This window comes from Cervus elaphus, chromosome 20 (assembly GCF_910594005.1).
Source record: "Cervus elaphus chromosome 20, mCerEla1.1, whole genome shotgun sequence".
Taxonomy (NCBI): Eukaryota; Metazoa; Chordata; class Mammalia; order Artiodactyla; family Cervidae; genus Cervus; species Cervus elaphus.
The window spans coordinates 122,794,385-122,916,280 of record NC_057834.1 but is presented as its reverse complement, the minus strand read 5'-3'; the positions used below and the strand labels follow the sequence as shown (position 1 = coordinate 122,916,280).

The 121,896-nt window shown below is 50.0% G+C and overlaps 7 protein-coding genes and 1 non-coding gene across 18 annotated transcripts; 3 read left to right on the top strand and 5 right to left on the bottom strand.

The window, feature by feature from the left end:
- The first annotated feature begins 4,345 nt into the window (after positions 1-4,345).
- MPL (MPL proto-oncogene, thrombopoietin receptor) lies at positions 4,346-19,137 on the top strand. The gene is made up of 12 exons (XM_043878660.1): positions 4,346-4,659; positions 4,826-4,958; positions 5,302-5,480; positions 5,996-6,294; positions 6,930-7,092; positions 7,468-7,594; positions 12,111-12,289; positions 12,452-12,594; positions 14,954-15,113; positions 15,307-15,403; positions 17,458-17,545; positions 17,731-19,137. The coding sequence occupies exons 1-12, from the start codon at positions 4,581-4,583 to the stop codon at positions 18,016-18,018; spliced, it is 1,935 nt and encodes a 644-aa protein (XP_043734595.1). The 5' UTR covers positions 4,346-4,580; the 3' UTR covers positions 18,019-19,137.
- On the bottom strand, positions 11,108-11,210 carry LOC122678486. Its single transcript, XR_006336156.1, has one exon. It is a non-coding gene; the product is annotated as a U6 spliceosomal RNA (small nuclear RNA).
- On the top strand, positions 17,459-27,997 carry CDC20 (cell division cycle 20). 3 transcript variants are annotated; one of them, XM_043878663.1, is made up of 11 exons: positions 17,459-17,545; positions 24,270-24,458; positions 24,572-24,720; positions 24,807-24,903; positions 25,062-25,190; positions 25,291-25,487; positions 25,598-25,692; positions 25,834-26,062; positions 26,225-26,350; positions 27,264-27,381; positions 27,727-27,997. In XM_043878663.1, exons 2-11 carry the CDS (start codon positions 24,278-24,280, stop codon positions 27,903-27,905), a joined length of 1,500 nt encoding a protein of 499 aa, XP_043734598.1. In that variant the 5' UTR covers positions 17,459-17,545; positions 24,270-24,277; the 3' UTR covers positions 27,906-27,997. The 3 variants fall into 3 exon arrangements, with proteins under 3 accessions (XP_043734598.1, XP_043734597.1, XP_043734596.1); XM_043878662.1 differs by lacking the exon at positions 17,459-17,545 and adding an exon at positions 23,931-24,097; XM_043878661.1 differs by lacking the exon at positions 17,459-17,545 and having other exon boundaries at positions 23,931-24,458.
- A 170-nt stretch (positions 27,998-28,167) lies between these two features.
- Positions 28,168-33,015, bottom strand: ELOVL1 (ELOVL fatty acid elongase 1). 3 transcript variants are annotated; one of them, XM_043878664.1, is made up of 8 exons: positions 32,866-33,015; positions 30,293-30,352; positions 29,968-30,158; positions 29,672-29,752; positions 29,494-29,550; positions 29,298-29,403; positions 29,075-29,211; positions 28,168-28,904 (listed from the first exon to the last, which is right to left on the bottom strand). In XM_043878664.1, the coding sequence occupies exons 1-8, from the start codon at positions 32,954-32,956 to the stop codon at positions 28,683-28,685; spliced, it is 945 nt and encodes a 314-aa protein (XP_043734599.1). In that variant the 5' UTR covers positions 32,957-33,015; the 3' UTR covers positions 28,168-28,682. The 3 variants fall into 3 exon arrangements, with proteins under 3 accessions (XP_043734599.1, XP_043734601.1, XP_043734600.1); XM_043878666.1 differs by lacking the exon at positions 32,866-33,015 and adding an exon at positions 30,984-31,104; XM_043878665.1 differs by lacking the exon at positions 32,866-33,015 and adding an exon at positions 30,744-30,940.
- A 147-nt stretch (positions 33,016-33,162) lies between these two features.
- Positions 33,163-39,742, bottom strand: LOC122678135 (transmembrane protein 258-like). Its single transcript, XM_043878668.1, has one exon. It carries the CDS (start codon positions 36,761-36,763, stop codon positions 36,524-36,526), a length of 240 nt encoding a protein of 79 aa, XP_043734603.1. The 5' UTR covers positions 36,764-39,742; the 3' UTR covers positions 33,163-36,523.
- A 1,778-nt stretch (positions 39,743-41,520) lies between these two features.
- Positions 41,521-52,583, bottom strand: MED8 (mediator complex subunit 8). 4 transcript variants are annotated; one of them, XM_043878656.1, is made up of 8 exons: positions 52,508-52,583; positions 51,086-51,204; positions 50,003-50,147; positions 49,329-49,469; positions 49,054-49,135; positions 48,437-48,685; positions 47,644-47,704; positions 41,521-42,204 (listed from the first exon to the last, which is right to left on the bottom strand). In XM_043878656.1, the coding sequence occupies exons 1-8, from the start codon at positions 52,511-52,513 to the stop codon at positions 42,192-42,194; spliced, it is 816 nt and encodes a 271-aa protein (XP_043734591.1). In that variant the 5' UTR covers positions 52,514-52,583; the 3' UTR covers positions 41,521-42,191. The 4 variants fall into 4 exon arrangements, with proteins under 4 accessions (XP_043734591.1, XP_043734590.1, XP_043734594.1 ...); XM_043878655.1 differs by lacking the exon at positions 41,521-42,204 and adding an exon at positions 46,161-47,285; XM_043878659.1 differs by lacking the exons at positions 41,521-42,204; positions 48,437-48,685 and adding an exon at positions 46,161-47,285.
- A 30-nt stretch (positions 52,584-52,613) lies between these two features.
- Positions 52,614-104,852, top strand: SZT2 (SZT2 subunit of KICSTOR complex). 2 transcript variants are annotated; one of them, XM_043878651.1, is made up of 72 exons: positions 52,614-52,717; positions 65,679-65,804; positions 66,106-66,279; positions 66,576-66,746; positions 70,351-70,482; positions 71,251-71,392; positions 71,800-71,906; positions 75,100-75,310; positions 75,527-75,697; positions 76,055-76,289; positions 76,475-76,604; positions 77,517-77,659; positions 77,900-78,052; positions 78,186-78,300; positions 78,512-78,729; positions 78,827-79,042; positions 79,433-79,511; positions 79,715-79,809; positions 80,073-80,241; positions 80,411-80,525; positions 80,643-80,756; positions 80,945-81,115; positions 81,238-81,332; positions 81,575-81,698; positions 81,790-81,954; positions 82,045-82,249; positions 82,526-82,641; positions 82,750-82,996; positions 83,809-83,950; positions 84,084-84,176; positions 84,323-84,401; positions 84,504-84,797; positions 84,961-85,102; positions 85,279-85,374; positions 85,462-85,525; positions 85,757-85,942; positions 86,270-86,437; positions 86,525-86,612; positions 86,711-86,782; positions 86,960-87,161; positions 87,984-88,083; positions 88,804-88,933; positions 90,730-90,882; positions 90,984-91,086; positions 91,172-91,277; positions 91,363-91,474; positions 92,023-92,141; positions 92,249-92,413; positions 92,674-92,758; positions 92,893-93,057; positions 93,146-93,313; positions 93,760-93,893; positions 94,301-94,467; positions 94,581-94,678; positions 94,768-94,900; positions 95,000-95,130; positions 95,263-95,363; positions 95,437-95,613; positions 95,801-96,068; positions 96,172-96,251; positions 96,336-96,461; positions 96,565-96,764; positions 98,077-98,167; positions 98,395-98,475; positions 98,558-98,632; positions 100,840-101,053; positions 101,395-101,548; positions 101,688-101,810; positions 101,915-102,320; positions 102,434-102,550; positions 103,790-103,858; positions 104,020-104,852. In XM_043878651.1, exons 1-72 carry the CDS (start codon positions 52,691-52,693, stop codon positions 104,161-104,163), a joined length of 10,287 nt encoding a protein of 3,428 aa, XP_043734586.1. In that variant the 5' UTR covers positions 52,614-52,690; the 3' UTR covers positions 104,164-104,852. The 2 variants fall into 2 exon arrangements, 1 of the variants encoding a protein (XP_043734586.1); XR_006336002.1 differs by lacking the exons at positions 102,434-102,550; positions 103,790-103,858; positions 104,020-104,852 and having other exon boundaries at positions 101,280-101,548; positions 101,915-102,056.
- HYI (hydroxypyruvate isomerase (putative)) lies at positions 104,845-107,698 on the bottom strand. Of its 3 annotated transcripts, XM_043878654.1 has the most exons (8): positions 107,356-107,695; positions 107,165-107,276; positions 106,032-106,146; positions 105,635-105,713; positions 105,496-105,545; positions 105,322-105,391; positions 105,100-105,234; positions 104,845-105,001 (listed from the first exon to the last, which is right to left on the bottom strand). In XM_043878654.1, exons 1-8 carry the CDS (start codon positions 107,552-107,554, stop codon positions 104,928-104,930), a joined length of 834 nt encoding a protein of 277 aa, XP_043734589.1. In that variant the 5' UTR covers positions 107,555-107,695; the 3' UTR covers positions 104,845-104,927. The 3 variants fall into 3 exon arrangements, with proteins under 3 accessions (XP_043734589.1, XP_043734588.1, XP_043734587.1); XM_043878653.1 differs by having other exon boundaries at positions 104,845-105,234; positions 105,343-105,391; positions 107,356-107,698; XM_043878652.1 differs by having other exon boundaries at positions 104,845-105,234; positions 107,356-107,696.
- Positions 107,699-121,896: the final 14,198 nt, after the last annotated feature.

Genomic DNA, 121,896 nt, shown 5'->3' with positions numbered 1-121,896 from the left:
TAGGACTTCAGTACATCCTCATGATTGCCTCTCAGTCTGAATTCCTGCTCTTGCTAAATTTTTCGTCACTTTCTTGCTCACTTTCTGTGGCTGCCATTGTCTCTTGATTCCTCAGATATTGTCACCTTTTTCCCTTTGTTTCTAAAACACCATGTAAGTTTTTGTGGATAGAATTCCTGTACCAATAGTATGCTTTAGGGAAGCTAAGCTTTCACAAAAGAAGGAGTAAACTTAAAACTGAGTATTAGGCTTCATTGTTCTAAAATTTTCCTCCAATAGCCCTTCTACTGAAATTTCCCCCTGGTGAAGACATCTTTTCCTCGGGCTGCTATCTTTCATTTACTAGCCCTCCTTCTTCTTCTCTAGAGTTACCACTATATGCTTCAAAATTCTCATGAATCTCATATTTGGCAAATTAGTTCTCTAAATCCTTCCTAGGCCCAAAGGCTCGCCCAGTTGTTTCTGATCAAGGCCTCTGAAAGGAATGTGACACTGCATTTTTCTTTTAAAGTTAGAGTCCCCCCACCTCCCAAAAGCCCATTACATTTAGTTGGCAGAGAAGAGTCCCAAAAAGTAATGATTCGGGACAAGTCTTGAATCACAAAGACAGTTCCAATAGGTTGAGAGGTTCTGGAGGGTTTTGTGTTCAGGGAAAGGGATCGCATTTGGGAAAGAGGAAGTGACGGAGAGGGTCAGGAATGAGACTAAGAGAGACAAAGGGCTTCTACTTCAGCATCAAGAGGTGAGCCTTGGTCCAAAGGATCATGAGAGGGTTTTAAGCAGGGAAAGAATAAAAGCAAATCTGAGCTTCAGAAAAAGTTCTAAATAAGGAGATACCATTTGTCAACAATGGCAATGGCAAACATTAACACTGAAGAAGATATGAGGAAAACACAGTGTTTCCACACACTGCCCCAGGTGTCAATGCAAAAAGGATTCTAGAGAGAAGCTTGGCAAAGTTGGGAAAGAGGCGGGGAGATGGAGAAACCAAGTGCCCAAAGCTGTCTCCCCCAGGCTTTCTGACCGGATTTAAAATGACAACATTGGGAAATCTGGGAGGGACAGGGAAGGAGCACATCACATGAGTAGCTTGAAATTGGCTATTGTGCAGGTCTTGGGTTCTTTTGTATTGTGTGTGTGTGTGTGTGTTTTTACCGCGTGGCTCATGGGATCTTATTTCCCCGACCAGGGATTGAACTTGCACTCTCTGCATTGGAAGTAACCACTGGACCACCAGGGAAATTCCTGGAGTATTTATACCATGTGCATGCGTGCTAAGTCGCTTCAGTCTTCTCCAGCTCTTTGTGACCCACTGGACTGCAGCCCACCAGGCTCCTCTGTCCATAGGATTCTTCAGGCAAGAACACTGGAATGGATTGCTGTGCCCTCCTCCAGGGGATCTTCCCAACCCAGGGGTTAAACCTGAGTCTCTTCTATCTCCTGCATTGGCAGGCAGGTTCTTTACCATTAGCACCACCTGAGAAGCCCATTTATACTACAAAGGTCAGCAAATGCTACACAACAGGACTCCCATGCCCCCGACTCCCCTCCACCACCGCCCGCCAAAGAGCAGATCAACAACACATACCTGCCTGAGCCAGTCCTCACCCAGCAGCCCTTTGAGTTCCCTCAGCAACGGCTGCACAGAGAATAAATACAGACTTTTGCAGGCCAGGGCTTTGGCTTGATATCCCAACAGAAAAGTCTAGGCCTGCTGATCTGGGCTGGACCCACTGGACTGTGACCAGAGAGTCGCAGACCTAAATGATCTTTCCCCAAGGGCTATCCCAGTCCTTGTTTGATATTCTACAAAAGCAAGGACCCAGGAAGGCATCTCTCTCCAGCTATGTGGAAGTAGAAAAAAAATGGGAAGATGACAGGGACAGATAACCGGACCCCCTTCCATGCAGGAGCAAACAGGCCCCAACTCTACTCTCTGATGGTCATAAACAAGCCCCTTGTCCTGTGGGCTCTGCACCCCTAACTCTCACAGGACTTGGTAAGACCTGCATGCAGGAGTGGAGGCAGAATGAAAATTTAAGGGTAACATTCAGGCTCCAAGCTTATATAACCAGGTTGCCTAGGGGGAGATGTAAAACTACGAAGGGAAGATAGGAGGCAGGTAGGAATAGTTCTGTTTGGGACCCAGCGAGCTTGAAGCACCCACGGAAGAACAACTCAAGATGTCTAATAAGTAACTGAAAACTTGAAGTTCAAGAGTGTTAAGATTTGGGGAGTTCCTGGTAGATTTTATAAATGGAACTGAAGCCATGAGGCTACTCAGAAACTAGTAACACAAAGGGGGAAGCAAGGAGATCTTTAGAACAGTAACATTTAAGAGAAGGAGCAAAGAAAGAAACTGGAAGGGAACATTACAGGAGTGGGAAGAAACCAGGTGATTGTGGCACACTGCAGAACCCACGGAAGGAAGGGAGTACCAAGCATTGCAGAAAGGTTGAGCATGATGAGAATTAAAATGAGAGACACAATGAGGTTATGTCAGTATGTGACCGACACAGAGAGAAGGAGACAGTGGTAGGAGGTAGGATCTAAGTAGGCCGAGATCAGATCAGACAGGACCTTATCTTTAGGAGGTAATCTAAGTGCAGTAGGAAGCCTTAGGGGTTTTAAGCAAGGGAGCAAAGAAATGTGATTTGCCTTTTGAACATCTCACTCCGTTCTATGGAAGAGTTGCTGGAGGGATTAAGAGTGGAGGCAGTTAGGAAGCTTGTCAGTGACTCAAACTGGGACTAGAGTGGTAGGAGTGCAGGTGGTAAAAAGCATTCTGGTTCAGGGTATATTTTGAAAGACTTTCTGGCAAGAGTTGCTAATGACTTGAATGTAGGGTAAGAGGAAGATAGGAATCAAGGAGTACTGAGATTTGGTGCTTGATCAACTGAGTAGATGGTGATGCCACTTACAGAATAGGTAAGACTAGAGGAAACAAAAAAAGTGTAGGGAGGAAGCCAGACTCAAGAGTTTTATTTTGGCCATCCTAAGTATAAGATAGATGCCCATTAGACATGGAAGTAGAGATTCTAAGTAAGCAATTGGTGATCCAAATCTGGAGCCCAGGAAGGGGAGTCACAGCTAGAGACATTAATTTTGAAATCATCAACTCTAATGTTGATTTCCCCTCTCACTTGACCCGACAAATTTGGTGCCACTTGCTTGGGGGCTGGGAGAGGCATCCAATGTCATCTCCATTGGGCAGAGGAAGGTAGTCCCATGGAACCTGAGAGCTGGGCAGGAATCAGGGCAACCCTGGCCTCAGGGACTTCTTGCAGAGAAGTGATGCAAGAGAAGCTAAGGCCTCACAGGTGATGCTGAAGGTTTCACATCCTATAGTCCTCCTACCCCTCCCTACAACACTCTGTTAATAACATTAATTCAGGAGGAAGAAAGAAGGATACTCAGTCTGTAAAGCCAGTGAGGGGAGCCCCAAGTGAGGTCGGAGGGGCTAAATGTGGGAAGTTACCATGGCCTGCCCTGGCCCCACGCCCTGCCAGAGTCAAAGCTCCTGAGAGTTGGCACAAAAGCCTCTACAGTTACAACAGTGTCAGGAGAGGACTTGGGCTTCAGAGAAGGGATTGCACCAACTCTTCCACCACTAATGTGAAGATGAGCCAGAGCTGGAGAGCTGAGACCTACCATCCCTTGATTCTAAGCCAACCAGATAAAAGCACTGAAGCCCAGAGCTTCTCAAACTTTAGTATGTATTCACATTATCTGGGGATTTGGGGACAGTGCAGATTCTGCTTTAGAAGGTCTGGGGCAGGGCCCAAGAGTCTGCATTTTAATACACTCCCAGGTAGTGCTTTTGCTGATGGTCCTTGGACCACAATCCGAGTAGCAAAAGGATGAAAGGCGACTGTGGAGGCTCCCCACAGTGGAGGGGGCTGTCCAGTTCCAAGGAGAACGTGTTTATTTGTGCACAAAGTGACAGAACGTATTAAAGTGGAAATAGCCACCACTGCAAGGCAGACAGTCATCTCTTGGTGGATTTCACCTTCCAGAGGCACTGGCATGGTTGTTAAACACTTGGGTTCTAAAGCCTGATGTCCTGAGTTTTACCTCTTAGGAGGTGTGTCGTCTTAGGCAAATCTTCAATTTGTCTGCGGCTCCAGTTTCCCCATCACATAATGGAAATAATAAGACTATTATGAGGATTGGCTGAGTCAGCGGATAAAAAGTGCCTAACACGTGGCAGCACAGTGAACAGCACTCAGTAAGTGTGTGCTGTTCATAATATGCCTTCTCCAGCAGTGAATGTGGACCCGCACAGAGGCTTACTCTGCTTCTGGTACATGGTTAGGGAAAAAAAATGCAACCCCCCGTCTTTCTCTTACTGAAAGGCCTGTATCCTCCCTTTCAAATTCCTCCTCCCCTCCTGCCCACTCCCACACCCCCTCCCCTGGCCCCCAGCCCCAGTGTGGTCTGGATGGGCCCCACAGGGGCAGGGACAGGACAGGACGTGGGGCTGTATCTGACAGGAACCTGAGGGGCTGGCCCGGGAGGGGACTGGGGCCCAGCTTCCTGAAGGGAGGATGGGCTGAGGCAGGCACCCAGTGCCGGAGAAGATGCCCTCCTGGGCCCTCTTGGCGGTCATCTCCTACCTCCTCCCGGCCCCCCAAAACCTGGCACAAGTCACCAGCCAAGGTGAGGTGTGTGGAGGGTAGCAAACACCCATACCCAGGAAGATGGAGCCCTGGGCGGGTGGAGGAGGGGAGGGAAGTGCAAAGTGGGAGGCCCCCACTGGTCCCCTACTCTTGCCCACAAACATGCTGGGGAGGACTGGGAGCCCAACTCACCAGCTGTTCCTCAGATGCCTCCTTGCTGGCCTCGGACTCAGAGTCCCTGAACTGTTTCTCTCGAACCTTTGAGGACCTCACTTGCTTCTGGGATGAGGAAGAGGGAGCACCCAGTGAAATGTATCAGCTGCTGTATGCCTACCCGGGGTATGTGTTGCATCGTATGTATCCTATATATGTATCGTGTGTATGCACCACTCCCCGTATCTGTCCTGTGCGTGCTGCAGCTGAGCCCTATTCTAGCAGCTTCCTTGCCTTTGGCCCTGTCAGAGGACTAGTCCAAGTAACAAGACCGAAGTAGCCACTTACTGAACAGAGGTGCTTTGGATACAGCCAGCTCCAGCCCCTACGTACCCCCTAATCCCACCTATCCCAGGCACTGAGAAGAAAAATGGCGGTAATGGAAACAGAAGTTGGGCTTGGGCCCAGACCTGGGTCCTCAGAGTTGGACAGGTGAGCATGTAGGTAGCCCAGACTTCTGTGCCCACAGGGAGCAGCCCCGCACCTGCCCCCTGAGGTCCCAGCACGTGATGCCCTTTAGAACCCGATACGTGTGCCAGTTTCCGGCCCAGGCTGAAGTTCGCCTCTTCTCTCAACTGCACCTCTGGGTGAAGAACGTGTTTCTGAACCAGAATCTGACCCAGCGGGTGCTCTCTGTGGATGCTGTGGGTAAGAATCATCCTCCTGTCATCCTGGCCCCTCTGTTTGCCACCCTTGGGCCAGCTCCTAGAATCAGACCGAGCTGTGCTCTTTCAAGACGACATGGGTGCACCCCCACTACCAGACTCCCAGAGGCACCTCGAGACCCCTTTCTCATTCCTCTTAGCCTCAGCGTCCAGAGCTAGACTTCGTTTCACATCAGAGACACCCCAACCTTCCCATCATTAACCTATTCATTGACTCACTCATTCATCAGTTACAGAATACCTACCCTGTGCTAGGCCCTGGGCTTCAGGACAAGGATGCACAGGCGAGAAGAGGTCCCTGCTCTTGAGGAGCACTGAGCCTAACAACCTGTGGTGAGGTCACTGCTCATCCGAGGACAGAATAGGATAAGGAGCCTCCCTGCCCCTGCCCCAGGGGCTGCCCTCAACCAAGCCTCGAGCACCCCTCTCCACAGTCCATGGGCTGAGCTGTAGACTGTAGCAGCCAAAGAGTTCTGATGTGCCCTGTCTCGCCCTTAGGCCTGCCAGCTCCCCCCAGTCTCATCAAGGCCATGGGTGGGAGCCAGCCAGGGGAACTTCAGATCAGCTGGGAGGCCCCAGCTCCCGAAATCAATGAATTTCTGAGGCATGAACTCCGCTATGGCCCCAAGGACCCCACGAACTCCACTGGCCCCACAGTCACACAGCTGCTGTCCGCAGAGACCTGCTGCCCAGCTCGGCGGAGACCAAACCTAGCCGCAACCCTGGACCAGTCTCCATGTACACAGCCCATGATGCCTCAACAGCTGGGACCAGAGCAGACCTCCCCAACTAGAGAAGTATCCTGGCCTTCTTCTGCTCCCCTCCTATCTCTTACCCTCAATTTTGCCCCAAGAAAGGACAGGCCATGCTTTGGGGATTCCAGACTGGGTTGGTCCTTGGAGAGTTAGCATAGGGTCTGATTAGTTCTCAGAAGCCATGTTTATTTAGGAATCTCCCACTTTGCGTCATTCAGACCAACACAGCTGAGCACTTCAGGTCCCCAAGTTAGTGGGGGTTTCCCTATAAAGCCCTGAAAGTGAAAGTGAAAGTATCAGTCACTCAGTCGTCTCTGACTCTGTGACCCTGTGGGCTGTAGCCCACCAGGCTCCTCTGTCCGTGGGATTCTCCAGGCAAGAATACTGGAGTGGGTTGCCATTTTCTCCTCCAGGGGATCTTCCCCGACCCAGGGATCAAACTCGAGTCTCCCACATTGCAGGCAGATCCTTTACCGTCTGAGCCACCAGGGAAACCTAAAAAGCCCTGAACTCCACCTGAAACCCACCGACCTGGCCCCCAGTCTGTGCACGTATTTATCCAGTGAAGAACTGAGTGTCTCTCCACAGGCATGTTGTGGGGCTTCGAATATAAGAGATGTAGGCTCTCTTGGCTGAGAGGCAGACCTAGATTGTGAGGCTGGGATTCTTCTCCCAAGGCTCCATCTCTGACAATGAAGGGTGGCAGCTGCCTCATCTCAGGACTCCAGCCTGGTAACTCCTACTGGCTCCAACTACGCAGCCAACCTGACGGAGTCTCTCTCCGTGGTTCCTGGGGATCTTGGTCCCTCCCTGTGACTGTGGACCTGCCTGGCGACGCAGGTGAGTCAACAGGGGAGTGGAGGAGGAGACAGAAAAGATCTCTAGCAATGCATGGGCTAGATATGGAAGCTCAGAGAACCATGGTCCTTCCTGATGATCTCAAACTTGCTACTGCACAGGATGAATTATATTCAGGGAGAGAAGAAAGGATAGGAGCAAATGTTCAAGTTACGTGTGTAAAGATGATCTGGATACCCTATGGAGTCGGAGCACGTGGGCTCTGATAGGGCTTCTTTCTCCACATCCATGCTCAGTCTTTGCGACCCCATGGACTATAGCCCATCCGGCTCCTCTGTCCATGGGATTCTCCAGGCAAGAATATTGGAGTGGGTTGCCATACCCTCCTCCAAGGGATCGCTCCTTCTCTGACCCCAGGGGAAATTGGACTGCAATGCTTTACCTTGGACCTGACGAATGTTACCTGTCAGTGGCAACAACTGGACCATGCCAGCTCCCAAGGCTTCTTCTACCACAGTGGGGCATGGTGCTGTCCCAGAGACAGGTGAGAAGTGAACCGCTGATTGAGTTTGATGTCATGGGAGAGAAGCACAACTCTGCAGAAAGAAGGGAGAGATTGTCCTTGATCCTCTTCAGTCCCCTCCCTTATTCCCCAAACCAAAGGCCCTCCATGCTCTCATCCACCAATGGTTATTGTATCCTTTCAGCCTCTCTTTATACCCCCTGGGAATGTGTTGGTTTAATTCCATGTAATCATGTCACCTGGAGAAGGCAATGGCAACCCACTCCAGTACTCTTGCCTGGAAAATCCCATGGATGGAGGAGCCTGGTAGGCTGCAGTCCATGGGGTCGCTAAGAGTCGGACACGACTGAGTGACTTCACTTTCACTTTTCACTTTCATGCATTGAAGAAGGAAATGGCAACCCACTCCAGTGTTCTTGCCTGGAGAATCCCAGGAACGGGGGAGCCTAGTGGGCTGCCATCTATGGCGTCGCACAGAGTCGGGCATGACTGAAGTGACTTAGCAGTAGCAGTAGTAACAGCAATCATGTCACCTGGACCATTACAACAGCCTACCTTCTCAATCACTTCCAATTTACCCACCCCTGCATGCTGTTGACAAACTGACCTTTCTTAAAATTTGCATGGCCTTCTCCTACTCAAAAATGTACTGCAACTTTTCACTATTTATTGGGTCCAATCAAAACTTCACCTGGTTTTCAAGCATTTCAACCAAACACCTCACTGATCTGTCACCTCCTTCATATCTAATATATAACCAAACCTTGTTGATTTTACCTATTAAACATCTCTAGAATCTGTCCATGTTTGTCCATCACAGCTATCACCCTAGTACAAGCCATCTTCATCTCTCAGGTTACTGAGAAGACTTACTAACTGATCACCTCTTGGATCCTCCAAAACATTCTCTACACAGGAGCTGAAGTGAGTTTTTAAAAGCAGGAAAATAAATGCAACATTCTCTGCTTAAAACTCTTCCAAGATCCATAGCTTTCACTGATCTTAGGACAAAGAAAAGAATTCTATTGTGACCGTGTAAAGTTCTAAAAGACTCAGCCTCTATCTGTGCCTTCAACTTTATCTTATTCAGAGGGAGGCCTGGCGTGCTGGGATTCATGGGGTTGCAAAGAGTCGGACACGACTGAGAGACTGAACTGAACTGAATTAATGCTGCCTTCTGTGCTCTTTGCTCCAAGGCCTACTTTCATCCCCTCCTACCTGCCACAATCCCTCCTGCCTCTGGATCTTTGTACATGCTGTTTACCCAGCTTGTCTGTCTTTACTTAACCTCTACTTATCCTTCAGATCTCAACTCAAATGTCACCATCCCTGACCTTCCTTCTTAGGTACAGTGGCACTATTATATATCCTTGTTGTACCATGTACCTCTCCTTCTTAAATACTTAACATAGTTATAATTTTACATTTATACCTTACATGGTTATTTGATTGATAACAAAATTCTCTCTCAGAGCTCCATTGAGAAAGGCTGATCTTAACATGATCCATGAGGGCAAAGTCAGTGTCTACTTTTACTCACCAATGTATTCTCACTTACCATGGTGCCTAGAACAGAGTAGGTGCTCAGTTAAAAAAAAAATATTGAATAATGAAAAAAAACACTATTAACAGTTTTAGTGTATTCTTCCAGTTTTCTATGCATTTACACATATCTAACGAAGTGACTTAGCAGCAGCAAACATACTATTTAATTTTCAATATAAATTGGATCACATTATATGTATGATTTTTTTAAATAATTTTATTTATTTATTTTTAGCTGCTCTGGGTCTTTGTGGCTGCTTGGGCTTTTCTCTAGTTGTGCCGACTAGGGGCTGCTCTTCATTGCCGTGCTCAGGCTTCTCATTGCAGTGGCTTCTCTTGTTTTGTTTGGGGCATGAGCTCCAGGGCAGGCAGGCTTCAGTAGTTGCAGCACGTGGGCTCTAGAGCACAGGCTCAGTAGTTGTGACACTCGGGCATTGTTGCTCCACAGCATGTGGGATCTTCCTGGACCAGGGGTGGAACCTGTGTCTCCTGCGTTGGCAGGTGAGGTCTTTACCACTGAGCCACCAGGGAAGCCCTGTATGATTTATTTTAACTTACTTTTTTACTTAAAAATGTGTCTTGGACATCTGTAATGATGTAACTCATTCTTTCTAATAGCTGTATAGATTTCCATAGTATGAAGAGGGCCATGAATGAAAGGGTGGCAAAACCAAATTCACATACTCTCTGTCAAAACCTGCTTCTCCTCTCCTTGTACATCCTGCCATCAACTCCGTTTTCCACCCTGAACTTCTGCCTTTTCTACACCCTCCACATCCAATCAGAAACACTGGTTATTTCAATCTTTTCAGTATCCCCTTTGAATCCATCTGTTTCTCTCTACTCCCACTGCCAAAATCCTACTTTCAGATCCTCATCACTTTGTAGGTAAAATACCATGACATTGTCCCAATAAATTTCTCAGCTTCTAGTCCACCCTCACAGATCCTTTCTCACAAACTGCAGTTAGACTTTTCTTAAGTACAAAGCTAGTGATGACAACTCTCTGCTTAAATTCCTTGAATGTCTCCATTGTTGCTGCAAGATTAAGCTCAAGCTCCTTAGCAAGGCAATAAGGCCACCTGTGGCCTTGATCTGCCCACACTTACCACTCCCCACCAAGCCCTCTGGCCTAAAAATTTTCTGCACCACTTAGAGTTTCCCCCAGATGCCATCTCTCTTATCTGTGCACAAGCATGTGCCTGGGGTGCCTGTTTGTACACTTTGCTTTCCTATTTATAGTCCAAGACTCATTTTAAGCACTGCCTTGTACAAGAACTATTTTCTGACCCTCCCCATTTGGGTCAGATGACCTTCCTTGCTACTCCCAAGCCAACCTGTGCATATCACAGAAAAATACCATCTGTTTGTTTTTCTCCCTTTCCCAATGAAATGACAGCTCCTTGAAAATTTTTCCTCATAGTACCTAGCACATAGTATAAATTACCTGTTGAATAACCTAGTAAACATAAAAATACATAAAATGGTAAATGATTTTAGTAATAGCTAGCTATTTAGGGGTTATAACCAGGAAGGAGACAGGATTTATTTGTTCAGTAAACAACTGTTGGAGGTGACTATGTACCAGGCTCCAGGGATAGAGTGACAAAACAGAGAATCTTCCAGCATTGTGGGGAGACCAACAAGAAAGAAAGGAGCTAAATGATAGAGACTACGTGGAAGCGTGGGGATGGGTGTTAATTTCATGAGTGGGTGGAGAAAGCCTTGCCAAGGAGGTGACAGGTGAGCTGAGACCCAAATGGCGAGAAGAAATGAGTGAACAGCAAAGGGACTCAGCCATACATATATCCAAGTATCCATTCTCCCCCAAACCCTGCTCCCATCCAGGCTGCCCCATAACACTGAGCAGAGTTCCATGTGCTATACTACAGTTCCTTGTTGGTTATCCATTTTAAATACAGCAGTGTATACATGACCATCCCAAGCTCCCTAACAATCCCTCGCCCCGGCAGCCATAAATTCGTTTTAAAAAGTATGAAATGCTTCATGAATTTGCAAGTCATCCTTGCCCAGAGGCCATGCTAATCTTCTCTGCATCATTCCCATTTTAGCATATGTGCTGCTAAAGCATTTATATTTTTAAAAGATGTTTCTCTGTGCAATTAAAAAGAAGTACGAGTGGAAGCAGGATCACCATTTAGAAATATGCCTTAATCCAGGCAACAGATAATAGTTTCATCTAATGTGACAGGAATACAGGTCAAAATAAAGGCATAGCTTTGACATATATTCTGGACATTATCAGATCAACATTTTGGGTCTAAATTCTGATTGCTGTGTGGAGAACAAATTGAAGGGAGTAACAGAAACAGCGGCAGAAAAGCCAGTTAGGAGACTGTCACAATAATCTGTTAGTAAAATAACACTTAGAGGTGACTAAGAAAGCTCCCTAATGAGAATAGATTAAGAACATAAATACGTTTTGCTACAGAAACATATGTTTTGCTTTACTCTTTGAAACAATCCCATTCAAATTAGGTATTATTGACCCATTTCACAAATGAGGAAACTGAGGCAGAGATGAAAATCAAGTAATTTGCCCAGAGTTTTATGCCGATAAGCCAAGACCTGAACTCTATAGCCCATGTTATTTCCCTATCTCATCTAGCTTTTTTTTGGCTGCACTGGGTCTCTGTTGTAGCACATGGGCTTTTTCTCTAGTTCCTCCTCACAGGCTTAGTTGCCCTGTGGCATGTGGGATCTTAGTTCCCCAACCAGGGATCAACCCCCCATCCCCTGCATTGGAAAGCAGATTCTTAACCACTGGGCCACCAGGGAAGTCCCTCCCTTGTTATTAAGAAGAAGAGGCTGAACCCCAAAGCAAACCTCAGAAAAAAATACATGGCATGAGAGAGAAAGCCCTGGAGGCCTGTCCAAGGAGCAAGTTAGATTAGAATCTAATTCCCTGTGAGACTAGATTAGTCTCTGAAGCAGGCATTGAATCAAATGACTCTATTTGCCTGATTTGTAGGGACCCCGTCTGGGAGAAGTGTGAAGAGGAGAAAAACTCAGGATCACAGTCCTCCCAGTTCTCCCGCTGTCACTTCAAGTCACAAAATGACAGTGCTATTCACATCCTTGTGGAGGTGACCACAGCCCAGGGTGCTGTTCACAGCTACCTGGGCTCCCCTTTCTGGATCCACCAGGCTGGTAAGGACTTTCTTCCCTTCTCCTCCCACACATTTCCCACCCCTACCATGTCTGACCCCATGCCCAGGATCACCAACTCTGATACTTCTGACCCATGGCCCTGGTGACATGATGTCTCATGCACAGAAGGGCTTAGGCCAGTCCCTGGTGACATCCCTGTAGTGCTCATCCCCACTCCAAACTTGCACTGGAGGGAGGTCTCCAGTGGGCAGCTGGAATTGGAATGGCAGCATCCATCAGCCTGGGCAGCCCAAGAGACCTGCTATCAGCTCCGATACACAGGAGAAGGCCATCAGGACTGGAAGGTACAGTCAAGGAACAAATGACCCCAGACCTCATACTCAGGATATTTCTGAGTTTCAGGATGTCTGTTATCAGGAGTGATAACCAAGATATCACTGTATACTCATATATATCCGTGTCTGGGCTTGTTTATCTCTGTTCTGTCTGATTCAACTGGCATCTTAATCTCTCTTTGGCATGTGACAATGCAGACTATGCCTATTTAAAATGTTCTCTTCCCTTTGCTTTTGGGATATCATTCTCTCCTGATTCTCCTACCACTTCTCTGACTGAACCTCCTCACTCTTTCCCGGGCTCTTCCTTTCCACACTTTCTTAATAGGTTGTGCTTCTTGCATTCCCATCCTAGACTCTTTTCTTCTCTGAAAGTGAAAGTGTTAGTTGCTCAGTCATATCTGACTCTGCAACCCCAAGGACGGTAGCCCAACAGGCTCCTCTGTCCATGGAGTTCTCCAGGCAATAATACTGGAGTAGGTAGCCGTTCCCTTCTCCAGGGGATCTTCCTGACCCAGGGATAGAACCCAGGTCTCCCTCATTGAAGGCAGATTCTTTACCAACATCTAGATGTTCTCCTTGGTGAGTGCTTTAATTCCATATTTTCAATGACTATACATTAACCATCCCAAACTTATTCCAACACCTATGTGGAAAATAACTTCTATACCATAGGTGAATTACCTAAACTTCTGAAGAGTCTCAGTTTCCTCACTGGCGAAATGGGGATAAAGCTATGTACTTTCCAGAGTTATAGTGAAAATTAAATATATAGATATTTAGCATATTGCCTGGGATAGAAGGCACTCAATAGACATTAAATATTAGTTTCTTTCTCTACTTTTATTCTCATTTACCACATGTATATATGACTTCTTACCAGACAGTTCTACCTAAAAACCCCCTAGGACATTTCAGACTCAGTATAACCAAAACTGAACTTATTTTCTTCCCTAGACTTTTTTACTTTTTTATTGAGGTATACATTACATAAAGGAACACAAATCTTAAACATACAATTGGTTAATTTGTACATGTGCATACATCCATGTAACTATTACCCAGATGAAGATAAAGGTTGTTTCTGGTACCCCAGAAGTGTCTCATGCCCTCTGGTCACACACACACACCCTCCAAGGTAACTACAATTCTGACATTACCATTCATAAGTTCTGGCTATTGTTGAACTTAATAAAATAAAAAAAAATACAGCATTTCTTCTTCAAACTTACTTCTCCTGTTCCTTTTCTCTGACAATGGCACCAACACTTAACCCAGTTACTTCAGCCTGGAATTATCCTTGACTCATCTCTCCTTTTCCCTTGTCCCTTCCCTCTATCAACAACTTAGTTAAGTTTATTGTACTAATAGGCCTCAAGTCTCTAGTACCACTGTTTTAGTCTTATCTTTGACCCTCTAGCCCACCCATGCATGCTTTTAGTACACAGAACACTCTATAACCCGCAATCAAGCAACTCACTCAGGGTAACCCTCTTTTGAGGGCTCTGTGGTACCTTACTTATTTTGTTATTACTGCACTCATTACTTCTTGTAACTATTTACTTGTTTGGATGTCTTCTTCGTAAGACATATGAGGCCTTGTTTTTCTTTTTCCCCAATGCCTACCCCAGGGCTTGGCTTGTAACAAGCAGTTCATAAATGTTTACTACTGATCAAGTTAATAATGTCTCCCTGCTGGTACACACGATGTTTGTTCCTTCTTCTTGGACTCTCCTGGTATCCCCAGCACCTAGCACAGTTCTGGCATCCTCTACTGAGAGGATGTTATTTGTAGCCTGGTTTACATGGCTATAGGCTTCCCTGGTGGCTCAGGCGTTAAAGCGTCTGCCTGCAAGGTAGGAGACCCGGGTTCAATCCCTAGGTCGGGAGATCCCCTGGAGAGCCCCACCCTAGTACTGTTGCCGGGAAAACCCCATGGACCGAGGAGCCTGGTAGGCTACAGTCCATGGGCTCGCAAAGAGTCGGACACGACTGAGAAACTTCACTTACATGGCTATGAGTATCTGAGTGTGTCCGGGGTTTCCATCGCCCAACCTGGTCAGTGTGTGTGTACCGGATCTCTGCCGATGTTATCATATGTATGTGTGTCAGGATGAGTAGTTCTGTGTGTAGATGAGTCAGTGTGCCGGGGGTGTATCACGCCAGGCAGGGCGAGGCTCTCTGTCCGAGTGTTCTCTCCAGCCAGTTTCCGCCAGGGATGCGTGTTTTCTGCCAGTGAGGCGCTTTGGAGGAATCCCCGGGGATTCAAGGCGGTAGGATTGGGGTCAAACAGAGGCCGAGTTCTCCAGGGCCCAACGCCGTCCCACAGGGACCGGGAGCCTGACCACCCGCTTGCACCTTTGCGTAGGTGCTGGAGCCACCTCTTGGAGCCCAGGGAGAGACCTTGGAGCTGCGCCCGCGCTCCCGCTACCGCGTACAGCTGCGCGCCAGGCTCCATGGCCCCACCTTCCAAGGTCCCTGGAGCTCCTGGTCCGACCCAGTGAGGGTGGAGACGGCCTCCGAGACGGGTGAGGGCTGGGCAGGGGCAAAAGCTCTCTGCGCCTGCGCGAGTGGAGGGGCGGGGCTCCGACCGCAGCAGGCTGCGGCTGCGCAGACATACCCGGCGCCCCCGGACAGCGAGTGGGGTGGGGTTGGTGGACCTGCCAGCAAGGTTCTGGCCAGGCGCCTCCTCCTGAGGGCTGACTGCTTTTTGTCCCTTAGTCTGGATCTTCCTGGTGACTGCTCTGCTGCTGGTCCTGGGCGTCAGCGCCCTCCTGGGCCTGCTGCTGCTGAGGTGGCAATTTCCTGCGCACTACAGGTACCGCTCCGGCCAGGTGGGAGACGGGGCTGTGATCCGGGCAAGGCCGGCGGCCCCTAAAGAAGCATCCTCGGGTCACTCTATGACGCCCGCTCTCCAGACAATCTCACATCCAGACCTGTGGCATCTGCCGCCCCCGCACGTCTTCCCTGGGAGTCCCACCGCCTCCTTACACTCGGACATGTCCACTATGCGGGACACCTCAAATAGCCCCGCCTTCTGGCTCCTCATCTCAGTAACAAGTCCACCCGTCACCCAAGCCAGACCACTTGGGCGCCTCCCTCCCCATTATCCAGTCTGGTCCTGTCATTCCACCTCCTAAACTTCACTCAAAACCAGCACACTTTCTCTAGCCCTACAGGCACGACCTGACTCACCAAAACGGAGCCCCTTCTCCCTCCAGTCTAGCCTCCCACAGCCACCAGAATAATCTTTCTAAAACGGCGCACATGAACTTGTCACTCCGCCTCCTTAAGTTTCACTATTAGCTCCCCGGGATAAAGTCCAGGCTCTAGAATAACAAGCGAGGCTGTGCCCCTGCCGGTGTTCCCACCTCCCGCCCTGTGCATCAGCCTTGCCACACTGTCGGTGATTTCCTCCACAAATCCAGTGGTTTTACTTCTCAGTGTCTTTGAACATAATGTCCCCTCTGCCAGGAATATCCTCCCTGGATGACTAATATCCATTTATCTTTAAATAACTTTCTTCACCAACTCCTAGGAAACCTTTCCTGACCCTCCCCTATTGGCTACTCTTTTTGTGCCCCAATACAGACTTCTTTCATAGTGCAGGAAGCATTTTACTGCATTCATTTCTTTATATGTCTTCCCTGTGCCTTACGTGGTCATCCTTAAATCTTCAGCACAGTGCCTGCCAAATAGCACACCCTTAAATAAATGCTGTTAATGAATGAGTTGTTTATGAGGGGAGACTAAGTCTGAGGATAAATGTCACTGGAAGTTATAAACATAAAGGATAGATTCCATACCACCTCAGTCCTTTGACTGGTAACATCTCTTTATTCTTGAGGACTCAGTTCAGAAGGTGACTCCTCCAGGTGGCCTCTTTTGATGGCCCTAGGCTGGATTAGGATGCCCCTTTTTTGGGCTCACATCTCTCCTTGAACATGTCTTTGAGCTTTTAATCCTCTCTAATGTATGAGCAGACTGGGATGTAGCCTGTATCTAGATCCAGCAAAAACGTTGAGGGAGAAGAGGGAGGCTGTGCTGCTGACCCAGATGTACTCAGTCCCTTTCCCACAATTTATCAGATACATCACTCCTCCTCCCCTGGAGAGATATACGTGTCGTCACAGAAGAGGCTCGACTGGAAAAAAAAAGAACAAAGAAGAGGCCCAAAGGCTCATTCAGCTAAAGTCCTTCCTTGCGGAAATATGAGCCTAAGGAACTGGAGGGTCCCCCGACATACCTTAATCCACATTCTTCCCAGGGATACCATCTTCCCCAGTAACTTAATAAAAGCCCCACGAGTTCTTTTCATTCAACTAATTTCTTGAGACTCTATTATGGGTCAGATACTGTTCTATACCCTGGAGATCCAAGAGTGAGCAAATAGACAAACCCTTTGCTCTTGGGGATTTACATTATATATATAAAATAAGATTCTAATAAATATACAATAAGTCAAGTACTATAAAGAATAATAAGTAGAGCAGGAGACAAAGAGTGATGGGGAAGGGAGGTGGTTCTATTTTAGACAGGGTAGTCAGGGAAGGCCTCTCTTGTCGGGATGACATCTGAGCAGAAACCTAAGTAAAATGAGGAAATGAGTCGATGATCCAGGCAGAGAGAATAGAAAGTGCAAAGACCCTGAGGCAAGAATGTTTGAGGACACTCAGACTGCTTTTTTGAGGCTCCACACCCCTGACTTCCCCCCACCACCTGAGGTTTCCTTTCCACCCATGCTCCTCTACCTTACTCTTAACCTCTTCAAGCTTACTCCCCCACCTCACTGCCTCCCCACACACACCTCAGTGCTCTCGCCCCCCTAATTCACTCCCACAGCTCAATCTCCTTCTCTTCCTTCTCCTCAAGGAGCCTGAGGCATGCTCTGTGGCCCTCACTTCCAGACCTACACCGGGTCCTTGGCCAGTACCTTAGGGATACTGCAGCCCTGAGTCCGGTGAGTGCACCTCCCCCTGCCACCAGCCCTGCTTAGAGCTCCTTGCCCCATCACACAACTTCTTGCCCCACAAGTATACCATCCCTGGGCCCTACCTCCAGCCCAGCCCTCCTTCCTGCACAGTCCAGGTCCTGCTCCCACAGGACCTGCTCTAATCCAGACCCCTTTCCCCCCATCTCTCCCAGCCCAAGGCTGCAGTCTCAGATGTCTATGAGGAAGTGGAACCCAGCCTCCTTGAAATTCTACCTAGATCCTCAGAGAAGGCTCCCTTGCCCCTGTGTTCCTCCCAGGCCCAATTGGACTACCGAGGATTGCAGCCTTCTTGCCTGGGGACCATGCCCCTGTCTGTGTGCCCACCAATGGCTGAGCCAGGGTCCTACTGTACCACTCACATCGCCAACCATTCCTACTTACCACTCAGCTGCTGGCAGGTCCCTCGCTCCCAGTACCCTGGACAGATCCAAACTCTCTAGTCCTCCCTCTTGAACTTCCTAACCCATCCCGTCCCAACAGCAACCGTCTCAGATCTCACGTTCTTCCCTGTTGTCTACCCTTCTGGCTGGACTTCATAACACTGACCTTTCACCACTGCTGCTGGCATCAATCTGGGGTCCTTTCTCCTCAGGCAAGATTCATTCGACTAAGCTCCTCTAGCTTTCACCTCCTTTCTCTCTGCTCTTTATTGGCAAAGTCCTTGAAAAGGAGTCTCCACTTCCCAGCTCCCATTTGCTCCTCTGACTGCTGCAATTTATTCTCCTGCTACCACTCTGCTAATGAAACTACTAAGGCAAAGCTCACCTCAAGCTTTCTCATCACAAGATCCAATCAGATCTTATTAATCCTCAACCTTTTTAATCTTTCTGTTGGCATTTGTCATGGTGACTACTTATTTCTCCTTTAAATTCTCTCCTCCATGGCTTGGATGCATCACCATCTCTCCTGGTTCTGCTTGGGCTTCTCTGAGTATACTGATAGTTGACAGCATAAACTCTGTGGAGTCAGAGCTAAGTTCAGTTCCTATCTTTCCCACTTGCTAGCTGTGTGACCTTGAATAAATAACTCAAAATCTTTGAGCCTTAATTTTCTCATCTATAAAATAGGGATAATACAGAATGCTACAGAGTTGTAAAGAGCATTTAGTGAGATATTCTAAGTAAAGCACAGTGAAAGAGGTTCCCGGGTTAATGTCAGCAGCATTGCCGACATAGTGCCGACTAGGACAAAATGTTTGAGATATCTAGACTAGACTATAGTAATTTTTCCCTCCTAATCTCTTATCTTGGCTTATCTTCCACTCCTTAATTATTGCAGTCACTTAAGAGTCAATTCTCAACAGTCTCCGACCCATCTGCTCTCATAGTCTTTCTAACATGCTGACCATTCTAAAGCTCTTATCTCCAGCCCAGACTTTTACTATAGCACCTGAAATGCTTTATGCAAATAACTGTTTACATGTCTGTCTTCCATTACTAGATTGTGAGCTCCTTGAGGGCAAGGGCTGTGATTCATTTGCCTCCCCCCTCCCCCACCCCCTAAGCACCTAGAGTAGTGCTTGATTCACGATAGCAGGCCTCCAATAAATGTTTTCTAAATGAAGGAAATCTTTCTGGGCAATGCCACCTCATTCCATGCCAACCTCTCTCATCCTCTACACCATTCATATACAGTGGTAAATATGCTTAGGCCATTCTGATTATGGATTCCCTGACCCATTCAAATTCTCAAACAAATGGTATTTTTTGCTGACTCCAGACATACCCACTGTATCAGTCAGAGTCTTGGCAGAAATAGATGACATACACACACTCAATCTGGGTATCTGGATGAGAGTTTAATACAGGGCATATTTACAAAGATGGGGCAGGATTTATGAAAAAGATCAAGGAATAGTGCAGCATCCTGGGGCTAACAACTGGGAGGTGGTGTTCACCCCTCCCCACCCTGGTTATCAAGGGGTCACAGGAGAGAGTGGTTACAGAGAGGGCTGCCTGGCAGGAGCTGTGGCAGAGAGCTGCAGCCAACCTGTGGGGATGTAACAGTAATGGAGCCAGGGGAACAAATAGCTCCTGCCTGTTCCCCCACTCCCTCCAACACCACCCTTTGACCCCCTCTGTATTAGTTTGCAAGCACTGCCCTAACAGAATACCACAAACAACAGACATTTATTGTCTCATAGTTTTGGAGGCTAGAAATTCAAGGTTACAGCAGGGTTGGTTGCCTCTGAGAGCGGTAAGAAAGAATCTGTTCCATTCCTCTCCCCTTGCTTCTGGGGCTTTCCTGGTGTTCCTAGACTTGTTTCTAGGCCTCTCCTCCTCTCCTCTGCCTTCATCTTCATATGGCATTCTCTCTTTACATATGTGTGTGTCCAAACTTCCCCATTTTATAAGGATGCAGGTCATATTGGATTGCTGCTGCTGCTGCTAAGTTGCTTCAGTCGTGTCCGACTCTGTGCGACCCCATAGACGGCAGCCCACTAGGCTCCTATGTCCCTGGGATTCTCCAGGCAAGAATACTGGAGTGGGTTGCCATTTCCTTCTCCAATGCATGAAAGTGAAAAGTGAAAGTGAAGTCGCTCAGTCGCATCCGACTCTTAGCGACCCCATGGACTGCAGCATACCAGGTTCCTCCATCCATGGGATTTTCCAGGCAAGAATACTGGAGTGGGTTGCCATTGCCTTCTCTGCATATTAGATTAGGGCCCACCCAAATGACTTCATCTTAACTAGTTATATTCTGGAGTGACTCTATTTCTAAATAAGGTCACACTCTGGAGTACCTCATGCGAAGAGTTTACTCATTGGAAAAGACCCTGATGCTGGGAGGGATCGGAGGCAGGAGGAGAAGGGGATGACACAGGATGAGATGGCTGGATGGCATCACTGACTTGATGGACATTAGTTTGAGGAGTTGGTGATGGATAGGGAGGCCTGGCGTGCTGTGATTCATGGAGTCGCAAAGAGTTGGACACGACTGAGTGACTGAACTGAACTGAACTGAAGTACTGGGACTTAAGCATCCAACATATAAATTTGGGGGTGAGGGACACAGTTTAACCCATAACATCCTCCCATTGGTGAAATACAAACAGAAACCAGAGCCCAAGGGAATCTACTGACGCAGGCCATATGAGTCAGCCTCACAGGGCACAGAGCAGAGAAGGATGAAATGTGGACCTGGATGGGACAAATGGATGACATCTAGTATACTCACTTTCCATACTTCCTTCCCCAAGCCATGTTCAAGGCTCCAACTTGACTCCTAGGGACTCAAAACTAGGGTTGAGAACCAAACCACTGAAACTCTCACCTCTATACTGATTCAGCCATCATGTCCTTACCCCTTTTACTTACCAAATTCTGTTTCCTCTTCTCCATCTTCACTGAGCTATTATTGCAGCCTCTACCAACTACCTCTGCCTCCAGTCTTTCTCCCTAAATCCAACCTGTATGTTGCCTCCAGACTGATCTTCCTGTTCATCTTACTCCTTGCTCACTCTTTACTTCTAAATCTTTAGTTTGGCTCTTCAGAACTGATCTCATTCTCTTCTGCTATTTTGCTGTGTGAGGATTAAAAGTGTTAATACAATGCCAAGCACATAGTAAATACTCAGTATTTACAGAGTTATCTTTATTATTATCCCAACTGGACTGTTCCACCCCCTGAATATTACCTATATTTTATTCCCTCTATACCTTCTCCTTCAGGTCCTTCAGGTGAGAGTTCCCTTATCTAAGCAGCTCATCAGGTATCCAGACACCTTGCTCTACCAACAGGCCATTGCCTGCCCTCTTCTATCTCCTCAGGCTCTTTTGCCTTCATCTTCAAAGATGCATAGGCAGGACTTCCCTGGAAGTCCAGTGGATAAGAACCCACCTGCCAATGCAGTTAACACTGATTTGATTCCTGGTCCAGGAAGATCCCACATGCCTCGAGGCAACTAAGCCTGTGCACCACAACTGCTAGAGTCCAAGCACCCTAGAGTCCCTGCTCTGCAGCAAGAGAAGCCACCACAACGAGAAGCTCGGGCGACCCAACGAAGAGTAGCCTCCTCCGCAACCAGGGAAACAACAAAGACCTGGCATAGCCAGAAATAAAAATTTTAAATAAAAGATGCATAGGATCTTAGTGCTGGCCTTCCCTCCAGCTCCCTCTTTCTCACTCTCAAATTTCTTACACAAGTAGCCCATGCTTGCTGCCTCCATATTCTCCCCACCCTCCTTTCTGCAACCCCTTCCAAAGGAAACCTGAGCACCCCCCCCATCCCTTTCTCTCCAGGGTCACCCATGATTTCTCTGACCTTTTCTGTCGTCACTCGACTATTTTGCATATTAGAATTCCTCCCACTTCAAGGTCCAAGTCAGTACAATCTCCACTGGCTTCTGCCATTCCTTTATTCTTTTTTTTTTTAAATTTTTTAAATTAAAGGTCTTTTTTTAATGGTCTTTAAAAAAATAATTTTATTTATTTAATGTGTGGGCTGTGGTGGGTCTTTGTTGCTGTGGGGGCTTTTCTGTAGTTGCACAGAGAGGTCACTCTCTAGCTGCAGTACACAGGCTGCTCATTGTGGTGGCTCCTCTTGTTGCAGAGCATGGGCTCTAGGACACTCAGGTTTCAGCAGTGTGGCATGTGGGCTCAGTAGCTGCCGCTCCTGGGTTCTGGAGCACAGCCTCAGTAGCTGTGCTGCACAGGCTTAGTTGTTCCATGGCATGTGAGATCTTCCTGGATCAGGGATCAAACCGGTGTCTCCTGCACTAGCAGGCCGATTCTTTACCACGGAGCCACCAAAGAAGCCCTGTCATTCCTTTACTTTTCAAGGTTCAAATTCCCTGAAGTTGTACCCTTATTTACCCTGTTGTTCTCTTCCTCTACGGTGACCCTTACTCCAGAAACTGCAAATTGCTGGCCATGCCTTGTCCTCAGAAATGTTTTGCTTGGCTCTCCCCTGAATGGAGACTCTCATTGACTCCACAATGCCTAGCAGATAAAAGTCCAAACTCCTTAGCTTAAAATTTATGGCCCTGACCAGCTTGACTCCTTTATGTCCTCTAGGGTTCAGGGACTCCCCATTTCCAACCCTAGGACAACTAAATCCTTGTTTCCCGAGGTAATTGGAAAGAGATAACATGAATGCTTCAAAATTAAAGATAATAACAATATCATTTGGGTGAAAACTCCAAAATTTTCTCTGTCATCATCAGAATTGATTTTAGGCTAATGATTTTTTTTTTTTTTTCCTCCCCTAGCCTCTCTCTGGGACAGTGTAGAATATGGTTAGATTGCTGAGGTTAGTTAGATAGTTTGGCTCCACTAGTTATTATTGGCTGTGTGCCTTTGGGCAAGTTTCTAGACTTTCCCTGACCTGGTTTCTTTCTTTCTTTTTTTTTTTTTTTTTGGTTTTTTTTTTTTTTTGTAAAAAGGGAATAAAGTTTCTGCCTTATGGGATTAAGAATTACCTGCAGTAATGTACGTAAACTCTTTTAAACATCATAGTTAGCAGATGGTCAGTAATGGTGCCCATTATCATTTTTATGATTGCTGCTTCACCTCTAAGTATATCATACAATTCACTGAAGTCGCTATTAGAGCACTCTATTGAACAGAAGTCAGATCTGTACTCCCACCAGCATGCGACCTTGCACAAATCCCTCTCTGGGCTGCGGATTCTTCATCTGTAAAACACGGGTGTGTTGCTGGGATGCGGAGATGCACCACGTGCAGATTAGACTCATGGATCTCTAAAAATCCTGACATCTCTTAAGCTCCATGGGGGTCAGCCCCAGTTTCCCTCACAGGGCTATCCAATCTTATCTCCCAGACAGGCAGGTCTGAATCCTGATCTTTTTTCTTGACCGTAAGGAATTCACCCCTCTTTCCGCTTCATTTTCCTTGTTTCTAAAATAACAACACACAAAACAGTTTTTGAAAACAAACACAGGCACTTCTTCCTTCCTAGCAGTGTTCCCGCAAGCACTAAGCTAACAGTGGACGCTCCGGCCTTCTCTCTTCTGCTTCTAAGTTTCTCAGTCACCTCCTGCAGCACCCCACTCCCAACCTTCCTGCCTGCCTTCGGTCCGGCTGGTCGGCCACTGCCTTACACTGCCTTCTCTAAACAGGCTTAAGTGTTTAGGTCATTCCACCTTGTTCTGCACCTCGTATCATAAAAACGGTCCTCAAGCATGAAGCATGAAGGACGGGTGCAGGGGAGCCTGAGGAATGAATGAAACCAATAAGGGAAGGCAGCCAGCGCAGGCCCCGCCCCCAGACGCGCCCCGCCGCGCCCCGCCCCGCCCCGTTTCCCGACACCTGGTGGCGTAGAAGCTGCCTTTGCCTTTCTCCCACCCTTCAAATCCCGCTCGCTTGCCGGACTCCTGTGAGATCGGGAGCTTCCCCCGGAAGACCCGCCCCCTGTGCCGTGGAGGCCAATGGGCTAGGGCGACCGTTGCGACGGTTGGATTTTGAAGGAGCCAATGAGTGCTTGGAGCGGAGAGTTTAAGTCGTCCAAGTCCTCACTGCTAAAGCCGGTCTAGGATCGGAACCTGCTCTAAATTGACGGTGAGAGACGGCTGGACTGAGCGAACCGGTCTGGGACCGCGGCCGAGGGTGCTGGGCCGGGAAGGGCTGCGGCAAGGGTGGTCCTGACTGTGGCCGGCCGCCCCAGAGCACGGTCGCCTCTCTTACTCTGGGGCTCAGCGGGCAGCCACTGCAAGGAGCCCTCTCCCTCCAGACGCTCCCATGGCCCAGTTCGTGTTCGAGAGTGACTTGCACTCGCTGCTGCAGCTAGATACACCCATCCCCAATGCACCCCCTGCGCGCTGGCAGCGCAAAGCGAAGGAAGCCGCGGGGCCGGCCCCCTCGCCTATGCGGGCAGCCAACCGATCCCACAGCGCCGGCAGGACCCCAGGCCGAACTCCCGGTCAGTAGGGTGTGGCGGGTCGCGGGGAGGAAAGGGCAAGTGCTTGAAGCAGCCTTCACACCTCCTCCCCCTGAGCCGGGTCTGACAGTGTGGCTTCCCTGTCCCTGTCCCAGGCAAATCCAGCTCCAAGCTTCAGACCACTCCCAGCAAACCTGGCGGTGACCGCTATATCCCCCATCGCAATGCTTCCCAGATGGAGGTGGCTAGCTTCCTCCTGAGCAAGGAGAACCAGCCCGACAACAGTGAGACGCCCACCAAGAAGGTATGTATCCCAGGGGACTTCTAGCAGGAAACTGGTCTGTGAAATCTAGATAATACCGCCACCTCATCCCCACCCTTATGTGCCAGGAACATCAGAAAGCATGGGCTTTGAATCTGAACGGTTTTGACATGGAAGAAGCCAAGATCCTTCGGCTCAGTGGAAAACCACAAAATGCCCCAGAGGGTAAGATGTCAGTCTATCCCCAGGGCTCCGGGTGGATGAGATGGCTGTCTTCCTTTTCCACCTAAGACTGAGGGGAAGGAAGTGCTTATCTGGCCTTCCTGTCTAAAGGCTTGTGGAAGTGTCAGTCCTCCCAGTCTAGATCCATTCTGTTGCCACAGGTTACCAGAACAGGCTAAAAGTACTCTATAGCCAGAAGGCCACGCCAGGCTCCAGTAGGAAGACTTGCCGCTACATTCCTTCCCTGCCAGACCGCATCCTGGATGCCCCTGAAATCCGGAATGACTACTGTAAGTGCAGTCTTCTCCTTGTCCAGCGGATGGAGAAAGAGGGAGAGAGAGGGACAAGGCAAACAGGACAGCTCATGCTCTTCCCTTTCCCCTCTGGCAGACCTGAACCTTGTGGATTGGAGCTCTGGGAATGTACTGGCTGTGGCTTTGGACAACAGTGTATACTTGTGGAGTGCTAGCACTGGTGACATTTTGCAGCTGCTGCAAATGGAGCAGCCTGGGGACTATATATCTTCTGTGGCCTGGATCAAAGAGGGCAACTACCTGGCTGTGGGCACCAGCAGTGCCGAGGTGCAGGTGAGACTTGTCCTGGTGCTGCAGCTCTACTGTCCCCAGACCCAGGGGGCTTGCCCAGCAGGACGATGCTGATGCCAAGTCCTGATCCTCACAGTCTTCTCTCTCTGTAGCTATGGGATGTGCAACAGCAGAAACGGCTTCGAAACATGACCAGTCATTCTGCCCGAGTGGGCTCCCTCTGTTGGAATAGCTATATCCTGTCCAGGTCAGTGGCTTTACTAATCTGTTACAAAATCAGATTTTGGCCCCCCTCTCCCTGGACTGTACACCTCTGAACAGAAGCAGCTCTGGCCTGCCGCCTGTTTGGCACTGCTATAGGACTTGCTTCCCTTCTCCCCTCCTGCAGTGGCTCACGCTCTGGCCACATCCACCACCATGATGTTCGGGTAGCAGAACACCATGTGGCCACACTGAGTGGCCACAGCCAAGAAGTGTGTGGCTTGCGCTGGGCCCCAGATGGACGACATTTAGCCAGTGGCGGCAACGACAACTTGGTCAACGTGTGGCCTAGTGCTCCTGGAGAGGGTGGCTGGGTTCCTCTGCAGACCTTCACCCAGCATCAAGGCGCTGTCAAGGTGAGAGTGGGGCTGGGCTGGGCCTCTGCAGACTCTCACCTAGAACAACCTGGGGACTATTAAGAGGACGTGGGATGATGGAATTGGACCGAGTTAATCTGTGTGCCCGGTAACTCCTTGTCTTGCTCCAGCACCTGCTGACTTCACCTTTGTCCCATCTAGGCTGTAGCTTGGTGTCCCTGGCAGTCCAACGTCCTGGCAACTGGCGGGGGCACGAGTGATCGACACATTCGGATCTGGAACGTCTGCTCTGGGGCCTGTCTGAGTGCCGTGGATGCCCATTCCCAGGTAGTCCTTATTCCAGTCTCACTCCTAGACGTGCTCTTATTCTGTGTAGTTTCCTGGGCAACCTCCTCCCCTCCAATGGCTTCACCGAGGCAATACTGGCATGATCGCCAAGCTCAGATGTCACCCTTCAATTCCAGACACACATTTTCAACAGTCCACAGCCAGCCTGTCTCTAACCCCACATTCTGTAAGGTGGCACCACCCTAGTATGTCCCAAATTAAACTTGTCGCTTCCCCTTGCCTCCCTGAAATGTGTGTTCCTCCTCTGCTATTTGAGAGGGATAGTAAGAAATCTGAACAAGACTCTTTCATCTTCCTCAGCTACTCACCAAGATATATCAGTTTACCCTCAGAGTATCATTCACATGTGTCCCCTCCCCTCAGCCTCATCCTTCTTCCTGTGGAGACTCACAGCACTGGTCTTTTATTGCTTCCAGTCTGCCCTCTATATTGGTCTGGGTAGTCTGTTTCTGTCCTCCTCAAGCCCTGCAAGGGCTCCCAATTACCTACAGTGTATAATCCAAATGTTTTAGAATATTTGAGGTCCTAGCTCAAAGGTGGGTCTCCCTGCAGGCACTGCAGCTTCCTCTCCTGACACCCCCTGCCCAGTACATGCAGACTTTGCTTTATTCTAGCCTCTGGAGCCAGAGTTCAAATTCTGGCTCTGTCACCTACTAACTTAACTAATTTAATTTGCATGTGAGCTTAGACAACTTACTGAATCTTCCAACTGATTTCTCATCTGTAAAATGGTTAACAGGTCTAACTCTCAAAAGGGTTTTGTAAGGACTACAGTTACTCAAGTCTGAGTCTGTAGCCTCTGGCAGAGTGCCTGACACCACGGTGGACGCGGTTCCAATTTGAGTAGTGTTGGCTCTACGTATGTCATGCCCATGCCATCTCCTCTCCACAGGTGTGCTCCATCCTCTGGTCTCCCCACTACAAGGAGCTCATCTCAGGCCACGGCTTTGCCCAGAACCAGCTGGTTATTTGGAAGTACCCAACCATGGCCAAGGTGGCTGAGCTGAAAGGTAGGTGCTAAGTGACAGGCACAAAAGGGCACATATTATATGACTATTTGTATGAAATGTCCAGTAGAGGCAAATGCAGAGAGACAGAAAACAGATTAATGGTTGCCAGAGGCTGGGAGGAGAGAGTACTGAGGAGTGACTGTCTTTATGGAGTGATGAATTATCATTGTGATGGTTGCACAATTTTAGAAACCAATGAATTGTATGCTTTAAAAGGGTCAATTTTATAGTATGTGACTTGTTAGTTATCTCAATTAAACTGTTACAAAAATTCTCAAAATTGGAAGGGTATAGGTACCTACCATCCTAAGTATTGCTCTCCTTTTTTTCCTCCTCACATCCCAGGTCACACAGCCCGGGTGCTCAGTCTGACTATGAGCCCAGATGGGGCTACAGTGGCGTCCGCAGCAGCAGATGAGACCCTGCGGCTGTGGCGCTGCTTTGAGCTGGACCCTGCCCGGCGGCGGGAGCGGGAGAAGGCCAGTGCGGCCAAAAGTAGCCTCATCCACCAAGGCATCCGCTGAGGACCAACTCCTCGCAGTGTTTTGTGGGGTTTGTTTTTTGTTTTGCTTTGCTTTGTTTTTTTACTTTTCTAATAAAGTCACGTCTCCCTCTCTTCTGGCACGACCTCTGTCCCAGCAGCCTTCCCAGAGGCTCCTCTCTACTGTAATCAGAGAGCTAGAAACATCGATCCTGCGGGCACCTTGACCACCCATCCTGTGTGCAGACAGGCTGGCAGGCTTTGTACCCACTTCTCCGTTGACACATGTACACACACAGCCACCGTGCTTTCCTCTGTCACTTTTAATAAAGACATAAAGGAGTGAGCAGCCTCTGCAGGCTATATTCCCAGGCCCCCCACCCACCCTGACCTTTGGCCAAGAATCTCCTACTTCATTGTGGGGTGGAGAAAGGGGGAGCCTGGGTCCACAGTGACAGATTATTGCTGACCTCTTCAGTGTGAGGAAAAAGGCCACAAGACCCTGGTGGGGGCCAGCCCTGAGTGCTCCTCTCCCAAGTGTAAGGCAGGGAGGGGGAAGTAAGTGTCCAGCCCTTTCAGCCCCCGGCTCTGGAGTGGCAGAGGGCAATGAGGCCACATCCCTGGGGCTGGTCGGGAGAAGTCAGGGAGGAACGGAAGCGGTGGTCTCTGTGTACCAGCTGTGGGGAGCAGAGAGCTGTCTGCTGCTCAGTCCTGACCACATAAGCCCTGGTCACAGGTGTAGCTGGGGAGGACAATGACAGCTGCTGCCCAAGGTGCAGTCCTGAGGCACTTAGGTGGGCACCTAGCTAGGCCATGTTTCTTAGTTGGCCTTGACTTTGGTGGTACCTGGAACTCCGTTTTGCTGAAGTACACGGGGCAGCCGCTTGCCTTTAGTGTAAGACTGATACCAGAAATTGGAGAAGAGCACAAAGAAGATGGTGCCGTACATCCAGATGAGGTGGATGATGACTGGGTACTGGTAGTTACAACTGGGCAGGAAGTAGTACTGGGAGATGTGCAGCGAGACCAGGACAAACTGGATCTGGGACCAAAAGGCATGGGTCAGAGGGCACAGGGAGAGAGGACTGGAGGGCAAGGGGCTAGAACACTGAGTGGGGAGGGCTGGAGTCAAAGGTGAGGTAGGTTGGGTAAAGGTAGGGTCCAAACCAGAATGCTAGGGGGATGATTGTGGGTCAGGCTCAGGCCCCTTACCAGCTGGATGGCTGTCATGTGCTTTTTCCACCAAAGGTAGGGCTGAGCCACAGGGCCAAGGGCAGACAATCCATAGTACAGGTACATGATGACGTGCACGGAGGAGTTTATCATGGCATGGAAAGAGCCCATTCCTCCTGTGAGTGGACAACAAACAGGGTCAGGAGAGTCAAGCCTCTGGTGCCCAGGACCTGTCCCTCCCCCAGTGGCCTTCGCCACTCACCTGGGGCTATTTTTACCCCCCACCACCAGCTCCAGGGAAGCACTGAGTGATGGAAGACATGTAGGAAGGTCACCTGTCCATCTTTCTTCCGGAGAACAAAGATCACCTGAGAGAAGTGTGGGGGGAAGGGGCTTCAGAGCCAAGGCCTCTCACTTCTTTCTCCCCACATGTTTCCAAATCTCATGTAGTTACTCACTGTGTCTATCAGCTCAATGAACTTGGAGAAGAGGAAGAGCCAGGCCACTCGAACCATCTGTAAGAAGTCAGGACATCTTTAGGACTGCCAAGAGCCTCTCTAAACGGGCCTATAAGATGGCACATCCAAAGCGCTCTTACCCCTGGTTGTTTGGGGCCTGGCCTTCGCTGCCACTTACCCTAAGTGCCTCCGGGTTGTTGGAAAAGTCCACTGGGTCGCAGCGCCAGGTGTAGGAACTTAGCCAGCCAGACATCAGGAACTATGAAGAAGTGTGGATTAGAGAGCCAGACATCCCTCCCCCAGATCTCTTCTGTTGTCTAGACCAGCGGTCCCCAAGCATGGCCTGGAGGTTGGGCACCCCTGCTCTAGATGGAGAAACAGAGCTGAGCCTCTCTGGAAAGAAGATGCCTCCTCTAGCCCAAGGGCCCACCCATTATCCTATAGGAATAAAGCTGAGGCATCCCAGGGGCCTACCTCATAGACAATGTAGAGAGAAAGTGCCACCAGTGAGAAGTTGTAGACAACCATGAAGCCACGGAGCTGGAAGGGCTTCCGGTTGGCCATGATGCGAGGCCCCAGTGAGAGAACGAAGTATACATAGGTCAGGAGGATGGAGGTCATTAGCAGGGGGGACCCCATCAGAGGGTAGCCCTGGACCCGCGGATCTATGAATAAGGGTAAAAGAAGTAAGGAAGGGTCACAGAGTCCAAATGGTCCCCACCAGGTTTGCTGACATGAGGTCAGGTCACAAAGGGTCAAGGGGTCTATAAGGAGGAAGGGCTAGCAGACAGCATCTCACCTGCATGCTTCATCATCTCCTGGTACACGTTCACAACAGCCTCCATCCTGGCTAAGGACTCTGGTGAGGTCAGGTGGATAGGTGTCAGAGAGGGCTGACTGTTCCCCCAATGCGCCCCCCCCCCCAATTTCACCCTTGACCCATAGACAGGACACAGACCAGACAGGACAGTTCCAGACACCTTGCCACAGAAAGGACACAGCAGTGAGAGGAAGGAATTGCTAGGGACCAGAGCAAGGAGGAGGCAAGGGCAGGCGGGGGTGGGGTGGGTGGGGGATCTGCTTCCCACACATCCTGCATGCCTGGGAAGGGCTGTTCTGCCCTTCCTCTCCACACCTTCCTCTCCTATCCTCACACTCTGCTCCTCTCCAGGGATTTCTACTTTCTGACTTCCCCTCCCTTCTTCCAAAAGAGGACTATCAATTTCTGGTCTCCTTCCAGAGAGGCTTACCTCCTACCACCAGGGAACTCATCTCCAGAACGAACCTCCTCTCCCTTCCTCGCCAGTCTCTCACCTCTCCAGACCTGGGTCTTCCTTCTCTCCAGAGGTCCTCCCCTTTAATTTCTCTTGCCCCATTTCAGGATGCACATCTCCCGGGATAGTCCCTCCTGTCCTCTCGGGAACTGTCCCTCCTCCTCTCCCCTGCTGAGACACTCCCTCGCGCTCTCCTCTGCCCTCCTGGGCTCTCACCTCCAGCCTCTCCTCTGTCTCAGACGCTCTCCTCTCACCCTTCCTCTCCAGGAGCCTGGCTCTTTGAGACTCCTGCCCTGGCGGCTCCACCTGTCTGACTAGATCTGGCAGCAGCCCCGCCCTCTGCCCACCCCCACTGCACAGCGTCAGAGGTGGAGGGTGGGTCCAGGCCACAGGTCAGTGCCTGGCGGACCCACCAGGATTGAGAAAGCCAAGTAAGCACAGGACTCACCACCCACCCAGCCACCTCGGGCCAGTCAGATGAGCTCTAGGTTTTGAGCCAAAAACCTCGACTCCAGCCCCAGGCCTAGCCTCAGCCCAAAGAGAACTGCTGAAAACCCTTACCAGGGCATCCTCTCCTAAATGAGCCATAAATTCTGTCCTACTTCAGAATGGGTACCATCACCCCTCTCTCCCAGGGAGGGGCCGGGAGCCAGTGGCATGTGAGGAGGTGGGGAGTGGGGGAGGTCTCAGGAATCTTCCCCTCCCTCAAGGAGGGGTCATAATTGACTAGGCCCTCTCCCTCTCTGGGCCTGAAGGAATGTCGGGGGAGGGCTCGAAGGGACACAAAAGCCTTGGCCGGGAGGAGAGCCTGGGACTGCAGACAGGCAGCCCCCAAGGGGCAAGGCGCTCCCCAAACAGCCAGCACAGCAGGTGTTCCACGAGCTGCCTGCACTCGGGTTGGCCAGGTTCCCTCCACCCAGAGAAGCAACCCTGCAGGTCTAAGTAAAGAGCACAACTTCTGACAGTCACGGGGGCTGCACACACATCTCACAGACGCTCCTCCAACCTCCACGCCCACCCACAACTGCCCCACCACAGTCAGGCCCCCACAGCCCTCCCATACACACCGCCCCTGCCACAGCTCTCCCTCTGCCCCGCAACAACTCGCCAATGGCAGGCACACGCATGCACACAGAGAGCCCACCTGCCTCCTGCTGGCTGCAACTGCCCTTGTCTGACAAACTACCCGGACAAGTCTTTGTGGACTTTGACATGCACGGTCTCTAATACTCAGGCCTGCTCCTAGCTACGCACACAGCTGGCAAACACACCTAAACACACATACAGGAGCCGCATTACCATGTGCAAGTGCTTGTGCTCACATGCAGGTTTCCTCTCACGTCTGTGAGTCTCAGACGAGCATGGTCACAGACATAAACTCACACAGCCCACCTGCAGGTGAATGAAGCCAACACCACCCACGCCATGTGGAGACATACACCTGCCCTGGGTGACGCACACCCACAACTCTTTTCACCGACGGCAGTCATCATTCATTCATTCACAGTCAGAGTGTTGCTGGCTGCTTATTCTGGGGTAGGGCCTGCCCAGAAGCATGTGCTCTAACACACAGCTCCTCCTCGACCCGTGTGAGCTTGCCAGCTTGTTATCTCCCAGTCTCTCTCTGCCACCATCCCCAAGTTCACCTCCCCCACCCCCCACACACAGGCACCCAGGAGGTCAGGGGTGGCTTCCAGGCTTCTGGAAGGCCCTCTCCCCAAGTTTGAGGAGAGTCCGGGTGTGTCCCCAGTAGGGAAACTCGGTCTGGTCCTTCCTTCCTTTAAGATGGATGGAAGGGAAAAGGAGACAGGCGAAGGGAGCAGCGGGGGTGCAAAAGGGCGCCAAGGGGAGGGAGGAGTAAGAGACGGACAGGGGCCAGAGTAGGAGGTGGTGGAGGAAAGCCCAGGTTCAAGCAAATGGGGACCAGGCGCGAGGGAGGCTGCTGGGGAGGCCCAGCCCCGGAGAGCTGGGACCTCCCACCCACTCTCCACAGGCACAGCCTCGCCCACTGCCTGGGCAGGGCCGGGCCGGGCCGGGTGGCCCCGCGGGTCAGGGGCCTGGGCACGTGGCGAGCCCGCCCTGGGAGGTCCCGACTCACCAGTGGGGGCCAGGCGGGCAGTCGTGGAGGGCTGGGATGGAGCAGGGCTGGAGAGGAGTCCCCAGGGCCAGCCTGCCTGCCACTTCCTCATCTGCTGGGCCGACTTTCTGTCACCAGAGGGGGAGAGGGCGGGCCGGGTAGGGGGCGCCCGCTGATTGGGCCTCTGGTCAAGGCAGGAGGGGCCGGCCAGCCCCGGCTCTGCTGGGCCCGCAGGGCGGAGGCAGGGGCGGGCCGCCGGGCCCCTGGCAGGAAGCGCGCCCAGCCCGGGCTCCCCACCCCTTCCCGCCGCATCTCCTCCAGCCTCGGTCAGCTCGCGCGGCCTGGCCCGGGCCCTCGCCCGCCGAAACTGCACCCTGCGCCTTCCTAGTGTTTAGCCCCTGCGTGGCCTCCTTCTGGACCCTCTGGGATTCGTCCACCAGCACGACCAACACAGCTTCTGTTCGTAGCCGACCCACCCCACCTGGGACCTTGGAGCAAGTTCCAGGGTCAGCCGTCCCCTCATAGAACTCCCTCTCCAGAGAGTGGGACCGGAGGGGTGGGCTGCAGGCAGCCTCTCTGTCTGTGCCTGGAGAGTGGACTCGGTAGGCGGGAAGGTCTCAGCCCAGGGAGCCGCTGTGTAGGGAAGCCTTCCTTACCAGCCCATAAACTTGGGTGAGCCCAGCATTAGGAGTTGTTGAGACGACCGTGTGGGCCGGAGGTGGGAGAATACAAGTAGCCCGGGGCAGGGGAAATTAATGAATCACTGGCTAGCTGGCCTCTTCAAGGCTGTGGAAGGAAAAAGGGGAAGTGAAGCCAGCTGTGGCTGAATGTGGAAGGCCAAATGGAGCAGTTTGGTTTATTCTGGAAGCAGAGGAGAAACCAAAGAGTTTTGAGGAGGCTACAATCAGACCTGTGTTAGTAAATACCCACATATTACTGACCACCTACCACGTGCAAGACGGGGTTAATTGCTGGTGGCACATCAATGAACAAGGCAGATGCTGTCCCCAGATGGGGTTTACTGTCTAGCCAAATCACTTCACATTGGCAGCCAGTGAGAGAGGGTGCTGGGGGGGACCAGGTGACAGACCACCCTCACCCAAGAAGGTCTGGAAACTGACAGGCTTGGAAAAATAGACACTGGAGGTTTCCCCGAGACAGCTGGTCTCACTCTGTACACTTAGTTGTCTTTATCTGGCTCCCTGCACCTCCCCACGCCATACACTCACCAACTAACTAGACAGAACCACTGGGTTGAGCACTAGGTTTCAGTAAAATAAAATCTGTATCTCCAGCAGCTCCTGGAACAGTGCTGATAACTGCACACGGTGATCCAGTAACTGTGCACAGGACTGTATGATGTACATGTGGAATTCAGAGGAGGTGGCAGTTTCGGACAAACAATGTGTTCATCAGTGGTGGAATGTAGCTTTGTGGAGGGGCTTCCTTGGTGCTGCAGCTGGTAAAGAACCTGCCTGCCAATGCAGGAGATTCAGGTTCGATCCTGGGTTAGGAAAGATCTCCTGGAGAAGGAAATGGCAACCCACTCCAGTATTCCTGCCTGGAAAATCCCATGCACAGAGAAGCCTGGTGGGCTACAGTCCATGGGGTCGCAAGAGGCAGACACTTAGCCACTAAACAACAAGCTATGTGAAAGTTTAGTCTTAGAGTTAAGAGGTCAGAGCCAAAGTACAGTTCTGATCCAGCCCACGGGTACCTACGACTACCTACCCTTGAAAGGAAATGGCAAAAGAATTCAAAAGGCTCAGACTCATTAGCATTGTACCTGAAGGCTGACCTGATCTGGTCCTCAGCCTCCCCCCATTCTCTTGGCCACACCCTATGCTTTAACTGTTCCCCAAGGATATCAGCATCTTTCATATACCCCCACACCTCCAAGCCCTGTCTCCTAACTCAAGATAAAAGCAGCTTTTCCAGGCAATAAAACAGTCCCTCCCTTTGCTTTCACAATCTCACTGCAATTCAATTATCTGCATACCCCCTCACTGTAAGTTTTTTTCAGCAAGGACCAATATTTTAGTTGTCTCTGTACCTCTAGTATCTGACCAATGTTGGACTCAGCTGCTCCTTCACAGTGTTTGCAGAGTATTAGGGTGAATGAGAAATGTGAGAAGGGGAAGAGAAGTTAAGGGACCCCGAGTCAAGTGGGGAAGACAGTAAGAATTCAAAAGCTTTTCTACTTGCCTTGGGATGGCAGTATCTGTTGAGTCAATAAATATTTATTGTGTTAGGTATACTTCAGTAGCCCTGGGGGTCACACCTAACTCCAAAGACCTGATTTTAAATCTCCAGTTAGTACTTATATGACTTAATGTAAGTGCCTGAACCTCCAATAGCACCTGTCTCATAGGATTGTGAAGATTAAAGGAGATGACCCAGGTAAAGTACTCAGCACTGTTTCTACCTTGATATTTCATAGCCAAGGGGTGAAGCAAGAAGGTATGTGCTTGTATGTCGATTAATGAGCATTCGTTCAACAAATACTTCCTAAATAAACTGCAAAGCACTGTTTGGAGAGCACTATTGAGAGGTTTGGACTAAGTGTCCATCTAGAGACAAACAAAGCAGACTGTTATAAGTGATGAAACAGTTCCTGAGGTTAAATATGGTAGAGATATATGTGTGGGTGCTGTGCTCAATTCTATCCAACTCTTTCCGACCCCAGGGACTGTCACTCGCCAGCCTCCTCTGTCCATGGAACTTTCTAGATAAAAAAACTGGAGTGGGCTGCCCTTTCCCACTCCAGGGGATCTCCCCAACCCAGTAGTGAAACCCACATCTCTCACTTCTCTTGCCTTGGCAGGAGGATTCTTTACCACTGTGCCACCTGGAAGAGATAGAGATCTTCAACTATCCATTAGTCAACTGGACCACGGTGGTATTAATAAATGACCACAGCAAGCCCTCAGTAAAGGCCCACTGACTACATGAACATGCCCAAAGACTCACTTCCTTCAGTTCCAGTCCTAGTCCTAGGAGAAAGCACCTTCAAATATCTGATATAGACCACCAAACCAAGTTCTACCAAATGCCATCTCCAAGGCACTGGGGTTCCTGAAAAAATATTCACAGTCTAGAGAAGAAGATAGATAAATTAACTGTTACAATAGCAAGTGGTGAGTTAAACTGAGAGGGCTAAGAGAGCAGCAAGGGAGTGGGGGGGGGGGCACCTTACCCCAAGCTGGGGGTTAGTTCTTGAAGGCTTCACAGAAATGACACCAAAGCTGAGTATTAAAGAAGGCAGGGAAACATTTTCAGGCGGACGGAAGCATGTGTGTGAAGGCATGCAAGCAGGAGATACGGCTGGTGTGGGGAGTTCTGGGGAGTCTCCAGTCCAGAGGGCATGTGGGTAAGGGGGGAACGTTGGCAGGAGTCAGTCATGAAGAGCTCTGTATGACCTGGTACGAGGTCTGGATTAAGCTGTTTATCTTTTTTAGCCCTGGCTGCACACCAGAATCACCTGGTGAGTTTTTAAAATATCAGTGCCTGACTCTCACCTCCAGATTGATTCTAAAGGTTTTGATTTTGATTTTTCACATATATGCCTTTACTGTGAGCAGCAGGTAGGACACTTCCAGCAACAGCAGAAACAAAAACCAAAAATTAATTTACCAAAGGAAGGATTCAGTAAGGACCCTTGGTTGGAACCCTTGGGAGCTCAGACATAGACACTGACCCAGAGCAGCAGGCAGAGGACTCGAAAGTCAATGAAGAGTGAGGCCTCCAATGAGATGAGGAGCTCTTTGTAGATATCCCAAGTGTACTTGGTGGAGGTGACCTTATAAACAAAGAACCAGGAGGTGAAGAACATGTCAACGGCCAACAGTACCACAGTCACATGGGGAAAGATAGCTGGGTTCACTGGACTGGTATATCTACTCAGGGCCTCAAGCTCCATTTTGCTGGGCTCAGGGTAATCCACTGCTCCCCTAAGGGTTGTTTTTAATGGGAAGAGGCTTAAGCGTGTTTATGTGCTGTGTGGAAGACAATGAGATACAGCACACACAGGGCAGGGGTGGGGGGCACAGTTTAGACTTTGGCTCAGGAAAACACCTTATAGGCTGAAATATACAGAAAAGAAGGGTAAGTTTGTCAATGGACGGGAAGGAAATGGGACCATTTAGAATCTGCAGGGAAGCTGGGTGGAAGGTCTTGGAGGTAAGATGGTCCATGGAACACTACCTACACTGGGGGCAGGCTGATAAACTGGAGAAACTGAAAAAGTCCAGGAAGTCATTCTTGATAAGGATAAAGGCCAGATGTGTGTGTGGGCAGGGAAGAATACCAAGTCCAACAGCTGAAACTCCCCCTGAAATTCATGGAGCCTTCCTGACCAAAGGGAAGTGAGGTGACTACTTCCCCTGGGCCCCACCCTCTCTGACTCACACCTCACTCACATGGGTCTTTCTCCATCGTCCCTCCCCAGAAGATAAACGACTGATTTACCTTCTCCAGGGTTCAGTCTGAAAACCACCATCTGTATGAACTGAACTCTAACAACTCTATTTCCATGATTATGTGGTTTTATGTGTTTCTGGAAAAAAAAAAAAATCTGAAGGGAAATGGGATCAAAGAAGCAGGGGGAAAAAATGGGAAAAGGTATTATCAGTATGTGCCTGCAAGGGAGCCAGTGGAGCAGTGGAGGGAACAGTGTGGAGGCGACAGGCGAACTGGCTGAGAACAGGTACTGAGGGTCAGAGGCTGAGAGGCAACAGGAGCGGCAGGTAGAAATGGAAGCAGCCTCCTGGGGCTATGTCGAGCTTCTCCCTTCCCCACCTATAAAGGACAAAGGGCACTTTCTAACTGTATCCGCACAGAGGAGTTGAGGGGAGGGCTGTGTCCGTGAGGACAGAGGAGTGAAGATGAGGGGAAGGTCTTGTCGGTTAATGATTCTGCATGTCCATGGGCCTCACTCAGCTCGCTGGTGTCCTCTGCCTAAGGTTGGGACCTTGGCTGAAGGAAGGACATCCAGCCAGCAGAAGAGAGAGGCTGCATGCAAACACTCATCATACCATCTGAACTGTGGGGCTGCCTGAACCCTTGAGAGGTCAGGGGGACAAGGCCTGATCTGTTGTACGTAGCCAGTGCCAACACCCTATGAGTATTGTTTAGTGTTCACTGAACTGAGGTTAAAAAAAAAAAATTCAGTTTTGGGGAAAGGGCTGTGATAAAATGTGCTGGAAGAGTTCTGGAGAGAGAAAAGGGAAGGCTTCTGGTGAGGTGACAAACCAGGGGAGGTTATCAAGATGGAACAAAGAGAGTTAGCAAGATCTGGAAGATGTGGGAGAAAGGCCAAAAGGGGGAAAGAGAAAATGCAACACTTTCTCTGGCAAGCATGGGGCCAGCTGCTTCCCGCGTGCCCTTACGGTTCGGTCCTGTGAGGTAAGTGCTGTGATCATTGCTTAACAGATGGGGAAAGAATGGAACCAGAACGGGTGAAGGATTTTTTCTCAAGGTGACACAGCAAGTGAGGTGGAAGTAACATAGATGATTCAAGCTGAGGAAAAAGCATGGACAAAGGGTGGCTGGAGGGAAGACTAGGACAGGAGCAGGAACTGCAAGTGATTCTATTTGGCTACAGGATCCAGTGAATGAAAGGCCTTCATATGCTGGAAGGTTAAAAATAGGTTGGCCCCAAATCATAAAGTGTTTTGAATGAAAGAAGGAGGAGTTTTGTTTGTACTGAGATGTCCCTGGAGATTTGTAAGGGGTTGGTATGATCCCCATTGTTATTTACAAAGAAAAACCTGATAACAGCGAGATTATCAAGAGGAAGGCAGAGGAAGGGAGGCCAGGTGGGAGACCAGCTCAGAGGCACAGGTGAGACACAGTGAGGGCCTAACCTAGAGCAACGGAGCAAGAAGGAAGATGAGGGGATGGGACCAGAACTGATAGCCAGACTGGCAAGCTGGATAACACCGTGGAGCAGGATGGAGGAAGTGAATGCAGTTTGGGATATTCTGAGTTTGAGGAAAGATGGCCCCTTCCACAGGCAATCTGAAACACAGTACTATAAGTTTAGGAGAAAGGATGGGGTTGGGTCATGGGTGGGGGGAAGGTGGTGGTGGTGCGGGGGACAATATCTGCAAATTGTCTGCAGAGATAAAACCACACACAGTAGACTGTTGTAGCTTTAAGTCTGGTTGCATTCAGATCCTTTCCCATCCCCCTGCTTTCATTTCCTTTATGGAATTTCTGCCCAACCCCACTGGTGTTCTCTCCATTTCCCTCAGTGCTCCTAATGGCGCAGAATCCAAGCAACAAGAGAGTTCTTCCATGAGATGAGCTATATGTAGTAGAGAGGAGAAATGCAGAGACAGAGCCCAAACCCAGACAACACCGAGCCCCTGACCTGCCTGGAGCCAGTCACCCTCCAACTCCCCATCTGTATAACCCAAATCCATTGGGTCTTTTTTTTCAGTTAAGCTAGTTTAATTGTAATATGTTATAATCAAAATAGTCTAATATGCTATGTGATAAAGACGAGATTGCTCAGGAGAGAGTAAGGGATTGCTCAGGGGAAGGAGAACAGTATTGGCATTTCAGTGCTGACTATATGCCTGGCGGGCCTTGTATGCCCTTCTAAGAAGCTTGGACTTTATCCTATAGTAAAGTAAGAGCTACTTAAGTTGAATTTTAAATATGCTAAGTAGAAGGTACCTTTCACTGAGCATATTATGGGATTATAGCACTGATTTAGGAGGTGGAAATCGAGGGTCTTGGAACTAAAGTAATCTGCCTAAGGTCACATAATGGATAAGTGTCCAGTTCAGTTCAGTCGCTCAGTCGTGTCCAACTCTTTGTGACCCCATGAACCGCAGCACGCCAGGCCTCCCTGTCCATCACCAACCCCCAGAGTTTACCCAAACTCATGTCCATTGAGTTGGTGATGCCATCCAACCATCTCATCCTATCATCACCTTCTCCTCCTGCCTTCCATCTTTCCCAGCATCAGGGTCTTTTCAAATGAGTCAGCTCTTCCCATCAGGTGGCCCAAGTATTGGAGTTCAAGCTTCAACATCAGTCCTTCCAATGAACACTCAGAACTGATCTCCTTTAGGATGGACTGGTTGGATCTCCTTGCAGTCCAAGGGACTCTCAAGAGTCTTCTCCAACACCACAGTTCAAAAGCATCAATTCTTCAGCACTCAGCTTTCTTTATGGTCCAACTCTCACATCCATACATGACTACTGGAAAAAACCACAGCCCTGACTAGACGGACCTTAGTTGGCAAAGTAACGTCTCTGCTTTTTAATATGCTGTCTAGGTTGGTCATAACTTTCCTTCCAAGGAGTAAGCGTCTTTTAATTTCATGGCTGCAGTCACCATCTCCAGGTCAGGTATAATTTAAGAATGGTCAACTGTAAAAGGGAGGAAGTGATAAAGACTTCACAGGAGGAGGTGCTATTGGGAGGACGAATTGTTCACTAGGTGAACAGGAGGTTGGAGCAAGAGAAAGAGAGGGCAGACACACCAGGGAGAGGGCAAAGCACGTTTAAGGCCTGGAGGTGTGAGGCAGCCCCTGGTCCGCAGGTACTGGCTACAGCTTAGAGGACAGTGACAAGAACCATGGAGCTGCCCTGGCAAAACAAGGCCTAAAGGACTGGTGGTGACTGTGAAGGGAAGAGAGCAAGCACAGAGCTCTGGTGTGTGATAGCCAGTGGGTCACACAGCCACTGGTGACGACCCGAGTCTGGACGGAGTGAGCGGGGACGGAGGACACATCCCAGGTGCACAGGGAGACCTCTGAGTGGTGAAGGGCCCCCTTCAGATGAGATGTGGGCAGACTGGAATTGAGTCCCCAGATGGTGTGGACAGCAAACAGATAGAGCTTAGAAGGGGTGAAAAGGAACACTGCCAGGGAGGAAGCCTGTCATATGGCCTCAACTCAAAATCACAGTTTAGGAGACCAAACTGGGCTTTAATAGAAGACTGTAGGTGACAACTAAGTGGGAGAAAGAAAGTTCACACAACTAGATGTGGAAATGACTCATTACACTAGGCAAGTCAATGCAGAAATGCTCCAGTGTCTGCTCTGCACACAGGGGGGGATTAAATGTGCATGGAGAGTCTCTCCTAGTGTGAACGTAGCTGTGAGCACAGATGAGCTACAGAGGGAGGAAGAGTTACCTCCGCACAGAGGGACTGGTCAATGATTGACTGAAGCAACAATTGCTGACAGCAGACTTTCAGACACTACCCTGAGGATAGTTAATATTTACTGAGCTTCTACTATTGTCAGGCACACTATCCTAAGCGCTTCGTATGTATCAATATATTTAAACTTCACAGAAGCCTTGCGAAATAGCCACTAGTATTATCATCCCTAGAAATAAGGAATCTGAGGCAGAGAGAGGGAAAGTAACTCACTGAAGGCCACACAGCTAGTAGGTGGCACAGCTAGAATTTGAACCTAAAGGAAATCAACCCTGAGTATTCATTGGAAGGACTGATGCTGAAGCTGAAGCTCCAACACTTTGGCCAGCTGATGTGAAGAGCCAATTCATTGGAAAAGACCCTGATTCTGGGAAAGATTGACAGCAGGAAGAGAAGGGGGCGGTAGAAGATGAGATGGTTAGATAGCATCACTAACTCAATGGACATGAATTTGAGCAAACTCCAGGAGATATTGAAGGACACAGAAGCCTGGCATGCTGCAGTCCATGGGGTTGCAAAGAGTCAGCCACGACTGAGCAACTGGACAACAATCTGGCACTAGAAAATGCTCTTTTAACCAAAATGCTAGACTATACTCTCTTTCCAAGGTCAACCAAATAATAACAGTAATAGCAGCAGCTACCACTTACAGTGTTTATAATGGGCCAGATGCCATGTATGCCAGGCATGCACATTTCTTGCCAAAGAAACTATAGCTCTCAGATAGGATAATTGGATTCAAACTTTGACAGTGCAGGGTGCTTGAACTTGGGGGGCAATAAAGAACAGCAGGAGCTAGAATAAGTTTGTACAAGGTACAAATGTAGAGCATAAAAGAGCAGGTCATTGACCGCACCTAGTGGGAATGGCACTGGGCTGTGGACAGACAGGTTTCTTGGAAAGCTTCAGAGTGTGACCTGTGAGCTGAATTTTGAAAGACAATTGGATATTCATCACAGAATGATGGGACAAAATGTTCTGTGCAGAGGGAAAAGTGGGAATAAAGGAATGGGAGGCCAAAGAGAATTACACTCAGGAAACATCAAGCAATTTGTACGATGTGGGAACAGAGTGGGCAGTAGGACAGTATAGAAATTAAGTCAGGAGAAGTCAGGGAGCTAGATCACAAAAAACTCGACTTGCTTTTCCAGGAAATTTGCGCTGTTTTTCAAACTTGTCCACTGAAATTAAAAAAAAAAAAAGAATAAATATCCCCAGAGAATTTAGTGACTTAGTATGAAATCCTTCGGACTAGTAGGAGTTTTCCAAAGTCTACTTACTCTTTACTGCATGCCTGATAATTCTGCATTTTGTTTAAGTTACTTACCCTTGAGTAAAATGGGCAGTCTAGGATGAGCTTTACCTTGTAACTTTCAGTATGCCCAGCACACTGCCCCTACCAACCTGCCCAGAATAGACCCCAGCTTGAGAACCATAGGAAGGAAACTATCAAAAGGACTTTAATCAAGGGAATAATGTGATCAGATCTGCAGAAATCTATCTGGCAGCCACATGGAAGATGAGTTGGAGTGGGCAAGCCTGGATGCAGGGCGTCCAAACATCACTTTTCAGGTGAGGCTCCAGGCCCCCTTCTCTTCCTGCTCTCCATCTTTCCCAGAATCAGGGTCTTTTCCAATGAATTGGCTCTTCACATCAGCTGGCCATCCAGGATGGATGGATCCTGGGGAGGCAGAACTGACAGGATTTTTATCTGACTGAGTGTGCAAGTGTTTAGGACAGCTTCCATAGACCTGGCTTAGGTCACACCTAGGATACTAGAAAAGAAACAGGTTTGGAGGGAAAGATGATTGGACTGGCACATTCAGAACCTGAGGTACCTGTGGATCATAGGGGCAGAAATACCCAATAGGCATCTGCATGTCAGCAAAGAGGTCTGGGCTATCTGATAAAACTTGTTTGAATTATGTACATAAAAGTGGTGGTCACAGAGACAGCAGGTAGAATAAGAAAAGCAGGTTAATGACAGAGTCGTGGAGAATAACATTTAAGAAGCAGGCAGAGGGACAGAAGGCCAAAAGCTGCAGAGAAGGGAAGGTCAGAGAAGTGGGAGCCAGTAAAGGAAAAAAGGTGGAAAAGCAACGGCCAGCCCTGTTTAAAACCATGGAGATAAGTAAGAGACACAAAGACTGAAAAAAGTCTGGATTTAGCTATCAGGTCAACAGTAATCGGAGACAGGCTAGTTCCTGAGGAAGACTGGAAGTGGGGCTAAAGAGTGAGTGTGGGGCGTGAAGGAAGATGGTGATGGTAGGCTCCGTATTTCAAGAGCATGGCCGAGAGTCAAGTGAGTGGTGATGTGGGCTCAAGGATTAACACGGAAGGATACTAACCAGGGTCGTGAAAATGGGTGCAGCCCAGAGAAATGAGTACAAAACAAGGATGGTCTACACGTGGGCTGTGGGTCAGGGAAGATTAATTATCAAAATGACCATGAAGGAGGGAAATTTGGGTGACAGCAGGGAAGGGAGTGAAATGGCAGAGGAAACACAGGAAGGGGAACAGCCCCTGGTGCCTTGGATTCGATTCCATGGGGAAGGTTATCATCATGTGGAAAAGTATAATTTGCTGCCTTTAGGGGGTATGGAGTCTCTTGCCCAGAGAGAAGGAGATGCCTGAGTGGGAAGGTGACTTCTGGCATTCAATGTATTTATCTCTGTTGTAACTTTTACTAAAGAACTAGTGAAAGTTAGGAAACAATTTTAGGGAAGTGGTCTAGAGGGAGGTCTGTATTTTAAGCTGCAGGTGACAGGGAAATTTAGGAACAGTTTGGAGGAGTTCAAGGGATTGGCAGGCCAGTCTAAGAAAAACTTTGCCTATCATAACATAGTCATGCAATAAGGAAAATGAAAAATGCCTGGGGATATACAGGCTTCAGAATATTGTCAGAGACTTGAAAGCTAGGAAGGATCACTGGGAGCACCCAGGTGAGAAAATGGAGGCCCAGGGAACTCAGGGGCCTTGTCCATTGTGTACTTGGGGGAAGATGATATTTTGAGAGCATGTGAACTGATCAAGAGGTGACAACAGACAGCCAGAACCTGCCTCAATAGAAAATAAGAGACAGAAGTTAAAGGGAAGACAGGAAATTTGTCCCGTAGGACAAAATACATCTTGAAGCAATGACTGGAATTTCAGTTAGAAAGCCTCACCTGCAGGGTGGCAAACTCTTTCCAAATGTTAGCCCCTGTGTGTTCAAGGCTGTCAGGCCAGAGCCACACTGAGCCTCCATAGGTTGGTACAGTGAACCCTCCAGACTGAATCACAAAGGGACCACAGCCCCCAGCCCTGCTCCTGGCCCATTGCTAAACTTCAATAGGCCAGCCCCCACAACCTGGAACAGATGGGAGAAAATGTACATCCCTTGGCGGTTTCTCTAGACAGTAATTAGGAGCTGATCTAGCGTGGGCCTTTGGAAGGATTCCGCCCCCGTCCTGCCTGGTGCTGGGATCAGCTCACACGGCTCCTGTGTCCACAAGGCACAGAGAATACATTGTCCATAAGGAGGATTATTCTGTACAAGAAGTTCAGACAAAGGGAGAGGTTGTTCCCAGCTGCCTGGGGGAGGTGAGAAGGGGGTGGGAAAGGGACTGGCCTTGCACTAGGGCATTCCTGCAGAGATCAGCTTCTTCCCTTCAACAGCAGGACAGGAGGTGGGCACTCTATCGGCTCCAGTTCAGTCCAAACACCAGGACTGATTGTGGAGTTTGAAGGAGCACTTAGCTAAAACCTATCTACCTTGACTGTTTCCCAAGAAAGTGCAAGGTCAAGTTAAATGACTAACTAGGTAGGGCAGCAATAGACACCAGCAGAGGAAGAAAACAGGGTGACTTGGGCAACGTGCAAAAGAGAGGTTCAGCAATGACAGAGTCCCAGTCTCAGGGCAGAGCTGGAGAGGGGCAGTCCTAGCAATGGGTGTCATGCAAATACTGATGTAGTAAGCTTCCACCTTCAACAGGATGACCTCTGCGCTGTAGTTAAGTTTCACAGCTGCTGCTTCTTTCGTCATCCCAGACGCACACCTGGGAGACAATGGCCTAATCTCATTTTCCCCGGGTCCCCAAGAGTAGAAGAAAGCACAGGCCCCAGGCAAAACAGAGCCATTAGAAACTGGACAACACTACCAGAGGGAAGCAAGAGTGCCATCTTTTTATCTTAAATCTGAGCAAGGGAGCAGCAGGTCAATGTCCTCTTCTCGAAACTCTATATTATCATCTCTATTCCCTCCTTTGGGGATGAGTGTGTTAGGGATGGGAGATACTCTCCATTGAGGCACTTGCTGGGCTGTATGAGCCCCTAAGTTGGTGATGCTGCTAGGTTTGTACACTCCAGAGGATCTGGGGTTGGAAGGTTGGGAATGAGAGCATGTCCTCTAAGAGTGAATATAGATGTAAAGACAGTTTGCTTAAGGGCATGAGATAGAAGTGGGGTCCCGAGTATGCTCCTCTTGGGACATACTGGAAGGCACTTCCACTGGGGAGGACTGAACTGGAGGGCACTTCCACTCTGGGAGGACAAGGAATCCATTTCAAATAGCACTTTGGGGATGACATTGCTATTAGTCTGAGACAACAAAGACACTTGGGGTTGGTTTCAACAGGTTTAAAACGTTTTCAAGAAACTTTCAACAGGAAGAATCTTTGGGTGGAATAAAGGAGAGTGGTCACCAAGATACTCCAGGGGTTTTGGAGACGCACACCTTGAATTCTATCCAATGTGACAGTGAGCTCGGATATTTCCAGTGCAGAGGGAAGAGAAGAGAAGGACGAGTGAGTGGGCTGCCAGACGGGTAAGGCAGCCCTGCTGTAGCGGGGAGAACGTCTGACGCTGCCTCAGAGCTGACGGCAGGACTCGCCTTGCTCTGTGTGCTGTGATCAGTGAGCTGTGTGGATACATGTCTGGTCGTGATGGAACTGAAATGGATGTGACATCTGTGACTACTTTTCCAGTCCTTTGCTGCCACAGCCTGGCAGAGTCCTGCCTGGCACTGAACAAATATCGAAGTACTAATGTGTGACAGAAGAGAACAGAAAAAAGGCAGCTGGGAAGAATGAGCATGCCCTCTTACTACCTCTCAAGACATTTAGATCAAACCTACAGATAAGAGGAAAAAAACAAAAAACCTAAGAAAACTTTTTATTGGAGAACAAACAAGAATTGCCTTGGGACTTGGTGGTCCAGTGGTTAAGACTTTGGGCTCCCATTGTAAGGGGTCTGGGTTTGATCCCTGGTTGGGGAACTAGATCCCATATGCTGCAATTAAGAGTTCACCTGTCGCAACCAAAAATCCTGCATGCTGCAACTAAGACCCAGCACAGCCAAATAAATAAGTAAAATTTTTAAAAATATTGCCTTGCAGCAACCCTCAAAGTCTCTGACATGTAGTCTCCAATCCCCACATAGCTATCTCAATTTACCTGCTGTCAGATAACCCTGACACAGGGGTCATCAACTTAAATAACTTTATTCAGAGCAATCCTTTGGTCCTCTTCTGCTGACTCAACTCCTGCCCTTGCTTGCAAAGGAGAGCCAAGAAAGGCAGCTTAAGCTGGTGACCCAAGCCCACTCTCCTCTCCAGCTTTATAGAAGCAGGCAAAAGTGCTGGCAGCTGCCACCTCCCACCATCCACTTGACCCTTATTGGAACTACCAGCTCAGTGGACTGGAGAAAAGTCATGCTAACTGAGCCCAGGAACCAGGCACACTTTGAGGATGACTCAACCATAAGGAGAGACAGTGTGAGGTGCAATTCCCCTCTCCCTCCAAAATACAGGGGGGAGAAAAACGTCTGGAGAACAAGGGACATTTTCACGTGCTCACAAAACCCTTTTTCATGTAGTCCTGCCTGGCAGAGCCACTTCCTGAGGAAGCCTCCACCTACTGGGACTTCCACATCTTCCCTCATGTGCCCAGGGTGGGGTAAAGGATGGGGGACTCTGACTAGTTCCCAGATGAGAGCTGAACTGGCTTCTGACAGGATGGAGAGCAGAGCAGGCCCAGGCTTCTCCAGAGTTGTAAGTGGATGGTCTGTCTCGGCCCGGAGGCCTCATCACCTGCATCTGGAGAGATGGCCAGGCTGGAATCTGGGAAGCAAGGCCTGCGGAGGCAGCGGGCCTCTGAGGACAGAAGCTGTCACCGGCTCTGGCGGCACAAAATAAGCACAGGCTTTCAAACAAAGCTGAGCGGTCCACGATCTTGTGTCCATCAGCTCACCACAGACATGAAGCAGTCTCAGATCAGGGCAAGTTCTGGATCGAAAACCGAGGAGAGGGCAGTGAGAAGTGGCTGAAGAAACTCTCATTTATTGGATACTCATTATTTCATAGATTGTGCTAAGTGTTTTACATCGTTTTCCCATTTTAATCCTCACAACAACCCTATGAGGTAGGTATTATCATCATTTATAAACCAAAAAACAGGCTCAGAAAAAGCAGGTCACTTGCCCAAGGTCACACAGCTAGTTGGCAGTGGAGATGGGATCTGTCTGCGGCTGAAAGCCTGTGTTCTTTTCATTGTACCCATCCACATCAGCTTTGGGCAAAAGGCAGTTTCACTTCCCAACTCTGAAAAGAGCACCTGGGAGTGGAGGTTGCCACCCGCACTCACCGCTGGTAGGGATGCATGGAAGCCGACTTGATGTTGGTTTTTATCCCACTTGGCATTTTCCCTAAAAAGAACATGAAGAAAGACACCTGAAGCACAGTCAGATATTCATCATAAATCAGAAGTGTTGTCTCCCAGGTTCCCTTCTGTCACCTCCTCCATCAGCTCAGAATCTGTGGCATCTGACCTTGGGTGACAAGGATCAGAGGTACGGCTCCCGGCTCAGCCCTCTACCTGAAGGTGGTCAGGAGGAGGAATAGTGGGAAGGGCTGGAACATATCCCTGCAGGCTCCTGCTCCTCCCCTAATGGAAAAAGAGAGCTTGTCCCTTTGTCTAGACAGCTTGGAAGAAAATACTTCTTCCAGCTGCTTACATCCGAACTCCTCAGACTGTTCTTATCATTACTAAGAGTGAGCAGAAGAGACAGGATACAGAGCAAGGAATACGCATAGCACTGGAAAACCTGCCTGCTTGTCAATTCCCAACACATCTACCCAGTGATCCTAATACTTAGTGTGAGACACTGACAACACACCTACCCAAAGTTAAAGGGGGACAGAAGGGTAGCTAAGGGCAACTTTAGTCAAAGTTCTTTCTCATTGTCTGGTGCCTATTAACAGAGTCTCAGATGAGGCTTTCACTCTCAAGAGTTTTTTTTCTGGGTCACAGTCCAAGGGAGAAAAGGAGAATGTCTCCAGTTCTGGGGATGGGGTGAGGGGGAAGTGTGGCAGATAACCCAGTTTATTTTCACATCCCTGCTCCAGGTCTGTCACCAAGCCAATCCTTGTCACCTTACCTGGCTGACCTGCTTGGGCCATCTGCACCCCACTGAGCATTGGCTGCTGCTGACTTGGAGCTCCTGCCATCTGCACCTGCTGTAATCCTGAGGCTCCTGCGAGGACTGTTCCAGCTCCCGGCTGGCCTGGCTGGCTAGGACCACTGCTGCCTGAAGGCCTCCAGTTAGACAGCCCCTTTCCAAAGGCAACAGCTGCCACTAAGGCATTGGTGTCTGCTGGATTAAAGGTCTGCTTGTTCGGCCGGAGACCTGAAGGGCAAGGGAAGTGGAGACCCTAAGGTATGCCTCTGGCCCTGGACTGCATCTAGCACCAGGAAGACCAGTATGAGTGCCAGGGCTTGGAGTTCTGACTTCGGTAGCATCCAGACTTCCTGGAAACCCAGAGGAAGAGCCAGAGGACCCCCATGACTATCTCGGAATTCTCCCTTCTCCCTTTGCGCCTTTCTCCACCTGCCCCAGAGCTGGCCTGAAATATAGAAGGCCAAAAGAACAGATGCATACCCTTGGCTAAACAGCACATCCCTGCATCCTCATTTCACCACTACCAACACCACCCTTCCTATTTCGGTGATCTTATCCCTCTTTCCCCCACCACTTTTCCACCAATCCCTCCATACCTCCACTCTCTGATTCTCGTTCCTCTTTGTTGATTTTCTCCAGAAGGTTTGAGCACATTTTGTTCAAGCTCTGGATCTGTTTCTGTAACACATGTAAGTTTGTGCAGAAATTAGGGCAAGCAAGAAATGATTACAGGAAAGTTTCTTCCTTGAGCTATTCCAGGGGCAAGGGAGGCATAACCACTGCCATACCCTACAATAGAGGAGTGGGAATACTCAGCCTCTCCAGGTAAAACTCGGGGGTGTGGGGCAGCAGGGCAGTGACTCAGTCCAACCTGTGCTGCATCAGCACCAATGCGAGCAGCATCCGTGGTCAGCTGCTTCTCTTGCTCTTCAACCTCAGGGTCAGGCTTGGTTCTCAGATGGTCAGGGACCACCTCATGGCTGAAAACAGGTACCCGTCCTTCAGTCTGCCTCTGTAACACACAGATTTTATTGATCCTACTGTGCACTCCAAGAAGATTCAATTCTGGCCTGATATACACATAGTTCCTTTCACAGGCAAACAGTGCATTTTCAGGGAAAACACAACCTAAGACTAATAATATCTGGCTTCCTAAAACACCATCCCTCTCAATCCATCCTTCAGTTCTATCTACTCACCCCTATCTCTACCAGATCTAAGGATAAACCCCTCTCTGCCACATTTTAACCAAAGATTGAAACAGGAAAGGTTACAAAAAAACACACTCTTTGCTTGAGACAGGTGTTGGAGGAAAGAGGAAAAAAGGTCTTTATCTTGGTGCAGGAAGCCTCAGGTTAATTTAGCACTCTTTGGGAGTGGTTCTCCCAACTCCAGAAGGACAACAAGCAAGGCCTCCAAAATGTAGCCCCCACTTATTGCCACACACTACTGTATATTCAAAATTTCTAGAATAGAAACCAACCACTGTGCTGTCAGTCCTCATTTAAGAACTTTGTTTCCTAAGCTGCATCCCTCTCCTCTTACCATGAGATCTTCATCTCGGTCTGGGGACAACACCAGAGGGATGATGACTTGGTTGCGGAACAGTGGTGTCTTTTCATGCTTCAAGACCTTGTTCAAAGTGTTCAGCTGTCCAGAAAGCAAGGCAAAGCTGTCCAGGACAGATGGCCTGGTGGTGGTAAGAAGACGTCAGAATGTTCCTGGTAAAGGAGCCTCAAAGGGGTCCCTCAGACTAGGAATAAACAGACTCACCCCCAAAAGACTCACAGCCCTATGCTGGCCTGGGCAGGAACTAGACTGGCTCACAGGGATTATGGGGTTAAGAAAGAGGGATACACTTTGAGTTCCTGACACAGAGAAAAAAAGACAGGTCATTATAGCAGTCCCACTTATCCTAAGTTTCACTTTCTGAGGTTTCATCTACCCGTGGTCAATAAATAATAAACGACAAATCCAGAAAATAAACAATCCATGTTTTTAAATTGGGAGGTGTTCTGAGGAACATGACGAAATCTTGCTTCATCCCACTCTGTCCCATCCGGGATGTTAATCATGCCTTTGTCCAGCATATCCATGCTGTATACACTACCCACACAAGTAGTATCGAAAAAAAACCCACAGTATATACAGAATAGGATTCAGTACTAGATTATGGGGGACTACTATATTTGAATGGGGTGAAGACAATGGCAAAATAGGAACGATGGCTACACTATTATCACTAGAACTTCAGAAACTGGGTAAAAGATCCCCTTCCAGATCCAAACTTTCTGAGTAGATTGGACCTAAAAGACTTGGCAACACCCGTGGCAAGAAATCCAGTATTAATACTGTGGTGGAAGGACCCACTGCAGGAGGACCTCATTCCGGAGAAGTCAAACAGGGAGAATGAAAAGCTAGAAAGAACCTGGGTTGAGAAATTGGGCATTTCACTACTTCCCTTACAACTGGGGCCTAAGGCCAACTTCAGTGTTAAATGTTAGGAAACCCAGCTCTTTCTAAATCAAAAGATGTTCACAAAGTGATAAATGCTGGAGATACCCTATCCAGCAAGTGGTCTAGTCCCCACCCATGGAGCCCTCCCCAGCTTGCCCTGGCAACTCTTACCAGGTCAGCCGGTCATACTCGTTCTCCAGCTTGTAAATGAAACTCCCCAGTGAGTTCTTCAGATCAGCCACTTGACTCAGCAGTGCATCTAATGATGCCTCAAGCTGTTTTTCCTCCCTCTGAGCCAATAGGAATGGGTTGGTTACTCAGATGAGTGTAAGGATGATGCATACAGAGGACGGCCAAAAAGCCAGGGTGACAGTGTGCAACACCAGTACAGTGACACAGAATCTCACTGGCACAGGGAGAGTCAGGTTGTTTACCATCTTTGGTATTAGGATCACAGACAGCATCAACCCTTAGACCTTTAAACCCATTCATCTGACCTCAATTCCTCCTATCTACTGATTGCTTCCTCTCGTTGCTTTTAATCCAGGCGTGATTGTTTCTCTATATTAGGCTTGGTTTTTCTCTGTTCTCCCTCATTGGACTATTTTCACCAGACGTAATGCCTGGGATTTATTATGTTTGGGACACCTCAGCAGCATACATCTTCTGTTCTAGAACCTGCCTTGTGAACCTGGCTGTTCTTGGCAATGACATAATCTCTGGAAAACCTACCTACACAGGAAGGCTCCTCTGAATACTGCCACGGCTGCCACCCCCACCTTCCTCTTCCCTCAGCATTTGCTGTTTCAACCTCTTCCTTCCTGAATTAATCTGCACTCACTTTATTGCTGTGCCAATATTCCTGTGCCCGTCTCGCAAGCTTAGTCAACCTATAAATATGTACTGACAACTACCCGTGTGTAACAAACAGTGACAAATGAAAAACAAAACAACAAAACCGCACATGCACCCAAGCACTAGGCAAACTATATTAAAAGCTGAGGGGTCTCCATAGCATTTCCTTTACGTCTACGATCTCCAGTTTTATCTCATTTCATCCTTAACTACTAGGGCACAGACTAGGAAGAATGAAGCAAAACTGCAAAACCCCGAAAGTGCAGGACAGGAGCTGGGTTCCACCCACGGCCTCAGATTATTTAGTCTGGCTTCTGGCCACCACGGTCCCACAATTCCTTCCATCCTCGGGCTTCTCTCCAACTACAGATTCTCTCTTCTGTCGACATCCAACAGCCTAGGCCGGGGCCTGAGCCCGAGCCCAGTCCACCTCTTTCTTGAGCCATCTTCCTTGGACTGCCCCTTCCCAAATTACAACTTGATCCTTTTCCACACCCTAGCAAGACAGTGCTTCCTTCTCCGTCCCAACTTAACCGCAGTTTCTGTCTCCCGTCAGCCGGGCTCCACCCCCATCCCTCTCCAGAGGTCCTCGCACCCATCGCGCGTCCCCTTATCTCACAGTCGCGAGCTCGACCCCGTTCTCTCAGCCCCAACTCCTCACTCTCTCCTCGGCCAGCCCACTTTCGGTCTCGTTACCCGAAACTAGCTAGCGGTCATTAGCAACAAACCGGTCCTCACCTGCATTGCGGCGGCGGGTGCGGTGTCAATCACTTCCTCTTCCGGTTCCCAAGTCAGCCAATTAGAAAGCGCAGAACTCGACCTTCCCACTCACTTCCGGCCCCACCAGTCGCGAGACCTCCGGGTCAGGGGTCAGGAGCGGAGCGTCGTCTCTGGCCCGGGCCGGCGCGGGAGGGCTGTGTGATGGCCTCGGAGCGCCCGGAGCCGGAGGTGAGGGGCGGGCGGGCGCAGCGCTGGGCCTGGAGATCCGAGGGGGAGGGTCCGGCGGCCAGGTGCGGCCGTGGCCTCCTCCGGGTCTGGGGGCCGCCTGGCCATCCCGAAGGCCCAACAATAGCATCTCCTCACCCCTACTTTCCTCGGGGTGGGGGGCTAGAGGAGGAACTGGTGGCTCAGTTTTGTTTGCCGAGATTTAATCCACGACTCTCAACTCTAGGGCTCTTGGGTTCTTTGACCTCGTAATGGCGTTCAGAAAATCTGTATTTTGATTTTCTGTTGCAGGTTCAGTGGGCAGGTTTGCCGGTTGCTGCATCTTTCAAATATTATTGGAACGCCATAAACAGCATAAATTAATTAGGTTCTAGCGCTCATGCTATTGGAGAGCAGTTTAGATTTCATGAAAAAACGTTGGATTCAAAGTGAAACCTCGTTCTAGTATCGGCGCTGCCCTGTAGCTGTCTGTGCAACTTCTGGCAAGCCTTGACTTCCCGGATCCTGTTTCCTTCTTCTTAAAATACCTACCTTCTGGTCTATTGTGAGGTTAAATCGGAAAATGCAAATGAAGCATCCTTTAAATACTAAGGACCATGCAAGGAACTTTTGTATACATTGTGTGGTTCAGACTTGTGCAAGGAAGGTGACAATAGCCATTTTCATTTACAGACAAACTAAAAATCGAGAGAAGTGAAGTACCTTACCCAAGTGCTACTCTCAGCTGGGGAGTAGCAGAGTTTTGGAATTAGGGTGTAAAATGTCAGCTTTGGAAAGAAAACATCACTAGGAGAGGTGCCCAGTGTTACAGGAGAACATGTGAGTGGATGGAAAGGGTGAGAGGTGTATAATCATGCATTGAGTCCTTACCTATTGAATGCTTACTGTGTGCCAGAGACCATCTTAGCAATATCAAAGATTACTCTCAACCCTATGAAGTAGACACTGTTATCCCCATTTTTCAGTTGAGGAAACTGAGGCACAGAGATATTAAGAGTAACAAAGTTGCACAGCTAGTAAGTGGCAGAGCTAGGACTCCAAAACAAATGGTCCCTTGTAGATCTTGTGTTCTTAGCCATAATGTTTACAATGCAAAAAGAAAGTAGCCACAGGATGGTAAATCTCCAGTGTTAGGATTTGATGTAAGGAGACCCAAGATTAAATACAATTGTAGGAAACTACCCTATTAAAAAGGATCAGATGTGCCCACAGGGCTGGTGGAGTAGCCTATGCATCAGAAATACCATTACTGAGGAATACTCAAGGAATTTGGAGCATGTTTTGTGAATTAAAATGAGAAGACATGGAGGGATGTTGTGAAATAGAACAGACCTTTCATGCATATAGACTAAAACAGCATTATCCAATAGAAACCCAATGCAAACCATATGTGCCAGTTTTCTAGTAGCCGCTTAAAAGAGATTTTTAAAAAATAGGTAAAATTAATTTATAATAATACATTTTCTTTAACCCCATATTTCCAAAATAGTGTCATTTCAACATGTAATGAATATTAAAAATTATGAGATATTTAACATTCTTCTTTTGTACCAAGTCTTTAAAATCCAGAGTGTATTTTACACTTAGGCATATGTCACTTTGGGCTAGCAATATCTCAAGTGCTTAGTAGCCACAGATGGTAATGGCTACCATACTGAGCAGTGCAAATCTAAAATAACTTGAATCAACACACATTCCTGGCAGTCTCACTCAGCCACAAGTTCATTTGTTAAATTCTTGATTTGCATTTGTGAAAATCTTACCCCAGAAGGTAAAGGGAGTGAAGAGTCCTGCCCCTTGGCAGAAAAGTGACTGTTAGAGGTTATTATAATCCCAAGAAGAAAGATTGGGCCTAGTCAGATTTAAGAAGTCATCATTCCTCAGATACTTAAATGATGTGTGCTGTTATGGACTTGGAATTGTGCTATGTATCAGGGTGGATAGGGAGCAGTGTAAGACACTCCCTATTTTAATGGTGTGAACAAACATTGAATTATAATAAGTGCCTCAAAGGAAAAGTACAGAGCGAGTGAGTGTTTAACAAGGGTTCTTAACCTAATTGTTAAGTGAAGGGGATGGATCCTAAAGCCTTCTCAGAGGAATGACATTCAAGCATGGAGGAGTGGAGGGTGGCAGTGAGGAGAGGCGGAATACATTGCAGGCAAAGGGAAATTGACAATCCAGAGGGAAGGAGAAGCTGTGAGCCTTCAGAGAACTTAGAGGAAGCAGCAGCTCATGTGGGCTCGGTGACAGTGAGAATAGCTAACATGAGTGCTTCCTGAGTTATCATCTAATACTTGGGAAATCCCCATGAAATAGGCACAGTTATTATCCCTCTTTCACAGGTGAGAAAACTCAGGCACAGAGAATTTAAGTAACTTCACCAAGGCCTTATTCTAATAAGCAGTGGAACCAGTGTGTGATCTTAGGCACTCAGACTCGGGGAGGTGGATGAGAGATAAGACTGGTGAAGAAGATTCAGGTTGAAGCCATGCTTGAGGTTCAGGACTTTGGCATATGTACAGTGGTTCAAGGGCAGGTGAAAACTCTTTTGTGGGACTCTGTTAACAGAAAACAGCACAGGGGTTGGAAAAGGCTTCAAGAATAATTTGTACCTTAACCACCAAGGGACAGGGGCAACAAACAAAAAGCAAATTAATGAGATGAACATTGTTTCCTTCATCCTGGCATACATAGTATGCAGCATATGCCTCATGTCTTATTCAGCTTGCTATGAATGGTATGTAGGCCTCAGTTAATGTTCCAGAGAATGATAGGCTTTCTCTATCATTGTCTTATCTCCTGGTTAATTGCCACAACATCCTTCTGAAGTAGACATTCTTATTCACATATTAGAGATGAAACTGAGGCCTGGAAAAACTGACTTGTCCAAGCTCAGTTGGATACCAAGTAGTAGAGCATATTTGAATCCAGGTCTCTGCCTTCAAAACCCTGCTGTCTCTTTGCCAGACAACTCCAGTGTACTTCAAACTCAGGAGGATTCAGTATCAGGGATTAAATCTCCACGTAAGTGTCAGTGCTCTGAGAACACAGCTAACTCGGGAATTCTCAACCAGTGCAGTGGAAGAGTGACTTGGGGGAGCTCATCAAGTGTAGACTCCGGAGCCCTCTCAACTCTTAATTCAGTTGGTCTCAGGTTTCTGCAGTTTAACAAGCACCTCAGGTGGTTCTGATGCCACTGGGTCCTTGGATCACACTTGGAAAAATACCACTCTAGCTGCCTGAATTAATTCTTGAGTCTTGGTTTCGATAAATTGCATCTTGAATATGAAGAAACCTTAGAGCTGATGTTTGTGAAAATGTAGTTGTTGACTTTGAAGGATACATACAAGGGGGAATGTTGTGAGAAGGCTCGAGTTAGGAGATGTTCCTGGTTTCAGGAGTGTGGATTCTGTAAGAACCCATTGATGAACTAGACTTCAGTTTGGCCTTGAAGAGTTAGTCCGTCATTCAGAATAACCTTTGAGACAAGGTGGAGAAATAGAAGCTACACAGTAGTGGAATTAAGCAGCCTACTAACAAATAGTCCGAAGAAAGTCTTCTAATAGGACAGTGCTTGTCTGTACTCTCCATCTGGTGTATCCCCCTTTCCCTCCTCACTTAGTCAACTCTGCTCAACCTTCAGGGTCACTTTCTCTTAAGACCCACCTCTGAGTCAGGTTACTTTGTTACATGCTCTCATAAAACCACATTCTTATCCTTAGGCACAGCTAGTTTGTATTAATATAATAATTAGAGTGATTATCTGATTGTTTTTTTTTCATTATACGGTATTCTATGAGAGCAGAGAATGCCAGTTTTTGCTTTCCATCATATCCTTAGGACCTAGCCCTGTGTTGGCACATAGCAAACTCTCTGTAAATTTGTTGAGTGACAAATGAATGCATACTCACCTTACCTTTGTCCTCTTTGGACTTGGATGAGGACTTGATGGCATTGTGATTGAATCAACAGGGAAATTAAGCTGTAAAGAGATTTACTAGAAGAAAAAACAGCAGCCTAAGCTTCACAATAGAATAATAGGCTGGGTTTATCCAATGTAATAGGACGAATTGAATAATTGTATGTGTCCAAAAAAAGCCAGCTGCATTAGGACAGAATGGGGGATGTGTCTAAGTAGCAGAAGCGAGAAAGTCATAAAGATTTCTCGGGTCAACAGCATGGTAAAGCTTTCCCCAAAGTAAATAGACTGTGGGATACTCTGAATCTGTGACCTCACCTGGGTCTTATACTCCATTCTGGCTTCCACATTTTAAGTTGAAAAGTAGACCAGCCAGAGTTCGTTCATGGGCTTGTGATCTAAGATATAAAACAGGGAACTGAAACCATGCTGTTAGAGATACACTTAAGGAACCTGAAGATGTTTATTGTGGAGCAGCAAAGACTCAGAACCATCATCAGTTATCTGATAGATTCTCCTTTGGCAGAGGGTCAGATTTTCCCTCTGTGGCCTCAGGAGGTAAAATCCAAAGTAAGTTACATATTTTCAAGAGAGCAGATTTCAAGAGCAGGTCAGTGTAATATCAAGAAGACAGATTCTGGCTCAGTGTGAAGAAATTTCTAATTCTGCCAACCAAGTGAGGGTGAGCACAAAAAGCTGAAGTGAATGGCTGTGCAGGCCTTCCTCCAGACTCAAAGCAGCAGCCCCTTGTTACTATTGATACATGCATTTATGTGGCACTTTTAACTTTTCAATGTGCTTTCACCCATCATTGGGGTAGGTGGTGATATTTTATAGAGGAGGAAACTAAAGGTCAAGGCCAGAGTCTCAGCTGTCACATCACATTTTCTTTCTGTAATACTGTCATTCTATCTAAAGCAAATCTATTAAGAGTCTACACCAGAACCACCCTCCCGCCTCTTCCAGAACTGTAGAGAAGATAACATCAGTAAAGAACAAACTAGTGGGGGCGGGGGTGGGGGCAGTGGAAACTTGGTAAAAACAACTTTCCTGGAGGCAAAGGAAAAATCCAAACAGTAGTTTTTCCACAAAGCAGATGAGGAAGGATAGGAGTTCTTGAACAACAAAAGCCAGATGTTGATAAAAGTGAAAATTTTGGAATCACTGGTAAGATACTAAGAACATAGCTTAAAAAGAGAGTGAATGTAACTTGTGGGAGCTATTTCTCTCATTCATGCAATCATTCAACAAATACTCCATCCCTTAGTGTGTCTTGGCACTGTGCTGGTTGCCAGAGATACAGCAAAGAACAGCACAACGTAGACTGCCCCTGCCTCCCTGCGGTATCTACACTTGTTGGGGAAATCAACTTTAAAAAGTACACAGATTTTTCAGTATGAACTGTGGTGGGTGCTATGAAGAAATTCAGACTGCTTTGCGAATGCCTAACAAGATACCAAACAGTACAGGGAATCATGGAAAGGTACATTTATTAAACCCAGAGTGGCCAAGATTTTAGTCCTAGAAGATGAAGTGACCTCAAGTGTCCCCAACTCTCCTTATGGTGCTGACACGTAGACCTATGCTCTCCCTCCTTTAACCCTGGCTCGGTATGGGCCAAAAAACTCCTTTTCCTGGCTATTTCCTTGCACAACTGAAACAAACTGACTTTTTTTTTTTTTTAAAAAGTCTTTACTAACCACCAAAGAAGAACAAAAGGAAAACAACATGGAGACTAGTGTTGTGATGACCTCACCTTGAGAAGAGTTGTACTGCCTATGACTGGTTTTAAATGTTGCATTTGCTTTGCTTAGAACATAGCGTGAATTCACTTATTCACTTATTGTATAGAGCACCCTATGGCCAGGCGGTGCCCCAGACTCTGGGGACAGAGTGATAAACAGAAAGGGCTGCTGACCTGGGGTATCCTTCTTACTCTGATAATACTGAACCCATCTCAGCCTTCTTCAAGATAAGAACCATGGCACAGTCAACATGTAGACAAGAGAGGTCACTAAGGCCACACTGCCAGTCCAGAGGGAGAGCTTGCCTAATTTATAAGAATAACTCATTATGAGACCAGGGATCAGAAGAAGAGGGCATGTAATTGCTGCCGTTTCCTTTCAAGCCAATTACATCCTTTGTGTCTTTTTAGGAGTTTGGCAATAAGAGCATTCAATTTGATGGGACCTTTTGAGGGGAATGATGGTTAGAAATGATAGGAAATAACTATATCTGATTTCTTTAACTACCAGAAATCATCCTGCAACCTACTGGTTTTTGGTGTTACCTTAAGCAAACCAAAGTAAAAAAGGTTACTTGACACCTTTTTTTTTGTTTTGTTTTGTTACTTTGGGCTTCTCTGGTGGCTCAGACGGTAAAGAGTCTGCCCTCAGTGTGGGAGACCCGGGTTCGATCCCTGGGTTGGGAAGATCTCCTGGAGAAGGAAATGGCAACCCACTCCAGTATTCTTGCCTAGAATATCCCATGGATGGAGGAGCCTGGTGGGCTACAGTCCATGGGGTTGCAAAGAGTTGGAGCCGACTGAGCGACTTCACTTTTCTTCCCTACTTTGATTAATTATCAGTTCTTGTCCATCTTATTCTAAAGATTCCTTAAAGTGCAACTGAGCTCACTTGTCTTAAAGGTTAGTTCAGCTGACTTTTCCCAAGACCGTCAGTGAAAGGCAGTGGTGGTTTTACATTCTAATACAACTCCTTGACTCAGCAGGGAATAGGCACAAACAGCTCACAGAATGGCTACTTTGAGTAGCTGTGCTGTAGGCCATTGTCATCTCCCCTGGTTGTTAGGGGAGCTTTCTAAATCCTGTGGTAGCCAGGGGGGGATTTTTTTTTTTTTTTAATACAGATACCATAATACTGCCCTGCTGAAAAAAGATTTAGGTAGCTTGACCTAATTCTTGGATAAAATCCAGAATCCTAGCCAGGGCCTATCTCAGGCCAGTGCAGGATAACAGTATAACAGTAGTATTTCCCAAAGTGTGATTTTAGACGGTATAGAGACAACACAAAGTAATACTGAATCACATCACATTGATGTTTAAATTGTCTTTTTGAATTATGTCACAGCATCCTTTATAAACCTCCATCATGTTCCTTCTTGTAACCATTTTAAAACTTTTCTGCTCCCAAGTCCCCAGTTTGATCCATATGTTAGACTCAGTAGATAGGCTTTCAGCTCATCAGGCGTGGGCTTGACTTCTGACCCTGTGCCTACAAATTCTAGACCACGATACCATTCATGTATGACCTAAATCAAATCCCTTCCATTTATACAGTGGAAGTGACAAATAGATTCAAGGGATTAGATCTGATAGACTGCCTGAAGAACTATGGATGGAGGTTCGTGACATTGTACAGGAGACAGGGATCAAGACCATCCCCAAGAAAAAGAAATGCAAAAAGGCAAAATGGTTGTCTGAAGAGGGCTTAAAAATAGCTGAGAAAAGAAGAGAAGCTAAAGGCAAAGAACAGGAAAGATACACCCATTTGAATGCAGAGTTCCAAAGAATAGCAAGGAGAGATAAGAAAGCCTTCCTCAGTGATCAGTGCAAAGAAATAGGGGTAAACAATGGAATGGGAAAGACTAGAGAGCTCTTCAAGAAAACTGAGATACCAAGGGAACATTTCATGCAAAGATGGGCTCAATAAAGGACAGAAATGGTATGGACCTAACAACAGCAGAAGACATTAAGAAGAGGTGGCAAGAATACACAGAAGAACTATACAAAAATATCTTCATGACCCAGATAGTCATGATGATGTAATCACTCATCTAGAGCCAGACATTCTGGAATGTGGAGTCAAGTGGGCCTTTGGAAGCATCACTATGAACAAAGCTAGTGGAGGTGATGGAATTCTAGCTGAGCTATTTCAAATCCTAAAAGATGATGTTGTGAAAGCACTGCACTCAATATGCCAGCAAATTTGGAAAACGCAACAGTGGCCACAGGACTGGAAAAGGTCAGTTTTAATTCCAATTCCAAGGAAAGGCAATGCCAAAGAATGTTCAAACTACTTCACAATTGCGCTCATCTCACATGCTAGCAAAGTAATGCTCAAAATTCTCCAAGCCAGGCTTCAGCAATACGTGAACCATGAACTTCCAGATGTTCAAGCTGGATTTAGAAAAGGCAGAGGAACCAGAGATCAAATTGCCAACATCCACTGGATCACTGAAAAAGCAACAGAGTTCCAGAAAAACATCTGCTTTATTGACTATGCCAAAGCCTTTGATTGTGTGGATCACAACAAACTGTGGAAAATTCTGAAACAGATGGGAATACCAGACCACCTGACCTGCCCCCTGAGAAATCTGTATGCAGGTCAAGAAGCAACAGTTAGAACTGGACATGGAACAACAGACTGGTTCCAAATAGGGAAAGGAGTACGTCAAGGCTGTATGTTGTCACCCTGCTTGTTTAACTTACATGCAGAGTTCAGTTAAGTCTCAGTCGTGTCCAACTCTTTGCGACCCCATGAACCACAGCACGCCAGGCCTCCCTGTCCATCACCAACTCCTGGAGTCCACCCAAATCCATGTCCATTAAGTCAGTGATGCCATCCAACCATCTTATTCTCTGTCGTCCCCTTCTCCTCCTGCCTTCAGTCTTTCCCAGCATCAGGGTCTTTTCAAATGAGTCAGCTCTTCCCATCAGGTGGCCAGAGTATTGGAGTTTCAGCTTCAATATCAGTCCTTCCAATGAACACCCAGGACTGATCTCCTTTAGGATGGACTGGTTGGATCTCCTTGCAGTCCAAGGGACTCTCAAGAGTCTTCTCCAACACCATACTTCAAAAGCATCAGTTCTTCAGTGCTCAGCTTTCTTTATAGTCCAACTCTCACATCCATCCATGACTACTGGAAAAACCATAGCCTCGACTAGACAGACCTTTGTTGACAAGATAATGTCTCTGCTTTTTAATGTGCTGTCTAGGTTGGTCATAACTTTCCTTCCAAGGAGTAAGCGTCTTTTAATTTTATGGCTGCAGTCACCATCTGCAGTGATTTTGGAGCCCAGAGAAATAAAGTCAGCCACTGTTTCCCCATCTATTTGCCATGAAGTGATGAACTGGATGGCATGATCTTAGTTTTCTGAATGTTGAGCTTTAAGCCAACTTTTTCACTTTCCTCTTTTACTTTCATAAAGAGGCTCTTTAGTTCTTCTTCACTTTCTGCCATAAGGGTGGTATAATCTGCATATCTGAGGTTATTGATATTTCTCCTGGCAATCTTGATTCCAACCTGTGCTTCCTCCAGCCCAGCCTTTCTCATGATGTACTCTGCATATAAGTTAAATAAGCAGGGTGACAATATACAGCCTTGACGTACTCCTTTTCCTATTTGCAACCAGTCTGTTGTTCCATGTCCAGTTCTAACTGTTGCTTCCTGACCTGCATACAGATTTCTCAAGAGGCAGGTCAGGTGGTCTGGTATTCCCATCTGTTTCAGAATTTTCCACTGTTTATTGTGATCCACACAATCAAAGGCTTTGGCATAGTCAATAAAGCAGAAACAGATGATTTTCTGGAACTCTGTTGCTTTTTTAATGATCCAGTGGATGTTGGCAATTTGATCTCTGGTCCCTCTGCCTTTTCTAAGATGAGCTTGAACATCTGGAAGTTCACGGTTCACGTATTGCTGAAGCCTGGCTTGGAGAATTTTGAGCATTAGTTTACTAGCATGTGAAATGAGTGCAATTGTGCAGTAGTTTAAGCATTCTTTGGCATTGCCTTTCTTTGGGATATGCAGAGTACATCATGCAAAATGCTGTGCTGGATAAAGCACAAGCTGGAATCAAAATTGCTGGGAGAAATGTAAATAACCTCAGATACGAAGATGACACCACCCTTATGGCAGAAAGCAAAGAAGAACTAAAGAGCCTCTTGATGAAAGTGAAAAAGCTAGCTTGAAGGTCAACATTCAAAAAACTAGGGACTTCCCTGTGGTCCAGTGGCTAAGACTCTGAGCTCCCAATGCAGGGGGCATGGGGTTCAATTCCTGGTCAAGGAACTAGACCCCACATGCTGCCATGAAGACTGAAGATCCTGTGTGCTGCAACTAAGACCCAATGCAACCAAATAAATATTTTTTAAAAATTCAGAAAACTAAGATCATGGCATCCGGTCCCATCACTTCATGGAAAATAGATGGAGAAACAATAGAAAGAGTGAGAGTCTAGTTTTTGGGGGTCCCAAAATCACTGCAGATGGTGACCGCAGCCATGAAATTAAAAGACGCTTGCTCCTTAGAAGAAAAGCTATGACCAACCTAGACAGCATATTAAAAAGCAGAGACATTACTTTGCTGACAAAGGTCTGTCTAGTCAAAGCTTTTTCCAGTAGTCATGTGTGGATGTGAGAGTGGACTATAAAGAAAGCTGAGCACCGAAGAATTGATGCTTTTGAACTGTGGTGTTGGAGAAGACTCTTGAGAGTCCCTTGGACTGCAAGGAGATCAAACCAGTCAATCCTAAAGAAAATCAACTCTGAATATTCATTGGAAGGAGTGATGCTGAAACTCCAATACTTTGGCCACCTGATGTGAAGAACTGATCATTGGAAGAGACCCTGATGCTTGAAAGGATTGAAGGCAGGAGGAGAAGGGGACAACAGAGGATGAGATGGTTGGATAGCTTCACTGACTTGATGGACATGAGTTTGAGAAAGCTCTGGGAGTTGGTGATGGACAGGGAAGCCTGGCATGCTACAGTCCATAGAGTCATAAAGAGGTGGACACGACTGAGTGACTGAACTGAACTACAAATTCTGCTAAGCCGCCTAACTTTTTTGAACCTCCGTTTACTTCTGTTAAATGTTTTGTGTGAAGACTGAATGTGGTTACTTACATAAACAGCCTAGCTTTGAGCTTGGTCATAACCTGTAATAGTTAACTTCTATTGTGTTCTAACTAAGTGCCATGCACTATGCTGAGCACTTCATATGTGTAGTTTCCCCTTCATCTGCAGAACAGCACAATTCAATTGATATTAGGATTGATACTGATATTAGGATCTAATACCAGTACTATCTCCATTTTACAAATGAGGACACAGACTCAAAGGTTAAGTACTTTTTCCCCAATCTCACTGCTAATAGGAGGCTGAACTGAATCTGAAGTTCTTATACTTAACCTCTACAGTGTTCTATTGAATGTATTTTAGGTACTCAACAAATATGTGTTTCTTCCCCTTTCTTCCTTCTACTCCCATCCCTGCCATTTTCTGGTGTCTCTTTTTGTATCTCTTTTCCCAAACTTTAAACTTTTTATTTTGTGTTGGGATATAGCCGATTTAAAATGTGGTAGTTTCAGGTGAACCGTGAAAGTACTCAGCCATACCTGTACGTGTATCGTTGTTTCTATATCTCTTTATGCTTGCCTTCTGTATTGGAGAGAAAGGTCTTTCTTCATCATTAGTCGTTGCATCTCTGCTCTCCAAACTCTTCTCCAACATCAGGTACCCATCATTATTGCTTTTCTAGGACTTTTCCCATCTCTTCTCCATGGATATTTCCCCATTATTGGAGAAAAAAAAAATCTTCATTTCAACATCCCATTTCTCAACAGGATGTCACTGACTTCTGCTCACTTCCTCGCAGCCTGGCATTTCCCCCCTCGCGAAGAACATGGGAAGAGAAATTTACAGTTTGTCTAAGTAGGAGGAGAGAAATCTTTTCATCTGAGGCAAGAGTAAGGGAGTAAAGGATGTTACTGATAAGGGTTAACCTTGAGGAAACATCGGGGAGTTCAGGCCAGCTGGCCCTTATTTCCCTGCAAAACAGTAGGCAGGTTTATCTGCTGGGACCATGGGAGTTGACAGAAAACCTGAGGGGAATAAGGAAAGGTTACTGACCAGGGAAAGGTAAAATGATTGGTAATGTTCACTAGAAGTGGCACCACTGGCAAGGTGAGAAGTTTCTTTCCGTCAGAGTATACAGCTGGTGCAGTGTATGTGTGGATAAGGAAGAAAGTTAAATTCATCCTGAGTCAAGAGTTGGCTGGGCTTTTGTCATGACAGGTGAGGACACGGGCAAGGGAACAGATGGTCATTAGGACACAGTTGAACCGACTGCCTGTGAGGCAATGGAAGGAAGGAACTGGAGCGTTGACAGCTGAGAACGGTGGGGAGGGAGACAGTGACCCACAGAAGCTGGGCTTTGAGGTCTTCAGTAGGCTTGCCATTCATCCAGTGAAGAGCTTTTCAGTACCTGCTGTTGTCAAGACTTAATAGGAGGAACTGCCAGGCATTATTGAGTATCTATTCTGTTTTAAGCAATTTGCTAAGCACGGGAAAACAAAAATAGAGCAAGATGCAATCCCTGCCCTCAAAGGACTTAGAATTTATAGGAGAAACTCACATATCCATTGAAATGTACAAAGGTCACTTGATCCACATAGAGGTCTTTAGATGAGAAATGGGAACCAAGAGATGAGAATTGAATCCTTGGGAAGCCCATTGCCCTGAAGTGGGGGTAACCATTTCACCTCTGCTGCCTTGCCTCTCGGTAATGGATTCTGAGCTTTTTGGACAAGTTACTTGCACTGTGATCTATATGTACTAGGAACTAGTGGATTTAAAAAAATACTTACTTGGCTGTGCCAGATCTCATTTGCGGCCCCATGAATATTTAGTTACAGCACGTGAACCCTTAGTTGAGGCGCGTGGGATCCAGTTCCCTGCGTGCATGCTAAGTCGCTTCAGTCATGTCGGACTCTTTGTGACCCCATGGACTGTAGCCTACCAGACTCCTCTGTCCATGGGATTCTCCTGGCAAGAACACTGGAGAGGGTTGCAATGTCCTCCTCCAGGGGCTCCTCCTGACCCAGGAATCAAACCTGTGTCTCCTGCATTGCAGGCAGATTCTTTACCCACAGAGCCACCTGGCAAGCCCATAGTTCCTGACCAGGGATCAAACCCAGGCCGCCTGCATGGGGAGCATGGAGTCTTAGCTGCTGGACCCCAGGGAAGTCCCTGGGACTAGCGAAATTTTATAGATTTATTAAATATCTCTTTGTCCCTAGGTGGAAGAAGCCGGGCAGGTGTTCCTGTTGATGAAAAAGGATTATCGAATCTCCCGAAATGTTCGCCTGGCTTGGTTCCTCAATCACCTGCACCAGACTGTGCAGGCCACACCCCAAGAGATGCTGGTGAGGCCCAGAAACATGCACAACATGAGGGCTGACCCCAAGGACCTGTTTTTTTTTTTAGGAGAGTGCTGGAAACAGGAGGGGAGACTAACTTTGAGGGGTCCAATTCTAGGAAGGGCAAGTGACTTTGCCCACAATATTTCACAGGGGAAATTTTGTCTAGTCATTTTTCCATCTTGGATAAGTACTTGGGTGGGTTGTGGGAAGTAGAGCCAGTGGTGTGTCATTCTGGGTCTGGAAGTCAGGTCCTGGAGAGAAAGGGGTGACTTCCCTTACTCTTCCCTCTTCTCTCCATCATCAGCTTCAGTCTGAGCAGGAGCTGGAAGTCCTCAGCGTCCTGCCTCCTGGGTGGCAGCCAGATGAGCCAGTGGTCCCCAGGCCCTTCCTCCTTGTACCATCCACCCGGGTCACCTTCCTGGCCTGGCAGTATCGGTTTGTCATTGAGCTGGACCTCAGCCCATCTACTGGCATTGTGGTAAGGGGTTGGTTGAGGGGAGGCAGTGGGAAGAAAGGATTGGGTAGGAAGTGAGGAGTAAGAAGAGGCAGCCTGAGATAAGTGAAGAATGATCCCACAGTGGTACCACTGTGGAAAGGAGACAGGTTTGTGAAGGAATGGTGGGTGTTTGAAGACAGAGCCCATCTCATCTGTGCACTGTGTTGGGGGGTATGATCAACCTTAAGAATCTCAACCGCGGAAGCTGCTTATACCTGCCCTCTGCTCGGGGCTGTGTTTGGTTACCCTTGAGACACCTTTCTTTGCATTGCCCTCAGGATGATTCCACAGGGGAGATCTTGTTTGATGAAGTTTTCCATGCCCTCTCCCGCTGCCTAGGCGGGCTGCTCCGGCCTTTCCGAGTGCCTGGATCTTGTATCGACTTCCAGCCTGAGATCTACGTCACTATCCAGGCCTACTCCTCCATCATTGGCCTGCAGTCCCATCAGGTATTGCATCCTTTCTCCATGTCTGTATCCTCAGACCTAATTTTGGGTAGTCCACTGACCAAGTCCTTATCCTATCTCTACTCTCCATGCTCAAAGTCTCCAGCTCTCCTCAAACCTGTTCCTAGTCATCTCTGCAAGTCTCTCTCCTCTTTAAAGTGTCTATTGCTCTAGCCTTAAAGGGCCTTCCCATAAGCATCAGGTGAGTTGGCACTGACTGGACAAATGCCTCTCTCATTGCTCCTATAAGTCTCTGGTTCTGCTCCTGAATGTCTTTCTTCTCTCCCCTGCCCCTTTCAGTTCCATCAGAAGGCTTGATACTGTCCTAACTCCTTGCACTGTCTCTAGGAGACGGTCTTTGGGGACAGTTTTGTGGTTTTGAAATATAACAAAGACCCAGAAACATAATTTCTTCCAAGGAGAGAGGAGGGTCATTTTTCTCCTGGAGCCCTGAGAACTGTCGGGTGTTAATGCTGACCATACAGATAATTACAGGCTTATCCAACACCCAGGCAGGCTGTCAGAAGGCACTCCTTTTGGAGAATGGCCAAGTCTGTTACTGGAATATCTGTTTTGGGCTTAGATAAGTATTGGCCCAGTTTCCCCTCATCTGCTTATAACCACCCTTAACTCATTGGTAGGGGCTTACCCTGAAACAGTCCCTGATGGCTGCATTGTTGACTTAGCTATCAAACTGGCTTTGAGAGAGGGGGATGCAAGAAACAGCATCTGAGGGGCTGAAATATGCACATGGCATTTGGTACATGCCTGGATCCCAGCCCTCTTCCCAAGATTAAAGTGTTCTCCTAGTGCTGGTGTTAGGACTGCTGGTGGTAGACTACATCCCCAGACAGAGATCAGGCTTTGCAGGTGCTCACGGTCAAGGTGAGAAAAGTTTAGATGTTAGGTAATCACACAACACTTGGTTCACTTCGACAAACACTTAGTGAAGCCGGATCGATGCCAGGCCTGGGCTAGGTCCTGGATGAATCAGACACTGTTCCTGTCCTACTGGGAGGGGTTGAGAGCTTAGTGGGGGAGACAGATATTGAAGGAGGTAATTTCAGTTGAAAGTGATAAGGGCACTGATAAGTTATGACTCAGGTGCTGTGGGAGCACCTAGCCAACCTGGAGTAGCAGCAGGAGAAACTTTTGGACCAAGACATTTGAACTGAGTCTTGAAGGATGAATTGATGTTAATTATTTAAAACAGAGGAAATGGGCTTTCCAGGCAGAGTGGCCGGCAGAAGCAAAGACATAGAGCTGTGAAACTGTGCTGTCAGTCACAGGGGTTCTAGGGAGCTGCATGTTACTCAGCTGGACACAATGAAGATTGAGTGATGGGAGGGTTGCTGCTGCTGCTGCTGCTAAGTCGCTTCAGTCATGTCCGACTCTGTGTGACCCCATAGACGGCAGCCCACCAGGCTCCGCCGTCCCTGGGATTCTCCAGGCAAGAGCTCTGGAGTGGGTTGCCATTTCCTTCTCCAATGCATGAAAGTGAAAAGTGAAAGTGAAGTCGCTCAGTCGTGTCTGACTCTTCAAGACCACGTGGACTGCAGCCCACCAGGCTCCTCTGCCCATGGGATTTTCCAGGCAAGAGTACTGGAGTGGGGTGCCATTGCCTTCTCTGGGAGAAGTTAGGAGGGTAGTAAAGGGGAGACTAGAGAGATAAGCGGGGACAGAATTATGAAACACCTTGGATGTCATGGCTAAGAACTTGCACTTTATTCTGCAGGGGAGTTTAGTGGTAAAGAACACCTGTATCTGCAAGTGCCTCATGTGCTTCCCGGCTGTACCCCTTACCAGCTTTGTGCTTTTATGCAAGTTACTTAACCTCTCTGTGCATCTGGGTCTTTTCTCCAAAATGGGGATGTCACCAATATTACGTGGTGATTGAATTAATACATGTCAAGCATTTATTAATAAAACAGTGCCTGTCACATAGAAAACGTGCAAATGTTAGCTACTGAAATTATTAGTCACAGGTAGTAGAGAACTGTTGGGGGTTTGGAATGTCAGTGACAGGATCAGAGGTGTACATTAGGAAGATGACAGTTGTTTGTGGCCAGTGAGAAGAATTGGGGGCAAATCCTGGACTAGGGAGAAGAGGTGGAAGATTATTGCAGCATGGCAGAGGAGGTGAGTTCTGAACAAGGACAGCCACTGTGGAGGAGACAGGACTGAGAACTTAGGTAAGCCTCCAGGGCTACTTGTCGCTAAGTAAGCTAAGAAGTGAGACAACTTCCTCAAGATGCATCCTGCTGTTTTTCAAAACAAAAAGTTGTCACGTTTATACTATATGCCCTTTGAAGGAGATTGGGAAATATATAAAATATTAAAAAAAAAAGAAACCTACAGAACTTGCTCATAATATACCTCCCAGAAATAGCTATTTTTGACATGTTATGGAATGTCTTTCTTCTCTTTGAGTATGCGTTTATTTCCCTCATCACCACTCCTCAGTCCAGAGACAGAAGAAACATCAAACTTATTCCAAACAGCCAGTCCTACCTTCTGCTCTTTTAACATATGATATGGGCATTTTTTCCACATCACTAAATATTTTTTGAAAACACAGTTTTAAATGACTTCTTCTCTTAATATTTTTGTCATTTTGTGTTTTTGTCATTATATATTTAGCCAAACCTTTATTGTTGGACCCTTAGGTTGACCCAGTTTTCTCTCTTCTGAACAATACACCTCTGAACATCCTTCTCATCTTCACAGCCCCGGTTCCCAGTCTTCCTCTTCTCAGTCAGGCCTTTAGTAGTCCAAAGTCCCGCTCTGCCCTCTTCTGGCTGTCCCCACCCACTGGCCCAGTTCTGAATAGAGAGTGAAGAAGTAGCTGTTGGGCGGGGAGGGCAGGTGTTGGGGAGAAGTGGGCAGATTGTAGGAGTCTGATGAGAACAGGGAGAGAGGAGAGATCCCAAGGGCCACCACAGGGGCTACCAGGTCTGTATAAAATTTTTAGGATGGGAGAACTTACTCATGTTGAAAGTAGAAGGAAGGAAACCCCATGGAGAGAGAACCAAGATGTTAGAGACAAAAGATCCAAGATTAGATGGAAATATTAGCTTTGGGGAGAAAAAAGAGGAAGAGGAATCTTTTCTTCAGAGCCTGAAAGGAAGAACAAGAATGCAGGTAGATCCAAATGACTGCCAAATGCTGAGGGCATTTTCGGTGGGTTAGAGAGTAGTACACCCTGAAGGTTCGGGTGAGTGGGGAGTTCCTGTTGACTAGTTTCCTTTCTCTGTGAAAATGGTGGGTGGGAGTTATCTGCCTAAGGTAAAGAGAAAGAAGGAACACTTGTTGGGGGAATAAGATTCTAAGCTTAAGAAAGAGAAAAGATCCAGAGCAGCTTCTGTGTGCAGTGCTTGGAAATCAACAAGAATAAGAACACATGAGTCAAAAGGCTTTTCCTGGCCAGATAGGGCAGCTTGTAGACAATGTCCTGGAGGCCAAGATGGAGGAAACTGGAAGATGTTAGTGGCGCCCCCATGCGGGAGCTTGGGGCAGCCCAGTGTGGCGAATAAATAGGGAGACCAGAGGGGTACTGCCCAGTGTCCCCCTGCCCTTCATGTCTCGCCCTTCCCCTTGTGCTTCTCAGGTGCTGGTGCAGGGCTGCCTTTTGGACCCTTCCCAGCGGGAGGTGTTCTTGCAGCAGGTGTACGCGCAGCTCTGTCTCTTTGAGGATAAGGTGGCCACCATGCTACAGCAGCAGTATGACCCCCAGAGCCAGGTATGTGGGAGAGAAAGCAGGTAGAGGCCGCCTAGAAGGAGGTGCTGTTAAGGGACAGAGGGGACAGAGGAAGGACAAGCCCAAATGTCCTAGAGGGAAAAGACAGCAGAAAAAAGGGGCTGAAAGCCAGGGGCAGAGGGCACCAAGGAAGGAAGTGCTAGTGAGTGCACACAACAGGTTCCCTGTTGGAAGAGGGCTTAGGTAGACAACCCAAGACACATGTTGCTGGGAGAAAATGTGGAGGCTGTTTGCTTGTGTTTTTTCAGTCCTGAATCTTCTCCCCCAGTGGATCTGAGAAGGTGATCATGGGTGACCTTGCTTTATACTATTTTGTATAATCTGGGATAAAGCTGCTTGGGTTCACCACGTGCACTCTCTTGTTCTTTTAGATATCTGAGAAGTAACCAGGCAGATGGTAGGTCTGTCTGTCTGAAGACTTAATCTGCTTGATGTGTTAATATATCTCATAATGGCAATGGAAGATTATGGAAAGGGGGCCTCAACTGGCAAAAGGTGGGGAAGGCCTGCTCCAGGACAGTGTGGTGCTTCACCTGGTGCTGGACGCCCTGCCCATCTGAGGATCGGCCTCCGAGCACACAGCAGGGGAAGGAGCATAGTTAGGACTTGGCCACACAGTAGGGGGATTGGAATGCTCATAGGATTAGGCCTGTCTGGCCTGGGCAATGCTGGACTATCAATTCTGGCTTTGCTGTGGATGAGGCAGCAGTGACATCTGTCCCATTCAATCTTTTCTGTAACTTGGGCCAGGCAGAGGACCAGTCCCCAGACTCAGGGGAGCCCTCAGGCCGGAAAGTGGGCGTTTCCATGGTGACAGCTGATCTTGGACTGGTCAGTATGATTCGTCAGGGCATCCTGGCACTGCAGCTGCTGCCCTCCAACTCCAGTGCAGGTCAGTGGGAGGAATGTTGGTGAGATTGGGAAAAGTAGGGTACAGGAAGGGTGGGTGGTATTATCAGCAAAGATAGACGTTCCAGAGGATTGGTGGGCCCCAGGGAAGCGTGTCTGTTTCCTTGTTTGTGAAAGGTAAGTGTTCAGTAGTATGTATCTCGAGTACCCCCAGCTCTGACAACCAGCAGGGACCCTGGTGGGAAGGAGCAGGGCTCCAAGATCACCACTTGGAAGGAAGGTTGGGACCCAGCCCTTGAGAGGTTGGAGCAGGAGGGAAGGGGAGAAAGAAAGGCATTGGAGGATTATAAAACACAGTGGTTGGTGGACACCGAGGTCCTGTCCCTCAGGTGCCTCCCTGTGACTGATCTGGAGGGCCCCCAGGTCTGAGTCTGATGCTTCCTGCTCTAGGTATCATTGTAATCACGGATGGAGTGACCAGTGTCCCCGATGTTGCTGTTTGTGAGACGCTGCTGAATCAGCTTCGCAGTGGCACTGTGGCCTGTTCTTTTGTGCAGGTAAGGACTTTCTGGGAAGGAGGAGAGGAAAGTATCAAACCTTACAAGGTGAAATGTGGCTGGTTACTTTCTTGTAGGCACTGGTTTCCCAGGTAAAGCCAATAACATAGTTCTGGAGGGATGGTGGGGATGGGGAGGGAGCATCATGTCTAGAACAGGATAGAAAAGTGGTGGGAGAGGATTCTCATCTCTGTTCTTTCCTTAGGATGTGAGAGACAGCATGTTATAGTAAGAAGAATGCAGAATTTGCTGTCTGGCAGTCAATTCCAGTCCCACCTTCCTCATTAGATTAGTTATTCCTGTTTCGGTTGCAAGGGTCAGAAAACCCAGCTCAAACTAGCTTAAGCAGAGGAGGGAGGGAGTATATTTAGGGGCCTGCAGCCAGTTTGGATTGACAGGCAGAGAGCTGTGGAAAACAAAGCTGGAGGGTAGGCACAGGCCAGAGAGTGGAAAGGTGCTTCTGCTGTGTTAGGAGTTCCAGCATAGTTGTGTGGGTGATGCTGATAGAGGGAAGGAAAGTCACTTACTGGGTTTATGTTTTATAAATGTCACTCATTGCTGGGGGCAGGACAAGAGTGGAGGCAGGGAGGCGATTAATTGCAGTGCTCAGGTGAGAGGAGCAGGACTTACATTTGGGGAATTCAGGGTAAGAGAGAAAGGGGGTAGCATTAAGGAAATGAATGGGCGGCATCAACATGACTTATGATTAGCGAGATGTGAGGGGTGAACAAGAAGAAGGGGCTAAGGGTGTCTCCAGGTTTCTGACCTCACTGATGAGTGGGAGCCGGCAGAGTCAGCAGAGAGCAGCAGTTGGGGTGGGGTGAGGACAGGACGATGAATCCAGGCGTGTGCACATTGTTCCAGGTGCCTCTGTATCACCTTTGGGGTTAGGCATGCCTGGCCAGAATCCTGGCTCCACTTACTGGCTGTGTGATGTGGACACATCACTTCACTTCTTGGGTGGATTCATTTGTAAACGGAGATTGTAATAGCACCTTCCTCAGTGGGTGAGGTGATGCATTTGAAGGGTTTAGCATAGTGCAGAATTACATAGTAAATGACTGCTATTCGTAGCAGTTAGCAATCAGACATGCAGATCAGATACTCAGGAGTCCACACTAATTGAGAGGTAGTTAGGATTTGGGCAGCCTACACATGGCATTTGAGAATAGATGAGGGTCCCCAAAAAACTTGGGGGCTACTGGGGTTTAAAGATCTTTCACAGAAAGGGGGCCCAGCAAAGAATGAAGAGGAAATAATCAGACAAAAACCAGAAGGCTCTGGTGTCAAGAATTTCAGGGTTTTGGGGGGAAAAGGAGTACTTCACAGCATGAGAGGCAGTAGAGAGATCATGTATAGTGAGAAATGAAAAGTGCCCTTTGGGTTTGGCGATTAGGAGGTTATGGAAATTTTTTTTTTTGAGGCTATTACAGTCAAGAGGCGGTGAGAGAAATGATTGCAGTGCATGGAAGAGTGGATAGAAGGGAAGGATGTAGAGACAAGTGTTGACAGGTGGAATCTGGTTGTTCAGATCTAGGGAGGAGCAAGCGTACTCAAGAGAGAGTACGGCAGCCTGAGGGGAGGATAGGGTGGAAAGAGAAGGGTGTTCTGATTTGTGTTTTAAGCTAGAGACTTCATGTTTCCAAAAGGCCATGGTGGAGCAGAGTTTGAAAATAAAGGAAAGGAAGCTGGATGGAGTGAAGTCCCTTAAATTAACAGGAGGGCGTTGGCTCAAAAAACAAACTGAGGGATTCTTGGAACAGAAGAGTGTCCTTCCTTCTCTGAGATTAGGATAGAAGTGAAGACCTGTACTGGGAGGGAGGGAGGCAGAGCTGGGAAGGAGGAGTGACGCTGAAGACTGGCCTGAAGGACCAGCTAGATTGGGTGTCATACGTTTTGATGTGGCATCCCCTACACAACTATGCAGTTTTTCTTCCATTTGGGATCCACTAAGATCTCATTGGGATCTGGGTATAGAGCTTGTGATCCTAGTTGGGGTTTCCAGGTGGAAGCAGAAAAAAGGTAAGGAGGGCTTGGGAGTTGAGAATGATGCATAAGAAGTTGCTTGAACATGGGATCCAGGCTGGGTTGAGAAAAGAGGGCCAGGAGGACGTGGATAGATTTGAAAAGAGCAAAGGTTCAAGGCCTGGGAGTCTTAATGGGATCAGAGAGCAGCAGGAGGAGGAGGATGAAAGGAACTTAAAAATGGGACAGAGTTACGTGTAATCAGGGATGTAGCAATTGAGTTCACAAAGAGGAAGTAGTTCAAGATGAAGCCAGGGGCCAGTGTGTAGCTAGGGGGCAGGTGAGTGGAGTAAAGTTCTTGGAGATGAGGGTTAAGGAGCTGAGTGGCCAGGGAATTGAATGAACCATCTGTAGGTATCCCCACCTCTGATCTCTAAAGCCTGATGATCTGAGGTGGAGCTGATGTAATAATAATAGAAATAACTTGCACAGAAAATGTAATACAGTTGAATCATCCTGAAACCATCCCCCTCAACCCTGGTTCATGGGATAATTGTCTTCCACAAAATGGTCACTGATGCCAAAAATGTTGGGGACTGCTGAATTCTAGAGTATACCTCCAAGGGACCAACTAGTAAACATTTTAAGCTTTGTGGGCCATATGGTTGTCCCAGCTACTCAGCTGTGCTCTCTAGCCTGAAAGCAGGCATGGACAGTAGGAAGATGAATGGGCATGCTGTGTTCCAATAAAAGTTTATTTACAAAAATAGATGGTAGGCTAAATTTGACCACAGGTTGTATATGGTTTGCCAATCTCTGATCTGTGGGTTTAGTGCTCAAACTACGGTCCACAGACCAGCAGCCTTGGTCTTGCCAGGGAGCTTGTTAGAAATGCAAAATCTTAGGCCCCCTCACCCCAGACCTCAGGTGTTTTGTGTGCACCCTAAAGTTTGAGAAGTGCCTTGTCAGGCACTGCAGTCTTGAGATGATGATAGGAATTTGGTGAACCATTGGCCAAAATCTTAGTGAATGGGGTCAGGCTGGTATTTGATATGGGGCGAGAGGGGTGTGGCCAGCTGGCATTGGCTTCAGACAGAAGGGCTCAGAGAAGGAAAGCTGCAGCTATGCGGGCCAGGGACAGGAGCTGCCACCCAGCCCAGTCTCTTCTTATACTTTCTTCTCCGTTGCCTCTCTTGGAGCTAGGTCTCTACTTGCTCACTTTCTTCAGGTGGGAGGAGTTTACTCTTACGACTGCAGTTTTGGCCACGTACCCAACGTGGAATTGATGAAGTTTATCGCCATGGCAACATTCGGCTCCTACCTGTCCACTTGTCCTGAGCCCGAACCAGGCAACCTGGGTCTGACTGTCTACCACCGGGCATTTCTCCTCTACTCCTTCCTGCGCAGCGGAGAAGCCCTGAACCCTGAATATTACTGCGGTGAGGGGCAGACTGGGGCAGGCATGGGAACTGGGGGACCCTAGTGTGGACCCAGAGATGATACAGGGATCTGTCTAGGGCTGGGATCCCCAGGCAGTGTAGCTGGGCTGACGACTTTGCCCCGTTCTCTCCCATGATTCAGTGTGGAACGTCTCCCGTCCCTCCTTCAGCTGACAGATAACATTGTCCCCTGCCCCGCCCTCACCCGGCCCCTAGGCTCTCAGCACCGCCTGTTTAATGAGCACCTGGTCTCCGCAAGCAGCAACCCTGCCTTGGCCCTGCGCCGGAAAAAGCACACTGAGAAGGAGGTGCCAGCTGACTTGGTCAGCACCGTGTCTGTGCGGCTTCGAGAGGGCTACAGTGTCCGGGAGGTCACCCTGGCCAAAGGTGAGGAGTAGGCCCTGCTTGTCCCACTCATCTAAGCAGAGCGGGAGACCCCGTGCACCCCGTGTGGCAGACTCTGCCTGTCCGTTGAGCGGGGCTTCCTGCTCTTAGCATTTAGCTTCCCAGTTCCATCTCCTTCTGTTCCAGGTGAGTCAGCTGAGAGTGGTGTAGTGTCCTGGACTTAGCTTTATTTTCAGATTTTGCCTGCAAACCTCAGTTTGTGTCAGTTGGCAGGCTGTGACCCTGCACTCTGTGGAACCAGGCTTGGAACCTTTGGCCAGGCTAGAGTTCCATGCGGTAGGTGGAGGTTGCGGACAGGACTCAGTCCCAGGCCCTCCTCCCCTCCTGCTTCCCCTGAAGGCGGGTCCCAGCTGGAGGTGAAGCTGGTGCTGCTGTGGAAACACAACATGCGCATTGAGTACGTGGCTACTGCACCCTGGCCCCTGGAGCCTGAGGGCCCTCGAGGCACCCGGGTGGAAGTGACAATGGAAGGCGGTTATGACATCCTGCATGACGTGTCCTGTGCGCTGAGACAGCCCATTCGCTCACTGTATCGGACCCACGTTATCCGGCGGTTCTGGAACACGCTGCAGAGGTAAGCAAGGTCACCGCTCAGTGACAGAGGTCCCACTTGTGTGGGGGGACGGATGTGAAAGCGGGGGTTGGAGAGAGTCACCCTGAGCACTAGGGGCTTGTGTCCAGACTCCCATGTGCCCCTGGGGCTCTCCTCCCCTGACTCCCCAGAGCCCAGGGAGGCTCAGGGTGGCCCTTGCTCTGCAGCATTAACCAGACGGACCAGATGCTTGCCCACCTGCAGTCCTTCTCCTCCGTCCCAGAACACTTCACACTGCCCGACAGCACCAAGAGCGGAGTGCCTCTCTTCTACATCCCACCCGGCTCCACCACCCCGGTGAGGGGGCCCTGACGTGCATTCTCCCTGTCCTGTGCTCACCCTCTGGAGCCCAGAACCACATTCATTTTCCTCACCTCTCAAATCTGAGGCCCCCAAACCAGGACCCTGAACTTTAGCCTTCAGAGCCCCCTCCTCCCCACCCCCACCCCTCCCAGGGGAGGAAAGAGTCTCTAGAGAAAGGTGGCCCTCAACAGATCATTGGAGTCAAAGGTCAATGCAGAATGTCTTGGTAGTGGTCTCCCAGCCAGCTGCAAGCCCTCTCACCATCTCCACATGGCATCCTCCAGCCTCCCCCGCATTTTCAGCCAACCACTGACTGCTGTGCTTCTCAAGGACTGTGTTTTCATTTGTCCTTTGGTTTCTCCACACTTGGCCCCAGGCATCAGCCTACCACTGAGGGGCTGGGGGCTTATTCCAGTCAATAATAGCCTCATTCCTGAGGTCCTGCCATCACTCAGAGGCTTTTCTCCAAAGTCAGTGATGGAAGTTCCATCCTGTGTCTGGATTCAGCTTTAAGAGGCCACGTGGCCTGTCCCTGGGCTCATTTGTCTTAATCTAGCCAGTGGTCCCCCAGCCTTTTTGGCACCAGGGACTGGCTTTGTGGAAGACAATTTATCCATAGACCAGGGTTTGAGGGAGTCGTTTTGGAATGATTAAAGTGCACTACATTTATTGTGCATTTTATTTCTTACTATTATTTCAGCATTTCCAGCTCAGACCATTAGGCATGAGATGCTAGAGTTTGGGGACCCCTGACCTAGCCTTGGTATTGGAGGCAGTTTCTGCCTCTGTCCCAGGCTGGGCCGAAGGTTTCTTTAGCCTTACACCACTGCCGCCTCTGACCCCGCCCCCCTCACCCCAGGCTCTGATGCTGTGCAGAGGTTATTCACGAGCTCTTCCTGCCCCCAGGTGCTCTCACTTCAGCACAGTGGCTCCGACTCTTCCCATGCCCAGTTTGCTGCCTATTGGAAGCCGGTGCTGTCCATGGATGCTAACTCGTGGCAGCGCTGGCTGCACATGCACCGCCTGGTGCTCATCCTGGAGCATGACACGTGGGTGTCCCTTGTCGGGCCACAGCCCAGGTGGAGGAGCGGGGGGCGGGAGGGACACGGAGTGATGGGGAGGGGAGGCAGTGGGTGAGCCCGTACCAACCTTGGCCAAGGAAAGCTCCAACCCATCCTAGCCCTCCTGCTCTTGAGCCTCCAGACCCTCAGACAGGGCCTGGAAGAGAGAACCTGTCCCTCTCCCCCACGCCTGGGGCCGGGAGGGCTCACCGCACACCCTCTTCCCAGGCCGATCCCCAAGCACCTGCACACCCCGGGCAGCAACGGCCGCTTCAGCACCGTCCAGTGTAGGATCTCGCACTCCTCGCTGACCTCCCTGCTCCGTGACTGGAGCAGCTTCGTGCTAGTCGAGGGCTATTCCTACGTGAAGCTGCTCTCCAGGTGGGCACGGTGATGTCCCCTCCTCCCCCTCATCCTGTGTCTCTTCCTCTCACCCCAGACCCTCTCCCTCCTTCCTCCTAAACCCTTCTTCTCCCAGCCAAGGGCTGCTCACGGTCCCTCCGTTTCTCCCCAGTGCCCCAGACCAGCCCCCGTCCTCCTTCTACATGGTCCGCATCATCTCCAAGGCCCCGTGTATGGTGCTCCGCCTGGGTTTCCCCATCGGCACGCCAGCACAGGCTCGGCACAAGGTGAGCAGGGCCCCAGCTCACTCCATGATGACCCACGACCCCTGGAGTGTCGACTGGCTCCTTCTCCCCAGCACTCCCGGGGCCAGTCGAAGGAGGAGCCCCTCAGACCAATAAGCCATGGGGCACCAGGCTCTCCCACCTCGTCTGGGGACCCCTTCTGCATGTCCGTAGGAGATGGGAGCAGGAAGGTGTGATCACAGTTTCCCCTCAGATTGTGTCGGACTTGCGGGAAGAAATCCTTCGCCTGCGTTTCCCCCACCGGGTTCAAAGCAAGGAGCCGACTCCCAAGGTGAAACGAAAAGGGCTGGGGGGCACCGGTGGGGGCAGCTCTCCCTCCAAGTCCCCGCCAACGCTGGGGCCACAGCAGGCCCTGTCTGACCGGCCCTGCCTTGTGGTCCTGCATAAGCCACTGGACAAGCTGCTCATCAGGTTGGTAGAGGGGGTGAGGGCGGGCCAGGAACACGTGGGGGCCGCAGCTGAGCTGGGCATGCGTAGAGGTCAGCTGGGATTTGCCCTCGTTCCCCAGGTATGAGAAGCTGCCCCTGGACTACCGGGCACCCTTCTTGCTGACCCTGGAGCCACCGGGGCCGCTGCCCTTGGTGTCGGGCCGCTCAGCCTCTTCTAGCCTGGCGTCACTGTCCCGCTACCTGTACCACCAGCGCTGGCTCTGGAGCGTCCCATCAGGACTGGCCCCTGCGCTGCCGCTCAGCGCCATTGCCCAGCTCCTTTCCATCCTCACTGAGTACGTCACTCAGCCTACCGGGCCACTGGGGGCAGGGAGGGAACAAGCGTCAACGCTGGGCTTGGATGCTGGTAGAATGCCTAAGCCAGACACGGCCCCTCCCTCTGCCCTCATCTCTGAGGCCCCAGCTCTGCAGAGGAGCCAGCACAGAGCATGCGTGCTGCTCCCCTACCCACCACCTTTCCCCACAACTTGGTGATTTTGGCCTCTGGTTCTCATTGGACCTGCCGCCCCTGAGGGACCAGTGGTTTGAGCAGGGCCACCAGCAGACAAGTCTGCCTGGATGGCTGCTGGAAAGTGGGCGTCTAAGTGGCATCGGAGGCCAGGGGTTGTACGCTGAGTGTCTCTCCCATCTCATCCCGTCCCACTGCTGCTTCTGCGGGGCCTCAGAGTCCGGCTTTCAGAAGGGTTCCACTTCGCCTGCAGTGGGGAAGGCATCATCACCATGGTCCTGGAGCTCCCAATTCAGGTACGTGCCATCCCTCATGACCCCTCCCACCAAGGTCCATCATCATCCCAGGGCACTCTCCTGTGAGCGGGATTGGGGCTGATGGAAACACTGCCTCACTGGGACCCTGTGGCCTGAGGCCGATCCCAGGACAGTGTGGCAAGGGGCCTGAAGTTCTGAGGGCCAGGGCTGGGGCGGGCCCAAACTCTCCTCTCCTGTCCCAGAACGAGCCCCCGGGGCAGGCTGCGGCCGAAGAGAGGCACACGTGCGTGGTCCAGTACATCCTCTTCCCACCTCATTCAACCTCCACCAAGGACAGGTGAGGCCCGACCCCCGAGCCACCTTGCTCCAGTTCCCCTTCCCCCTTCTGCCCCCGAAGGTCTGTCTCCCAACCTTGAAAATCAGGGCAGGGGATGCTGTCTTTAGACACTTTATCAGGCAGATACAGTGACAGAAGGCCATGTGTGAATTGTGGCTGTCCCGTGAGCCCTGGCCTTCCTGCCCTCCATGGACCGACTCCCGACCAGGCGGCGGTGGGTTGGATTCTCCTTTCTTCCAGGCTTAGAGTCCTTCTTCCTTTAGCTTCTCAACAGATGATGACAACGATGTGGAGGTGGAGGCCCTGGAGGGGGACTCAGAGCTCAACCTGGTCACCGAGGTGTGGGTGGAGCCCCAGTATGGACGGGTGGGACCCGGCCCTGAGAGCTGGAGGCACCTCCAGGACCTGACGTACTGTGAGATCCCTCGAGCTGTGAGTGGCCTCGGAAGACCCCACCGGTCCCTAGTCCCCTGGGAGTAGCACAGCCTGATGGCTTCCTGGTCCCTCTCAGTCTCTGTGTTCTGAATGTGTGTGTTGGTGGGGGCTTCCTTGAGAGCTGGAGGCTGGGGTTAACCCCTTCCCTCTGCTACTCCTCCCCTAGCTCCACCCTCGGGATGCTGCCTGCATAGGCTCCATGCTGAGCTTTGAGTACCTGATACAGCTCTGCCAGAGCAAGGAGTGGAGTCCCCTGCCCCCGGAGCCGAGAGTCTCTGCTGGTCAGTGGGGAGGGGCCCCTGGGCAGGAGCAGGGGAGGAGTGGGGAGAAGCCAGCTGCAGACGGGGACTCCAGGCCTCCCCGAGCTATTGTCTTCCCCCTACCCACTACCCTCCCAGGGTTGGACCAGGGAAGAGACGCCTGTGTCCACGAGATCCCTTTCCGTTTTGACCTCATGGGACTGCTGCCTCAGTGCCAGCAGCTCCAGATGTTCTTCCTCCTGCTTTCCAGAGGTGGGTGAATCTTGTGCCTGGAGGGCCAGCCAGCCAAGGGGTATTAGAGCACAGAGAGCAGATGAGTCTGCGAAGGAGCAGAGCGGAATGGGGCGGGGGGTGCTGGAGGGCCGGGCTGGCCGGGGCAGAGCCGGGGGACACCAGGCAGCAGGAGGTCCTGGGTGCTGAGTGGAGTGTGTGTTGGGCAGAGCCAGAAGGCGTCCCTCCTGCCGAGGGACCCTGTCCCGCCAATGACATGGTGCTGTGCCTGCTGCATGGCTGCCTGGGCCAGGAGCTGAGTGATCGGGAGCTCCCGCTGCCCGCTGCCGACCAGGCCGCCTTCCTGCGCGAGGTGCTTCGGCGGACCTGCCACAGTCCAGGTGAGCCCCCGCCTCTTTGCAGGTACCAGACTCTACAGAGCGATTCCCGTCTGGGTTCTGGCCACCCCTTTCCTGCACCTCAGAGCCCTGCTCTTTCCCATCCACCTCTACCTTCGTTGTAGGTCCAGAGGGGCCAGCAGAGGGGGACCCTGGGATCCTAAAGGATCAAGCAGGCAGCAGCGCCCAGGCCATCGGAGACCCCGGTCTTGCCACCCCGGTCAGCACTGGTGCATCCTCTCGGGCCTTTCATCATGGTGACCTCCTGCCATCCCCACATGTTCTTCCCCCCTCTTTCTAAGTCTGGGGATGCTCAGTGCCACCCACCACTGACAGGGCGCCATCATCCCTCTTGGTCGCCAGTCTTGCAAGCTGTCCCTGAACATGGAGTCTCAGGCAGAGGAAGGGAATGGGCATTGGGTGGTCCCTTAAGACGGCTCTGATTTTGTTTTCCTTGTACAGAGTCCAGGCCCTCCTGAAACTCTCGGGCCTGTCAGCTCTGCCCAGCCCCCTCAGTGGCGCTGCTATGCAAGGCTTGTGACCCCCCAGCATGTTTTCCTGACTTTCCTCCCCGCGACCTTCTCAGGTACTGACTATTGACCCCTCTTACTCATCCCCTCAGCTCCCTCACTGGCCTGCCAGGCAGCTCTGAGTTATGTCTCGCTTTTCCTCTGCAGATGTCCTACATCTGGCTTCATATGGCCTGGAGGGACCCTCTCAAGAGGAGACGAGAACTAAGCTTGGGGATTGGAATGGGGCCCCCAGCCTGAAAGATCTGGCAGTAACTGGGGTCACAGTGACAAAGTCCCAGGTCCCCATCCTCAGTGTCACACCAGCCAGTGGTAAGTCTGCTGACTCTTAAGTCAGTTAAGCAGCAGCAGGAATGGGAACAGACAGAGGGCTGGATGCCATGGACCACCTCTTGCCCACAGACAGTGCCCAGAATCCAGGAGAGCTGAGCCCACCCTTCCGTCAGGACCTACCAGCTTACCCTGGGCGCCAGGCTTCACAGACAGAGGGTGCAGATGGGCCCCGGACCCGGTGTCCTGTCTACATCTATAGCTGTTCTCTGGAAGCACTGAGGGAGCAGATGGTTGGTGTGCAGCCCCCTCAGGCACCCCGAGATCTCGTCTTCCGGTGAGTGCCCTCTGTGTTGACCGAGGTCTTTTCCTGGCCCCCAGCCATGGCTCAAGGGGACAGATACACAAGTTGATGATGAGTGGCGGGATCTCAGCTTTTTAGCCACGTCCTGCCTGCTCAGTGCTGGACTTCCTTCAGCACATCAGTTGAAGTCTCTGGGCCATCACTGCATTTGGTAGGGACCTAGGGACAATCCACTGGAAGGTGGGGGATGGTTGAGTGTGGGCTGCCACTGAGGGGAGCTGGCCAAGCCCTCTTTCCTTCCATTCCTAGGACTCAGTTCCTTGACCAGCCTTCCCTCTCCTCAGCCTGGATGGAGCCCAGGCACAAAGAGGCAGCCAACCACTGTGCCTTGCTACAGGAGCACGCACAGCGATGCTACGTCCGCGGTGAGTGTGACGCCATGGCAAGGAGGAGCCCACTTTGCAGATGATAGACATGGGGACTGGAGAGGTCCTCACAGAGCTTGACCATGTGGCCCCTTCCGCTTCCCCCAGGGCTGTTCCGGAGCTTGCAGCAAGCACAGAGCGTGACCTCGCAGGACCTGCTAATAGCAGTGGATGCCTGTGAGGAGCTACTGCAGGAAATAGACATCACCCCTTTTCTGCTCGCACTGTGTGGCCACACTCGGGGTTTGCCTCATGCACCCCCAAGCCCTGGTCCTCTCAGCCCAGGGCTGTTCAGCAGCAGCATGGAGGAGGGCCCCGAGCCTCGGGAACGAGCTGTCCTGGCTTCTGAGTCCAGGTTGGGATGGTTCCTGAATGATGTATAAGGGGGCACGCAGATGAAGCCCCTATAGCCCAGGGCCTCTTGCCTTGGGGAGGCGACCAGCCATACTTGGTCACTGGTTTCCCACCTTCTGCCCAGGCTTCTGTCTCCCATTCAACATGGGCAGCAGTCTCCCCGTCTTACTCTCCTGGTTCTCCCAGCTTTCCTGTTTTGGTGTGGAGTGTTGAGCTAGGTTAGTGGTGAGGAGTTGCCAGTGGCCATCAGTGAAAGTAGAAGCTTGTTCCGAGGACATCCAGATAGTAGTGATAAATCCGCTAAACTGCTGAGTCTCACAGAGACAGAAACTTGAGTGAGAGAGGCAGGCAGCCAGACAGCTGTGTGTCTGGTGTCTGCAGGGGTCAGCACTGGGGAAGTGGAAGGAGCGGAGGGACGAGTACACTGGTGATGCCCGGTTTCCTCTCTGGAGGTCTGCATCCCCCACCTTTCATGCCCCCCAGATGAGTGCACTTTCTTCCCACCAAACCTTGCTTCTCCACCTGGGTCTCTCTTCCACGATGAATGATATCTCCCTCCACCCACTGGTCCAAGTCAGAAAACCAGGAGTCAGCCTTACTCATTCCTCTGTTGCACAGAAATGTCCAGCCACTAAGAAATATAGAGGTTAGAGTGGAGATGGGTGGGTGGGTTCTCCTGGCCTCTTCCTGCCGATGTCCTGTGCTCAGTACTCTTCCAAGAGGCAGAGGCTCTTGTGTGCTGCTCCCACTTGGGAAGCAGGCTCCTCTAGGACATGATGGTTCCTAACACTTACTACCCCCAACCCCACTCAGCATAGAGACCGAGGACCTAAGCGAGCCTGAGATTCAGAGCAGCCGTGTCCCTGGCCATCCAGACCCGGGCCTGGAGATCTCTCTAACAGATGTCTGTCAGCTCAGAGGAGAGGCCCATGATGCCCTTCACAGCCTCATACAGGTGAGGATAGAGAGACAGAGTCCTGGCTGGGCAGTGGTCCCTCATGGTTGGGGGTGTGTAGGTGTCTGTTCTAGGGTAGGGGCAATGTTCAGCCAAATAGCAGCTGACATTGTAGCCTTCTAACGCCAAACAGGAGAAGTTTCTGGAGATCAGCAGTCTCCATTTCCGCACGGTGCCCTCCAATCCCCACTACTTCTTCTATTGCCCTCCATCCAGCAGGCGTGAGGTGAGCGACTATCTCCCTTACCTCCCTCCCTCCCCACAGCCTGTAGCCCCTGAAACCCTGCTTGGCCCACCCAGATCCTCCTGATCCATGATCCTTGGTCCCCTGAGGCCCCACCTCAGGTCAAGCTGCCTCTTTCTCTTGCCCAGGATGAGGGACCCCGGGACATGGTCGACAGAAAAGTCAGTGACTTGGAGTTTTCAGAGGCTGAGCTCATGGGAGAGGAAGGTACAGAGGCCAGTGAGTAGGGGGGGTAAAGGCTGCTTCCAGCCAAGATCCAGGGCCTCTGCTGCCAGCCTCTCCTGTTGACCACATGACATGTGTCTCCAGGAGACGCATCTGCCTGCTGCGTGGTCACCGAGAGTGACCCGGAGCTGGAGGTGGAGTACCGCGAGAGCCGTGAACCGGAACTGGGGCCTGCTGGGCTGGACTCCGCCTCACTGTCAGACGCAGACACCGTGAACCCCGATGAAGACTCCTTCAGTATCCTGGGGGGCGACTCCCCCACGGGGCCCGAGAGCCTGGCGCATGACCTGCCGCCACTCTTCCTGCACCTCACGTGCTCCGTGCGGCTGCGTGGCCAGCACAGCTCAGTGCCTGTGTGCAGCCTGCCCACCTGCCTGGGTGAGTCTAGAGGTCCCCAGGGAAGGGCCACAGGGCCTGGTCCAGCCTGCATGCCTGTCTGGGGGTGGGGGAGGCCCTCTGCGTGTAACTCTTTAGCCCCAGACGCTTGGAATCTGTGCTTGTCCCGGGGCTCCAGTGACCCCTGACCTCCCCCCTCTCCCAGGCCAGGTGCTTTCTAGCCTGGAGGGCCCCCCCATGGGAGGCCGAGTTCTTCTGCGGGACCTCAGTGTCACTCTGGACGTCTTTGTGCTGACCTTGCCCCTGGAAGTGGAGCTCCCCCCGACCTCAGATCCTCAGCACCACCGGTGTGGCAGCAAGTTTGGCGGGGGATCTGGGGCCTCGTTAGAGTAGGGGAGCCATTAAGGAATTTAGAGACGCCTGGGGACTAAGGGTACCTTAAGGATTCCAAGAAAGGATTGCTGAGGAGGCCTTGGGAGGATGATAGGTGCTGACCTTTGACCTTTGCTCCTGTCCTGCTCAGGTCAACATCTGAAAGCAGTGCGTCCTTCCCACGGTCCCCAGGGCAGCCATCCGATGATGGGCTGGGGCCTCCACTGCCGCCTCCAGGGGAAGACAGGTACTTCCTTACCTCCCTCCTAGGCTTCCTTGCTCCCTATTGGTTTTGTCCTCTGGAAACCAGTAAGTAAACCTTTCTTCCAATTAGGCACCCAGGACTGTCTAATTTGGCCACACCCCACAGACTGGCTGTTGAGACCACCATGAGTGAGGTGAGGGCCTTCCCTCCCCCAGCCTAAGTAACCTCCCCTCAGCACTGTAACTGACACCCTTTCCATCAGATGGTGACGTAAGACACCCCCTTTATTCTGGGGTTCAGGGAGGCCTCTCCCAGTCTGTGAGGCAGAGTCTGTCCTGGTGTCTTCTGACTGAGGAGGGTGGTGATGCCCCAGTCGGCGTGGGGGGTGTCCCTCACCACTCCCTGCATTGCTCTCCGACCGTAGATCCGCTGGCTGCTGGAGGATGAGATGGTGGGGGCACTGCGAAGAGGGGGCATCCCCCAGAGCCCAGCCCTGCACCGCGCAGCCGCCCACATCCACAGCTCCCCCGGACGCTCCACCTGCCTGCGCCAAACGTTGCCGCTGAGTTTTGTGTTTGGGCCAGAGCGTTCTCTCACACAGTTTAAGGAGGTATGCTGCCCTCGAGGCGCTCCCTGGTCACCCTGGGGCCTGTCCTTCCCCAGGCTCCACAGACAGAACTGGAAGGCCCTCTCTCGGTTGGAGCCCACCTCCTCACCTTGTGGTCTGCCCCTGACCCCATGCCTGGCGGCCCAGCTCACCCTTGCCCCTGGGCCTGGTGAGCCTTGGGCAAGCCCCTGAGCCTTCTCATAACTCCCAGCGGGGATGCTAGTGTGTGCTTCACCGGCTACTTGTGAGGGGTCTGATGAGGAAGTATGAGGCCCACCAGTAAGGAGGGCTGCTCCCGCCTAACCTCTGGCCTTGGCTCCTGCTCCCTAGGAGTTCCGCCACCTCCACCTCCCTGGTCATGTTCTTCTTGAGGACCCTGACAGTGGCTTCTTCTTTGTGGCAGTGGGCCAACAGCCAGGTGGGTCCCACGGGGAGCCCCCTTCCCCGGCCTGGGCTTGGCACAGCCAGGAGGACAAGGCTGAAGGCCTCGAAGGGGAGGTGAGTCTTGCCTGGGCGGACCTGTGAAAGGAGCGGGTGGTGGTGGAAGTGTGGGGCTGTGCTCCAGCTTGCCCTCCTGACCCTCAGGCCCTGACAACCAGCCCCCAAGCCCCTGGCTCCCCAGAGGATCCTCAGAGCCCCCTGCTCATCAGTCTGCCCAACCTGCCCCAGGGAGGTAAGAGATGACTCGCATCTCCCTGGCCCTGCACCCATGTTCAGAAAGCATCCTCAGCAGGATCCAGAGAGGCTCCAGGCCTTCCCTTCTCTTCCCAGGGAGCCAGCCTGGGCCCAGCCGGGGACTCAGTCTCATGTCCAGTCAGGGCAGTGTGGACTCGGACCACCTAGGTAAGTTGGGGCGGAGCAGGGAAGACCAAGCTGATGGGAAGTGGACTCAGGGCCGCATAGTGAAAGGTCTGGGCAGGTCCATCAGTAGGGACTAACCCAGAGGGGCCCACCAAGCTGATGCACTTGGGGCTCACGTGAGCCTCAGGGTAAGGTTGAACTTGAGCATGTTTGACACAGGTTATGATGGTGGCAGCAGTGGCTCAGACAGTGAGGGTCCCAGTGAGACCCCAGGTGAGAAGCCCCCCTTCACGTTGCGGACCCCTCCTGGGCCGGCACCTCCACAGCCTTCCCTCATAGGCCTCCCTGGACCCTGCCTGCCTGACTTCTGGCTCATCGTCCGGGTGCTACAGGACCGTGTGGAAGTGTATGCACATGCGAGGTAAGGAGAAGCTGGGCCCTGCACCCTGACTCCGATGTTAGCGTTTCCCTGGTCCCACAACTCCCTTCTTCAGTGTTGTTAGAAGGCTGGACTTGGGACTGAGGTTTTGGGTAGGGATCTGACTTGTGCTCTGAGGCTGGGGGCTCCTGACCACTTCCCACATGTTGTAACAAAGCATGTCACTCCGCTCTTCTAATGGAGTTGAAAAGCTGATGAGGATTTTGGCTCCTAGCCAAACCTTAAGAGAATCTGTAGTACACAGCAGCCCAGGAGCTATGGGTATATAAAAATAAGGGATAATAGGTAATATTTAACAAGTACTTGCTCTGTGGCAGGCACTGTGCTATGTTTGTTACATGGATCACTCATTTGATCTGTAACATACCTGTGAAGTATTATTATCCTTGTGGTCCGAATGAAGAAACTCCAGCACACATAGGTTATATTACACTTGCTCAAGGTCCCGGTTAGTAAGCAGCAGCGCCATACTTAGGCATCTTGTTCAGTGCTGCTCTAATCATGGGGGTGGGCATGTTAAGAGAAGGGAGGACCACCATTCTGACAAAGAAGATCGGAGGATAAAGAGGTGAACTGCATGATGGAAACCTCAGGTGGTACCTACATGGAGGCTGGTGAGGCAAGCCTGCAGCCCAGGCTTCCAGAATTGCTGTTGAGAATTCCATGTTTCCTAGTTCCCTTCATGTTTACTTCCCCTTGTCCAGTCCTCCTTCCTTTCCATGGTTCCTGTTGGTCCCTCCTCCCATGACACCCTCCCCTCTCTCCCTCCCCACTGCAATTCTGTGTTTGATGCATCCTCCCCAGGAGCCTGATTCGGGAGGATGGGGGGCCAGGCACCGAGTGTCGCCACCTGCAGCAGCTCCTGGTGAGGCGAGTTGGGGAGATCTGCAGGGAGGTCAACCAGGTAAGGGGCAGCCGGGGGCAGGCCTCTCCAGGCATGGGATGCAGCCCAGATGACGAAGAAGTTTCCAGGAACTTGACTTTCAGAGGCTGTTGATCCAACTTGGACGTTTTCTTTGACCCTTAGTTACTGGGATGCTATTACTCCGCAGTGTCCTTACAACCTGAGGAGCTCTCCCAACCCACCCCCAGAGTGGGTTACTCTCTCATTCCCTTCCAGTGACTGTGAGATGCTCCCTCTCATTGCACTCAGCTAGCATTAGGGATGAGATAATGAATTAAGACAGAGGGAAGCTTATGTCAAGTGGGGAGAGATGGATATGAAACAACTAAAACACACAAATTATTTCCGCTGCAATTGTGAAGGCTTCTATAGAGGAAAAGCAGAGACTGTGAGAGCACTTAACAGGGATCTGACCATCTGCAGTGTCAGGGAAAGCTGGGAAGAAGAGATTTTTAAGCTGAGATCTGAAGGGCAGTAAATAGATTCTGGCAAAGAGGAGAGACAGATGTTCCTCACTGGCTTCAGCACTCAGTGCCTGGAGCCCAGTGACTGTCAGACACCATCTCTGAGCTCCCAGTAATTACTGATGCTCTTTTTGACCTCCAACCCCCCAGTGATAATGGGCATTCTCTCTAGCCTTTGATCACCCCTCTCCACCACCACCAGCAGTGTATGCGGGAATATTTCAGTTCCCCAAGAGCTGGTTCCTTCTTCTCTCAGCGGCTGCTTCTTCAGGACCTGCACGACAGTCATGTGTGCAACTCTCTTCTGGTGGCTGAGAGCGAAGAAGATCTGTGGCGTAGCGAGACCCCCTTCCACTCCCGTCAGCGAGTACCACTGCCCAGCGATGGTGAGTCCCACTCAGGAGCCTTCCTTACCGAAGACTGCTGAAGCTGGGGGTGGACCAAATAACTCGTCATTACTTGGTCCTCGGTGCCAGATAACACAGTGAGAACAAGGAGAAGAGGACAGAAAACGATCACCGGGTTTGGCTGCCACGGGGTCATCAGTGACTTTAGTGAAAGTGCTTTCAGTGGAGACAGGAGTAGGAAACCAGAGGAAGTGGAAACATGAAAGGATATTAGGCTGGAGGAGCCGGGAGTCACTCCTCTTTCAAGTCACCTGGCAGTGAAGGGAGAAGCAAATAGATCCAGCAGAAACTAAAGGAAGGTGGGAGGCAAGGCAGGAATTTAAAATAAGGTAGAGACTGGAGCATGTTTCTGTTGCATGGGAAAGAGCCAGCAGAGGGGGAGCTGTTGAAGAGTACAGGAGAGAAGGGACACAGAACAGGCGCTGCTGTGACCTGTCTTCCTAAGGGCATGCTCTGCCTGGCCCTGCCTTGTTTTCTGAAATGACCGTCTCTCCCCTGCAGGGTGATAGCCGAGGCCGAGGAAAGGGGCAGGGGATGGTGGACAAGTAGGCCAGCTCACAGGCGAGAACACCGGAGGGGTGGAGCCTGAGGGCCAGTAGGATTTGCCCTCTGATTGGCTGTCCCTCCAGACAGGCAGGCATAGAAACCTTTGGGGTTTCTGAGATGTCTGGTCACAGGAAACACACGATCATCTACTTGAGATGGTAATCAAAATCTCCACACTTCTGCGCCCTTCTCGTATTTCTCATGACCTCTCACCCCAGCTCACAGAAAAAAGCCAGATTGTGCCATTCCTTTGCCATTCTCCCTCAGTTCTAAAAGTAACGTCAGATCACTCCTTATCTTTAACATGCTCGGCAAGTCTGTAGACAAACGTTCCTAACAGCTACAGGAGAGCGCGTCTCTCAGCACGTCCTGGGATATGTTCCATATCAAAGCAGAATCCCTGTAACTGATGGACTTCCCAGGGTCTAGAAGACATCTTCTGCAAATTGAATATGAGCTGCGACCGCCAAGCACTTCTTCACAGTGGCTCCCAGCAGCCCAGGGTGTGAGACTAGTCAGAGCCCAGATCCAGCCCTTCCTCATTTTAGTCTTTCCATATGGTTTTGCTGAAACCCTTAGCAACCAGCATTCCATTCCAGACTCTGCAGCCCCCTGGGTGTCCTGTACACTGCTCCCATCTTAGAGCAGCTTCTCTGGGAAACCAAATTGCCACCTTGACTTACTGGAAGTTTCCTCATCAACCTGGAAACCAGAAAGGGGTCAGTCAAGGCCATGGGCTGTAGCCGCAGGCTCTTGCAAAGAGCCACCCAACCCTTCGGGTTTTCTGGGCTAGCTGTCCTCCAGAGCAAAGGGCATAGTGTCCCCTCACTCTGCTATAGGGATATGTAAGCAGTCACACACATTCTGTTTTAATGGGGTTTGTATTATTATTGCACTGCCCAATGAGTACATGAGTAGGATGTGTTCTGTATTGTATTCTGACAGACTCAGAGTGTCCTGGCAGCATCCTCAGGATTATGCTTTGCCTTTCCTGACACCTCTTCTTAGCTCCTTCTCCATGTCTTCCTAAGATAGTTCTGAAAACCTCTGTGCTATGACCTGTCTTCCTAAGAGCTTATTTTAATACCCAAAGCAACCATCTTTCCCCCTCCGCAGAGCGATCAGCCAGAGGAGTTGGGGGTTGAGGACAGGTAGGCCAGTTCACAGGTGAGAAGTCTGAGGGCAGAGGTCTGTGTCTCATTTCTGATCCACCGTCTCCTGTCCCCCAGATTATGCTGCCGACGAGAGCTGTGGGCCCCGAGGGTACCTGGCCGCCACAATGCAGTTTGTCCCTGGCCATTTCTCCTGTGACGTTGTCTGGGGAACCGTGATTCGAGTCCACTCACGCCTCAAAATGGGACCCAGCATGGGCGTTTCTCGGGGTATGTGATTGGCATGGGAGGGCAGGTGGAGTGTAGAGGGGTTGGGAATTGGAGGGGGAATCTGGAGAGGAGAGTTTCCTAAACCCAGGTTCCCCCTATAGCCATCCAGGCCCTACGCTCTGTGCTTAATGCCTTCTCTGTTGTGAACCGGAAGAACATGTTTGTTTACCAGGAGCGAGCAACAAAAGCTGTGTACTATCTGCGGTATGTGGGTCCTGGGAAGCCGGGCCACAGCCTGGGGCAACGGAGGAGCTGCTGTCCAAAGCCCTCCCATGCCACTCTTTCCCAGGCTCCTGGAGACGTCCTGCAGTGAGCGGCCGTGGGACAGTGACGCCCTGCCCCCGTCCCTTGCTCTGTCCCGAAGCCAGGAGCCCATCTGTTCCGAGGAAGCCTCGGCATGTATCCCCCACTCCCTGATTCCCCCTTACTCCTGCAGACTTTGCTCCCTGGAGCCAGGCCATGACCACAATTGCCCTGCAGGGTCCTCGTTCTCCCCTGGACATGGCATCCAGCCGCAGTTCTGATGCTGCTCGTCCTGTGGGCCAAGTGGACAGACATATCCAGCTGCTGGTGCATGGCGTGGGGCAGGCAGGTGAGGGCTGTGGGGCAGGGGAGGGGAGTGACCAGATGCGGTTCCACAGTCCTCTGGGACTTCTCTTCTTATACTAGCTCCGGGCCTCCCTCGAGCAGGAGCTGGGTGGAAAGGATAGGCTCCTGGGATGTTGAAGGGTAGGACCTGTAGCTGGCTAAAATGCAGCCACATGTCTAAACTGGGTAACCATGTGGCTAGATGGTAGTCCCACTGGCCAGATACTGGGGCGGGTTTGGGATACATTGAGCCCAAGGTATCCAGTAGGCAACTGGCTCATTTATTTATGGCTCAATAAATGTATACTAGCATTGAGCTAAGACTGTTACATATGAGATAGATGCTATTATTATTCCCACTGTATTGAGGGAGGCACTGAGGCTTTGAGAGGTAAGACTCGCCTGTCACACGTTGAGTAGCTTGGCAGAACTAGAACTTGGTGCTGGCTGCCTCTGGTGCACAGGAACCTGTTTGAGTCTGCGTTAAGGGATGAGATGGGGTGGGTGGATCTTCTGCCAGCGTCTCCACCTCCCCACCGTGTCCGTGTCCAGGTCCTGAGATCACGGATGAGCTTGTGCGGGTTCTGCGTCGGCGCCTGGATGAGGCCACACTAGACGTCATCACAGTCATGCTCGTGCGGAACTGCAAGCTGACGCCAGCTGACGTGGAGGTCAGCTCCCTCCCAGGCTCCCTGCGTGACTCCACCGCAGCCGCCAGGACAGTCGCAGCCAGAACCTCTTTCTTCAGCTCTGACTCCCCTTCCTTCCCTCTCTGCAGTTCATCCAGCCCCCAGGGAGTCTGCCCTCAGAGGTGCTACACCTGGCACTGCCACCCTCCTGCCGGCCCTGGCTTCCCGCCCTGGCCTGGTACCTGCGGCAGAACCTGCTCATCTTCCTGCACTCCCCCAAGTACACGGACAGCAACAGCCGGAACCACTTCCAGGTGAGGCTGCACCCCCAGTCCACCCTTGCGTGCCTGCTTGCTGAGTTAGATGTTTTCTACAGATGCCCCCCCCGACCCATGTACCTGTGTACACCCATGGATCTCTGAACACCCCAGCCCCTCCCCGGCCTTTATTACCTACCTGTGTCTTCCTTCGCTCTTGTGTGTACCTGTTCCCCACTCTTCCTGTGGACACCCGTTCCCTGATGGCTTTTGTCCATTTGCCTGGTCTTAGCGCTCGGTGGCCCTTCTCTCCCCAGCATCCACTCCCACCACAGGGTGGCCTCCCCGACTTGGACATCTACTTGTACAACAAGCCTGGAGGACAGGGTACTGGGGGCAAAGGTACAGTGCAGCCCCTGGGCCCGTGGCGCCATGGGGTGTGGGAAAGCCTGTTCCTGTCCTGTAGCTGGATTGGGTGGGGAGGGGCAGGGCCCGGAAGTCCCAGAGCTGAGCTTTCCTTTTGGATTTCTACCCAGGGGTTGCCTGCATCACTCTAGCTTTTGTGGATGAGGAGGGAGCCCCCATCTCACTGGCATCATGGCCCCCCTCTTCTCCGGGGCCCCCAGACCCACTGCAGGAGGAGGAGTTCGAGCAGCTGACTCAAGTCACTCGCTGCCCAGTCCTGCCGGACAGTTCTTCAGGTGGGGCAGCTTGGTCAGAGAAGGGGGTGTTCATTTAATGCTGTGGAAACCAGGGACACACTCAAGTAGCCCCCATTCTTTCTTCCAGCTCCAAGCGGGTCCCCACGGCTTCGATTAGATGTGTGGGAAAAGGGGAACATCAGCATTGTGCAGCTGGAGGAGAAGCTCCGAACAGCAGCTCGCCAGGCCCTGGCGGATGCCATCATGGAGCTCTGGCTGCTGCCAGCGCCGCTGTGTACAGAGGATACATCCACAGGTACGTGGAGTCTGGAGAACCCCAGAGGTCCAGGTGAGGTGGTATTCCAGGTCAGGATGCCAGGAGAGTCTGGGGAGACATGGCAGAGGCTGCATCTAAAGTACACATTCAGCAGTTGTCCATCACCTTCTCTGCATCAGCAAGGTGATACACTTGATAGAAATGTATGTGTGCAATTGGTCACTCAGATTAGGGGTATGTGACCAGGAACTCCCTACACACACACACACACACACACACACACACACACACCCTGCCATTCAGGAACAGGTGTAGTATGTAAATGCATGTCTGTTTCTTACCAGTCTTGGGGCTGGCTGGGTTGCAGGAACAGGTAGAGTAAGTAAATGGCATGTCTGTCTCTTACCAGTCTTGGGGCTGGCTGGGTTGTCTGAAATGGGGGTTGATGGTCAGTGATAGGAGTCTGTGATGCCTGGTGCCCACAGGAAGTCTCAGGAGTGGGTCACTGGATACCAAGAGCCCTGCAGGCCGAGCCAGCACCTTTCCCCCCAGCCCTGGCCCTGGCGAACCTGTGACTCCCCCCAGCAAAGCTGGCCGGCGTAGCTTCTGGGACATGCTGGTAATGGGAGAAAGGGAGGTGGTGAAGTTGATCTCTGCCTTCTTGCCTGCCTCCTGTCTGCCCTCTCTATTCCCTGGAGGCCCTGCCCCAGAGCTCCTGTTATATGAAACTACTCTGTCCCTTAGACAGGAGTGTACAGAGCGTGGCATGTTCTCACTTATATACAGATAGCCTCAGCTTAAGTGTTTTCATTTCCTCTTTCCTTGTCAGATCCTCACAGCCTGCAAGATTTCAGCAGGCCTGTTACTAGTGAGGCCACTGAGAATCTGGAAAGTTGAGTAGCCTGCTCAAGGCTGCTTGGTCAGCCTCCAGTTCTTCTGGGCTCTTATAACTATTCTTGGATGCCTCCATCCTCCACCACATTCCCCTTCCCAGTAGCCCCTCCTCATTTACTGCATTGCCCCCAGAGTAAAACAGAATGTGGGGACTTGGGTTCCCCCAAAACAACTGACGACATTGTCCTGGATCGGCCAGAAGACACTCGGGGCCGGAGGCGTCACAAAACGGAAAGCGTTCGGACTCCAGGTGGGACTGAGCGGGCAGCGGGCCCAGAGTCTGGGGCCCAGAGACAAAGGTATGTGTGTTATCATGGAAAGTGTGCTGTGGAGTCACAGGGGCTGTTGAGTGCATGTGAACATACAGGTCTTGTGTGTCGGTGCGAGGCTGTTTCTCCTGCTGTGTCTTCAGACGGAGGACCACACAGCTGGAAGAGGGCGAGGCGGGCACCCTGCAGCCTGTGTTTGCTCGTGTCGCTCAGCGCTGGATGGAGTTCATGGTTCAGATCGGTGAGACCCCTCTCCCACCCCCGAGCCTGTGGCCCAGTCCCCAGCCCCCAGCCCCGAGCCCCACCATGACCTCTGTGCCCGGGATCCAGGATGCGCCTCGGTGTCCAGGAGCTCCACTCACATGGTGTCCCGCTTCCTCCTCCCATCCGTCCTGTCTGAGTTCACCACTCTGGTCACCTCAATGGCTGGCGACACCAGTGTCCGCATCTTTGAGCAGCATTTGTGAGTTTGGGGTCTCATGGAAGCTGAGGTGGGAGAGGCGATGGCCAGGGGATGGGGCCATGGATGGTCTGCTTTCTGTCCATCCCTCTCTCCCACTAGGACTCCTGAGCCAGAGCTCTTCAGTCCTTGTTCCCTTGGACAGTTGGGCCCACCGCCCCGCCCGGCAGCTGAACGGCACCTGCTGCTTCTGGGCAGGAACTTCTCACAGTGGAGGAGACCCACCCAGCAGGGTGAGGCCACAGCCTACAGTGGGGGTGGGGGTCTCAGAGGGACTGATCCTGTAACCTCTGACCCTGTGGGGGGCAGTGAGGGATTGAGAGGGATCAGCCCCAAGACCTTCATTTTGCCCCTTGACCCCATAGCTGCCAAAGCTGTGCAGCGCTTTGAGCCGGGAGGTGATGGGAGCGTGGGGCGAAATGCTCCCCGGCAGAGGTTCCTGCTGCTGGAGGTCGTGGACAAAAAGGTAGGCATGGGGCCAGGGGCTGGGTGGTAGGAGGGGCTCTGTGATCCCACTGACGCTGAGCCTTGACTTCCAGCTCCAGCTGCTGACCTACAACTGGGCTCCAGACCTGGGGGCGGCCCTGGGCCGAGCTTTGGTTCGCCTCGTGCAGTGGCAGAACGCGCGCGCCCATCTCATCTTCTGCCTCCTCAGCCAGAAGCTGGGGCTCTTCCACCACTACGGCCAGCTGGACTTCCCAGTGCGGGACGAAAAGGTGCCTGCCGTCTGGGCCCCTCCTCTCCTGAGCGGTCAGCTAAAGGAAGCTGCCGTCCAGAAACAGGAGAGGGGACAGGCTGAGAGCAGGGGTCATAGGAGGGCGAGTCAGGGAGGCAGCCACGGGGTGGGAGAGGAGGTCTGAGGGCAGGGGCCCCAGACCCCTTGTGAGGCTTCATCTCTCTCAGGAGCCAAACCCATTCCTGCTGCCGACCGTGGAAGCAGAGACCCTCATCCGGAGTGCAAGTCCCCCCCTGAGCCGTGAGCAGGGCCGGCTGAGTGGGTCCTCGCGGGGCGGGGGCCCCCTTCCCCTGGACACATTCCCCTTCGATGAGGCCCTGAGGGATATCACGGCTGCCCGCCCCACCTCCTCCCTCGGCCCTGTGCCCAGACCGCCTGATCCCGTCACCTACCATGGACAACAGTTCCTGGAGATCAAGATGGCAGAGCGCAGAGGTGAGCATGCTGGGCTGGGCGGCAGGCAGGGCCAGCTAAGGAGTCTGGCAGGAAGAGGGGCGGTTGCTCCTGGGGTCTGCTACTAAAAACCTCCAACTCCTAGAGCTGGAGCGCCAGATGAAGATGGAGAACCTGTTTGTCACGTGGCAGCAGCGCTCCGCCCCAGCCAGCATGCCCATCAGTGTGAGTGCCCCACTCGCGTCCTCCGGGACCATCCCGTGACTCTGCCCTGGCCACCGGCCAGGTGCTCACTGTCCATTTCCCCAGGCCGGGGAGCTGGAGACCCTGAAACAGTCGTCCCGCCTGGTGCATTACTGTGCAACGGCCCTGCTCTTCGACCCTGCAGCCTGGCTGCATGGGCCTCCAGAGACCTCGGGGCCCCCGGAGGGACAGGTGAGGCTCCAGACTCTGGATTTCTCTGGGGGACCCCCGTTTCTTAACCCCTGAGAGGGTGGCTGCCGGAGGGTAGAGTCTCTCTCAACCTCCACCCCAACAGCGGCGCCATCGCCCTGAGTCAGCCTCGGGAAGCCGAGAATCCCCCGCCAGCTGCGACTCCTCAGATGGGCCTCCGCTGGGTGCCCGGGAGGAGCCTTGGTTGAAGGAGCTGAGCTTGGCCTTCCTGCAGCAGTACGTGCAGTATCTGCAGAGCATGGGCTTTGTGCTGGTGCCGCTGCGGCCCCCCTCGCCTGCCCGCAGGTGAGCCCCTCTTGTCTCCCTGCTCTCCTCTCCTCCTCCATGGCAGGTGAGGCCTGACACTCCCTTCCCCTTGGGTCCTGCTTGGGTAATGAGGGCCATGTGCACATTCAGCTCACCAGGCCCACACTGTGACACGGTTCATTTCACATATCCAGATATGTGAGTTTGTTTTCTCTCTCCTCTCTGTTTTCAGTTTGATGCCTTTTCAGAGTAGTAAATGTAAGTCACGCTTTCTTACTCAAGATGCCCCCTAGGCCCAGAAAGCCATTTCCCACCTGCTTAGTGTTTCTGTAACCAGCTCTCCATCTCCCCGGCCTCCCACTCTCTCCCAGACCTTAGGAAGAGGACAGGCCTGCACCTCCAGGATGTTTCATTCGGTTGCCCCTCTCATTTCTCTGGGACAGACCCCAGGAGGCACTCTGCTCATTGCCCTCCACAGCCAGGTCCCAGCAGTAGGGATTTCTCTGGCGTTCACATCCTTCCCATTCAGTTATGTTCTTCCCAGAAGTCAGAATTCCCTTTTAAAACCAAAGACACTAAGGTTAAATATATGTTTCTAGAGGAAAATTTTAAATCAAGTCTTCCTCCCTCTCAAATCTCTCCAATCAATAGGCTTGGTCCCTATTTCCTTGAGGGTTAACTGGGACATTTCTTCTTGCCGAAGGTTTTGACCCCCGCCCACCCCCAGCAACAGTTCCAGCAGTTTGTAGTCCTGAGTATGATGAGTGGGTCTCATTGGCTCTTTCTATATTGTCCTCATTCACAGTACTTCTCTTTATCCCCTTTGTCTCTGAGTTGAGAAGAACAATAGGCTTTAGATCACTGAAACTGAACCTTTCCTGCTCAAAAGAGAACCCCTTTTCCCTCTCAGAGGAACCGTCCTTACCAGGGCATCAAGCGTCCACTTGAGCTTTCCCCGTGAAGTCTCAAGATGGACATCACCCACTCCCCTCCCATCCTCCCCTGCTGCCCCCAACAAGCAAGTACTGCCATATCCCACAGGGGTCTCCCTTTAGTCACAGCAGCCTCAGCGGCCCCACCCTCATCCTCTTGCTGGAAGAGAGGGACCTGTCTCCACCTCCCCTTAGAGCAACACATGCTGTGGAGAGAGCCCCGCCCCGCAGTCTAGCCCCGGACTGCACACTCAGCCTTCCCACTGACCCAGTATGGGACCCAAGCAGGTTCTTCCCTCCTCTGGGCCTGTCTCCTCGCCTCCACAGTGATGCCATGTGAACCGGTTCTGGGTCTGATAGCAGGGACCCTTCACCCCACAGGCCTGCCTCACCCCCTTGTCCCTCTTCCTTTTCTGCAGCACCAGTCGGCTTCGGGCTATGGCTATCCTTGGAACAGAAGGACGGGGGTCCTTTTCCTGCCCGAAAACCAAGGCTGAAGGGAGCCCCAAGGTAAACACCTCATCATGTGCCTTCCCCAGCAGTGAAATCAGCAATGCCTCAGACACCAGCATCACTGAGCCTGAATTATTTGCCCAAGGCCTAAAGTCAGGGGCCCTGGATAATGACTGAGGTCATTGATCCCAGCCTGACACCATTAAAGTCACTGGCCCAGGGGCCTGTTTCCCCAGTGAGCCCCCATCCTTGCCCCTAAACCCCAGTCTTTCTCCTTTCTGCAGAGCACGGGCTCTTCAGTCACCACATACCACCTGCAGCGGGCACTGCCTGGGGGCATCATCCTCATGGAGCTGGCTTTTCAGGTAAACAGGCGGAGCACCGAGTGAGGAGAGCCAGGCCTTCCTGTCTCTTGCCCTCCTGACCTCGTCTTCGTCCTCTCTCCAGGGCTGTTATTTCTGTGTTAAACAGTTTGCTCTGGAATGTTCCCGAATCCCCATGGGGCAGGCTGTCAACTCTCAGGTAAGTGGTGAGGACAGAGGGCTGTGGGGTCTAAGTGTGGCCCCAGCAATGATCTGCTGCTGTGGGTGGCCGGGTCATTCCAGTGCCATGATTGGCTTAGCTACCAGTCACACTGCAGTAGTCCAGTGCCGTATTTAGGCATGGCACTGGGGCAGAAGGCGGTCTGGCCCTGTAGTCATTCTGGCACTGACCATAGACGGTTGGACAGTGAGGACATTTGAGCTGAATGGGTGATGTGACACATGGGTGGGCCAGTGCCAGTCCTGGCTTAGAGCTGGGGACAGCCTGGCACTGTTCATATAGTCACTAACACTTAGAATGTGGACTAGAATCCCCACCCGTACAGTATACCCCCACACTTACTTTTATTTCTATCCCTGATTGCCTGAAGGCAGGGCCTCTGTACCCCACGAGGGCTGAGTACTCAAGAGGGCTCAGAATGAATGAATGAGTCAGGACCAAGTGTGGTCAGGGACCTGAAGCCCTCCAGCCTTGCGTGAGTTTGGCCCCTTTGGGTTGTCAGGCTTGTCGTGCAAGGGTCTCTGCCTTCCTTGTACCTCGCGTTTCTAAGAGATCAGGGTCTGACTGGGCACAGGCTGTCACCCTCCAGGACAGACGGCATACACTCCTCCCAAATCCGGACAGCTTCAGATCCAGCTCATAGGTGGTGGGCTCTGACTCAGGTGTGGATGCCTGGTCTAGTCATCACCGGAGAGTGAGATCCAGGAAAGCTTGGTGACTTCAGTGTAGGAACCTGCCTGGGCCAGGGCACAGCAGGGAGATTGGACGGGCAGGTACTCTTCCACACTTTGCTGTAGTATTGGCGGGACGGACCCACTTCATTATTCTCTTGAGCTTCCTGAAGTCCTGACTTCCCTGACCCCTGATCTCTATCCAGCTTGTCTCTCTCTGCCCCTGCATATCTAATCTGTATCCCTACTTGGATTTCTAAGTTGCTTTATTATTGCTATTAGTTAGTAAGTGCTTAGTATACATCCTAAGCAAACAGGAGAATTTTATTCCTGCTGAACAGATGGGGAAACTGAGGTTCACAGAGGTTAAGTGATATGCCCCTGGGACACAGCTAGTTGGTGGCAGTACTGGAGCTGCAGTCTAAGGCTCATCCTTGGCGACTGCAGTGTTTATCACGCTGCTTCAAATTTAGAGGGCCTTTCCTTTATTTCCATAGTGGATGGGGAAACGGAAGCAGAGAGGTCATGACTTACCCAGGGTCCTGCAGCTACTCTGACTCCTAGGCAATTGTCTCGTTTACAGTCATTGATTTCCTTTCCTACTAGTTTTTTGGCCAGTGCCACCAAGGGCCATGCTCATGTAGATTCTGCCATTCCAGCCTCACTTATCCAACTGTTAATACACTCTCAGTAATGCTGATTTCCTCCAAGAGAAGCCCAGCTCCATGTCTCTGCCTTCCTTTCTTCCTCCTTCAGTGGTTTGTTCCTTCATTCATTCATTCATTCACAGATCAACTAGAGAAGGCCCACCCTGGGCTAGCCTTGACAGGATATCCCAGATGAAGCTTTACAAATGAGTGGGAGTTAGTCAGCTTTGGGGGTCAGTGGGAGCAGCATTTAGGCAAAGAGAATGGCCGGTACAAAAGTGTAGAGAAAATATGTGATATATACTTGGGAAGAGCAAGTAATTTGATGAGAAGATAAAACTGGAGAGATGAGAAGTGACCAGGAAAACCTAATAGTAATTACACACCTGGCCTACCCAGCCCACCGTGTTTAAAACTGCATCTGCTTTATCACTTGATTTTCCATAACGATCTGCTAATGTGCTGTGTATTCATTTACTCTGATGTTTATTATCCTCTCCCCACTGCTAGACTGTAAGCTCCTTGAGAGCAAGGGTGTGTATCCCCAGCACCTAGAACAGTACCAGGTAGGCACCTGGTAGGCATTCAGCAAGTATTTATTGCATGAGTAAATCTGTGCTGGACTTGAGTGGACTCTGGGATACAGAGTTCAAAGGTTCATCTCTCAAAATGGTCAGTTTCATGTCAAAAGTTACAGCACAGATGAAGGTAATGCAGAGGGCCTCTCACAGAAGCGTTTCTGGCAGAGGGACCCACAGGACTGGGTGAACCATGAGCGGCGTTTTCCCAGGCAGGAGGAGGGAGGGGTGGGGGTGCGCTGGGCAGCCTGCCGTCGTTCCCTGACCTGGTCCCCCCGCCACCTCCCCAGCTCTCTATGCTGTTCACAGAGGAGTGCGACAGGGTGCGGGATCTGATGCACGTGCACTCGTTCAGCTACGACTTCCACCTGCGCCTCGTGCATCAGCACGTGCTGGGCGCCCACTTGGTGCTGCGGCACGGCTACCACCTGACCACCTTCCTGCGACACTTCCTGGCCCACCACCCTGACGGGCCCCACTTCGGCCGCAACCACATTTACCAAGGTCAGTGCCCAAGGGCAAGCCAGCGAACCCGGAGAAGAACAGGCCGCAAGCCAGGCCCGAAGGGACCACTTCCGGGGGCCAGACCTTGTTTCTGTCTCTCCTCTCCTGTATTGTCAGTCGCCTTGTGTCACCCGGACCCTGTCCTCACCTTCTGTCTTAAGTAACTCCCAGTCTGTTTCCTGAGTTTAGAGCCTGAGCCGCTCTGTCCCATCTCCATGTCCCACAGGAGCTCCCCAGAAAGACTCAGTCTGCTCGTCAGTCAGAGCCTCGAGGACTGCTGTCCTCCAGCCCACCAGATCACTGTGTCTGGGGCTCAGTGTCTCCCGTAACTCGCCCCTCAGGGACCCTGGAGCTCCCCACCCCACTCATCGCTGCCCACCAGCTATACAACTACGTGGCCGACCATGCCAGCTCCTACCATATGAAGCCACTCCGGATGGCCCGGCCAGGAGGCCCGGAGCACAACGAGTATGCCCTGGTGTCAACATGGCACAGGTAAGGTGGGAGGGGACGGGTGGAGCTGGAGCCAGGGCCATCCTTGCCGCAGGGGGACCCGTGTTCTCCTAGGCCGGAAGGGTGGGCCTGGCTTCATTGGAACCCCTGGCTTGACGTCTCCCCGACCCCCACTGCTCAGCTCTGGCTCCTACCTCGACTCTGAGGGACTTCGTCACCAGGACGACTTCGACGTGTCTCTGCTTGTCTGTCACTGTGCTGCACCCTTCGAGGAGCAGGGAGAGGCCGAGCGGCACGTTCTTCGGTCAGCAGACCCCCTGCCTCGAATGCAGCTCTTGCCCGGTGGCCCCCCGTCCTTGCCCTGTCTCTCCTACCAACTGTCACACTCCTGCCCCCTGCCCATCCTAGGCTGCAGTTCTTCGTGGTGCTCACCAGCCAACGAGAGCTGTTCCCCAGACTCACTGCGGACATGCGCCGGCTCCGGAAGCCGCCCAGACTGACGCCTGAGCCAGAGGCCCCTGGGAGCTCAGCCAGTAGCCCTGGGGAGGCCTCCGGGGCCGGTCTGGCCCCCGGACCAGCTCCCCTCTTCCCCCCACTGGCTACAGAGGTGGGTGCGGCACGGGCACGGCTGGCTCAGCTGGTGCGGCTGGCTGGAGGGCACTGCCGGCGGGACACCCTTTGGAAGCGCCTCTTCTTGCTGGAACCACCAGGACCTGATCGGCTGAGGCTAGGGGGGCGCCTGGCCCTGGCCGAACTGGAGGAGCTCCTAGAAGCAGTTCATGCCAAATCCATTGGGGACATTGACCCGCAGCTGGTAAGGGGCTGGGATGGGTGCTCGGAATGCCACCAGCAGCCAGGGTAAAGGTTGCAGGAGTCTCAGAGGTGGCTCCAGGACAACAGATCCATGCCTGTGGACCTTCCCCCCAGGACTGCTTCCTGTCTATGACAGTCTCCTGGTACCAGAGCCTGATCAAGGTTCTCCTGAGCCGCTTTCCCCAGAGCTGTCGCCATTTCCAGAGCCCAGACTTGGGAACTCAGTACCTGGTAAGTTTCCTTGACCTTCCTCTGAAAGAAATCCTCATCAGAGGGATGACAGGGTCCCCCTCAATGAGTCCCAGCCTGACTACATAGGCTCTGGAGGGAGGTTGAGATGGAGTGACTACACAGGTAGACAGGAGGAAAACTCTTCAAGCACCAAGCCATAGCATGTGCCTCACTGAGAATAACCAAGAGCTGTGCTCTCAGGACCCTCAAAGGCCAAACCTTGGATAGTGATCCCAAGGGCCAAGCTCTGGAACCTTCTAAGTGGTTAGTTCATGGAGGTTCAAGTCCCAGAAAGGACTTCTTGGGCTTTCAAGACTTTTTTTTACCAGTGTGGTCCTCAAACCAGCAGTATCAGCCCCACCTGGGAGCTGGCTGAAGTGCAGATTCAAGGCTCCACCCCAAACCTGCTGGCCCAGAAGCTGTTTTTCCACCATCTCCACAAGTGCACATTGGAGGCTGATAGGTTACTGGGAAGTTCAGTGGAGAGAAGAGAGCTATCACAGTGGGCACTAGGGACGGAAAGACTCAAGGATGGGCCCAGTTGAGAGCAGCAGTTTAGGAGGGGTGAGGTTCAAGAGACTTCTGAAAAAAAAGTGCTTGGTCCATGGTGAGGGGTCCTGCCACATGGTGCTTGTGGGGAAGACAAAGCATCACCCAGAAGCTGAGGTTAGTTAGTTAGGGTAAGGCTGCAGTAGTGTGGGCGAGTGTGAGCAGATGGCGGTGCTTCTGTGGGTGGCAAGAATGCTGAAGCAGGAATGAGTTTGGGGGAAGGGCGATGAGTCTGAGGCCCAAGAGGACCTTGCAGGACCACCGTCTAGAAGGTCTACGGCTATTGGGGACTGGAGCTCAGGAGAGGAGTGTAGGCAGCACTTACATGAACAGGTGGTCACTGAAGCCCCAGGCATGGAAGAAACTGCTTGGGGAGAGATCACAAAGCTGGGCTACAGGGACGGACATCCGGGAGGCCAGAGACACGAAGGGAGAGAGCCCCCCCTATTTTGCTGGGCTTCAGATGGTGATGCCCGCTTGTGCATGGCCTTCCGGTCAAGGACCACCCCCCTCATCCTGACGTTGCCAGACAGGCTGACTGGGAGCCAGTGAGGATGAGGAGCAAGGTTGCAGCGCGGGCGGGCTCAGGTGGTGATGAAAGCCGGCCTTCCTCAGGCTGGTCCCGCCTCCAGGATGCCCTCATGGAGAGCCTCTGCCTCACTGTCCATCTCATTGTGTCTTTGGCTCTAGGTTGTGCTGAATCAGAAGTTCACGGACTGTTTTGTGCTAGTGTTTCTGGACTCCCACTTGGGAAAGACGGTGAGAACAGGGGTGGGGGGTTGTTGAGGGGCTTTGTGTCAGCCCCAGTGGGAGGCTGTACCCCAAATGCTCCACCCCAGAGCCTGCTGAGGTTGGGGAGCCCTGCTTCCTGGGCCCAGCCTGCCCACCTCTCACCACTGCACCCACCCCGTGTTCCTTAGTCTCTGACGGTGGTTTTCCGAGAGCCCTTCCCTGTGCAGCCCCAGGACAGCGAGAGCCCTCCCGCCCAGCTGGTCTCCACCTACCACCACCTGGAGTCCGTCATCAACACAGCCTGCTTCACCCTCTGGACCCGCCTCCTCTGAGGGACAGGCCACTGAATGTCCTCGAATCATGGCTCTGGAAGGTTGCCCACTTGAAATCTTAGACCAGCCCTTCCAGGTCCCTGGGCAAGATTGGACACTGAGGGATGCCAGAGGTCGTGTGAATGTGTCTTGGGGGCCTGGTAGCAGGAGCTACGCTCCCTAAACACTTGCTGCCAGTGAGCAGCGCAGAGCTCCAGAGGGTCCGCTCACCTCCTGAGGTGCCCGTGTCCTCTAAGGTCCCCAGGCCCTTCCAGAAGGAGACTCCTCTTCTGCTCACCTGGCTGAGTTGGGAATTCTTCATATCAGGTGGCAGGTAGACCCCTTGGAGCTGCTCTGCCTGAATCCTGTCCGACACCCACCTCCCCCACCCCCATCGTGAGCCCTCTGGTCATCAGTTCCCGCTGGAACATCACTGCCAGACAACTGCCATTGAGATAAGACACCTCCGTTCGAATCCCAGCTCTGCCTCTGAAGCAGCTGTGACCATGGGCAAGTCCCTTGGCCGTTGTACCCTTGGTTTATCTGTACAGAAGGAGCACGCACACAGCAACCAGGCACAGACTGGAGGGCCTGAACGTGAGCTGTATGGCTCTTCTCTGCAGGAGGGAAGCGACCCAAAGAAACTAAAAGTTAGACACTGTGTGTCCTCCCCCTCCCCCTCCAATAACATACACACGTGGAAACGTTCAGCGGGTTGTCTTTATTAGAGGAGACTCAGTGGTGCTGCTCACCGTCCCAGAGGCATGTGGCTGGAGTGCAGGACCTCACTGGCCAGCCTGTGGGCGGCCCCTCATCTCCCAGTACGAACGCAGCCAACTCAGGCCCTCTACGGTGTCTCCTGATGGGAGCGGGGCGCGAGGCATCTCAGCCCATGAGGAGGAAGACAGCCCCTGTCCGACACTGTCCCTCCAGGAGCCAGGCTCAGCCCACCCTCACCTCGAGGCTGGTACTCGCAGCCCACAAAGCCTGTGTAGCCTTCATCTTCCAGCAGTTGGAACAGATACGAGAAGTTGAGCTCTCCAGGGCTGTTGGGTTCCCCCCGACCTGGGACCTGTGCCACCTGCACGTGCCCTGGGGGTAGATGTAGGGGGTGGGAAGAGTGGAAGGACAGAGGAAACCTCATGGCAGACCAGGAAGAAGCCAAGAAAGGGGCCTCACCAACAATGGGCAGGAACTCACGCACGTTCCCCGTCAGGTTCCCGTCCATGATCTGCCAGTGGAATAAGTCCTGGGGCAGAGATTCCCACCGTCAGAGACCCTGCAGCCCGCACCACTGTCCCTGGATTTGGAGAACACGGGCCCTCTGAGAAGCGCGCCCTCTCCCCCACTTACCATCTGTAGCTGGAGGTTGGGTCTTCCCACCTTCTGTAAGATGGCTGCCGCTGGGAGAGAAACCAGGGACGGGGGTCATGAGACTCAAGGAGGGCTCAAGAATCAATGGACAGGAGGCAGCAGGGGGCTGGGGGCCTACCCTGCTGGGGCGTGTCCAGGAAGTACCGGGGATCCGTGATGCGGGTGTTTATGGGCTCCAGCAGTCCCACGAGGTTCTCCTAGCACCAGGCCAGATCCATGAGTAGAGCTATTCCTACTGTGCTTCCCCTCCACATACATATATGCATGAAGTATGTGTGTCTGTATGTGTTTTCACTGTTGTGTGCATGCACAACCGTGTCCAACTTTGAGACCTCATGGACTGTAGCCCGCCAGCCTCCTCTGTCCTGGGATTTCCCAGGCAAGAATACTGGAGTGGGTTGCCATTTCCTCCTCCAGATGACCTTCCTGACCCAGGGATCAAACCCACGTCTCCTGCATTGGTAGGCGGATTTTTTACCACTGTGACATCTAGGAAGCCGCTTTCACTTTCTCACCTGAGCCAAAACCTCAGCTGCATGCCTGAGGTTCTCCAGGAAAACTGTCTCCATTTCACCCCTGACCACGGCTCTGTCAGCCCCCTTGGGCACTCGGCCAGCCATCAGGTGAATCCTGTGGGGAAAATGGGGCTGGAGGGGGCTGTGGAGTCCATCCTCCTCGAAGAAGCCTTCACTCCCACGCTCCCTGGGCACTTCTCTTTCAGCTGCCCTCCCACTGCACCAGCCTCCCATCTCTCCAGGTCTCCAGTCGGGACCACCTGGCTGTGGTGCTCAGGCCTCCCAGCGCCCTCAGACACTTAGGTCCACCTAAGACCACGACCTTTCCCAGATTCCTTCTGAAGGCCCACCATCCTCCTGCTTCAGAGACCACAGGTCCTCACTCAGCCCCTCCTGTGCATCCAGATTCTCCTTTTCCATGGCCCTTCTCCTCAGGCCTCACCTTTAAAAAATTACTTTGACCCTTATGCTCAGGTATTCCATGCTGCTTGCCTCTCCTCCTTGCATCTGTTTCTTAGCTTCTTCCCATCTGTTTTCTGCACACACATACCTCCCTCTGCCTCATAACTGCTTGTTGCCAGTTCCTTCTCAGCCTGGTTGCCCTGTGCAGGACTTGACATTTACCTTGATCAGCCCCACTCCGAGTCCCCCACCTTCTCCCTTCACCGCCTCATCTTTCTCAGCCACCTCCAAAGCAGATAGGCTTCACCTCCAGCCTCATAAACTCTGTGGAATACACCAAGCCCCGGGGGCGTGAGGCTACTACATCCCTGCCTGGAATGCTCCTTTGGTCAAGCAAGCACCCACCACGGAAACCCAGTTCTACATCACTACCTGTTAAGAAGCTTTCTCTGATCCCAGACCGAGTTAGTACCCACTCTGCTCCCAGGTCTCCTTGAACTGACCAGTCCTCTTAATGGACCACTGCTTTGTTGACTGTGTTATGTCCCAGGTCATACTGAGTTCCCAGCATGAGGTGAGCAAGAAAGAGTTGCAAACTGAGTGACATACACACAGATGAAATGCAAAAGGCGATTTACAAGGGACCAGGACTGAAGAGGCAGAGACGGGACTACCCCTGAGCCTCTTCTCTCGCGGATTATGGGGGCGGGGGAGTGGAGAGGGGAGGTTACCTGGAACAGCCCAGAGCCTTAGCGTACAGCACCGCCTGCTCCAGGCCTTCTCGGAAGGCCGCCTGCCTCCCGGGAACAGCCCCCAGCCCATTCTCCCCCTTCTCTCTGTCTCCTGCGGAAAGAATGGGCCTCAGCTCCCTGCTCCTTCCCCCCGGCCCCACCCTGTCCCGGCCCGGGCCCTCCCGGCGCACCCGGGGGCGTGTTGATTAGCACGACCCGTAGCCCGGCTTCCCGCGCCGCGCGCGCCAGCGCCTCCGGCGGCTCCGCATACGGCCAGCCGATCTCGGCCGCTTCGAAGCCGGAACTGCCCGCGGCCCGGAGCCGCGCGGGAAAGCCCGAGAGCTCCGGGAACAACCACGACAGGTTGGCCGAGAAACGGAGTGGAGCCATGGCTACCCGAGAGCGCGCGCGGGGCGGAGTCTCCGCGGCTGGAAGCCTGCAACCTCGGACAGGGTCTAGCGGGGGCCTAGAGGGCCCGAGGGGCGTGCAGGGCCGGGGAAAAGGCCGGAGGGCCGCACTTGGGGGGCGGGGCGGGGCGGGGCGGAGCGTGGAGGACTCGGAAGTGGTGAAGGAACCCGGCCCGGCCGCGTGGGGGCGCGCTGGCGCCGCGAGCTGGGTGTCGGCCCTCTCGGGCTGGGAGACCCGTGGGTGGTTAAGAGCCACGGACCTACCAGGAAAGTGCACTTTTCCGGACGGGAGAGGAAGGCGCGGGGAGGGGGCGCGGGCCCAGTTAGGGTGAAGGAACGTGGATGCTAACAAACGCTTGGTGTTTACCTTCATTATATTCAGAGTATCTGTTCATTAAAGAACTTCTGAAAGCCATGTGCCACACCACTCACCCGTTAACTTTCCTGTACAGGGCAAAAACTAAACACGTGCAGTCTTGTCTTAGAAAACCCTGATCACAGTGTATATGAGGTCTTATGGCATATTATTTCGTTTTCCCTGAGAAAACCTTGAATTAGCTGCTCATTCCACACCCGAACAGCCTAGAATTGACCACGCTTACAAGGGTTTCAAAGTGTGTGTGTGTGTGTGTGTGTGTGTGTGTGTGTGTGTGTGTGTGCTATAAAGGCTCTTTAATGCACCTTTTGGTTCCATCTCTGAATCGTTTTCTCAGGTTGCTCTTGTAGGTACAAAGTTCAAAGTCCTTTGTAAGGAAAACTGCCCCCACCCCTGGACTCCGCACCGAGCGGCTGTGGGCGGGCTGTCCCCTCTCAGCCCCAGCTGATTGGGCCACGGAAAGACATCTGATCCAAGCGCAGCCAATCCACAGGCGGGCCCGAGACCCTTGTCCAGTTTGTAAAGCTAAATCTGGCCAATTAGATTCCCTCTTGGAGAGTTCTAACAAGGAAATACTGAGAGCCAAGTAAGCGGTGGGTTTGGCAGATGGTTTTGGCTGTAGAAACTAAATAAGCCGGAATCAAGTGGTGAAGAAAATTAGAACAGAGAAGAATAACCGAACACTACAGTAGGCGTAGCACATTGAGATACCGCTGCTTTAGAATTCCCAGGTCTACACTTCCCCAAGCCAGGATATTTAGACTTTCCCTGGTTTCTGTGTCTGTAGTCTCCTGGTGTTTCTTCAGATCATCCGAATAAATTTATTTCAGCCACACTAGCCCAATTGAATCCCTGGTGGCTCAGAGGTTAAAGCGTCTGCCTGCAGTGAGGGAGACCTGGGTTCGATCCCTGGGTCGGGAAAATCCCCTGGAGAAGGAAATGGCAACCCACCCCAGTATTCTTGCCTGGAGAATCCCATGGACAGAGGAGCCTGGTGGGCTACAGTCCACCGGGTCGCAAAGAGTCGGACACGACTGAGCAACTTCACTTTCACTTTCAACCCAATTGAATAGGCAGATTCCAGGTTGGGATTACATGGTGAAAAAGTAGGACCATGCTTAAGTTTTTTATGACTGTGCTAATGTGCTGTGGGCGCTAAGTCGCTTCTGTTGTGTCCGACTCTGTGCGACCCTATGGACTGCAGCCGGCCAGGCTCCTCTGTCCATGTCCATGGGATTATCCAGGGGAGAAACCTGGAGTGGGTTGCCGTTCCCTCCTCCAGGGAATCTTCCCGACCCAGGGATCTAACCCGTCCCAAGTCTATCTGCATTGGCAGGCCGGATTTTTACCACTAGCGCCACCTGGGAATGGTTTCTCAAAAATGTAGTTTTACACTCAGATGACACATGCATAGAAGCCATCTTGATCTGCTTCCTGTGCTAACTTTGACAAAAGGCAGCTTGAAGTGCAACATCAGGAGAACCCCTGTCCACTGTCTTCTGTCACTGCTCACTTGCATCTCAAGTCAGGCTCACCCAGCCACCCCGGGTCCAGGCTGAGAGTTAGAATTAATCCAAGTTCCTGGCAGGTGCTGTTTCTTCAGCACTGCCTCTACAAACAGACGGGTGTCAGCTCACCTGAAATCAAATCACTTTATTTCTTGCCCCTCTGCATTTTGCTTCGAACTCTGACTCCTCCAGGAACATGTTTCTTGGAAGAAAGTGAAAATGAAAGTCACTCAGTCGTGTCCGACTCCTTGCAATCCCATTCACTATACAGTCCATGGAATTCTCCAGGCCAGAATACTGAAGTGGATAGCCTTTCCCTTCTCCAGGGGATCTTCCCAACCCAGTGATAAAACCCAGGTCTCCCGCATTGCAGGTGGATTCTTTACCAGCTGATCTATCCAGAAAGCCTGACATGTTTCTTGGGTACTGTCCAGTAAGGATATGGCCTCACTAAGTTTAACATTTTAATCAATCTCAAGTTCAGCATGTTTATGATCCACTGTTGAATGCAGAGTAACATCTAAGGTAAGTAATTCCTTATTAACACTTCACTGTAAATCTCTGAGTATGCAAATTCTGTTTAAGACTTTAAAAACACCACCATCTTCTTGGGTCTTTACCAGGAACAAGATTTGTCCAGGCTCCAATGGTCTACTCGTTTTTTGCTTGTATACCCATTTTAGGGCAGCAGAGATAATGTATAAACTAGATGTTCATGACTCACTTTTCTCCTTATATCCACCTTCACATAATGTATCAAAACATATACAAGAGGAGAACAATGCCCAGGAAAATTATTTTCTTTAGTCATCATTTGTCTATGCCTTATCCCACTTTGCAAAATAAGCATTACACTAAGTTATTATTACAAATCTCGATTCTTTGCATTTAACTTTTCTTTTAAATTTATTTAGTTATTTTTGGCTGCACTGAGTCTTCATTGCTACGCATGGACTTCTCATTTCAGTGGCTTCTCGTTGTCGAACACCAGCTCTAGGGCACTCGGGCTTCAGTAGCAAACGGAGCGTGAGCTCAGTAGCAGCAGCTCCCGCACTTAGCAAGCTGTGGCATGTGGGATCTTCCCAGAGCAGGGATTGAACCGGTTTTCCCTGCATTGCAAGGCAGACTTTTAACCACTGGACCACCAGGGAAGCCCTGCATTTAACTTTAATTAAAGAATGTTCACAGGTATGATGATCAGTTAAGAGAACAAGAGCTTGTAAATAATTATGTGGATGATGGCTGAAACTTGCACGTAGAGTTCAGAGTCTCATTTGATCACCGATTGCACTTGCCAATGTCATAAAAAAATATTGCAACTCATATTTGAAATGCAAATCAAAGCCTTAATGAAATTTCATTTAATACTTTCCAGATTGGCAAAAAAAAAAAGAAAAACCCACCCTAAAAGGTAGACAATAGCAAGTATTGGAAGGGATTTGAAACAACTGGAACATTTATTCACTGCTGATAGGAGTATAAGTTACTACAACCACTTTGGAAATTAATTTGGCATTATCTCTTAAAGCTGAACATTCATATACCTTTGATCTAGCAGTTCCATGCTCAGGTTTATCCCCTGGAGAACTTTGTGGAAAAGAGTACCCAGAATAATTCAGTGATGTTCATAGCAGCACTATTTATGCAGCAAAAATAAGGAACTAACTCAAATGTCCATCGATACATATATAGATGAGTTGTAGTATGGCCCTGCAGTGTTGTTTATAAAAGTGAAGGGAAACCAGTGACTTAAATGATAAAATTGAGTTGCTCTTGGATTAGAGTAATGCATGAAGACTTAGTGACTTCGGATCAAATTGAAAACATCAGTATGAACACATCAAATGGATAAATCTCAGAAACATAATTGTGAGTGAAAGAAGCAAATCACAGAGAAATATATACAGTATGATTCCACTTACATGAAGTCGAAAGCAGGGAAAACCAAGCAATACCTTGGGTAGGAATACAAACATCTGTGGTAAGACTATAAAGAAAAGCAAGTGATCACGACCACAAAATTCAAGATGATGGTGACTTCTGGAGGGGGAGAGAAGGGGGTGGTGTTGGAAACTTCAAAATTAAGGGTCATCCCCTTTTCCTGGTGTGTTGTGATCACATACCTTTATTACATTCTCTGTATCTTACATATATTTTATGAATATTTTGTATCTGTTTTATATTTTAAATGATAGCATTTTAAAACTTTTGATATGCTTTATTACCACCTGTTGGCACATTTTATATGAACATCTTCATTTCACTATCATGAGAATCTCAAGGTTTTTCTACAGACTCAGCTTGTTTGTGTTAGACTATAATTGCTACTTTTTAGATTCAGCATGTCACTGCTCAGCCTAGTGGTCCTTTACTATATTATGGGCTCAGAACCTGTGGGAGGCAGCCTGTAAAGTGATCCCTGGCGATCTCCACCTTCTGGTCGTCATGTCCCCTCCCCTTGAATATGGGCTGGACCTTGCAGTTCACTTCAAACAAATAGAATACAGCAAAAATAGAACAATGTCACCTTGGAGATTAGGTTACAAAAAGGCTTTAGCTTATGTTTGGGTATCCTCTTTCACTCACTTGCTCTGAAGAAAACCAGATGCCATATTGTGAGCTGCCCTGCGGAAAGATCTATGTCTATGAGTCTTTCCAGAGCAACTAAGAACTGGCCACAACTTAGTGACTAGGGGCCAATGCCTCTAGCTGGCAACCTGTGAATGAGGTTGGAAGCAGGTCCACTCCCACTGAACCTTGAGATAACTGTATCCGGACCAACACCTTGACTGCCTCATGACAGACAAGATTTGAGTCAGAGACATCCAATTAAGCCACACCCAGTTTCCTAGCTACAGAACCTCTTTGGTAGTAAACATTTGTCATTTAAGCCCCTGAGTTTGGGGTAATTTCTTAGCAGCAATAAATATCTAATAGAGGTTCTCTTTCTTCTCTTGTTTGGGAGAATTATTTCACTTTCACCACTTCTTCATCTTAACTGTGAATAGGTTCTGCCATCTTCTTATAAGTTCTTCTCTCAACCCAGCCACAGTGATTGGTCAGTGAGTGGACACCTGACCCAAGGTAGACTAACCAGAGTACCTGTTATAGACATTGTAGATTGCCTACCCAATGTCTGTTCCCTCTTTTCTCCTTAGTTGAACCATACCTCATGGGGACATTTTGTTCAGTTGCTGGGTCCTGTCTGACTCTTTGTGACCCCACAGACTGCAGCATGCCAGGCTTCCTTGTCTTTCACCATCTCCCGGACTTTGCTCAAACTCATGTCCATTGAGTCAGTGATGCCATCCAACCATCTCATCCTCTGTCATCCCCTTCTCCTCCTGCCCGCAATCTTTCCCAGATTAGGGCCTTTTAGAATGAGTCCACTCTTCACATCAGGTGGCCAAAGTATTGGGGCTTTAGCTTCAGCATCAGTCCTTCCATTGAATATTCAGGGTTGATTTCCTTTAGGAGTGACTGGTTTGATCTACGTGTAGTCCAAGGAACTCTCAACAGTCTTCTCCAACACCACAGTTCAAAACCCTCAATTCTTTGGCATTCAGTCTTCTTTATGGTCCAACTCTTACATCCATACATGACTACTGGAAAAACCATAACTTGGACTAGATGGACCTTGGTTGGCAAAGTGATGTCTCTGGTTTTTAACACGCTGTCTAGGTTTGTCATAGCTTTCCTTCCAAGGAGCAAGCGTCTCTTAATTTCATAGCTGCAGTCACAGTCTGCAGTGATTTTGGAGCCCAAGAAAAGAAAATCTGTCACTGATTTCACTTTTTCCCCTTCTATTTGCCATGAAGTGATGGGACTGAATGCCATGATCTTCGTTTTTTGGATGTTGAGTTTTAAGCCAGCTTTTCCACTCTCCTCTTTCATCCTCAGCAAGAGGCTCTCCAGTTCCTCTTCCCTTTCTGCCATTAGAGTGGCATTATCTGCATATTTGAGGTTGTTGGTATCTCTCCGAGCAATCTTGATTCCAGCTTGTGATTTATCCAGTTGGGCATTTCACATGATGTACTCTGTATATAAATAAAATAAACAGGGTGACACTTAGCCAGAGAGAATAAAGTTGATGTACAGAGTGCTTCCCAGGTGGCTCAGTGGTAAAGACTCCACCTACCATGGTGGAGACACAGGTTCAATCACTAAGTCAGGAAGATCCCCTAGAAAAGTAAATGGCAACCCACTCCAATATTCTTGCCTGGGAAATCCCATGGACAAGGAGCCTGGTGGGCTGCAGCTCATGGGGTCACAAAAGAGGGGTCACAATTTAGCAACTAAGCAACAATAACAGAGAGACATGGCAAGAGAAACTGAGAGAGGCATTGTGTTCACTCAAAATCTCTGTAAGGGAATCAGTCAGGCTAGTCTCGTTTCCTCTTAACTCCTCCCCAGAAAGAGATGTCTCAGAACTAACTTGCTTTTCCCATCAGCAAACCAAGAATTGTGCACATTTCAAAAAACACTTGGTTCTTTTGGTAAAAAAAAACAATTTAAAGACTTGGACCTTGGGCACTTGGGCTATGTATTTGCATAATTTTATGAATTTATATAATTTCATATAGCTGGTAGCAGTAAGCTAAATGACTCACAGCAACTTAGGGATCTCAGTGTCTACGAGAGAATCTTTATCTTTCAAAGTAATGAATTTATGCTGATGATTTATATTTCACCCAATCTTCATTAAGCTCTTTCCTACCTTGCTTTAATACAAGAGCATCTTCCTTTCTATTTTAACTGAGCTCCCAGTCTTTTTTATCACTTTTATATGGCATGTTCAAATCAGGCTCCATATATCATGTTAGGTATTTTCACATCCAGCCATGTGTTCAGTTACAGCTGCCTGGATTTAAGAATCTAGTGTCACTTTATTATTATTATTTGTCTGAGCCATTGAGTCTGCATTTCCAAGGTTTCAGAATTTAACTTTCTACTTTACTCAATTTTACCAGTAATAGTCCATATCACATGGATTCATGATCGCTTGTAACTGTGTCAAAAAGGAAACTAAATCTTTGGTAAAGTTTTTCTTTCATAGGTTTCTGTTGTATCCAAGTATGTCACAGAGGAATACCCATGGTACATCTACATTAGGACTGTATAACTAAAATTTCAGCACACTTAAACAGAGTCATCTCACTCACACAGTACATTGAATAATAACATCATTATGTGAAACAGCATTGAATCACTCTACAAAATTTGTACTTGCATGAACAATCATTATATTCTTGGAAGAATATAATAATATTTGTTGTTCCATGTTATACACCATTATCTTTAAAAGGAGACTCCTATAACTGGCCCTTTATCTTTAGTTTCTAAATTCTATTACTGAGTGTCTGGATCGTGTCCAGAAACTCTTCTGTGCCCCTCCCCTACACACGCATGTTGTTCTCGGCAGTATTAGTTAATGTAGTGTTAGCTAATTACACACTCATCCACATGCAATCCTTAAACTTTGTTAAATATAACCAGTGTGCGTATGACTCAAAGAGTGCAAGTATGAATAACTGCATTTTATTCCAGAATACAAAGCTTTTATCCTTCCCCTATTGATGAACAAAAAGATTGCTTCCAAGCTATCACTATTACAACAATATTACATCTTTGTGTGTGCCTTTTTGTATGTGGGTACACATATGAATATTTTTCCAGTATATGTCTCTGAAAGTGGACTTGCTTGGTCAAAGGATGAGCACATTTAAAGTTCTCATTCACTGCCAAATCACCCTTCAGAACACTTTATCAGTTTACATTCGTTCTGACAGCCTCTGAGTGCCTGTTTCCCTACATCTTCATCAGCGCTGGATTTTTGCCAATCTGATGCAGGAAAAAACATTTTAAAAAATCAAGTCCTTCCTTTTTACTGAAGTTGAACATTTTTTCAGATGTTTATTTGCCATGAACATTCCCTTTTCTGTGAATTGCTTATTTGCAGCCTTTGTCCACTTTTCAGTAGGATTCTTAATGTTTTAATTAATTAGTTTGTAGATGTTCTTTATAGAAATTCTGTGGAGAAGGAAATGGCAACCCACTCCAGTATTCTTGTCTGGAAAAGTCCATGTTCAGAGGAGCCTGGCGGGCTGCAGTCCATGAGATTACATGACTGAGCATGTGTGCACGGGGTGGAGGGAGATAGGTTGGTAGCAATAAAGTGGTAGAACTTAAAAAAAAAAAAAGAAATTCTGGATGTTAAGTCTTTGGCTCTTTTACTTACCTTTGTCTTTAGTTAAAGCATTTGCTGTTTGGAGTGTTGGAGCAGTGCTGCGTTTCTCCCAGGCTTCATATTCCCAACATGAAGGAAGTCTGCCCTGTATAGAAGGCTCTGGGCACCTACCCGGCCTTCTCGGTCTTTCCCAAGGAAGCAGAGTGACTCCTTGGGCAGAGAGGAGCCTAAATGCTCAGCTGAGTCCCATCCTCCCTCCTCTGTGTGAAAAAGCATCTTCCTGGTCCACTCCCCCCTCCATAAGTTTTACAGGGCTGAGCCCTCATAGGGCTGACCTCAGGGTGAAGTATCAGCAACCTGCTTGCCTAGCAGACCTAAGCCATATTGTCCAGTGTCAGTTGGAGTGGTAATAAAGGTAATATTTGTATCTCCATCTGCCACACTCCAGTGCCTATCTCCTAATAGGTTCTCGTATCAGTCAGAGTCCAAACAGAAAACAGATGGCACATTCAAATTAGTATAATTCGGAAGATTGAATAAAGGGACTATTTACGAAGGCATGGGCAGGGCTTAGGGGAGATCCATGAGATAGTGAAGCAACTTAGCGCTGTCATGGCAGAGCTGCTCCTCCTCCTAAGCTTGAAAGGGTGAAGGGGGTGCAGGCAAGGGGACTGAAATCCAGGAGGAGAGGGTTCTATAGCAATAACTGTCTTACAGGGAGCAGAAGTCCTCGCTTGCAGGACACGGGCCACTTGAGGCAACCTGTATGGAGGAAGCCTGAGAAATAAATACCCCAGCTGACTCTTCTCCCCTCTAGCCTCCTGGTGGGCCTCCCTACTAGATAAACCAGCCAAAACCCAAGGGAAAGGAAACTTGTTGATGGAGCCAACCCTGGTCCATCTATTCGGGCAGAGAGCAAGGAGGAGAAGACAATGAGGGACACACAGAAAATATCCATCAGAGTTCTCCTCTTTCTTTCCTCATTGTGCATTTTCACTCTTCATCTGGGTAAAAAATTCGTGTTCTTATCAACAAGATGCACAAAATCCCACTGACTACCATTTCATCATGAGGTAATCTCAATCTGCATAATCCCCCCTGACACCTGTAGCTTTACTGCCACTGGTGTTCTTCAAACAAGGAATCAGGTTAAAGTGAGGAGAGGTGTGGTAGGCAGAATCCAGAGACAGTCTCTCCAAATTCCTGCTCGTGGTGTACACGCCCCTTCTCTCAGTCATTCAATCCAAAGCTAGTCTAGATATTGCTATGAAAGGATTTTGCAGATGCAGTTAAGGTCCCAAGTCAGGTATGAAAGCGAGATGAAGCTGGGTGAGCCTGACCTAATTAGGTGAGCCCTTCCAAGGGCCAGAGCTCTTCTTGGTGAAAGAGATGTGGAGTTAGTGCATGAGAAATTGTCCAATGGTGGCTTTGGAGATGGAGAAGGAATGTGGGTGGCTTTGAGGACTTCACACTTCTTATGCTGTAAATCATGTTCCCTTGTCAGAGGTGATGGTATAGCATTTGGTAGCATGGTTAAGGATAAGGCATTCTGTAACTCTACAAATGATCCTGGAAGAACTTCAGGCAGAGAAGACAATCGGAATATGTATTTACTCCACGAGAACCAAGCTCTGCTCCCTCCAAGATGGAGGGGTCCACAGTGGCCTCCCTCCAACATCAGTGTGTCTCTTGCTTTGTGGTGTGAAATTCAAGAGATAGCAGCTTGTCTCTTCCTTCATAAGGATGCTCCAGACCACAGAATGTGTTTGCTATTCTGTTAGATACTTGTTAGATAATTCCCCTGTATGGTGGGTCCCTTGCCTCGGGGACACATTTAGCTTACAAAGGCCTCTAGAGTGTGAGACTTCCCACTCACAGGTCTGTTGATCATAATACCATCAATGGGAAAGTCCTGTCAGAGACAGAAATGCTTAAGTTCCCATCACATAATATTATGGCAGGGAAGACGAGACATGACATTGTCATGGTAAAGATGGTAAAGTTATACTATTTTCCCTGCTGTATAAATTCAAATTGCTTCAGCTTTTCCTGGAAAGAAAATATTTTCCAGGTGAAATGAAAAATGGTGAAGCTGAATGCCAGGTGCCATGGAGTATTGAATTGCCACAGTAAAAATTTCATCTTTGGTGTTCTAGTTGTGATCGGCATCACTATCTAAGTTTGCAGAGATTTATTCTCTTTCTCTGTGCCCCACCTGGTTTTTGCACTAGCCAGTTAAGTGAGTTAAATGGGGGTGTGCTGGGAACCACTACCCTTGCACATCTCAAGTTTTAATGGTAGCACTAATCTCTGTAATTTCCCCAGGGTGAAAGTATTGCTTCTGACTGACTTTCTTGGTGTGGTGGGCATGTAAATGGGGGGGATCATTTTAAGAGCTTACACTTTGCCCTTCTCATCATATTAGCCTTCATTTCATGGGTGAAAAGACTAATATAAGAATTCTACCTGTTATTATGTATCTCTCTTTTCACTATCTATTCTGAGAGGTAGGGTGGGGGAAACACACAGTGTGTCCATGACCCCAAGGACACGGTATTAGACTTGGGCTAGGACTCCATACATCACCTGCTTCTCATTAATTCTCAGTCTCACTAGTGGATCATGGCAGCACTTCAGGGCTCTGGGGATCAGCGTGAATTCAGAACCAATATCTATTAACCTCCGGAAGATCTAGTTTGTACCTTTCACTAGAGCACAGTTACCTTGGTTAATGGTAGCAGGTCATCTGGTGACGATGGGCTTCCCAGGTGGCCCTGTGGTAAACAGTCTACCTGCCAATGCAAGAGACGCAGGAAACACAGGTTCAATCCCTGGGTCAGGAAGATCCCTTGGAGAAGGAAATGGCAACCCACTTCAGTATTCTTACCTGGGAAATCCCAGGGATAGAGGAGCCTGGTGGGCTACAGACCATGGTGTTGCAGAAGAGTCGGACACGACTTAACGACTAGACAACAACATTCAGGGACAACACCCAGCATCTATCTGCAGCCACATGGCAGGGTTCTTCCCCAGTTGAGGGTCTCTGAGTCTGTGAACTCTGAGTCTGTCTTAATTAGGTCTAAACTGAAAGTGAAAGTCACTCAGACATGTCCCACTCTTTGCGACCCCGTGGACTATAGCCTGCAAGGCTCCTTTGTCCATGGAATTCTCCAGGCCAGAATATTGAAGTGGGTAGACTTTCCCTTCTCCAGGGGATCTTCCCAACCCAGAGATCAAACCCAGGTCCTCTCACATTGCAGGTGGATTCTTTACTCTCTGAGCCACCAGAGAAGCCCAAGAATACTGGAGTAGGTACCCTATCCATTCTTCAGGGGATCTTCCCAACCCACAAATTGAACCAGGGTCTCCTGCATTGCAGGCAGATTCTTTACCAGCTAAGCTACCAGGGGCCTGGGAATGGGGTAAAAAGACAGAAATACCCTCCCCTCAGTTTCTGTGCAGAAATCCAGAATTTTTCATCTGTGTTTGTCAAGCAGCACCTTCAGAGGCTGCCCAACTATTTCATTTCTAAAAATCTCTGCCACAGTTACCTAGAGATCAAAGCACTCCTATTGCCATTATATATCTGTGGCTTATTGTGGCCTTACCTGGTCTCTGACAGGTAAGCATGGCCACCTAAACCTTTCTACTCTGGGATCCCATTATTACTGCTGAGATCAAGGAACACAATTCCCTTGCATTATCCCTAAACCTTATCTCCAGTCTATAGATGACAGTCCAGTGACTGCAAGCTCTTCAAAGACTTCTTACTGCCTTCATGAGGGGAGTGTCCTCCAGGCCTTCCCGAGGGCTGTGGTTGGGGAGAAGTGAGCAGGTTTATCCAGTACCATTGCTCTCAAAGTATGATAATTCTGATACATGCTAAATTTGAGAACCGTTACTATAGAACAGGGCTTCTCAAACCTTAATGTGAATGCAGATCACCTGGAGAGCTTTTTAAATGCAGAATCTGATTCTGTGTGTCTTGTGTAGAGCCCAGACTTCTGCATTTTCTAACAAGCTCCTAGATGATACCAGCATTTCTTATCTAATACCACCGCTTTGAGCAGTAATGCTGTAGAAGAGGGTGTCTGATGACTTAGGAAATGGGAATGTAATGGATCTGTTCTATCAGTGGTCCTCAAACTTTGGGGGTATAGTAGAGTCCCCTGAGAGCTTGTTAAAACATAGATTTCTGATCCTACTCCCACAACCAAAGTTTATGACTATAAATCTGAGGTGAAGCCCAAGAACTGACTTTTCTAACACATTCAAGATGGTGCCAATGCTGCTGGTACAGGGATCACACCTTGAGAACCTCTTGTCTAACATGCTTAGAATCCACTACCACACGTTTTTGCTAGACCCTTGATTCTACACCTTGGCAAGTTTCTATAGCTTGTTAAGTACATAGACCATCTTCTTCTGTAACAGGCATATACCTCTCCATGTGGGTTCTGCATGGGCCTGAAAGTGATAAGGAGATGGGACCTAAAGAAAATTGACCTCAGCTTATGAAGCAACTGTCCTGCATGCGATTATTGTAAGGCTTTTATACAAAGAAGAGCTATTTTTTTTCAGCCAGCAGAAGAGATTTGAAGGAGTATGAAGGGTCGGAATTTTCTGCCCTTTGGGCATCATGTTTTCCCTCCCATGTGTCAGAGTTTTACTCTTTCCACCAATAACCTTGACCAGGTATAAGAGACTTGGCATTTAATTGGCACTGAAAATCCATGACCTTTACAATCATACCCTAGGATTGTTTCTTAGCCATATTTCCTCTGCAATTACTAGAAACAAGGGACTCCTTCACTGCTGCCGTGGAGGTATTCTGGTTTTCCATATGTTTCTTTTATTGTATTTCTGTAGCTTTTTTTCCTTTCTCCCTATATATAGTTCAGTGTGGTAAAAAGAATCCAGTTGGTTCCACTATTTTATAACCACTGTTCTTGCCATAGTAATGAAGTGTTAGAGCCACTTGATCTCTTAATGCCTTGGCCTCCATCTGCATTTCGTCTCATGCTGCCACGATTGATAACTTGAGTAATGATGATGCCAGCACATGTCATGGATTGTTTATTTCCTAACTCTTTGCCAGCTAGGTTATAACAGTAATCCTTAAATATCTGAGCAACTGAATTCCACGGTTTCCACAGTTTCATTTTGAGGGACTGTTTCCTGATTCTACAATTATTTTATTATTCCCAAGTCTGAATGGGAAACAGATGGCTCACTGAAATTAGTAATTCAAGAAAGGTTTTATAAAAGGACAATTTATTAAGGTTTGGGCAGTGTAAGTGCAAGGGGACCCACAAGGGATAATGTGTTAATCCAGAACTAAGAATAGCAGAATAATTAATATCCCCAGGCCTGAAGGGATGACGAGAGGGAGTCGTTTCTGAGATCCATAAGAAAATTCTGATAGAGCAGGTCAATTGGAAAGAAGCAATGACTTTTGATCACAGGACACAACAGTCCAAGTGGACTTCTAAGGGATATGTCTTGCTGGGGACCTGCATTGGCTGAACCCAACAAGAAGTCAGAAGGTGAAGAATTCACTGACATAGTCCATGCGGGTCAGCCCCAAGGCAAAGCGCAGGGTGGAAAAATGTACACAGTGGATCTGGAGAGGTGAATGTCCTACTAATTTTTTTCTGACACTCTTACTGTTTCTTTTTCTTTACATTCAAATCTGCCATTTTGTTCTTTGCTTTCTACTTGTTTCATCAAGGTTTTGTTCCTTTATTTCTCCTTTCTTGCCATCTTTGGGACTAATTTTTTTTTCATTTTTCCCTCCATTACCTTATCAGCTTTACATTTTCTTGTTCTTTTGGTGGTTACCATAGAGATTGAATATATGTCCTTACATCTATGTGAACTCATATTTAGCTTAATATAGATACAGATGTAGAAATATATATTTATAAATATTTATACATACACACACATACATACATATGTGTGTGCACAGGCTAGTATATACGCATAGGCTTCATTACTCTGTCAGCTGAGAGGGCCTGGACATTATGACACCCCATTAGCAGCAAAGATAGCTATCACTTGTACCTCAGCTTCTAATGTCATTCTCAAAGAAACCAGGGGCCCTTAGAGAAATGGCTAACTAAAATTGGGACAGAAAATATACAAGATAAGTCTAAATCATCTTGTAGTGCCATAAAGTGAAGAAGTGCTTTTTAAAAAAAAAAAAAATTAGGGTATGTCAAAAGGATGCAGGAATCAAATGAAAAGCTCCC

Bases quoted from the DNA above. Each gene is read 5' to 3' on its own strand.
- MPL (XM_043878660.1), top strand. From the start codon at position 4,581: ATGCCCTCCTGGGCCCTCTTGGCGGTCATCTCCTACCTCCTCCCGGCC. The intron at 7,595-12,110 runs GTGAGAAGTGAA...CCTGATTTGTAG, and splicing joins TGGTGCTGTCCCAGAGACAG to GGACCCCGTCTGGGAGAAGT. The intron at 12,290-12,451 runs GTAAGGACTTTC...ACATCCCTGTAG, and splicing joins TTTCTGGATCCACCAGGCTG to TGCTCATCCCCACTCCAAAC.
- CDC20 (XM_043878663.1), top strand. From the start codon at position 24,278: ATGGCCCAGTTCGTGTTCGAGAGTGACTTGCACTCGCTGCTGCAGCTA. The intron at 24,904-25,061 runs GTAAGATGTCAG...CTGTTGCCACAG, and splicing joins ACCACAAAATGCCCCAGAGG to GTTACCAGAACAGGCTAAAA. The intron at 26,351-27,263 runs GTAGTCCTTATT...TCCTCTCCACAG, and splicing joins CCGTGGATGCCCATTCCCAG to GTGTGCTCCATCCTCTGGTC.
- LOC122678135 (XM_043878668.1), bottom strand. From the start codon at position 36,763: ATGGAGCTTGAGGCCCTGAGTAGATATACCAGTCCAGTGAACCCAGCT.
- SZT2 (XM_043878651.1), top strand. From the start codon at position 52,691: ATGGCCTCGGAGCGCCCGGAGCCGGAG. The intron at 79,043-79,432 runs GTACGTCACTCA...GCGGGGCCTCAG, and splicing joins CTCCTTTCCATCCTCACTGA to AGTCCGGCTTTCAGAAGGGT. The intron at 81,333-81,574 runs GTCAGCACTGGT...TTCCTTGTACAG, and splicing joins ACCCCGGTCTTGCCACCCCG to AGTCCAGGCCCTCCTGAAAC.
- MED8 (XM_043878655.1), bottom strand. The intron at 49,136-49,328 runs GTTGGACTGAGT...CATGTGTTACAG, and splicing joins TTGGTGCTGATGCAGCACAG to AAACAGATCCAGAGCTTGAA. The intron at 47,286-47,643 runs GTGAGTGCGGGT...TTTTCGATCCAG, and splicing joins TCCATGCATCCCTACCAGCG to AACTTGCCCTGATCTGAGAC.
- ELOVL1 (XM_043878664.1), bottom strand. From the start codon at position 32,956: ATGAGGAAGTGGCAGGCAGGCTGGCCCTGGGGACTCCTCTCCAGCCCT. The intron at 29,404-29,493 runs GTGAGTAACTAC...CACTTCTCTCAG, and splicing joins TCATTGAGCTGATAGACACA to GTGATCTTTGTTCTCCGGAA. The intron at 29,212-29,297 runs GTGAGTGGCGAA...GTCCACTCACAG, and splicing joins GGGGGTAAAAATAGCCCCAG to GAGGAATGGGCTCTTTCCAT.
- HYI (XM_043878652.1), bottom strand. From the start codon at position 107,554: ATGGCTCCACTCCGTTTCTCGGCCAACCTGTCGTGGTTGTTCCCGGAG. The intron at 107,277-107,355 runs GTGCGCCGGGAG...TTCTTTCCGCAG, and splicing joins GCTAATCAACACGCCCCCGG to GAGACAGAGAGAAGGGGGAG. The intron at 105,392-105,495 runs GTAAGTGGGGGA...TCTCTGCCCCAG, and splicing joins CCAACCTCCAGCTACAGATG to GACTTATTCCACTGGCAGAT.